This window comes from Gossypium raimondii, chromosome 9, assembly GCF_025698545.1.
Source record: "Gossypium raimondii isolate GPD5lz chromosome 9, ASM2569854v1, whole genome shotgun sequence".
Taxonomy (NCBI): domain Eukaryota; kingdom Viridiplantae; phylum Streptophyta; class Magnoliopsida; order Malvales; family Malvaceae; genus Gossypium; species Gossypium raimondii.
In genome coordinates, this window is record NC_068573.1 from 6,355,612 (window position 1) to 6,476,578 (window position 120,967).

Here is a 120,967-nt window from a genome sequence, read left to right on the forward strand (position 1 = left end):
ACATCAAATTATATTAGTCACATATATATGGTCCATCATTCACTCAGGATTAGGTATGTCACACTATAAACGTCACGAGTAAATAAATCCATAAACAGATTCAGGATCTATTATACTTTGGTCCTAGTCGATGTACTATCAGTCCAATCAATCACATCTATCTTTTGAGAGTCATCCGCTCTGATGTTCAAGACAAAGCATCTCGCCAATTGGACTTTATAGGCGACATATTAGTTTTTCAATCGGTTTGCTTATTTTTTATTAGACTAAGGGCATGTTTAGGGTCATCTACTGATACAAGCTATTTTTCTGTATTACGATTCGGTCACATAATAACACTTAATATTAGTTAAATGCTAGATAATCAATGAGCCAATATTTGCATTAATTTTGATTTGCATGCAAAAACCATTGAGGACAATAGACAAAGGGTATTAATGTAATTAATGAATATGTTTATTAAATCTATTTGTTCAAAAAATACAAGTATATATAAATTATTTTTTAAAAATATATTAATAACTATTATATAACTAAAAAATGAAACAATCTTAATTTTAACTACTATTTATTTTTTGCGGACATCAGTTGTGGAGAGTAACAATATAACTTACGAAAATATCAATGAGACAGCACATAAAAAAAATAACAGTGCAGTTTTCCTGTAATATTGAGTCTAGTGCTTGCAAAAGCATTACCATGAAAAACATCAACTTGCAAAACGAAAAAACTTCATCGCACTGCCTCAATGCTCATGGCTTAAGAAATGGAAGAGTCCATCCAAATGTACCTTGTTTGGAGAGACATTGAATACGAGTAGATTACATGTTTGATTGAATACCATTGGACAAAACTAAGAGAGATGATTGTTTTTCATTGGAACTATATATATTCACATATCATCTCCATTTTTAGCTCAGAGGAAAACTACTTGAAGGAGAAAATAATAGCGCCAAATGGGCAGAGAAAAAATTGGAGATGCGGGGTATCGATCCCCGTACCTCTCGCATGCTAAGCGAGCGCTCTACCATCTGAGCTACATCCCCATGCCTTCACTTCAAAACAGAATTGTATTTTATTGTTTGTCAAAGTATGGGACTACCCAATCTTAATTTTTATATGCAAATCCATGAGCTTGTTCACAAATTTGTCAATTTATTTGTAATTTTATTTATAGCTATAATTTAAAATATTAAAAATATATATATATTTAAACTTGATTTGTATTAAAGTTATAAAAAAATTTGATCCCCTACCTATCATATGTATTACTAGTTTATAATGTCTAATGTGGTAGACATGAATTTTTGTGTTTAATTTTTTATTAATTTTTTAAAATAAAATAATTTTATTTACTATAATTAGTTTGTCGTGTTATTTGACCCTTTGAACATAATTAAAAAAATACTAACATATTTAACAATTCAAATATTATAATAAAAAATTAAATAAATAATTATAATAACTTTTTCATATTCAATATAAAATATAGTTTTACTTCAATTAATTAAATTAAACAATATTTTTGAAATCACAACTAATAACATAATTAATATATATAAATTATTTGATTATTCAGAAATAGTGCTAATAAAAAATTATAATTGTTATTAAAGCATTTTTACAAACTATAAAAATTTGATAGATTGTAAAAACCCTTCACCATTCAAAAATTTTCTCTTATTAATATAGTTAATAAATTGGTCATCAAATAGCTCATAGATAATATAATTAATATAAATATAATAGATTAGATTAGATTAAATAAACTTACTATTATAAAAAATGATTTTAACATTATTAATTATTATCATATTTAAAATAAAATCATATTTTTGTATAAAAATAATATTTATTAATTAAAATACTTGGATTTTTATTATTTTAATTTATCCAATTATATTATGTTATTTTTTAAAGTAGGATTTTAAAAGATGTAACAAAATTAATTAATTTCAAATTAATACACTATTCTATTAATTAATATTAATGTTATCATTATTATATAATAATACTAATTAATTATTGTTCTAATGTCAATTTAGTAATATGATTAACAATAAAGGGTATTATTGTTAGTTTAAAAGTTTTTCAGATTCATGCTTTTATATATATATTATATATTATAAACAATTATAAACCATATTTTATTATGGACACTCATAACTTCTAAAGAAATAACCTCCAATGAAGTAATCTTTTTAATATAGAAATTCTATCCCATACGTATAATTATGGAAACCACGTATTTAGAATATATATATATATATGTGCATTTAAAATAACATACATTAAATAATTAAACATAATAGTTGAAACTAATAAAAAAATTAGGTTAAATGGTGAGTAAAAGAATATTTAAATAGGTAAATAAATCAAATTAGGAATATTAAATGCACTTCAATTGTTTATTATAGTATTGTTATTTTTCTCGAGTTGGTATTGAGATGGTACTGTCATTCCATATCGATTTTTGGGTTAATCGATTCAACCCCATCTTCGGACCTGTATCTTGGTTGGTTCTTGGTTTGATTGGTTAGTCCAATCCGACTTTGAAAACTCTAGTGTTGACCTATGAAAGAACTTTTTTGATTCCATTAAGGCAAACAAGTAGACAATGAAGTTTGAAAACAAAAAAATTAATCTCTAGCTTCTTTATAGAGGTGCTCATGGGCCGGGCGGCTCGGCCCGGCCTGACGGCCCGCCCGAAATATGGGAGGGTTTGGGTAAAAATATAGGCCCGAAATATGGGCTTGGGCAAAAAAACGAGGCCCGATTAAAAAACGGGCTGGGCCTAGGGCACAACTTTTTTGGCCCGAGCCCGGCCCGAATATAATAAATATTTTTATTATTTTTTATTTTTTTAATTTTAAAATACTTGTATTAATTTTTTTAAATTTTAAAATAATTTTAAAATACTTTTTAAATTTTTATTTTAATTTTTAAAATAAATTTTTGGTATTTATTTAAAAAGCGGGCGGGCGGGCCCGGGCTTATGAATTTTTTCGGCCGGCACTGGGAAAATTCTAGGCCCATATTTGCGGGCCGGGCCGGGCCCGGGCCTAGGACCCGGGCCAAAATTTTTTATGGGCCCGGCTCGAACCCGGCCCGGCCCGGCCCATGAGCACCTCTACTTCTTTACCTCAAGAGGCAAATTTCAAGTATTGCTAGTCATGGCAGACTTTATAAAAAAAGAAAAAAGGAAATATTATATAAAAATAAATAAAGAGAGAAATAGTGTAATAGAAAAAAAAAAAAAGGAGAAGAATTTAAAATTTTTTTAAAAGTTTATAATGACGTGGTGGTCTATTATTAACTAGAATTTTTTAATTGATATAATATTTTGGTGTAAAATGGATATGAGATGAATAATTTAAGTACCATTCGTGGCTCCAAAAAAATTTAGATGTCAAAATAGAAAAATATATAATTTAGGTACTAATTTGTTAGTTAAATTTTTTAAGGTTTGACTAATGGAGATGCAAATTTGATAAATTCAAGTATTTAAAAATAACTTAAAAATAGCGTATAAATAAATAAAGTAAAAACAGGTTAAAGTTTTCTCCAACCTATTTCTTTTTAGGGTAAATTGTAAAAATAGCTATCTAATTATTAACGTGTTTCTGTTTTGATTATTTAGGTTTAAAATTGTTTATTTTAGTTATTAACGTTTTGAATTTAATATTTTGGTCATTCCTACGTGAAATCATTAATGATGATCTTTTTATTGGCATAATAATAAATTTAACCCTCCAATATTTACTGATTTTATTAACTTAATCTTAATTTTAAAAATTCACAAAATTTATCCCTCAACTTTACACATTCAATTTAGTTTTACTTATTAAAAACCTCAAAATTAGAAATTAAAACAGACACACACTACAAAATTCATCCGTCAAAGGCTACCATTAATGTTTTAATGGAGGAATGACTAAAATATTAAATTTTGATAATGATAATGACTAAAACAAAAATTTTAAAATTTGAATGATCAAAACAATTGGGTGACTATTTTTATAATTTATTTTTTAATTACTGAATAGTAGGCTTGCATGATGGGCTTGAATTCATCATTTAAACTAATTTAATTTCTTGATAAATTGTGTTATTATATTTCATCGACTATGCTTCCAACTCATGATTCCTACTTTTACTACACTTCTTCGATTACATATTTATATAGCTATTATAGTTATAGTAGGAAAAGGAACACAAACTCACGTCAATATTAACACAAAAACCAACTCCTTTTCATTGTTGGATTATGAAAACAATTTACTATATATATATATGTATGCATGCAAGCATGCATGTATGTATCTTCCATTCCACATACGCATCAAATTAAGAAATCATCCGTACTATGGCAACTTTGAAAATCTTCTTCTTTGTCCTAGGAAGTCACTCTCTAGCTATTTATAGCCCTTCATGTGTGATTTCTCACCGTATATCAACCATTCATCCTTAATCTTTTTGTCCCCCACTAAGGAACCGTATTTGAAGCTCAACTATGCTCAAACTAGCCTCTATATTTCTCAAATTTTCTAGTAGAGACCGTCAGCTTACGGTCTCTTTTAATTTAACCCCTAAAGGTTTGAAATTTTCAAATTTTGAGGGAAACCGGGTGTGCCAACTCAAATCTCTCTAATGGGTTTCACCACTCAGATCTCTTAAATGGGTTGGCTGTTACAGTCATGGTGATCGGTATTTGGCCCTTAGTCGAATCATTTTCTACAGCCATGGGGTTTGAGGGTCTTGATATTATGAAGGATTGAATGGTTTGTTGATGGGGGTTAAGAGTTGATGGTCACGAGCACTAGCTTTCCTGGCTTGGGGGAGTATTTAAGTAAGCTATCCCACTAATGCAATTCGATGCTTCCTGCGTCGAAGGTCAATCAGTCGTCCCTCAAAGCCCCTTCTCGAGACACTCTTTCTTAGTCCCTTTGCCTTCTCCTTTTCGATGCCATCTCTTATTTCCCCTTAGATGTCACTTCCTCTATCAAATCAAAGAGCGGCTATTCACCATCAGGAAAGACAGTAAGCCAAGGAAAGAGATTTATTTGCAAAATATCATAAATTCTCAAAACATGATCTCCTTTAACGTGAAAAAGAAACCCTCGGTGGAAATAAAATCGATAAAAATCCAAGTTGAACACATCCAACTCAAATAGAAAACAACTAATAAAAGCTCTTGTAAGACAAATAAATGAAGCAAGAGATGAACCATAGTGCAAGCAAAGGGAAATTGAGCAAATTTATAGAGATATTCAGAAATTTGAGAAAGGATTTTTTTTTAATTTATCATTTATATATATATTTAGATTTTTAAAATTTTTAAAAAAAATTAAATTATGATATTTAAATTTTTTATTGATTTTTAATATATTTTTTAAATTATGACATCATGATGATGTCATTAATGACATGTGTTGTGTTGTCTGGAATTGCCATTTGTCCCAGACTTAACGGTGTTAAAAAAAAATATCAAACTAGGGAACAAAAAAAAATTCAAGTACCTGTCTAAAACAAAAGAAAAATTTTAAATATTAATCTAAGAAAAATAGAGGAATTCAAATACCAGTTTTATATTTAACCCAATTTTTTTTCATCTATTATGGCTGAAAAACGAAAATTAATTTTTCTAAGCACAAGCTTTAACAGAAAATATTCCAATGGGTGAGGAAAACTAAATAATAACGCAAAATGGAGATGCGGGGTATCGATCCCCGTACCTCTCGCATGCTAGCGAGCGCTCTACCATCTGAGCTACATCCCCATACCTCTATTTGCGAGACAGAACTGTAAATTATTAGTTATAATGTAATAAAATTAACATGGAAACATGCAGCGCAGTATCAAGTTTACAAAATCACATCTTATTTGTTCAGAAATTTGTCAATTTATTTGTAATTTTATTTATGGTTATAATTTAAAATTTTAAAAATATATATCTAAATTTGATTGGTATTAAAGATCTGTTATATAATTATAATAAAATATATAATAACTCGATCGAGATCCAACCCAAAATACTTATTTATCCAATCCAAAAAATTCATGGTTATAACACCAAACAATGCATTTGAGAGGTGGGGACGGTACTAAAATAGTTTGAATAGATAAATGTTGTGTTCAGTTAATTAAAAGGGCCAATGTAGGATGCATAAATATTTTTCTTCCATGCTGCATTAAGTTGAAAAGATGTTTTAGAGATACTTGTAGGCTAGGCATTTCCTTCTGCGATGAATTTAAAACACACTGTTTATAAACATAGTTTGAAATGGAACTATTCTTCCTAGAGTAGCTTTGCTGAAACACTAAGCTTATTGCATCCCATCTTAGACACTTCTTTCCCTTTTCTTTTTACTTGGTTTTTCTTGTTTGTAATGTCAAATCTATTGAAATGCTGGGATTGATATGTCATTATGCAAAGGACTGCGAGGCTTTCATTTGGAAGCCAAGTCACCCTAAATAGACTGTCAAATTTTAATCAAATGTTCTAACTGCTATGCTATTTTTTAAGGCACCATTTGGACGAAGAAATAGTAAAGTGGTACATGAGCCTGCATTAAAATGCCTGTAAATCACAAGGCAATGCTATTGGTTGATAAGTCATTCATTTGCACATACAAGAGCCAAGACCAAGAGGAATATTTTCTGCTTAGGGGCAGAAATAGAACATTAATAACACCTAATTTCACAGTTTCTTTGTTTGTCAGTGAAATGAGGCTACTGAATGGCAAAATTAATCAAGTACAAGCTCTCTCTTGGAGCCTTTATACATGATGAACTCTAAATCTGATAAGTCATTTTGGTTTTTTCCCCTAAGAGACCAAAATCACAAGACAAAAGGATTTGGTGGATTGCATCAGTACCTGATGCTGCTTCTGCCTAACTGTCGCATTTTCTAATGAAGTGGGGTAAGGTAATGCATGTAAAGAGGTACAGTGGAAACGTACTGCAGCCATAGGTATGCATCTTTCTGCCTTCTGTTCAATCATATTATCTGATAAAAAAAATGGGATATATAAGCTTGTTATCAGTATCAATCATTTTAAGCTTGTGTTATTCTCCATGATCATCTTTCCTTTTATCTAATACATAAATGTTGTAGTTGTTTAATTTGCCACTGGTCTTGAATTAAATTTCACAATCAACCATTTTCTTTTACTTCTGTCAAATTTTTTCTACAAAGAACCATTACTTTGATAGTTCATTACTTTTGATATAAGATTATTAAAATCAAATAAGACTTAAACTATCGAATATAAAATTAAACCAATTTGATTAGATGCAATTAATATTCATACACATCAATATTTAATTTAATTATTTTTTTGAATTTTTACGTATAAATTAAGAATAAACATTATTGATTATATTACCAATATATTAGTATTATCTTTATATATATATAATGTTAATCTCACATATTTAAATTTTTATTAATTATAAAAATTGATTTTAAAATTATTAATTATTATCGTATAAAATAAAAATTATATTTATTAATTAAAATAATTTGATTTTTTTATTTTTAATTTATCTAATTATGTTCAATTATATTATGTTATTTTTAAAGTGGAATTTTAAAAGATATAACCAAATGAATTAATTTAAAATTAGTACACTATCCTATTAATTAATATTACTTTTATTATTATCATATTATAATAATAAAAATTATTATTCTAATGTCAATTTAGAAGAAAAAAATATAATAAAAAATAAATGAAAAGAGAAATAGCGTGATAGAAAAAAATAAAAGAATTTAGAAAATGTTTTTAAAAGTTTATAGTGACGTGGTACTCTATTATTTGAATTTCCTTTTAGTTTAGATAATAAATTTAAATTTTTTGATAGTTTCAAGTATTAAAATAATAACTTAAAAAAGTATAAATAAAATAAAGTAAAAACAGATTTAAGTTTTGTGGAACTATTTTTTAGGGTAAATTGTAAAAAGAATTATCTAATTATTAATATATTTCAGTTTTAATTATCAGAGTTTGGAATTTTTATTTTAACCACTAAGGTCAAAATATCTAAATTTCAATTCACAAAAGAAAAACATTTGGAACATAAAATTAGGTAAACTTAAAAGAAAAAAAAATCAAACTGGAACATATAATAACAAAGATGTAAATTTTGTTTCCAGCAATAGCCAAAATGTTGAATTAAGCTGATCATAATCATGTCAATGAATTCATTTTACATACTTGTAGTAAATTTAAAGAGAAGACCACAAAATAATTAGTGAATAGTGGGCTTTAACCATCATCCACTATGCTTCCAACTCATGATTCCTACTTTTACTACACTTCTTCGATTACATATTTATATAGCTATTATAGTTATAGTAGGAAAAGGACACAAACTCACGTCAATATTAACACAAAAACCAACTCCTTTTCATTGTTGGATTATGAAAACAATTTACTATATATATATATGTATGCATGCAAGCATGCATGAATGTATCTTCCATTCCACATACGCATCAAATTAAGAAATCATCCGTACTATGGCAACTTTGAAAATCTTCTTCTTTGTCCTTTTGATCCAATGCACTGTATTCACTGGCTCTTCTCGTCAGTTGAAGAAGAGCAACATAAATATTGATAGCTATGGTGACAATACATTCAATGTCATTAGCTTTGGAGCTATTGGGGATGGAAAGAAGGATGATTCTAAGGTTTTCTTTTCTTTTTTTTCCTTTTAATTTTATCTGCTGTGTGTGGTGCTAATTTTAAGGACTGGTGTTGTATGCCTACTGATAATAAATGCTTGGCTTAATGTCGTGTATAATGTAATATGTATGTACTGTAGGGGTTTAAGCGTGCATGGGATGCTGCTTGCGATTCATCAACTCCGTCACCAACCTTTCTTGTACCTCAAGGAAGACGTTTCTGCTGCAACCTTTAACTTTCAACGGCAAACATTGCAACTCTAATAACATTACTTTCCAGGTATTTCAATCTATCTTTCTCTACTTCCATTGTAAATTCAGTTATATATATTTAGCAATAGTACCAGTAGTGTATAAAACTAAGGATATATAATATTGTATTAATCAGAAACTTTGCATATAAACTGGGGTGCAGATTGATGGGAGAATCATAGCCCCAACCAAACCTTCTACATGGGAATGCAATACAAATTGTCACCATTGGATTGGCTTTCAGAATTTCGATGGTCTCCACATTCAAGGATCTGGTATCATCAATGGCCAGGGAGATAATTGGTGGAAACTTTCTTGCAAAGATAACCAAAAGGTAATTGTTTATATTGTAGTTCAAGCACATAAGATTTTACATTATGGTAAAACTTTCTTGTTGGGTTTTACTGATATATACATGTCCATTGCTCTTTGTAACAGTCGTGCCAACTTCGAAACCAACGGTATGTGTTCAAATTTCAAGTTTTCAGTTTCTAAAGATATTTTACAAAGATATACTAAGAAGAAACATTGACATAAATTGTGTATACTGTAATTGTATGAGAATTATGTGGCTTTTGGTTTTAGGGTTTTATGATAGGACACTCCAAGAATGTAGATATGAAAGGTTTAACCTTTGAAGACAGTCCCAAAATGCACATTGCATTTGAAGACTCTACTTCGATTCATGCCACTCAACTTACAATCAAAGCTCCGGAAACAGCCCCAACACTGATGGCATTCACATCCAACGTTCCACCAATGTCTCTATCCACAATACAACCATTCAAACTGGTTTCTTTCTTTCTTTCTTTCTTTGCTGCTTTCATTTCATTATACTTTCCATATTACTTTGTATATATGTTTGTTTTAATATTTTATATATACTTATTCATTAATTCAGGTGATGATTGTATATCAGTTGGAGATGGCTCCAAATATATCAGTATCACTAACATCGAATGCGGTCCGGGTCACGGAATAAGGTATGCTCTTTTACAATCATCTTCCTTTCATTGTTTTATGATATTAACTTTCTGTATTAATATCACTTTTAATATTTGATTGCCATATGAAGCATTGGGAGCCTTGGAATTATGGGGAAAACTGAGGAAGTTGAATTTGTTCATGTAAGAAATGTTTCTTTCCATGGAACAACTAATGGAGTTAGAATCAAAACTTGGCAGGTATATATAATGCATTTCTTTAAAACATATATATTAATAACTATTATATAATCCATAATTAGCATTGTTGTGTGTTTAGGGGGGACATGGTCATGCGAGGAACATTAGATTTGAAGATATAACTTCTCATGCTTCAACTCGACCTATTGTTATCGATCAATATTATTGCCCTCATAAACAATGCAAGAATCAAGTAAGACGTTAGTTTAATTTACTGATATGGAACTCAACTAGTAGGACAACGTGACTTCTTATTCCCTTATAGGATTGTTAATGGTTTTTCGTCCATATTTAAAAATATGAAGTGGTCTTAATGTTAACTAGTACCATATATATTTTGCAGACAACAGCTGTGGAGATTAGCAACATAGCTTATGAGAACATCAATGGCACATCACATAAAGAAACAGCAGTGCAACTTTCGTGCAGTGAATCCAGTCCTTGTAGAAACATTACCATGAAAATATTAACTTGAGAAATGAGAAGCAAAAGGCAAAACTTCATCATATTGCCTCAATGCTCATGGCTTGAGAAATGGAAGGTCCATCCTAATGTACCTTGTTTGGACAAACATGATAATTTCTAGACTATTTTTTTTAATTAACACATAGCAGATGGTAAATTTTATGAATTTGATTATGTTTTAGTGTAAATGTATTTTTGAGGATTATTTTATAAAGTAAATATTTGTTTAAGATGGATGATTGATTCTCCCCTTTAATGAAAAATATGATTTACAAGTAATGAGAAATTGCATATATATGAATGAGCATTGAACAAAACTAAGAACGATGAGCTGATTGTTTTTCATTGAAACTATATATATATATATATACCTATTATGGCTGAAGAAAGAACTTAAAAAACTTGAGAGAAAAACATTAAATGGAGATGCGGGGTATCGATCCCCGTACCTCTCGCATGCTAAGCGAGCGCTCTACCATCTGAGCTACATCCCCTTGATGCTTCAATTTTTAATTTCACACTCATAATGAAAATCCAAATTGCCCAAAGTTTATAGAAATCGCTTTCCTCTTGCAATGTTCTGAACTTTCTTGGCCTGCTTGGAATACTCATATTTTTCAAATATCTACAATTAAAATTAGGTAATTTATTAATGAATTAAAAAATAATAATAACTAGTGATAAATATTTAATATTCATATGTAATTCCATAAAATGTTTAAGTTAGTCTAATTCAATTAAATTTTTTATGTCTAATCGCATTAATACACAACATGTAAATCATTTACTAAAACTTACCATTTGGTACCAGTTGTACCACTTATTCAATAGCATAAAATACATATAAACTTACTATAACATAGTACCAAATCACACCAAGTTATAAAACATACCTCATATGCATTTTCAACTACTATTTTGTCTTTCATTATTCCACACATCAACATTATAAGGCAAATTAAGCACATACTAAAATACCAAAACATAAACCAAATATATGACTAATATCAACAAAACACATATAGACCAACATTTAACCAAAATAACATATACATGTCATTATAACAAAAATCAAAACATTCAAAAGTACCGATAGAACCAATGGATAGTGTGATATAACTCTGACAAGCTTCCAACCCAATCGAGCTTCCAATAATCTGTGAAATAAAGGATAAACAACTAGGTAAGCAATGAATGCTTAGTAAGCTCGTACAAACTTTAAACATAATATTTCAATTCAATAATAAATTTTATATATTCAATATAAAGCTATACCAATGCCTCAAGATTTATCAACTACATAACCACTAGCTCATAAATGAGTAAGTCTATCAACATCATATATATATATATATATTCATTTCTAATTTAATAGGATTTTATAAACATTATACACCATCATTAACCTTTTCATAAAACTACAAATAACTTCCTCTACTTATTTTTCATTCTATTTATTAAACATAAACTTAAATAACAACATCAATTAACTAATTAATATATTTATTCATAACATAGGTAAGTTCAACCATAACATACGTAATTTCTCATATATGTAAGTACATTAATCAACTCATCAATCCCTTTTCATCATATCACATTTCAATTATGAACTTACCGTTTCATTTGTATAATACTAGACATAAGTATATACATCAATCATCATATCAAGCTTGACATAAGCCTAATCACCATCATCAATACACAAGTTAGTACATTTATGTATATAACTCATTTTCATGTTTCAAATCACTATCCCATTTTCAATTCCCTTACAATATCATCCAACATCAATCATAGTACTGTTTTATTTAATTATCCCTATTAACACGACTCTGACTCGGACGAATACACGGATCTAACCAAACACATCAGTTTGGCACCTACTGCCTCATTAGATAATTCGAAGTAGTAAACTGACATCCAGTGTCTCATTGGTTAAACCGAAGTAAGTTGGCACCCAGTGCCTCATCAAATAAATCTGAAGTAATAAATTGACACCTAGTGTCTCATTGACTCGAAGTCGAAGAAATCCCTGAACTCTTCCAATCCTATGGCATGTCATCTATATCCGACTCAGCCCGATACAGATAATAAGGTTCCAATTCATTTTTCAAATACAACCAATATTCATTTCAATTCAAATAATCAATACATTCAATATATATATCAATTTCAATCCATTCGACCAACTTGAATTCAATTTAATAACAAAGTGTCAAATACTCAATTTGCACATGCTAACATCTTTTATTTGATTAACAATGTCCCAATTCACACAATTGCTATATAAATAGTTATTCACATATCAAACCACAATTGTTTATACATTGGCATTAGCCATTCAATACTCAATTCATGAGTACATAACTCATGTATCTCATTTAGTCACAACATATCTTATTTTCACTTATGTTCGGGTCAATATTCAACAATTAACAAATCTTTCAAATTCCTTTAACAATTTACCTTATCGAGATTTTTCATACGAAGAACGACTTACGGATAAGAGTACATCATCAACAGAAGCTTATAGAGCTAGTCCACCAGAACACACCAACAGAAGCTCATAAGAGCTGAACAGAAGCTCGTGAGAGTTGATCCACCCAAATCACTCCAAACAGAAAGTAAAACACGAGAGTTCGCAACAGATGTTGAACCCCGGTTTACTTGGGTAATATTCTGATGTCTCCCTCGAATACCACCATACACCAATTTACGAATGTACTCGAATCCCGCATTCAATCCAAACTGAATATTAAATACGATAATATATTTCCAATAATAATTCAATTCCAACAATAGAACACACACATATATATATAATATCCATCACCAAATAACATTCACTTTAAGCAAAATTATACAGAATATAGTTCATACGAACTTACTAGGCTAAATTGTAGAAATACCAAGATTCAGGGGCATTTTGGTAATTTTCCATTTCTCTCGATTTTCCACCCAATCTTGATCTAAATTAATAATTTCATTAAATTTATTAATTTAAATAACAAAACAATTCATTTCATGCAGTTTGTTTTTTGACATTTGTCGAAACCATTTTTTGATAAAACAAAAATTTAGTTGTCGACTTTAAAAACAAAAACTGGAGTTGCCACCAATCCTTTATCGAGGTGTGATCGGTTCACCTAAAAAATAGTTTTGGCCTACGAAATTTGAGAAAATAGGTTCGGGAGTCAGTTACGCACGAGGAAGGGTTAGCACCCTCGTAACGCCCAAAAATCGGTACCAAATTGATTATTTAATGTCTTAGTGTCGAGGATTTAAAAAGATCTTTAAAAAAAACTCAAATGATGAAACTTGAAAAGGATAATCAATTGTTCAAGCTAGATAAAGAAATCGAGACCCAATACGTTAGGGTACAATTTCTCAAAACCCCCGAACTTTGAATATCACTTTTTAGTTTTTTAAAGAAAATCTTCATTTCGAGAAAGCAAAATGTCATGCGCAATACATTAGGACACCACAAATTAAGTTCCCGAAAATTATTTTTAAACTTATGCGTTTTGAATAACGAATATTCTCGGTTATTTGGAATTAACAAAGAAAATCGGAACCCAAGACGTTAGGGCTCAATTTTCTCAAAATCCCTAACTTTGAATATCGTTTATATTTTAAAAGCCTTTGAATAAAAATAAAAATAAAAATAAAAATAAAAAATGATTTTAATGTTTTGACAAAATCAAAATACATTTTAAAAGATATGTTAAAAATGTGAATGCAATATGAAACAAAAATTTAAATTTAAATTATATGTACACATAAGTATGATATATAAATGAATTTTGCAAATATGTATATGGATATGAGAGAAAAAAAATGCATAAGCATTATAAAATGTTAATGTATATATCTATATGAATACATAAGTCATAAGAATAAAACAATAATAAAACACATATAAAATATATTCATACATTTAAAAAAAGTATAAATATAATATATTAGTAAATATAAAAACATGGAAAATATTTATAATAGCTTTGAATAGAGTATAAAAATATATATGTACACATTATAAAAAAACATATATAAATTATAAAATATGGGAAACGATAAATATTATGAAATAAAATGTGTATATTTATATATAAAAAACTATAAAAATAATAATAATAATAATAAAATATGTATATAGAATATATATTTAAAACGTTTTAAAAATATATATGTATTAATATGCATATGCGCATATAAATAAGTATAATAATAATAATATATCATATAATAATAAACTAATAACAATACAGTAATAATAATATAAACAGTATTAAAAATAATAATAAATAAATAAAACTAAAATAACAAACTAAAGGTTAAGTAAAAAAAAGGCAGAATTTAAAGGTTAAATTCCTAAAAAAAAAAACAAGAAAGGGAGCAAATTAAAACATGCGTAAGTGGAGGAGGCCCAAAAAACAATTTACCCAAACCACCCAAAGCATTGCGCAACATTGGATTAAATCAAAACATTAATAATGTTTCATGAAAAAATTTGAAAATAATAAAAAGAAGCGATTTTGAAAATAATAAAAACATGAAGGGTCCGAATTATAAATAACCCATCAACTTAAAACATGTGGATCTAATCGGGTTTTGGGTCAGGTCATACGGGCATTCAGGTACACCAAATACAGCGCCGTTTTTTAAATCAAATAAAAACCCCTTTTCCAACCCTAAAAACCATTTTCTTTCTTTCTTTGAAGTTGCGCCGTATCTCTGCCCTCAAAACCCTTCCCTTGCTCCAATGGCAACGAAATGAAGGAGCTTCAACGACGCCACACCGGTAAGTTTCTCTCTACTCCCTTTCTTTATTCTTTTTTTTTTTTGTTTTTATAAACGAAAAAAAAACAAAAACAAAGTAAAAACAGTAAAAAACAAAAGGAAAAACAAAATCTATCACCTTCAAAAAACGTTTTTCTCCTGTAATTTCTTTTTTAATTTTCAATACAAAATTTTGCTAACCCCTATTACAGATTCGATTTCCCTTTTTATACCCTCCCCCCAAATCTTTTCCATTTGCTGCATATCTCCTCTTAATGTTGTTCGTGGTTCCTTTGTTGCCAGTATGTGGAAACTGCCCGGTGTGCTGATCGTGACTTGTTTCAAGAAGACTAGAGGAAACGTGCAAGGCTGCTGAAAGTGGGAGAGGCAACGTGGGGCGACATTCGTGGAGGCGAGCGAGGGAGTCGTGAGGCACGTCCTAGGGTTTCTGACTCCTTTGCCAAAAACATGTTGTAGGCCAATAGGGCCGATTTCTGCTGTTTGGGTTAAGCTATTGGGCCGATTGGGTTATTTGTAAAAATGGAATGTTTCTTGAATTTTTATTATCTTGAAGGTTCATTTAGTTGGGCCCGGGCTAAAATGGCCTATTACAACATTTTTACAAAATTATCCCTAAAATTTTACTTTTATTCAATTTAGTCTTTGAGCCCAAATCATGCAAATTAATCATTTTTAATGCAAGCCCATGCTAGCCGAGTATTCATGGCATTCAATACAGCCTAATTTTTCAATAATTTGACAACAAACCCTTGTATTTTCACTATTTCAACAAATTAGTCCCTAATCAAAAAATTCATCAAAATTACTTAATAAAATACTTTTAAATATCAACCAACATCTCAAATTCATCATTTAGTAACTAAAATCATATATATGCATCAATGGAAACATTCAAAATCTTTAACAAAATAAAAAACTAGAGTAAATTTTAGTTGGACCTAATTGTAACAATCTCAAAAACATAAAAATTACAAGAAACAGGTAAGAATTGAACTCACATTAAGAAAAATTGAAGAACCAGCTCAAGAGCTCTCCCATGTCTGTTTTTGAACCGAAAATTGGAAGAAGAATAAAGAATTGCCTAGAAGCTTTCTAATTTCACTTTTATTTTATTTTAATTTCAATTTAATTACAACTTTGCCATTTATGGCTTTATTTTATTATTTTTCCCATGTTATGCTGCCTCATCTTTTCATTTAGGCATAATTTCTATTTTGGTCCTTCTTTACTTATTAATCAAGCCATTTAGTCATTTTATTATTATAATTAGTAAGTTTTGCACTTTTTTCAGTTTAGTCCTTTTAATTAATTAACTGTCGAAATGTTAAATTTTTTCAACGAAACTTTACTACTACCTTAATGACACTCTGCAAATATTTATAAAAATATTTACTGCTCGTTTATAGAAATGAGGCCCCGATACCTCATTTTCTAAAATAACTTGAACTAGTGTTTTATCACTCGAATCTAATAATTCATTATAAAACATAAATTACTAATTCAAAATTTTTTTTAAAACCATATTTGACTCATAAATATTAAATAATAAAATGTACAAGCTTACTCGCTAAATTTGATGGCCTCGAACCACTGTTTCCGAAATCACTGAAAATCGGGCTGTTACAGTTGAAGTTTTTCATTCATATTTAAAAATGAAGTAACCTTAATGTTAATTACTATATATATTTTGCAGACATCAGTTATGCAACTTTTATGCAGTGAGACCAGTCCTTGCAGAAACATCACCATGAAAAACATGAACTTGAGAAATGAGAAGCAAAAAGGCAAAACTTCATCGTATTGCCTCAATGCTCATGGCTTGAGAAATGGAAGGGTCCATCCTAATGTACCTTGTTTGGACAAACATGATAATTTCTAGACTTTTCGTAAATGCACAATTACTTTATCAATTTTACCATCGAGTAGTTTAAGAGTATTTTTTTAAAAAAAAATAGTATTATATATTTCAGTACATTGAGATTTAGTATACTAGCTTTATAAATTAATTACATCTAATTGAAAACATTTTATTAAATAATAATCATAATTAGAGTTTGATAAAAGCTCTTTTAAAATTTCATATTTCAATTTACATCTTCAAGAAGAAAAAAATATATGTTGTAAACACATTTAACACTAATAAAGATAAAAATATAATTAAAAATCCATAAATTATAAATTAAATTTATATTATTTTAAATTAGATTTTTTTTTCATAATTTGTCAATAATTTCTTTCAATATTTACAAATGTAATGAAAAATTATTAGTACATTTAATTAAATTAATTTTATTCTGGCCCAGAAAATTATAATTTTAATGTTTAGGCCCAAACAATTAAGTGAAACCCGCTACAATATGGGTCAAAAGGCCCATTACACTCCCAAAAATAAAAAAGAAACAAAAACGAAAATGGCTTTCGCCTTCGGCTTTATATTATAGGGTTTTGAGAGCATTTGCTCATTTTCTTCTTTCTTTTTTCTCGCAGATTAGCGGTGTATTGGCGGTGACAGCCATAAAGGTAATTTTTTTTAAAAAAATCTGGCTTAAATTTGTTTCTTCAATTTTCTTGTTTCCAATAATTTTGTAGTATCAGTTTTAATGAATTCGTTCTTTTTATTTTTATTTTTTGGGATTTTGATGTTCTTTTGCATATTGAATTAGATTTTTTTAATTATTTTAGTGTGATTGAGATGTCTTATTTATACAAGTAACTCTCTGAATATGTTCACTTCAAAGATTGTTCTTAAAATTCATTTTATTTGCTTTCATTAAAAATATTATAAATCTGAGTTTTTCTTGTTCTAAATTAGGGATTTTGTTGATTTTTTTTATGATTGTAAAAACCAGAAGGTTAACTTTTGTGTTCTGCCCTTAGTTTCTGTTTCTTTTAGCTGTTTATGATACACACACACACACACACACACGTATAAAATCATCCTTTTGCGCCGATGGTCAGCCATGCTTGTAAATAGGTTGTCTTGTTGAATATGTTGGAACTTATATGGATTATCTCCGGTTTTACTCATTTTAACGTCGGTTGCTGTTGTTTTAATTAATGATGTTGTTAAACAGCAGCTTTTAAGCTAACCATTCATCAGGACAGACATACGATTGACTTGCTTGTTTCTAGTTATTAGCTTTATCCGCCATCGATGTATGTTGCTTTGAGCTGCTATATACTTATGATTATCTTCTTTATGGAACAGTTGCTATGGCATCAGATATGTTTGTGGTTCCTCAAACAAGAGGTACTGTCTTGTGTTGCAAATGTGGTATTTCAATGGCGCCAAATCCTGCCAACATGTGCGTAACATGTTTGAGGTCTGAAGTTGACATCACGGAAGGTTTACGAAAGCATGTGACCATTATGCATTGTCCCGATTGTGATAGCTACTTGCAGCCCCCAAGAACTTGGATAAAAGCTCAGTTGGAATCGAAGGAGCTCTTGACATTTTGTGTGAAACGGCTGGAGACTGATTTGAAGAAAGTTAGGCTGGTAAATGCTGAATTCATTTGGACTGAACCACATTCTAAGAGAATCAAGGTCAAGCTGAAGGTTCAAAAAGAGGTTCTTAATGGAGCGATTTTGGAGCAATCTTATGTTGTTGAGTATGTTCAACAAGATAACATGTGTGACTCTTGTACGAGGTTTCAGGCGAATCCTGACCAGTGGGTGGCTTCTGTGCAACTCAGACAGCGTGTATCCCACAGACGAACCTTCTTTTATTTGGAACAGCTCATCCTGAAACATGATGCTGCTGCCCATGCCATTAAAATCAAGCAAATGGATCAAGGAATTGATTTTTTCTTTGCTAACAGGAGTCATGCTGTGAAGTTTGTCGAATTTTTAGGTAAAGTTGCTCCAACAAAGAGTAGACATGACAAACAGCTTGTGTCTCATGATCCCAAGAGTAATAATTACAATTACAAGTACACGTTCTCGGTCGAAATATCCCCCATTTGCCGTGAGGATTTGATTTGTTTGCCTCCAAAGGTGGCTACTAGTTTGGGGAACCTTGGTCCGCTTGTGATCTGCACGAAAGTTACGAACAACATTACGTTGTTGGATCCGTTTACTCTGAGGCAGTGTTTCTTGGACACTGACCAGTATTGGAGGCATTCCTTCAAGTCCCTACTTGGTAGCAGGCAACTGGTGGAATATGATGTCTTTAACATTGAAGTTGTTTCTCCTGAATATAATCTTGGGGGCTCGAAATATGTAATGGCAGATGCTGAGGTGGCTCGTGTAAGTGATTACGGGAAGTTGTTTTACATAAGAACACATCTAGGCCATATTCTAAAGCCTGGAGATCGTGCACTCGGGTACGATCTTTATGGGGCCAACAGTAATGATATCGAACTCGATAAGTATAGAGGACTTGTCCTTCCTGAGGCAATTCTGATAAAGAAGAGCTATGAAGAAAAACGCCAGAAGAAGCGTGGGAAGCCTCGCCCATGGAAGCTTAAGTCCCTCGATATGGAACTAGACGAATCTAAAGGTAGAGCGAACGAACAGAAGCTGGACACAGAATATGAAGAGTTCTTGAGAGATTTGGAAGAGAACCCTGAGCTAAGGTTCAACTTATCACTGTACCGTAACAAAGATTACCAGCCATCAGAGATGGTATCGGTGTCAGATGGGGATGATCTGCCTTCGGTTCCATTGGAAGAGTTGCTGGCCGATCTCGAGCTGAGTGAACAAGAAGATGGTGAAGATAGCATGAGAGAATGAATCTTTGTTGTACTTCTCGAATGCTACTTTTTTTGAGTCTTGCCTTGAAATGATGTTTTGAGTTATTGCTTTGTGTTTTTTGTTTCCTTTTTTTTGGGGGGATATAGTAAATAAATGTTCTAATCATGAATTTTATCTTTTTTTTTTTTTTTGCATTAGGGCTTTCAAAAATATTTTATGTAACAAAATAGTATAAAGTAGCTGTTCAAAGTTGGTACTAAGACTTAGTATTACTATGAGTAGTGTTTATTTACTGTTAGTGTAAAAATAGTGGTAGTAGTGAGATTAGTTATTGTAACAATATTGTAGCGTAAGACAAAAAGTAAGTTAAAGTATCGTACTGTATTCTATTGCCCATCCAAACTCATCTTAATTGTGAAAAGTTATAAAATAATCACTTAATTATTTGTATCTTTTTTGGTCACCAAATAATAAATTGACAGAAAATAACAATTTTATCAACATTTATATATTGTATTAATTTAGTCTTGATTTTAAAAATTACTCTAGATTTACACATTGTGTAATTCGGGATTTTTCTTTTGCGTTTTATTTTTATTTGTGACATTGAAGGTTAATTTTAAAAGATGTGAAAATTATTGTCTTAAATTTTCAGGTGTTCTATTTTGATCAAATTTAATTATAGATTTGATTTCTTTCAACTTTCTTAGGTAATAGGATCACAAAGAAAAGCAAAATTGAAAAAAATAGAAGACTAAATTATGTAATGTGTCAACGTTGAGGGTTAAATTTGTTAGAATCAAGACTAAATTGACATAATTTATAAATATTAAGAGTTAAAAGTTACTATTATGCCAATTCTAAAAGCTATCACGTAATGGTTGATAACTAAAAAGAAAAAATATTAATAATTGAGTAATTGTTAATGTAGTTTACTGTAATTGTCAAACTAGATAATTCTCAATTTGATTCATGATGAGTTCCTCAATTCTATCATAAGCGGGAAAAAGATCAATTTATTAAAACCCTAAATTCTTTGAAGAAAAGTGAAAATAAAATAAAATCTGCACCTTGGAAAACTTGAATGTATTGAATATCACCATTTAAAAATTTTTGCATGAATTGTGGAGTGAGTAAATATTGAGCATCGATTTCGAATTAGAAAGTTTATACATAATTTATAAAATATATGAATTTAAATTTGTTGTTGAAGGTTATTAATTCTCTTGGCATAAATTTACTTATTGTTAATACATCGATCTGAGTATTATTTCGATACATAATGTTTTTTATAGAGTTCATTAGTATTGAACTCATTAGTTTATCCCATTTATCTGAATGATCGGTTTCAACTCGAAAGGAAGAATTGATAATAGACATAAAATCATCCATTCTAATTCTATATTTGTTTGAATAAGATGTTTAGCCAATTTCATGCATGTTTTCCCATTCATTACCCACGAGGTCTTCTTCCCCTAATTATTTTCATTCTATCACCGAATAATCAATAAGAATTCGCAAATCTAGATCGACTAATTGTTCTCGAATAACACTTGCTCCGTTGAATGTGACCGTTCTTTTTTGTTAAATTTCAACGTGAAACGACTTAACTAAATCTTGCTTTTAGCATGAAGCTTTCTCCCGTGTCAATATCTGTAATCAGGGTTTGATTTTTTATATAAAAAAAGCTAAACTATTAAAAGAGGGTTTAAATTAGTCAAATTTTGTTAAATAAATCTCAATATTTTTATTGTATTGAAATAAATCTCGAGTTTGTTATTTGTATTTTTTTTTGTTTTAGAATGAAATAGTGATTAGGTAGATTGAGTTTTGACTCCGTTGATACTATTGTTATTATAATAATTAAGAGAATATAAATTGAGTGAACTATTTACAGATAAAAAAACTTTATAAAATTTTACAGTTAAAGATTAAAGTTGATTTGGATAGAAAATTGAAGGTTTGAAATATGTGGATGGTGGTGCCAAATCAAAAGAATGGTCCAATAATAGTTGCAAGTGGCATAGATGTGATTATGTTAATGGAAGAAGTTGGATTTGATCAATTTTGGACGGTAGGAAGTATTAGGGTTGAATATTCAGTTTATATGGTGGAGTTCAGCTGGATCATCTAAATTATAAAAAGAAGAAAAAAATTAATAATAATAATAAAATGAATAGAAGTTTGGGCCCTGGTAATTACATGGCCCAACAAAGTTAGATCAAATCAAATTCGGTTTGAAAAAAACTACATTTGGAAAGGTGTTGCGTGAAAAGTTGAGATAGGATGCTGGAAATTAATTTAGATAATATTTAATATAATTATACACAAAATATGTTTTTAAATACTTTTTTAATAAATTTAATTATACATAAGATATTTTAAAATTTTAAATATAATAATACATTAAAATACAAATTAATTTAAAATTTTATACCATTAATACAAATAAAAATATTTTGATAATTTCTCTCCCCAAAAGTGAAAACCAAAAGTCAAAAGCTTATTTGAGCTGGTAGGAGTTTTATGAAATTTATTCAGCTTTCATTTCTTGATTTTGGATTGCAATTTTTTTTATAATTTTGAATTTTGTATAACTTCAAATACATTTTAATGTTATTTTTATATTTTTAATATGTTGTTTAATTTTATATTTTTAAATATTTCACAATTCCTAATAATATTTTAAAGTTTTTTTATAATTTTAATATTGTCTAATACTTTTTTATTTTCTTAAATTTTTATTTTTTTAAATTTTACAATCTTCTAATAATTTTAAATTTTATATTTTAGATATTTAAAAAATTAGTAATTTTTAATAATTTTCTAAATTATTTATAATTTTACATTTAAAAAAATTTATTGATGTTGACCGCCACATCAACAACAAAATGATTGAGTGAACAATAGTTAACCGTCGTGTCAACACATTAATCGTGAGTGATAGAAATCATTATTCCAAGAGCTTAGTTTATAGGTTCTTAACATTTGAGAGTTTAATTGGGTGTGTTTTTGATGGAGTGGTTTGATTGTTTTTTTATTAATGAAAATTATAAAGTCTTTTTAGAGTCTATTTTACCTATAAAAGCTCATTTTTAATTTTATTTATGGAAATGGGTTAATTTTTTCATTATTTACTGGAAAGAGTCAAAAATGACAAAACGCGTCAACGTAAGAGCATTTTTGGGTAAAATTTTAGTAAAATACGCCCTTGGGGGATTGATTTTGCCATGTCAGCACAAAACGCGCTAACGTGGAAGCGTTTTGCTGACGTAGCAAAATCGCTCCCCCGGGAGCGCATTCTGCTCCTTGTTTTTCTAGGTTAGGGCTTTTTGCATGTTTAGTCCCTAGGGTTTTTGGGTTTAGGGTTAGAGTTTTGTTAAACTTATTTAGGGTTGGGGTTGTAGGTTTATGGTTAAAATAATTTAGGTTTAGGGTTTAGAGATTTTAAAAAATAAAGTAGGGTTTAGTGTTTTTTTAAAAATTAATTAAATTAGGTTTTAGGGGTTTTAAATAAATAAATTAAATTAGGGTTTAGAGTTTTTAAGAAAATTAATTAAATTAGGGTTTATTTTTTAAAAAAATAACTTTGTGTTTAGGTTTAGAGTTTAAGGAAAATTGTATTAACAATAAGGATTTTTTTTCTATAGTAGTTCCTGAAAAAATAATTTTGAGAAAACGGTTCTGAACAAATAGTATAAAAAATGCTTCAAGTAGGATGCATTGTCAGCAAAATTGATGAAAAAAGCTCCCACATGGACGCTTTTTTTTCTACAGTAGTTCCTGAAAAAATAATTTTGAGAAAACAGTTTTGAACAAATAGTGTCAAAAACGCTTCAAGCAGGATGCACTGTTAACAAAATTGATGAAAAAGCTCCTAGGTGGATGCTCTTTTTCTACAGTAGTTCTTGAAAAAATGATTTTGAGAAGATGGTTCTGAATAAATAATGTCAAAAACACTTCAAGCAGGATGCACTGTCAGCAAAATTGATGAAAAAAGCTCCCATGTGGACGCTTTTTTTTCTACAGTAGTTCCTGAAAAAATAATTTTGAGAAGACGATCCTGAACAAAAAGTGTCAAAAATACTTCAAGCAGGATGCATTGTCAACAAAATTGATGAAAAAAGCTCCCACGTGGGCGCTCTTTTTCTACAGTAGTTCCTATTTGGCCTTAGGCTATAAATGAGCCAAATTTCATTATTAGGTTGCATAAGTTACAGCAAGAAAAAATATAGAGGCTAAGCAGAATAGAAATTGAAGATGAGTGAACATGTTAGTGCTGTTATTTACTATGATGGTGAGGTCCATGACACCAAGAACAGCGTTATTTTTTTATCGGAGAACACAACACAACTGGTTTTTAACCAGAACATAGATTTGACAGAACTTCGTAAAAGAATTAGGCGCAAAATCTTTGGAATGATTCCAATGAGGGTTTCTTCTATTAATATCGATTTTATGTTTTGATTGATCTCGTGACATATGACTCATTTGATATCAAAGATGGTCGTAGCTTGGAGGCGATGGTGCAGACTCATCTCGCTAGTGGATCACCCTATCGTAAGTTATATGTACAATCTTCATCGCCAAATGAAGCATTTGCAACTTCAACATCTATTGCTGTTCGAGAGGAATACACGACCCCTACTCGACACTCTGTTAGTGGGAGGCAGAATACGTAAGCGCTTGTATTTAGTAGCAGTATGGAATACACAACTCCTGCACGACACTCAATTAGTGGATGGGACATGCACATCGGTGGGTCGATGTTCGATGTTGGAAATACGTATTGGGAATGACATCAACTTCTAGTGGTTGGCAATTCACATTTGATTAGGGATGTTACGAAACGTTCACAAGAAGGGATGATGTACTCCCTACGGTGTCCATCGATGAGGGGACCTCGTACGTTACAGATGATGGTGGGTTGGATGATGAGTCCGATATAGATCTACCTTGAAAGCTCAGCCCTAATGGTACAGAAGTTGCATTATTTTCTGAACCGGAGCTTGTTCTATTCGAACCTAAAGACGTTGAAGGAGGTTTAGATAAAGAAGAAAAAGATTCGCGATTTAGGGCGTACTCGCCTCTAGCCCACATGCATACTGTCGATATATCGGTAGATGATGCGTTGGAGTTTTCAGATCTACCACACAAAAGGCGTGACCGTACAAGTTCATCATAACTACAATGTGGTTAAATATAAATCTGAGAAGTTCGAGGCCAAGTGTACAGTGTAAGACAGTACATGTTCATGAAAAATCGTGTCTTCGGTTAAGATAAAGACAGACTTGTGAGAGATAAAAAAGTACAAAGGTCCATATACCTGTGTTGTCGATATAGTATCACTAGGTGTTTAGGGTTTTTGAATAATAATATTGTTACTTAAAGTTGCATTATTTAACATACTTCGTTGACAGGTGTTTCACAATATCATCCCAAGATGGATTCAGGTATGATAGCTAACTCAATACTACTGATGGTGAAGGCGGATCCCAGGACTTTTGTGTTGGTCTTAATTGCCAATATTCGTAGCCAATTGGGGTACACGCCCTCTTACTGCAAGCCTTGGATAGCTAAGCAGAAAGCGTTGGAAAAGATGTATAGTGGGTGGGACGCTTTATATAATGAGGTATGGCAGTGGTGTCAAGTGCTGGAGATGTACGTTCCAAGTTGCATAACAGACCTTGAAATGAGCCTTGCGTACTACAACGACCGATTGCTATGTGGATGACAAGTGTTCAAGCGTCTATTTTGGAGCTTTAAGCAATACCGAGACGCATTTGTGTACTGCAAGCCATTAGTACAAATTGACGATACCTTTATGCATGGTAGATATACCAAGACGGTGCCTCATGTGATTCTTTTGACGACTATGGCCTATATATCGGGGGTTGAGTAGGAGTCATCGGGAAAAGATATGCACCGAGACATGCATTCTAACCTGGCATAGAACTGGAAAAAGGAAACATATAAGGGTTAGGATACATATAAAAGCTAGGATACGCACTTGGCATAACCTAAAGAGGTTGTGGTGTAGGTGTCATCGGTTGAGGCATTGGACCCGGTGATTGTGTGGGCGCTGTTGATGGGCTCGTGCCGTCATCCCTTCTCATTGAATTTAAAGGGCCCCATTATTCTCTTTGGACACGGATTTACCGACGCCTCTGCTCTTCCGACAGTAAATATGGCTTGCCATGATCTTAAACCATGACATATAATTCAGTACGCACGTTAACTCTGGAATAATGATCGGTTCGCGAGTAGGTATATGATCATATCAATTTTCCCAAATTTTGGTACATTCCAAGAAGAATATCGGCCAATTCGTATTCGTTTACTGTAAGTCATTTTTGTGCTCATCATCGAGCACCTCAGGTGCCTCGAGAATTAGTTGTCGGAATCTAATTTTTCGCAACATTCTATCCGTCTGGTGCATCTCAACAGTAGCATAGTTGACCAATGGGACCTTAAAATGCCCGAGTTGTTGGATCATCGTATGGTGTCCATTGAAACTATATGAACGTGATAAAAATATTAGTTATATACATAATACTAAATACTAAATAGGAAATGACTATTTTATACATATATATTTTATTTAATACTTACTTGCGTTTCCGACTATTGGATTAATAGAAGCCGTATATCTTCAAGAGCAGTAGGTATTCCAACATAACTCGCCGAATGGTTCCACCTAATTAAATAAAATTTTAGCATACAATTATATTTTAAATCTATGTAATAATTGTAAAATCAAATATAAATTTTACCTCGTTATGAGTGAAAATATATATGGGTGGTTCACTCGAGGATGTAAAAATGGAAAGCAAAACTGAGCCCATGGTTGTCGTAGTGATAGGAAACCTCCGATTTTGGCTTTATTTGGTGGCGTCGCCCCTCACATCTCCCGGTACAATGTTGCCAACACGGTAGACCCCCAACTAAATTCACCAGCTGCTCTAAAATCAACGAGTTTCAGCAGCCACCTCAGATGTACGGGGTTTCGTGACAAGCCTGACATCAAATAACCTTCAATCATCTCAAGGATGTATGCTCGAACATATCGTATTCTTTCTACTTCAGTCGAATCATTCCCCGGCTCCAGGAATGTGTCTCGTAACTAGCCCATCTCGATTCGACCTTCGTAAATATTATCCGAAATCACACCCAAAAAATCGTAGCATACGGCTCCTCAATCAGCAGATTGAACATGCCCGGTGAGTGCGACCTCATCCACCGGCAATCCCAATTGTAACTACACATCCTCCAAAGCAATGGTACACTCTTCACATGAAAGATAGAACATGTGCGTCTCGGGTCTCCACCTCTCTATTAACGCACTGATGAATTTCGAGTCCAACTTGCACCTTCGGCCTATAGTGACCACGTGCCAAAAACCCGCTTCCCTCAAGTAATTTTCTATCAACGGTGATGGAGGACCAGACATATTATGAATATAACATTGTAACACCCGATCTACAGACTGTTTTAAAAAATTATAAAATAAAAATTAATTAAAATTACATAAAAGAAAAAATATTAAATAATATTCAAAAATTAAAATTAACCCTTACCATTTTCATTTGTTCGATGAAGATATGTTTATGATCGAGACGAATTAATTCCCCAGCCATTGCTAACACGATCAAATATTTTTGAAATTAAAAAAAATAATACTAATTTAGAAAAAAATTAAAAGGAAATAATTCATTAAAGAGAGCTTTGAGAAATTTAAGGAGAAATTTGAGAGTTTTGAGAAATTTAAGGAGAAATTTGAGAGTTTTTTGCCATGTTTTGAAGAAATAAGGTGTGAAAAAAATAGGAGGGGGTTTTTATAGAATTTCTTTTTGACCGTAGGACCCTCAATGGTCAAAAAATCAAGTAGTTGTTGGAAAAAAAATATGGAGCAAAACGCGCCACTAGGGGAGCGATTTTGCCACGTTAGCAAAACGCTTTCACGTCAGCGTGTTTTGTGCTGACATGGCAAAATCGCTCCCCCAAGGTCGCATTTTGCTGAAATTTTACCCAAAAACGCTCCGACGTGGACGCGTTTTGTCATTTTCGGCCCTTTCTGGTAAATAATGAAAAAATTAGCCCATTTCCATAAATAAAGTTAGAAATGAGCCTTTATAGGTAAAATAGTCCTTTTTGGACCATTAAACGTTTTTTTATTATATATTTTGGATTTTGTTAAGTATTAGTTTTCATAAAAAAAAAGTCAGTAGTGTTGATTAATTCTTAGTTCAATTGGTATCATTGTTATAGCAACAACTAAAAGGGTGTGAATTCAAACTATTTAAGCTCGTATTTTTCTCCTATTTAAAAGTAGGCTAAGTTTAAGTGAATGTCCCTTAGAGGTCTCTCTATGATAAGAATTTGATCAAATTAGTCTCTCTATTAATAAATGGACCGATTTAATCCTTGTACTATTAACAAAAGTCAAATTAAAATAGAGTTAACATTTATTGTTTTAAAAATAATTTATTATTTAATAAATTAACAATTTTAAGGTTTTACCTATTCAAAATATTTTAACTATTTTTATTATCAGTTAGATCTTCAGCCCATTTCTAACAACATTAATTAAAAATTATTAGAAAAATCTTTCTACATATCAATTTTAGGAGAAATGCTAGATTTGATTATTTTAAGACATCTTTAAATTTAAAAAAAAGTAGAGATTAAAGGATGGATAATTAAAATTCTATGCAATAAATTGGAAAATAATTGTTTTGATGATGATTAGATAATGATTAGAAGTGATAATGGGCTGGAATGGTCTTGCAAGGTATCTAGACCAATTTTTTAAGCTCGGGTCTAGTTCAATCTGACTCGAAAAATGAATTTACTTTTTTATCCAAATCTGACCTAATTTAAGAAAAGTAAATCCGAGTTCGACCTGACCTGCCCATATTTAGTTTTTTAGATTAGTTTTATTTAAGAATAAATTTCAAAAATTATAATACACTAAATGCACTAAAAAAGTTAAAATAAAAGTTTCTAACGCATTTAAAATACATTAAAAGATATTATTATTAAAAAAATATTATCATAAATATATTAAAATTTTATTGTATTAAAAACACAAATAAATATAATAAATATTTTATTGTATTAAATATATTTTTTAAAAATTTATATTTTGAGTTGGGTTATATAGTTGGGTAAATTTTTTTTAGGTTTTGGGTAATGAGTTTAATAGTTATTGGGTTAGTGATTTAACATAAATATAATTATTATTTAACATATATAATTAATATAGTATTGCTTTATAACATAATATTCGGGTCAAATCGGACTCGAGCAAAAAAACTTTCCCAAGGCATGACCTATATAAAGAACGAGCTTTAAATTTTACCCAAGTCTATTTTTCGAATCTCATATGTTGTCCAAACTCTTCTATTTTCCAGACGTATTTTCAGATCTAGACAAATGACCCGACCCATGATCATGTCTAAAATAATCAACTTGGACACAAATTGGAAAAAGAAAATGTATAGGTATATAGTGAAAAAGAAATGTAATACAGCAAAAAAAAAGGAGAAGATAAAAAAGGGGAATAAAATTTGAAGTTATTCATTTGTAATTCCACTAAGTGGCGTATGGTGATGGAAAAGGCACTTGGTAATTTGGCTACAACCACACCAATGAAAGTGATTGTCGTCTTTGTCTCTTTGTAAAACATGTTTTTATTAGGCAAAATATAAACCTACCTACATGCAAACGTGGCTTTGTCTCAATGGAATTTTATGTATCTTAATATTCTCTACATAGAAGATCAACCCTAACCTAAATAAAAAAACATTGAACAAAACAAAATCTTTTGAGTATATCACTTCCATGTTCTTTTTCTAACATCTGATTTTCTTCGTCTAATTTTGCCTCTACTCTATCCTCTTTTAAAAATTTACTTTTGATTTCTGCTGGTTGGATTTTAAAATTAAATTCCTATTTATTAATTTAAAATTTTATAAACTTATTTTCAATTTTCAAGTTTTAATATGTTCACGTATGAACTTATATAATCTAAAAATATAAATTCAGATAAGGAAAATGGTTAATAATTTAAAATAAAAATAAATGGAGTTTATTTCGGAAAAATACAGGAATAATTTAAAAAAAATTGTTTGTTGATTTGGAATATGCTAAGATCACTGTTGGTAGTTAGCAGCACAGAGATGAAAATTTTTTTTATGCTTATTTATTTGGTTTCTCTCTCTTGCCCAAGCTGCCCTTTTTCTCTGTTTCAAACTGCCCAATCTGCCCTTTGTTGAAACACTTTCTCAAGCAGCGCTTAATCTCTCTCTCTCTCTCTCTCTCTCTGTCTATCAAAAATTGCCTTTTGACTAAATTTCATAAACTGGGTCTTAGTGATTAACAGCTAAAAATCTACTTTTTATTTGTATTTAGATGTTTTAAGATAAAAAAGTTGTCAGTTTTATTGAAAGGAGGAAAGAAAAAGTTGCTTTCTTTGAGAAGAATTTGGATGGTTTTAGAAAGATGGGGTTTGGCCATCAATCTGAAAGAGAGAAAAAATCATCAAGGAAGAACAAAGATGAAGAAGAAGAAACTGGATGTTGGGTTAAATTAAGATTTTTGGGAAGTTGCATGTCTTCAAGATCAAGAGTTGATAACTCTATGAGTGGAACAACAGGTATGATCTTATTTTTAATCTCTTAAAATACTTTTTAAAAAAATGTCTTAAGAAAAAAGGAATATATAACTCTAGAATATGAGAAATTTTTAGATTATAGCCAAGTATTTTGGTGTTAAACAACATATCTCTTAAAACTTTTTCTACTTTTATAGAAATTCATCTGAGATTGATTTCTTTATTAATCTTAATTAAAGGTTATATAAATATTAGTTATTTTGTGGTGCTTATGCTATATACTTGCATGTTAATGGAGTTTCTTTTTTTAGGCAAATAATCAGTTTTTGGTGAATGATGTGATTAGTTGAAACTTAAAAGCAACTAGTTTTTTACCATTTACTATTTTGGAAAAGCCAATAAGATGAATCCTTGAGGCATTTTGATACAGTTTCTAAATACTGTTGTGTAAAAAATGCATATATTATATATGAAATGGTATCTGATAGTTACTATTGTTGAATGATCTTTAATATCACTGTCTTGTTGTTTGTATAAATTATCAGCTGAAAGTAAATCGACGACGACGAGAGAGAAAAGCCGAGATCAACCGGTTGTTCCTGTGTCTTCCACAACCACTAGTAATGCAGAAACTGCTTCTTCGACACCGAAATATAGTGAGGAACTGAAAGTTGCTTCGCAGCTTCGAAAATTCACATTTATTGACCTTAAGTTAGCAACCCGGAATTTTAGACCCGAGAGTCTTCTCGGTGAGGGTGGGTTTGGTTGTGTCTTCAAAGGTTGGATTGAGGAGAACGGAACTGCTCCTGTGAAACCCGGTACTGGACTTACTGTTGCTGTCAAAACACTAAACATTGAGGGACTTCAGGGTCACAAAGAGTGGCTGGTATGACATCTAAATTTCATATACCATACATTTCTTTCTATTGTAAATTTCATGTTTCCCCTCATGTTTCAGGCCGAAGTGGATTTTCTTGGGAACCTCCTTCATCCCAATTTGGTTAAATTGGTTGGTTACTGCATCGAGGATGATCACAGGTTACTGGTATACGAGTTCATGCCACGAGGAAGTTTGGAGAACCACCTTTTCCGAAGTACGTAACACCGTTGTGGATCATGATGTACCTTTTGCATGGTTTACATGATTGTTTAACCAAAGTATTCTGACACTTAAATAGCTCAGCCATGCATATGCTGCTAGCTGTGTTTAATAAATGTATGGTTTCTATGGTGCTCTTTAACTTAGGTTAAACCGAGAATCAGGGTTTTGTTATCGGAAGGTAATGTCGTCAGTTGTACAAAATTTAGCTTACAGATACGGAACGGTGCCTGAAGTTTTCCTCTTTTTTATGCTAACATGCATGCTTTCTCCTAATAAGCGTGAACGCTATTGGCAACAGAACGATTTATCAAATAATTGGGTTTCGATAATTAGGCTGCCGTATTAAATGTGTGATTATAGTGAAAATTTATGCTAGAATTGACTTGTCATTTTTATTTTGTGTAAACACGTCAAATGTGAGGCCAAAGTGGTCAACTCTTTGAAACTTTTCAAAGTGACATACCGTTAGAAACTTGGAATGAAAAATCTGATGTGTGGTTATTGTTTTCAGATTCGTTATTGTTTGCATTTTTCGTGTTTGATGTTTAATTTTCTCTGGTAACAACCATTTTTTGCGCAGAAGGGTCCTTGCCACTTCCTTGGTCTATTAGAATGAAAATCGCACTTGGGGCTGCAAAGGGTCTCGCCTTTCTTCATGAAGAAGCCGAAAGACCAGTGATATATAGAGATTTTAAAACATCTAATATCCTGTTAGATGCGGTATGTAACTAAAAACAGAAACTAAGTTCCCTCCATAAATTTTCTTTCTTTTATGTCTCGTTTGGTTACTAGTGTAATAACATGAGGGAAATGCATATTTATTACATATGAATTACAATAGTTAGATATAAAAAAAAGAATAGTTAGTACAAATTTGAACTTGAAATTAGAAAGATAAGTAATGACTCTTGTAAAAAATAAGACCTTAAAAATAAGCGTCTCTTTGCTAAAAGTAAGTCATGGAGTGGTTGAATGTTATAAATTGAATTAGTTTATTGCTCGCGTACATACTAAAATATGCGTAAAAAATAGTACTTCTACCATATGTAACATTATTGTTCTAAACTTGTTCCCGATTTCAGGATTACAATGCCAAGCTCTCTGATTTTGGACTCGCCAAAGATGGTCCGGAAGGAGATAAAACTCATGTATCTACTCGAGTTATGGGAACATATGGATATGCTGCACCAGAATATGTAATGACTGGTATGTCGTATATTCACTTTTATATCTCTATAATGTTTAGAGTTGAAAAGCTTCTTTTACCTAGATCATTGGCTATATATGTAGGACATTTGACATCGAAGAGTGACGTATATAGCTTTGGGGTAGTTTTACTTGAAATGTTGACTGGCCGAAGATCCATGGACAAAAACCGACCAAATGGGGAACACAATCTCGTGGAATGGGCAAGACCTCATCTAGGAGACAAGAGAAGGTTCTTTCGAATTTTAGATCCTCGTCTTGAAGGCCACTTTTCGATAAAAGGTGCACAAAAAGCTGCCCAGCTGGCTGCCCAATGTCTTAACCGTGATCCCAAAGCCAGACCTCGGATGAGTGAAGTTGTTGAAATCCTAAAGCCTCTACCAAACCTTAAAGATATGGCTAGCTCATCTTATTATTTCCAAACTATGCAGTCCAATCGCAATAGGTCCAATGTAAATGCTAAAAACGGCACCAGAGCACAAGCAGGATTCGTAGTGAGGAAAGGACAACCTATGAGGAGCTTATCTGCTTCAAGCAATCATCAGGCTCCTCACCCATCGCCAAAGCCCAAAGCCAAAGAATCATAGGTTTGAGTTTCTCTATGTTCTTACTTTGAATTCGGTTCTTATCCGGTATCTGCTTCTTCGGACTGTGATGTCCACTGTTTAATTATTACCAGTAGAACCGAATGAACAAGCCGTACTGAACGTGCAGCATCACCGCCCCCTGTCTCACTTATTTCTCTCGTATTTAGAGGCTGAAAAGCTATGCTGGTAATGGATTATGGCATGGTGATGGGAACTAGGGAGATGGTAGATGAAATAGAATGGGAAGAATGAGGCTAATTTTATGCAAGTTCCATTATCTGTTCTTTGACCCCACAATTTACCCTACCCCTCTTCATTGTCTTTTGTCTTTGATTTGCTGTTGTACAAATGGATCTCTTCTTAGTCTTGTTAACATCTTAACATAAGAAAAAATTGTGTACAATATTTATATGCATACAGGGTGGTTTTTTTATTACATGACTTAGAATCTGATGATGAAATGATGATGGTATGATTATGAAATGGTATGGTATGATGTTCACACTAAAGCTAAAGTCCCCTCCAGTTAGCCACCCAACACCAACCCTACAATTAGTCAAAAGTTTGTTTGGTGTCACAATCATAATTATACACTCTTCAACCTAGCCTACTCTATCCCCCTTCTCTGTCTTCCACTTTCAATTTTAGTGCTCCTCTTTTTAATATTCATATGTATAAATCACAAGATGCTTTGTTTTCGTTCAAAAAGCATTTGGATTTGGAAGATGTGCAATATTTAAGTTAAATTGTATTTTGTCTTTTTATTAAAAATAAATAAATTAAATTTTGTAAGTTAAATTAAAGAATAAATTGATTATTCTGCTAAAAATTTATTCATGGTACATATAAATAAAATTTTAAGAAAAAAAGTCAATTTTCTCTTTAAATTAAAATAGATTAATTTACCTATTTCTTTTTCAGGAATATACTAATCAATTTTGAAGAAAAATTATTGAAAAGAAAAAACAACTGTACCTGTTTAATCGGCAGTGACTACTCTTAATAAGAGATGCCATGGATGTAACTTTTTTTGGCTTAAAATATTATTCTATTTATGCTGGGTCGATTTCGAGTCATATATTTTCCCTGTAAATTGGGGTTGGGAAAATTTAATGCAATGAATAATAAGAAGGAAAAACAATTCCTATCACATCTATTTTTAATAATCAGCGTTTTTCAATAATTAGGTTAAAAATAGTTGCTTGGATCAAACTCTCAAATCTTAATTTTGATAATTCTAAATGTAAATTTTTCAACAATCTTATATAATTCAGACGAACCGATAATATATTTTTATCAAATTTGACTTATAATTTGATTTTTATTCATTGATTGTAATATGATGATAAAGTTGATTTTATGATTGGATAAGGGCTAATCCACAAATGATGTCCATGGTCCATCCAAATACGTTGACAAATAACATTTAGTTAAATATTATATACAACCCAAAATCTTAAAAAAAAAATCAATGCCATATTAATATGCAAACTATTAAAATAAATTAGATATCAACAATTACAACATGAAAAACACTAATCCCATACTAATCTAATATACAAATTACCTCTGGTCAACCCCTATCCCTTCTATATAAAAATTAACACACCCACACACACATATTTTAGCAAGATAGGGAAAATTAAACATTTTCAAGTAAAGAAATACTGAATATCAGTTAAACAGGGGATGTTCAAAAAGAAGCCAACATGCCATTTCTTTTCCTTTTTGTTCTGTTTTCTTCTTATTTTAAGCCAAAAAGAAAAAAAAGGACCACTGACATAAGTGTCTATGGCAACGCCATGAAAAAGTGTCAACAGATTACATTTCAAAATTCTAAGCTTACCTTGCCTTACTCTTCCAAGATGGAGCTCTTATAAAGCTCAAGGCTTGAGTGCCAAAGCAAGTCCAACCTTGGCACTCTTGTCAATGGACTTGGTATCCACCTCCCCAGAAATGGTAAAGAGGGATCTGGGGCGCCACTCGTGCTGGATTAGTGCGCTTGCATTCCCAGCGTTGTTCACCCGTGCCTTCACCATCGTCAATGGATCCAATGCATGTTGTGTACCGATGGTGATGGTGTTTTCATTGGTAGAGAAGCTATGGGTCACCTCGGCACCAACAGCAGTGTTAGTCATGGGATTCACTATATGATAGTATGACGCGTTAAGAGAGTCACCCTTTTCGTTCCTGCATCAATAAACAAGGGACTCAATGAGGATCATATACAATGATAGCAAGCCTAGAGATGAGAACATAGAACACATCACATACAGAGTCAACGATGCAATGAGATCCACATTGGAGAAGCTCAAACCGGCATTGCATTTTGTGAAATTCCCAGTCTTTGTGTCAAACGAGAGATCAGTTCCCAGTGCAAGAACATTAGTTCCAATCACACCTGAAAGGTTAACTATAGGGTTTGCAGTTAATCCAATGCTTGAGCTTATCCCTGCGTATTCATGCAAATACTGGAGTTCAACCTGGTATATAAAGCGGGAAAATAGCATCGTTGATCAGCATAGTGAACATTCTAACTGCTAGAGGCAGTTCTAACATGTTCTCAAATTTAAAAGCCAAATTTGTGAACATGATTGCATACCTTGCCAGACCTCTGATCAGGGACTCTGAAGCTAAAGATTGCTTTCAGCCCGGGTGCAGGTTGATCAACGGTTATGGTGGTATACAGCTGATAAACATAAACTACTTTAGCACCAGAAATAATGTCCAAAATAAGAACCATATTGATTCAATATCAAAGGAATACAAGGGGGAAAAGAGCAACTATAAACTCAACCGAGGAGATTCTTCAATAGAATAGCATTCCATCCAAAAAGATTAGATGTCTAGAAGGTACATCATGCTCTAGTAATTCGATGTTCCAAACAAGTTTATAAGGCAGAGGTTTCTAATGTGAAGGGCATGGAACATAACTACTGAGCTTCTCAAAAAAATAAAATAGATGAAGACCAAAGAGTAAATAGAGAAAACAGCATCATATCTCACTTGCTAACAAATATGTAACCAAGGACTAAAGCTTATACGTCAAATAAACTCGAAATAAACAAAAGAAACAAATCAAAATACTTACATTGGAGTAGGTATCCACTTTAATATCAGTTGTGACATTCTTATTCTTCAGCTGGGTGTTAACATCAGCCAAAAAGAGTTCGCCTTTCTTTGTTCCGGCAGAGGTAATAGCCTAACAATAAAAAGGGGGGGGGGGGGGGGAACACCCATAATACCAGAGAATTAGTTGAAGTTCTTGTAGCAAATCAAGAATGGAACATCACACATGATACATAGCAATAAAAAAGAACGAGATACCCATGCTAAAACTCTAAAAACATGAATCTTTCAACATTTCAAGTGTTGGAAGCAAAATATACAGAAATGCACTAAATTAGCTACTGTAATTACTTACTTAAGAGAACCCCCCTCCAAAAAAAATCAATGTATATACAAAATATATGTTTGAAAACAAATATGACAACATCTTTAAAATAGCCTTAAATAAACATTCTTTTATCTAACATAAGCTTATAATAAGACATGCATCAGGAAGATTCTACCAAAAACAATCTAGAAAATGAATCCAATATTCACTGTTTAGGTTCATTGAAATTAATAACACATGCATTTTGCATCAAATCAAGAAACTGAAAAAATAAATCTACAAAGATCCCAACAAGACTATAAAATGTGACCAAAACAAAACTTGGGTTTCACAGAACAGAGCATCCAAAATCATTTCCTTCATAAAACTACATAAATCTTTAGCAAAAATAAAAAGCTACCCAGGAAATGAAAATCAAAGCTTGAATACTTGATCCAACAAAAAGTTTTAACTTACAACTCCAGTTGGAGAGCTGGTGGTGAGAGTGAACTTGTGGTCAGTCTGATAATCCTTGTACAGAAGGTCTAAAATCCAAAACAAAAAGAAAAAAGGTTCAGAAAGGTAGACATAAAATTACAGATTGAAAGCTTAAAATTCGTAATTTTAATACCTCTGGCTTTCTTGCCGATTTCAGTGTAGAGACCTGGACCTTTGCCCATGATATCTTAATGGATTAAAGAATCTAGCGAAAATATTTTTTCAACGGGGAAAAGAACATTGAAAGCTATAAATCTCAGAGGTGCAATAAATAGACCTCAAAAACCCTAACTCCACCTTCCATTTCGGAGGTTGGGGTTTTGGTTAAAATGTTATTTTTATTATTGAAAATTATCATGACCGTTGGATGTAAGAAGTGAGTCGGTTCCTATATGTTATCACCGTTGATTCATTGATTTATTCTTTTTCTATTCACTAATCGATAGAATCTTTCTATCTTTTTTAGCATAAAAAAAATAGATTAAAAATTCTTAATCCGCATTTCTAGAATTAGACATAACCCATTCCCAATATTTAAATAAAAGAATAATACATTTTACTATACTCGAATCTATATAAATCAAATTTTTCTTCTCTGTCAATATTTTTCTAAAATAATAAATTCCAGTACTTGACAAACAAGAAATGAATTTAAATTTTCTTTTAGGAAATAAATGCAATGTAAGAAATTATATTATATTTTAATAAAATTATTTATTACATAATGATTTAAAATAATACAAAATATTTTAATTTTTATATTTGAATTTAATAAAAGTTTTAAAATCCGTACAATAATATATTGAATTCAATAAATTTAAACAAGATTTCTAAAAAGTATAAGTAATAATCACAATAAATTACATAAAAAAGATGATTTTTGATTCATAACAAATTGTAAATTATATTAATTTATTTTCCATTCTTTTTGTAACACCCTTCATCCATCCCAACGATTGGTGTGGATGGGAGATGCCGCTGGAGTACTTTTGTCATGATTAATCCAACTATTCATGTTTTTATCATGATTAATCTATAATGTTTTAATTATAATAAATATACCTAAAAATTGTTAACACCATCGTCTTCACTCTGACTATTATCATAAGTACTATCACGGGTGCTAAAACAACTTCAATACTAATAATGAAAACGTTATAAAATAATTAGGTGGTAGGGGTCATATTATGATGAAAAGTAAAGGGATTTACGCATATTAAATACATATAATATTTATAAAATAATGAAAGTTTATAAGCAAAGGCAAAGAGTATTTATAAATATAGTATTTGTGACACCCAAGTACAATTCAATCGCCAAATCTAAATTTGTAATATCATATTATGTTGCCGAACGATATAAAAGGGCTAATTTCATTTAACAAGTATCGAAATACTCAAACAAGTAAATATCCATACATTCTCAATATACACTCTCATATCAGTTAAATGAATACCAATTAATACATTTTGTATATTCAAGGGTTGTATGGGGATAAAAATGAAATTAGGATTCGAAGAATCCATCTCTTTATATCAAATTATAATATAATGTCTCGAGGTAGGGAAATTCATATCTCAACACCGGCTTTAATTTATTTTAAGTATTTTTTTTTTGCTTCAAAGAATAATGTCTCGAGACCTTAGAGACCATGTCTTGAAACAAAGGTCCTCAAGTCTCGAGATGAATCTCCCCTATTTTCTTATTTTATCTTCGCTGTTTGTATGTCTCAAGATAATGATTTCTTATCTCGAGACCTAGAATAGGACAAAACTATTTTAGCTTTGATGTGCTCTTGTCTCAAGATAAAGATCACTTTGTGTGAGTGTTCGATCCAATCGAGTGAAAAAAAATTCAAGTTAATCAAGTTCACGAGTTCTATTTTATCATCCTAACTCAATTTAAATTTTTTTTAATTGATTCGAGTGTAAAGAAATTTGAATCGGGTGAAATGAAATTCAAATCAAGTGAAATTGTTGGAGTTAAATTAAAAAATTTAAACATGTCAAATAAAAATATTGTTACAGTATAACTAATTCCATATTAGAGCACATAAATTTGAAACTATATATATATTTAAATTTTTTCAAAGAAATATATTAAAAAATAAGATACTTGAGTATGATAAATTTGAATAATTAATTAGGACATGAAATTATTATTTTAGAAATTTTTAAAATTTTATTTTATTTATTTATTTTAGAATTTTTATTTATTTTACAATTTTTAAAAATATAAATTTTGAAATTTTATAAATATTTTGAATTTTAGAAATTATTTTGAATTATTTTAAATTTTTTTTTTGTAATTTTTGTTTTGAGAGAGACCAGTTTGCGTATTTTCAAAGTTGATAGGGACCAAAAGGGTATTTACACCAATCTGTTATTCGAATTATTTAAGTTATTCGAATTTTGAAATTCAACTTGAACTCGAAACTCGAATCAAGTTATTCGAGTTGACTCGAATAATTCAAATAACTCGATTCGATTAACTCAAAGTTAGAAATTTTTTTCGATTTTTCTGAATCGAATCGAGTCTTGCTCACCCCTACTCTAGATCTAGATTAAGTTGTCTCGAGACTAGCTTGATAAGTCTTGATACATTAAACGATTGATTAAACGAAAAGGTAAATTTTGTTCTTATGGTCTTGAGACATGTTTTTATTGTCTCGAGACTCAATGTCAAAATAACCTAAAATGCACATTTCTAAACCTTTAAACCAAACCACAATGTACCTAAAACAAACCTAAACTTTACACCAATACATAATCATCAATTTAGCACAGGCAAATGGAATAAAAAACCACCAAATCATAACATTCAATATATCCATGCCTAACCAACTAGTTTGCATAGTCAAACTCATATAAACAAGCATAAATGCTTACTAATCAGAGGATGAAATTCAACTTTGATATACATACATAAATGTGTAAACATAAATGTTTACACACACATACAGTTCAAGACTTATGATCTACTTTAGCAGTCGTTCAAGATTTGCGCAAGGAAACAAACAAAATCATACATTGAGTAATATATATCATACACTGAGTAATATATACTCAGTGGTGCTAACATAATTTGAATTCAAATAAAATGTAATAGTAATATAATAAATGAGCCAAGTACATGATTATTCATATGATTAAGAATCATTTCATTACCATTATCCATATATGTATATTTAAATAAATCATTAAACCCTCAAGGTATTCCATGATCATATATCACATAAATATTTCCGTATCAATGTAGTGCTTGCTTTTACATATCGAAATTATGATGAACCCTAGGGTATTTGCATCTTTTGAATCATACCAATGACATTTCTCATATTATATTCGTAATCATATTTCAATGATATTTATACTTAGAATGAAATTTCAGATTTTAATCACCAATACACACATAACATATTATCTCAAATTTTAATCATCAATACACACATAACATATTATTTCATTAACAAAATTAGACTAAAGTACAAATACTCGAATCAGCCCACCAACACACCAGTATACATACTAAAGTGCCCGAGCATAAATGCACTGATCCCACCAACCACACTAAAATACACTCGTACCCTCAAGAAATTTGAGTTGGTGATATGTTCTCAACCCTTAGGGAATTAGAGAACTATCAAAATATATACGCACATAGCATTGAATCCCCTACTTATCAAAATAGACCATATGACATGTCAACTATACTTGTAGCTCTATTCGTCAACGTTAATAGGATATTTTCCAATATTAATAACAAAAAAAAACATATTTCCAATATGAGAATCCAGGACCTAAGCATACAATGGACGGTAACGCAATCATCCATTGAGCAAGAGGAAACAAGATCTTACCATAAAAAAAAAATCCAAATTTGCATTGAGAAGATAAAGCGACACGAATAACATAAGCCCAATCATCGAAATTGTTGAGCTTTAATCGAATAGGAGTAATAAATTCATCAGGTTGATCTTGAGGACCCAAGAAAAATGGAGAGTTAGGTTCAATTTTAGGTGGTGGTGGTGGAGGAGGAGAAGTATCGCCGCCAACCATTTAGAATGGTGAAAGAAAAAAAATCTATCAAAAACCTTGCCTAGATGCCATGACAAGAATAAGGTAATCGCTTGAATCTTATTGATAGACCTCAAAGGTATATATATATCTATACAGTAGTTGTTACGTAGGAATCAAATTGCTAAAAGATAATATTCTGTAATAATATCCTATAATATCCTGTAATAATATCCTATAATATCCCATTAGGAATCAAATTGCTAAGAGATAATATCCTACAATATCCCATTAGGAATCAAATTGCTAAGAGATAATATCCTACAATATCGCAATTGAAATAAAATTGCTAAAGGATAATATCCTAATAGTTTTCCATATAAGCGTATAATGAAAATATTAACACAATAGTTAATGAAGATGTATTCATTTGATTGATGGAGAGAACATGAAAGTATTTAAAAACTAAATGGTAAAAATCCTGAATGTTACAACAATTGGCCGTTGGAATTTATTCAATTGAGCATCGAAACTAGGTACGAAAGCCAACCATTTTTTTGCATATAGTTATTGGTTAAACCATTTTTTATTTTAGGGGGAAAATTTTGGTTTGTATGTTATATAGACAATGGTTGGTTAGTTAATAACCTCTGCACTCTAATTTTAGAGGCACACAATTTGATGGAAAGGTTTATTTAAGGTGGCTTCAAAGCTCTTGGCTTTCATCATAATAACCAAAAGTAGGTTAAACACTAGATATATTTGGGTTTCACCATCTCCTTTGATTTCAAAACCTAGATTTCCCTAAAAAAAAAGAAACATATCATAAGAAAATAGCTATGGAGGTAACTAAGCTGAGGCTTGTTTTCTTCTTTTCTTTTGCCTTCATAATTACAAGACTATTGGCAAATATTATTGAAATTGATGACTTTTGGAAGCAACGTGAGCAAGAAGCATGGAATATTACTCTGGCAGCTTATGAGTCGAGCCCAGAAAACATCATCAATCACCTCAACTATAATGTTGATAAGTAAATCATATTATAGCTTTGCATTTTGTTTTTTATTTTTCATCTTTTATATAAAAATTCATAGTTTAGGGATAATAAATTAAGTTACAAATGTTAAAAGTTGAACTATAGAATTATTGCATACCATCAATTTAGAATATATGTATAAATTAATTAATCTAAACTCGAGTTCTTCTTATTTTCATTTTGTTGATTGCAATTAGTAATCATTCATGCATGTATTCTATTACATTATCACTCATAATCATATTAAGTTACAATAATCATATGCCTTTAGCTTAACTATTATATTGTCATAATTTAAATGCATGAGAGTCACCGTTCTTACAATTTAACTTCCTCTACCATTTGAAACTTTGGTAACTTCTATTTTAAATAGTGGTGTTATATATTATCTTGGACAATTTGTTGCAGGGTTATTAGAAAAATTAGTGCCAACCAAACCATAGAATTTGAGGATGATCTTACTAACAACACAAGAAGATACTTGAGAGGAAAACATAAGAAGTACACTGGCCCATGCATGGCAACCAATCCAATTGATAGTTGTTGGCGGTGTAAGAAAAATTGGGCCAAAAACCGTAAAATATTGGCAAAATGTGTTCTTGGTTTTGGCCACAAAACTAGTGGTGGAAGTAATGGGGATTACTACTTGGTGACGGATAATTCTGATGACGATGTTCTAAACCCAAAACCAGGAACCTTACGTCATGCTGTGATCCAAAAAAGGCCATTGTGGATTATCTTTGCTCGTACTATGCACATCAAATTGTCTCAAGAGCTAATAGTTCAAAGTAATAAGACAATTGATGGTCGTGGAGCAGATGTTCATATAGCATATGGATGTGGAATTACACTTCAATTTGTGCACAATGTCATCATTCACAACATTCATATCCATCACATTTTTCCAAGTTCTGGTGGCCTAATCAGGGACTCTGAAGATCACTTCGGTTTTCGAACGGTAGGTGATGGAGATGGGATTTCCATCTTTGGGTCATCAAATATTTGGCTTGATCATATTTCTATGTCCGAGGGCCAAGATGGACTTATTGATGCAATTCAGGGTTCCACTGCCATCACCATCTCAAACTGCCATTTCACCCATCACAATGATGTAAGTTTTAATTAAAATACTCAACAAGCTACACAAGATGTCACCTATTTTTTTATTCAATGTTATGGATTTGTCTTTTAGGTGATGTTGTTTGGTGCAAGTGACGCCTATTCTAAAGATCAATTCATGCAAGTCACAATAGCATTCAACCATTTTGGCAAGGAATTAATACAAAGAATGCCTAGATGTCGGTGGGGTTTCTTTCATGTTGTTAACAATGACTACACTCATTGGAAAATGTATGCTATTGGTGGTAGCATGCATCCCACCATCATCAGCCAAGGCAACAGATTCATTGCTCCACATGACCTCAATGCCAAAGAGGTAAATCAAAATAGACTTCAACCATGTTGATAACATTCATTACATTTGTAAGCATGTTAAATACGATATGACCAGAAACGCATTTGTGATCATATCATTTTTTTTTCATTCCACTTTTGTAGGTAACCCATAGGATCTATGCATCAGAGTCAGAATGGAAAAATTGGGTATGGAGATCAGAAGAAGATTTGCTTATGAATGGAGCCATCTTCAGAACTTCTGGGCCACTCTCACCTCCCGATCTAAAATTCAACCAGAAAGATATAATCAAAGCTAAGCCTGGAACATATGTCAGAACACTCACTCGTTTTGCAGGAACTCTTAAGTGCAAGAAAAGGATCAAGTGCTAGATATGACGTTGACTTTTACCAATTTTTAAAAAAATCATGAAATGTAAAAAATATAAGTGATACATGGAAAAAAAATCTTCTTACACTGGGTAACACAATACAATAAAATGTAACCAACCTATTGCTTATTTCTTAAATTCAATAAAAATAATGAATTAAATAAAAAAACATTTCTAAGATCATATTTTACTTATACTTGATGTTTATGAGCACCAAATAAAGCAAACTGATCTCTTATTTGTTCTTTAATTTGTTTAATGTTACAATTATAGGGGTAAGAAATTGATTATGTCATATTAATCTTTATCAATAAATAATCACTCCTCACCATTTTAAAGATATTATAGAGTAATCATTGTGCACTTACTCATCGAATCAACTTTTATTTACTCAATCAAAATACACATCACTTATAACTTTCTTTTGGATAAATATTTATAAAAATTTAGATTTAAATTTTATTACATAAAAGATTATAAAAATAATACTAAAAAATGTTATCATTATAGCAAAACGCTCTATAAACTCTAAATATGGTGTCGGTTGAGTTTTAGGGTGTGTTTGATAAATTATTAAAATTTTCAACATTTAATATTTTAAATATGTTTGATAATCATTTTAATTTTTATTTAATATAATTTTCAACAAAAAGAGTTGAATAAGATAAATAAGTAGGTAACTACTTATCATTTATTGTAGAAAATATTAAGTTGATTTTATTTCATTAAAAATTTAAATAAATTATATCTTTTAAAAAAATGAAATATTCAAATTTACATATTTATTTTTCATCCAAAATAATATAAAATATTATATTAATAAGATTAAATTTAGAGTTTAGGATTTAGGGTTTAGGGTTTAAGGTAACCTATATCAATTCCAAATATAGTTTTGAAATTTGAAGTACTTTGCATTCCCTCGTTAAATTTCTTGAAGTTTAAAAATGAAAAAATAAATTCCTTCTTCTAAAACCAAGCAAATAAAACGTACTAGAAATTCTATCACATGCGTATGTATATGAAAACTACAAATATAAAATATAAATGTGTGTTTAAAATAATAAACAATAATAATGAAACGTGTGGCTTGGAACTCATTAATAATAACACATGAAATATCTACGTTATTAAAATTAAAAATTAAATTATTCGTCGCTATATTGTCATCAATCTTCAGTCGGTATCGAGTTAACTTGTGCCACCAACTCAATCAAATACATTAGTAGTTTATACACTTGATGGAAGTAATAAAGTATGCATAATAAAATTAAATGTAGAAAAATTTTCAAAATAAAGCTTTAGCTTAGTAGTAAATTAAAAATTTTACTAATGCAATTGGCTTGGGCTTAAATCTCATTATATGAATATTTTTATCAATTTTAAATTAAAAGATAAAAGTACCCTCGAATAATATAATTTATTTTAATTATAAAAGGGTATTTTGTAATTTCCTAATCAAGTTGATGACCCAGTTGAGGGTAATATCATCTCGGTAGGAGCTTAAATAATAGTATAGTTATATAATTGATGGAAGTAATAAAGTGTGCATAATAAAATTAAAATATTAAAATAAAGATTTAGCTTAGTGATAAAGTAAGTAATAAAGTATGCATAGTATAATTAAAATGTAAAAATATTAAAATAAAGCTTTAGCTTAGTGATAAATTAAAGGTTCCACTAATGTAATTGGTTTGGATTCAAATCTCATTATATGAATATTTTTATTGGTTTTTTTTTTAAAATAAAAAGACTAAAGTGGCCACAAAAAAATAAAACTTATGTTATTTACGGAAAGGTATTTCTGTAATTTTTCTAACCGAATTGATGACCCAATTGAGGGTGGCACCTACACAGTCAGGACCTTAACTAAATGTGTATAATAAAATTAAAATGTATAAAAATATCAAAATAAATCTTTAGCTTAATGATAAATTAATGGTTTTACTAATACAATTGTTTCGGGTTGAAATTTGACCATATCAATATTTTCATTGGTTTGTTTAAATAAAAAGAATAAAGTACATTAGAATAACTCATTTTGTTCATTCTTTTCTATTTTTGCTAGTCGTCTGAATCGTGAATTGTCTTATGGCTCATCAATCAGATAGATGAATTTTTTTGAATGAACTCTTCAATTCAAGGAAGAAGCGATCCCTTCTCTCGCTATTGGTTTATCCCTAGATCTATCCCTCCCCCACCATCACTCATTTTAATTACAAAAGTGTATTTCTGTAATATCCCTAACCGAGTTGGTGACCCGGTTGAGGGTGACACCAACTAAATTAGAAGCTTAAATAATAGTATATAAATAGATTTCAAAATATATTTTAGGTCAAATTCTATTATTAGTCCCTATACTATGTGTATGTTATGGATTTAGTCCATGTACTCTAATTTAACCACTTTTAGACTTATACTTTTCAAATTTTAAAATTTCAATCCTAACCCAAATGGTATATGTTAAATTTGTTAGGTCTAATTCTGCTCTTTTCAATATCTTATGCAATAAACATATACCTCATATGTAATGTCACACCAACTTATTATTTTCACATAATGTAACACCCAGATTATTTAAATAAGTTTTTGTGAATTTTGTCAGAAATGTGTATTTGCTTCAATGGCTAAATGTTTTGATTGTATGTTTGAGGTCTTGGGTTCAAGTCCCAATGTTGGAAATTTTACTATTTTTTATCCTAGTCTATTCCCTTTTGGGTGGGCTTATGTTATATTTTCGGTAAACTTATATTAGAATGAGCCTGCTGGTTCAAGTGGTAAGGTGTTAGCTTGCCTTAGGGCATTCTTGTGTTCGAACCCTAGTGTGAGTGTCTGTCAGTTGTGTAGTAGAAGTTCAGTGGCATTGAAAGTCTGTGGTAGTTGGATGAGGTTAGTGGGTCAGATTTTATGGGATTGTGGTTGGTTAGTGGGGGAGTGGGATAGTGTTTTATTTTTATTTTTAATTTGTTTTAATTTTGTGTTTTTCCTTCTCTCTCTTTCCCAAAATTCCTCCCATATTTCTCTATTCTCTAACAAAATTTCCTTTCTTCGCCTTTTTGATTCTGTCACAAATCTTTTGTTCAATCGTGGTGTTTCAAAATTCTGATTTTTCTCGTCCGGTTTGGTAAGTAGAGTTTTTCTTAACTTTAGCTTTTGATTCCTATAAACCCGATTGGAATTATACCTTTTGATATGGCATATTGGGTGTAATTAGAGAATTGAAACTCTGTGAATGTGTTGCTTAGGAGAAGTCCAAGATGTGGTTGAGGCGTCTCTAGCGACGTAGAATTCGTATGGTGGGTGTTCGTAAGAGGTAAGCGTATGGATGTTCTTTTGGAAGTGTTGTGCAAGTTGTTTGGGTTGTTTTTGGTGATTGAATATTACAGATTGGTACTGATGTAACACCCTAAACACGGCCTAGACGTTATGGCCGAATTTGGCGATGTCACATGGAAAGGGATTTGAAGACAACATTGTCAAGTTTAAAAATCGTTACAGTAAGTTAGCTTTTATTTAATTCGAAAAAAAAAACTAGTTGATTTGCTTGAAAACTTGTCTCTTAGTGGAAGCTTTTGTAACCAATTAATTTAGGGAAAATCGTTTCTATTTACGAAAAACCTTAGTTTTTAGAAAAAAAAATGTGTTTTGTGGAGTTGCAGTTTTTAAAAAATCTATAAAAAAACAGTATAAGGCCCCAAATTTAAAGCCAACCAGTCCATAGTGCAGAAGATACATCAAAAACCCCAAATAAGTAATAAATTCTAGGAATTAATGGAAAATAGTCTAAAATTTACGTGTGGCCACCGTCGAGTCCTCTGCTGCACCGACCCGTCAAGTCTGGGGATTACCTGTACAGATTAAACAGAGAAAGGGTGAGTTTTCGCAAACTTAGTGTGTAATCCCCACAGAAAACATGCATACAGATAATCAACATAATTTAGTTAGATACAGTCTGAGGCCTATGCCCATCACAGAATCAGTTTCGGCCTTAGCCCATTTAGATATAATCTCATAAATACATTATGGTCTTGGCCCACATCAGATACATAATGCAGATATAGTAAATTAGAATCCTACCCACCAGCCTCTACACACCATCTCCGTCCAACCCTACACACCATGTGGGGATTAAATCAACCCACTCATCCCTACACACCATGTTGTACTGAAATGCGGCACATAATCAGAAGGTTGCAGCTAAGCTGCTAGATAACAGGCTTAATAACCTTTCAGACACTTCCTCCAAATATCATCAACCCACCCCGATGCAATGCAACATACAAAATATTTCATGCCATTATGCAATTAATAGTACATACATTCAGATATCATAAGTCATGCTCGGTATAGAAATCAGATAGATAGATCACACATATAGGGATCTAAGTAAAGCTTACTAACCCTACAATAGGTCCACAGTCGACTTGGGCGACCCGTGCAACCTTATAGAACTTTTCAAAAAAATGGGCTGACACGCCTATGTGGCCTACTCGGCCTAAATTGTCCTTGACCACGTGATCCATTTTTAATGTAACCCGTACTTGTTAATTACTTATATATGTTTTCACTATTTACTTATATGTTCCTTCAAAGCTGTCTACTTGAGTCACTGTTACTAAATTATTTATATCTTGAGCTACAGAATTCTGAATTCAGATCTGCTTGATGTCTTTAAAACTAGACTCAAATACCTTTCTACCATAAAATTTTTAGAATTTTTGGTTTGGCCAGTAAGTACAGTAAAATCTTCAAACTTACCCCTATTCTGCTGTCTAACAGCTTCGTCCCTTCTTTGCTAAAAATTAATTATCTCTTAGTACAAAATTTGGATGATGTTTCCATTTGTTTATATTGAAAATAGACTCATTAATAATTTAAACATGTAAATTTTAACCCCTTATTATTTTTCTCCAATTTTTTTATAATTTTCCAAAGTCAGAACAGGGGAACCCGAATTCATTCTGACCTTGTCTTACAAAGTTTATTATACCTCACGATTTATAATTCCATTACTTACATCGTTTCTTCTATGAGAAACTTATGAGAAACTAGACTTAATAAGCTTTTATTTCATCTTTTTTTCATCCTCTAATTTTATTTCCACAATTTATGGCGATTTTTCAAAATTAGCCTATTGCGGCTGTCCAAACAGCAAGCAATTTTGGCTTTTCGCAGAATCTTTTTTTTTTTTACGTTTCGGGTACACACCTGGTTTTGTTTGATGCTAAAACAGTCTCCGAGCACTCCAAATCCTATAATAAAGATAATCAAATCAATTTAACAAATTTACAAGTGAATTGACAACCAAGAATGAACAGAAACCCAACTTACCACCAACTATAACCCTCCGTTTAACTATTGTTAAGACGAGAACACTAAATTCACCAGTCCGAGCCTCCCCTTACGCCCAAATCACAGAGAAAAAACATTACCACTTCAGTCGCTAAGAGAGTCATGACAGAAACGAAGAGAAAAACTTACCGAAACTAAGCAAGCACTAACCGCGTGCGAAAATGAAGGAAAATAAATGGATTAGAGAAAAATCAAGAAGAAGAGAAAGATGGAAAAACTCAGAGAATTTGTGCAAGAGGAGAGGGAGAAGAATAGATGGCAGAATTTTTTTGGGAAAGAGAGTCAAAATTCGGTTATGGGAATAAAATAAAATAAAATCCCAATAACCCCCAAAATCCCTTAATCTTCTCCCTTAATTCCCATTACACATCCACTACTCAGAATCCCCCTATTACACAACTTTATCCCGAAATTTCAGCAAAAAAATACCTTTTCCCGCATAGGGATTCAAACACAAGACCTCCATCATAATAACATACCATTTAACCACTAGACCAACAGGCCCATTCTAATGTAATTTACCCAACAATCAAATAAAAGCCTACTGAACAAGAGTAAGACCTAATTCATTCAAAATACCAAAATTTGCCTAAGCGAATGCTCGAACTTGGGACCTCCCAAACACTCCCAAAACACATAACCACTAAAGCTGACAGATATTTGTGTCATATTTTCACAATAATGAAATTAGAAATTTTGGGGCGTTACAACTGATTTGGTGAGTATTAGCTGCTATTTTTCAGTTTCGAAGGTCTCAGGATTGCTTTCACATAAAAAATGAACCAAGTGTGTAACGATAACACGAGAAAACATCAATCGATGAAAGCAAAAAAATCTAGCCTATCGACACCGCACGGGCATGTGGTCGGCCATGTGCGACACACGGTAGTGTGACCGGTGTGTGTGGCCGTGTGGGCCATACGGGCTAGGCCAATTTGGACGTGTGGGACCACATGGGCAAACCACACTGGCGTCTGGGCTGTGAGCTAGGCCAATTTGGGCGTGTGGGCTACACGGGCATGTGGGCCCAAATTTTTGAATTTTCCCCTAGGGTCGTATACGTCGTTCCGATCAACTGTGGGCCTTAAGTGGAATCAGTATGGGCTTAGCTAAGCCTTAATGCATGAGGTTTGATAAACTGTTCGTATGGTATCTAGCATAAGAAATACCCAAGTGTATGTAACATAATATTAAGTATGTGATCTGCTATGTATATGCATGTTTATTATCTGTTATATGAGCATGTTAGATATGATAATTCAGGTATCTGGTATCTGATTATTTTGTTTTATTTGATATTGTGATGTATCTGATTGTAGGGCGAGATATGTGATATTTGGAGGAAGTTTTCTGCGAGGCGTAATATCGTTGATACTCTGGTAGCACGGCTGCAATTATTCTGATAAGTGTCGTACATACACTATGTGGTGTGTAGAGCTAGGTGGGTGTTTTATACCCCACGTGGCGTGTTCGGATAGTCGGAGTTGGTGTGTAGAGGATGAGGGTAGGACTTTGCAGATTTGTATGATTTTATTGATAATCTGATACTATTAAGGACTTATGTCAGTATTTGTTCTGTTATGCGATAAATCTGAATATATATGTTTTCATTGTGTTACACACTAAGTTTTTAAAACTCACTACCGTTTGTCTGTTCTATTTAGGTAATCCTCAGGTATAGGTGGGTCGATGCAACGAGGGCTCAGTTGTGACCATACGTCCATAAACTTTGTTTTCATAAAAAATTTTGTTTAAATTTCTAGTTTCTAAAAGTTTTGTAATTTTTGCACTCTCTAGACTGTTTGGTTTTAATTTTTTGATTTGGACTTGTTTTTACCTTTTCCTGCGACGTTCGACAAAACAATTTACGAAAATAACGGTTTTACGGTAACAAACGTTTTTTAGAACACAAACTCGGTTTTCAAAACTTAATTAACGACTTTTAAACTTCTGCTACAAATTATGATCTTATATGAAAGAATATACATTCGATGGTTTCTCTAATGAGTATAACAGCATATTTCTAAATTAAAGAGGTACGATGTTTTTTTTTAAAAAGGAAAGACAAATGTCTAACTTTTCTTTGTAACATCTCCAGATTCGGCCATAACGTCTAGGCCAGATTTGGGGTGTTACACATAATACTCATGAAAAAAAATCACATTATTATAGTTAACGGATTTAACAAATATTGATTACGTCAATACTAATTTTTTAAATTTCAAAATTATAAGGACTAAAATTATTAAATTAGGGAACAAAGAATAAGTGCACAACTTCTACATAGTATGAGATTAATAACAAAACTTAACTTAACGAACTTAACTTCTATAGTTTGAGTTAGGATTGAAATTTCAAATTTTGAAAAATATAATGACTAAGACTAGCCAAATTATAGCATAGAGACTAAATCCACAACTTAGGCATAGTATAAGAACCGATAGTAAAATTCAACTAATATTTTAATGGGATAAATATCAAAATTATATATGAACTTTGATCTAATGTGTTATCTTATACATGAACTTTAAATTGGTGCAATTATACACATGAAGTTTTTATTGTAGTTCAAATGTATACATAAGACCTTAATTTTGATCCAATCATATACATTTATAGAATAAATATATTTCAATTTATTTTTATATTTGGATAAGTATAATTATTAATGCATGCAATATATAAACATAAAATGATATTATGATAATTGTGTTAATAATTTGTGAGAAATGGATCAAATAAAAAATTCATGTATAAAATTGCACAAAATCAAAGTTCATGTATAAAACTGCACATTGTTGGAAAAATGTGGCTGCAAAACAAAACTGTTAGCACTGACTGAAAAATAAACCAAGCATGAATAAAAGAAAGAATCATTGTGTTGTGGTAGGACCATTGCCTTAGAAGTAAATTCACCCTAAACGGTGTAATCGTGTAGTGGACGTTTCAGCCCAAAGTTAACACAAAATCCAAATATTCGTACACCTGAATAAGGAAGGTGGAACAAATTGGTATTGATCTTCTCCAAGGAATCGAGAAATAAAATAAAATATAAAGCTTTAAAGTTGGTCAAAAAAACTTGGCTAGGAAAAATCACACTAAGTTCAATTCCCAAGAAAGGTTGGAGGGGTCACAAACGGTCCCGCTTAAAATCCAATCCCCTAGACAAAATTTCCTCTAATGTAATTTTAGTAAGATATCAAAGTTTTTTAGAATAGAAAGATGAGAGAATCAAGAAGAATGAGAGAAGCTCTAATTTTGTTACTTGTTAGAAATAAGGAGAAATGACCTTCTATTTGTAGGATTCTCAAAGGGGTAAAATGGTCAAAAAATTTAATGATCATATTGCAATGGTCAGATTCCAACGACCATAATCTAACAATCAGATTCTAACGGTCAAATTCCAATGATCATATTGTAAACAGTTAGATTGCAATGACCATATTGTAACGGTCAGATTTTTGCATTACCAATATTCCCCCACTAATGAAAAGGAATTGGAAATTTTGGTAAACACAAAAAAAAGATAAAATGTGAATAGAGCAAGAGTGAAATTAATTGATTAAGTACTAGTATCTTGTTGATTTGAACTAGTACATATTGAAATCAATGATTATTCTCTTTAGCAAGTGAATGAATTTTAAACTTGTTAAGATAGGAGTTAACTCATGACACACGACTAATCTTAGATCTAATTGATGTTCTGCAATAGATCAACAAGTTTTAGCCAATACACATTGAGATGCTAGTAAGTGCTCTAGAAAGACTGGTCAATGTCTTTCATAGAAGGTGGCTAGTCCTTCACACTTACGTAGGTGATTTCATCAAGTTTATCTCAATATAGACCATCCAAATCAAGACTATGAAATGATTAAGAGCATTTATTAAGCTTATCCTCTCAAATTTAAATTTGGTAAATTCATCAAGTTCGTCTCAATAAAACCACCCAAACTCTAAGATATGAACTCATTAAGAGTAATAAAGTCAACCTCACATGTCGGTGAATTCATCAAATCCATCTCAATAGGACCACCCAAACCTTGGGCTATGAATTCATTAAGAGTGAGAACTCAACTTTATGCATGTACATCGTTCACCGTAGGGATAGGTAGAATGTACACTATGAGTCTTTCCATGGTTTCGTTTGATCACATTCAACTTAGAGAACTAATTTAGGTATCAACCATGAATTCCTCAACCACTGGGCTTAAGACTCATCCCCCTCGACGAATCAAGAACCATTTTCCTAGTTAACCCTTTGGTTAGTGGATCATCTAGGTTCATGTCAGACCTTATGTACTTCAAAACAAATACTCTATTCTCCCATAAAGGAATATCTGCAAGTAAAGTCCTAAGCCACTTGGCCTCTTGCCTGACTCAATCAAGAGTCATAAACTCTGATTCTATCGTGGAACAAGCAATACATGTTTGTTTAGTAGACTTTCAAGAAATAGTTGCTCCACCCAAAGTAAAGACATACCCACTTGTAAAGCTAACTTTTTCAGTTACCCAGTCAGTATCAAAACAATCCTCTAGGACTATAGAGTAATCGAAAAATTCTAAGTTATTGTAATTTAATTTCACTCAGTATCATTTGGGTAAAGCTCAACTTTGATAACTAACATAGTAAATTACGAACCATGACACTCCCCCACATACTATGTCGATGCCCTCATCGACATGAAGCCACACTTTTAGTAACCTTGTTGTATCGAGTTGACATTTTAGCTTTTAGTTCATCTTGGGCCTTTAAAGCCTAAGGTTATCTTGTTGGATCTGGTGCCCTAAGTGTAATATTTTTGTCTAAGTACACTTGTAATTTTTCGAATAGATTGGTTAATAAAATTATTCTTAAATTACATTAATACTTTGTATATTTTCCTCGCATGGTTTTTGCACACAAAGCAAAATGGAAGCAAATGTTGCTCACTGGTTGTCTAATCTTTAACTAATATTAAGCAGTATTACATGGTCAGATCATAATACATAAAGACATCTTGTATTAGTAGATGAACCTAAACATGTTATCTATCAAGTCAAATTGGGGAGATGCCTCATCTTGGGCATCGGAGCGAATGACTCCCAGAAGATAGAGACATAGATATGATTGGTTGGTTTGATAGTACATTGGGCAGGACCCTACTAGAATAGATCATGAATCTGTTTATGGATTTATTCACTTGTGACATTCAGAGTGTGACATACTTAATCCTAAGTGGATGACGGATTATGTATGCATGACTCGTAAACTTTGATGTAAGTAAAAGCATGAGTTCGAATACATAAGGAAACGAAAGTTGGTGAGTTGGGTGTACGACTTCTAAAGTAGATAGCGTTATTCACAACAATGGAATTCATAGCTCAAGATATGGGTAAATGATATCCTTTCATTGGTATTACATGGTTGATGAAAAGTAAACATGGCCTTGGGTATTTCGTCTTTGTGATGAATGACTTACTTACTATTTGATAGTAATTGACTTTTCATGAAGAAAGATGTGGCACCCCAAAACCAGCCGAGACGATCTAGCCCAAAATTTGAATGTCATAGTAACCACTGAAGTGACTCTCCATTAACCCATAACAAAGCACACCATCCAACTAATCACACCTCACAATTTCTATATTTTTTCATATTAAAAATCCTAACACAAGCTTTATTAACGAAAACAACAAAAAGTTCACGAAAATCAAGTATATAGTACTTGTGACCCTACCTCATAATGAGCTTATAAGGAAAATTTTCAACAGCATGTAGTTTGGCAAGGCTCGCACCTTGCTAGCTCGCAGTCAACCCTGTAAACCCTTAGCTCGTAGTCAACTCTGAAAACCCCTATTTCTAAGGCACCAAAAACTATCGAGCTTTAAAACAATTCTACCATCGCGTAGTTAACAAGCTAATTTGCAAATAGTCAATCCGCGAACCCCCTGTTTTCACATGTGAACCCTATACTGGCGAACTCTACGCCTTGTATATTTCCTTTTTACTTTACAACTTATTCAATGTTTCTACATGACAACCACTTTTCATTTTACGAACCCCTTACTCTTGCGACCTCTATCATGTTTTTTGCTACTCATTCATTCATCAATTAGACCGTTCGCAGGCATCAATAATTTCACACAAAAGTAAAAATTCATCTCTCATGCATACCAAGCATCAAATTGATTTGACACACTTAAGAATTTAAGATGTGCCACACTATTCGGTGAGCTCATTAGTCTGCATATACTTGTTACTCCATCAATTTATCAAACAAATCAACATGCCATCACAAGTCAAACATTTAATCATTCAATCAAGCAGTTATAAAAGATCCAAAAATCCCAACAGTAGCTAATGTTCAATTTACTAACCATCAACATCTATTAAAAATTTCCAAGTCTGATCTAGTCCCTTGAAATAGTCCCACATTGCCTTTCTTATTGGGGTTTGGAAACACAACACATACTCAAGAAATTTTCCTTGCAATAGATAAGTAGGAAGCTCCATGTAACCTCCTAGACCCGGCCTAGACGTTATAGCCGAATTGTGAAGGCCACATTGGACACCTCAGTGTCGAACCTACTCTATTGATAGTTTAAAATCTACAAGTTCCATTTACTGTAAAATCAAGGTTTCTATTGTTAACTTTGGAGAACGTCCATTTACTTAGTCAGACAATGCTTAGGTCAAATTAGTGAATTGGGTGAATTTTTATAAAACCTTACTAACAGTGTTGCTTTTGTAAAATTATTTTATTATCTTCTTAGCTATTGAAATGTATCATTACTAGTCAAATTAATAACTTAGCCATATATCATGCATAGTACATTTCTCTATATATACTGTGTATCTATACCAAATATGAGTGTCATGCATGCATGAAAAACCCCAACAATCTCAAAAAGTCCCAAACCACAGTTTAAAGAAACTTCACAATCTAAAACCAAATAATAATTGTAAAATAACCTAAAAATATAATTAAAATTAAAATAATATGACGAAGTGAAGTCCGAAGTCTGCCGTACGTCCGCCGTACGTCTGCATGTCAATTTCGATCTTAAGTTCGATCATTACCTGAGATGTTGAGATAATGGGGTGGGCTTAACAAGCTCAGTGTAAGACTAAACAAGCAAGTATTAAGCATTCATACAAGCAATCTTATAGAGATACCAATAGCACAATCAAACATTATCAATAGTAATTTTAAATGCACATGCTCATGAAAAATACACATGTGAGATCCTACCCATATCATCAAACAGCCAAAGCAAGTATGACAATCCTGTCATGGGATTCATGCTGAGATGAAGCATTACTCAATTTACGACAACTATATTACGTTACGATATTTCCGATTCTCCCTTCTCTTACTCAAGTGAACTCTCTAAAAGCAGTAACTTCTTGCTATTAGACATTTACCCCCTTATAGACCTCGAGCCCTTTAAGTAAGACTGAATCTCCATCTCAATAGAATAAGATAAGGGTGGCAAAGTGAGAAAATTCTCTTGTTCCCATCAACGCACAATCAAAGGATCAAGCATGAGAGCCTCTTCTCTTTTCTCTTTGGTGGTCAATTGGCAGTAATGATGAATGTTCTTCAAAACTTTAAAACTTTTGTGACGCTTCTGGGGAAAAGATCAGTCTTAGCAAGCAGCATCTATAGGATAAGCTGTTCTGGATTTATTTTGCTTTCTTTTTTCACAAGACCTTGTGCCTTTGGTCTTCGGTCCGAACCTGCTCCTGTTCAAAGCCGGTCTGCCAAACCCCAACGTATATAAGCAGATCTCGATGTGGTAAAACCACCAATAACCAATAATGGAGTGAAACTGCCAAATAACAAATAATGCAATATAATCACCAATCCCCTTAATACTCTAAATATAGTACACTGACTACGAATATATGTGAACTTAATATGTCGTTGGCACTCCACGAAACTCCTCTGTCAACCATAAAATCTCATCCCAATGCATGTACAATACGTCACAAAAACTCATACATATTCATATTTTAATACTTTTCATATCTATTTGACATGTTCAACATGTCCTCAATAATCACATACTTTCGGTAAAAGGAAACAATATTCCAACTTCCAAATTACCATTAAGATGGTATCTATCAATATCATTCAATTTCACATACTTTGCAAATTTCATTGTGCATAAATAGCAACCACATGAATATACATCATTGAAAAGATTTCATGCATTTAAATCATGTATAAACCTAATATCTCAATAATTCATATCATTCAATCAAACATTCTCATATCACATAATATAATTATGCATAACAATCTCAATCACACATTCATACTGTCAAACTAGCAATTTTACCAACACATCAATCTTTTAAGGCTCGAAACATACTTGGTTTGGCCACTCACAAAAAATAATATTTTGGCTATTAATCCAATCTAATAAGCAAGCTAATTTATCAAATGTAATATGAAAATTATTAATATAAAAAAATTTACGAGTTTAGAACCCACACCTTATTTTTCGCTTTCTCGCAGCACAATACTGAAACTTCCAATTTTCCTTAATAAACATTTGTATGATCCTAAGCCAAAATTCAGTATAAATTAAATTAATTTACCTTCTAACCAGCCCCCAATTACCCACTTATGGGTTCAAACCAATCGTCAAATTTATAATTATTTTACGAATTCAAACTAATTAGATTTATTACACTATATCGATGCAAACCGTACATACGATCGTTCTTCAGCTTTACGGTTAATTTAGGACGTTTGGTTCAGAATCTAATTCAATAAAGTACTGGAAAATAAATAGCTAATAATGATTAAATTCATTCATCTAATCAATCCCTAATTTTTACCCAACAACTATGCTGAAACAACAAACTAGTTTACACTTAATTGAACTTACGCTTCCCAATTTGTGAGTTTCGAATGTCCAATCAACCAAGAACAGTTTTCCTTAATTGACATGGCTTTAGTATCTGATTAGGAGGCTTAAAGAACTAAATTAATTTTAAAATTATGTGGGAAAAGAATCAAGAAACAAAACACCCCCTTTTCCCACACGTAGGTGTATGCACCACCACCCATGGTGGCTAGAATTAGGGCTAAATTTTAAAACGATTTAAGATCTAATTAAAAGATTGAAAAATACCTTTAAAAACATTTAAAGTCCTCCAAATTCCAGGTTTGAAAATTTAGGTTTTTAAATTGTAATATTACCCTAGAAATTAAAAGAAATAGAGATTTTACACAAGCTAATGGAGATGGATGACAATGGCACTTTCTTGGAAAGGTTGGAGTTGATCTTGAATACTCAAGATTTAAATTTTGGGGCTGTTCTAATTGAAGAAAAGTGGAAACGAGATGGGGATGGAGATAATGCTCAATCTTGAAGACAACAGAAAGAAAAATCAAAGTTGAATGGTGGTGATAGGTGCGACGGCAACAATGGCAGGAGAAGGAGAAAAGAAAAGAAAATAAAGATCAAGGGAGGGAGAGGAGGTTAGGGATGGGTAAGGTAGAAGAAAATAGAGTTAGAGGCTGATTATTTTGAGAAAAAATTGTATTTATATCTAGGTTTACTAGGCTTGAGGAGCAATATATTAAAAAACAATGCAATTTTTGCAAAAAAAAAAAATTATTTTGTAAAAAATGGGACTTAAACTTAGGACCTCCAACTAACTTTCAAGCATTCACATTTAATGACTAACAATTGAGTCAATTACCTATTTTTGTTATTTTCTACATTTTTATTGAGTTAAATTTGGGATGTTACAACTCTACCCCTCAAAAGAAATTTCATCCTTGAAATTACCTGGTTCAAAAATATAAGGATATTGAAGTCGATTTGAGTCCTCCGACTCCCACTTAGCCTCTTCAATGCCATGATTTCTCCACAGTACCTTAACTAGTGGAATTTTTTTCATCTTAACACTTTGATCTCACGTTCTAATATTCGAACTAGATCCTCCTAAAATGACAAATTTGGTCTCACATCAATCTCCTTAACTAGAACAATATGTGAGGGATTATATCAATACCGTCTCAACATTGAGATGTGGAATAAATCATGAATCCAATCTAACTTAGGAGGCACTTCGAGTTGGTAAGCCATAGGACCAATCCCCTTAAGCACTCGATAAGGACTAATAAATCTAGGGCTCAACTTACCCTTACGACCAAACCTCAAGATTTTCTTCCATGGAGAGACTTTAAGAAAAACCAAATCTCCCACATTGGACTCAATTTCATTGCACTTCAAATCGGCATACGACTTCTGTCTATCTGAAGTTGCCTTCAACCTTTATTGGATTATCTTAATCTTATCTTTGGGTTCAGTGACCAATTATGGGTCAATCAACTTCCTTTCACCCACTTCAGTCCAACATAAAGGCGAGTGACACTTACAACCAAAAAGAGCTTCATAAGGTGCCATTTGGATACTTGACTAATAATTGTTATTATAGGCGAACTCCGTCATAGGCAAATTTTCTTCCTAACTACCTTGGAAGTCGATTAAACAACTCCTCAACATATCCTCCAATATCTGAATAACCCTTTCTAATTGACAATCGGATTGTGGATGAAAAGCCGTATTGAAATCCAATCGAGTACCTAAGGCCTCATGCAATTTCTTCTAGAATAGAGAATTGAATCTAGGATCCCAATCCAAAATAGTCGACACTGGCACACCATGCAATCTCACTATCTCAGAAACATAAAGCTTAGCTGACTTCTGGAGAGAGAAATGAATGTGAATAGGAATAAAATGGGTGGACTTAGTCAACCTATCCACCACAACCCAAATCGAATCCTTCTTGGTAGGTGTCAAGGGCAACCCACTAACAAAATCCATTGTCATTCTCTCCTACTACCACTGTGGTATTCAAATCGGTTGGAGCAACCCTGATGGATATTGATGCTCCGCTTTAACTTGCTGGTAAGTCAAACATTTAGATAGAATTTGGTTAGTTCACTTGCCTCAAATCTCGATACATCTTAGTACTACTAGGATCCATAGCATAAGGGCAGCTAAGTATGGATTGTCCCAAATTCTGATCATTAGGCACACAATACCTATCTCTAAAGCACAAAATTCCATCGGAGTCAATCACGAAGTCTTCAGTCGATCCATCCTCAACCTATTTAAACCAAGGTGTTAGAGTTTTATCCAAACTCTACTCATCCTTAATTTCCTAAACCCGAGCAGGCTTTACTTGTAATTCTACCAAAATACCACTATCATCAAAGAGACTTAAGCGAGCAAACATGGCCCTAAGGTTAGACATTGTCTTTCTGCTTAAGGCATCTGCCACAACATTGGACTTTCTAGGATGATACTTGTTCGTAAAGTCATAGTCTTTTAACAACTCAATCTGTCTCTTTTACCTCAAATTAAGTTCCTTCTGGGTGAGAAGATATTTGAGACTCCTGTGATTGGTGTAAATAATGCACTTCTCACCATACAGGTAGTGTCTCCAAATTTTGAGAGCAAACAAAACAGCTGCCAACTCCCAATCATGACTGGGGTAATTACCTTCATGTGGCCTAAGCTGTCTCGAAGCATAAGCTACCACTTTACCATCCTAGATCAAGACGCAACCAAGTCCAACATGTGAAGCATCCTATACACAACATATTCCTTACCAGATTCTGGTTGAATTATAATGGGAGCTTTTGTCAACACAGATTTCAACTTTTCGAAAATGGTTTGATGTTCGTCTCCTCACTTCAAATGAGCATTCTTCCTCAACAGCTTAGTCAATGGGGCTGCTATCAAGGAAAAACCCTCAACAAACCTTCGATAATACCTAGCAAGACCTAGAAAACTCCATATTTTCGAAGCATTCTTCGGTTGCCTCCAATCTAAGATAGCTTCAACCTTTTTGGGACCTATGCGAATACCCTCAGTCGATACCACGTGACCCAAAAAACATCACTTCCTTTAACAAAAATTCACACTTACTGAGTTTAGCAAAAAGTTTCTTTTCACGAAGTATCTGTAAAATCACTCTCAAATGCTCATCATGCTCGGAATCTATCTTAGAGTACACAAGGATGTCGTCAATGAAAACCATGACAAACTGATCAAGGAAAGGCTAAAAGATATTATTCATATGGTCCATGAAAGTCTCTGGGGCATTAGTCAACCCAAAAGGGATGATAAGGAACTCGTAATGTCCATAAAGAGTCCTAAAAGCGGTTTTAGGGATATCGAATTCTTTCACTTTGAGTTGGTAATACCTAGATCTTTAGTCAATTTTGGAAAAGAGAGTTGCACCTCTGAACTAATCGAATAGGTTGCCAATCCTTGGTAAACGATACATATTCTTGATAGTTAATTTATTCAGTTGTCGGTACATATCCTTGGTAAGGTTCCATATTTCTTTTTCATAAATAAAATCAGTGCACCCCATGGCAAAACACTGGGTCTAATAAAACCCCTATCCAATAGTTCTTGCAACTGTATCTTCAACTCCTTAAGCTCTTTCGGTGCCATGTGGGAGGGAACGATGGACACCAGTGTCGTTCTCGGCAACAACTGAATTCTGAATCCCACTTCCCTCTCTGTAGGTAACCCTGGCAGTTCCTCAAGAAATACATCATGAAATTCCCTGACTGTACGAATAATTTCAACTAAAGGATCAATGGCACTTGCATTTCGAACATAAGCCAAAAATGCTTCGCACGCTTTTCGCACCATATTTTCTGCTACTAAAGTAGAGACCACATTGGACAGATAATCATGATATTCCCCCACCATAATAACTTCTTTTCTAGACTCGGTCACCAAAGTCACACTCTTCAATGCACAATCTAATCAAAATTGATGCTCAACCAACCAATCTATTCCCAAAATTAAATCGAATTCATTAAAAGAAAGTTTCATAAAATTGACAAGAAACGCCTCTCCATGAACATCTATAGGGCATCTTTTATAAATTCTATTCACAAGTGTTGAGGATTCTAAGGGACTAACTATAGTTACAGTGGTTTCGGTTTCCTCTACCCCAATTCTCAATTTTACAGCCACTTTACAAGCAACATGCGAATTGGTTTCCTCACACCTTATTTTTCGCTTTCTCGTAGCACACTATTGAAACTTCCAATTTTCCTTAACAAACCTTTGTACAATCCTAAACCAAAATTCAGTATAAAATCAATCAATTTACCTTTTAACCAGCCCCAAATTACCCACTTATGGGTTCAAGCCAATCGTCTAATTTATAATTATTTTACGAATTCAAACTAGTTAGATTTCTTACATTGTATCAATGTGAACCATATGTACGATAGTTATTCAACTTTACAGTTGATTTGGGATGTTTGGGTCAACACTTAATTCAATAATATACTGGAAAATAATTAGCTAATAATTATTAAATTCCTTCATCTAATCAATCCGTAATCTTTACCTAACAATTACGTCGAGACAACAAACTAGTTTACGCTTAATTTCACTTACACTTCCCAATTTGTGAGTTTCGAATGTTCAATTGACCAAGAAAATTTTTCAATAATTGACATGGGTTTAATAGCTAACTAGGAGGCTTCAAGAACTCAAATTAAGGCTAAAATTATGTGGGAAAAATCCAAGAAACAAAACGCCCCATTTTCCCACACCTAGGTGCACGCACCACCACCCATGGTGGCTAAAATTAGGGCTAAATTTTAAAACGATTTGAGATCTAATTAAAAGTTGGAAAGAAACCTTTAAAAACATTTAAAGTATACCAAATTATAGATTTGGATATTTAGGTTTTTAAATTGCAAGATTACCCAAGAAATTAAAAGAAATAGAGATATTACACAAGCTAATGGAGATGGACTGCAATGGCACTTTCTTGGCAAGGTTGGAGTTGATCTTGGAGACTCAAGATTTAAATTTTGGGGTTGTTCTAATTGAATAAAAGTGAAAGCAAGATAGGGATGGAGATAATGCTCTATCTTGAATACAACAAAAAGAAAAATCAAAGGTGAATGGTTGTGATAGTGCGATGGCAACAATGGTGGGGGAAGGAGAAAAGAAAAAAAATAAAGATCAAAGGAGGGAGTGGAGGTTAGGGATGGCTAAAGTAGAAGAAAATAGAGTTAAAGGCTGATTATTTTGAGTAAAAAATGTATTTATACCAATTTTTACTAGGCTTACATTAAAAATAAGAGAATTTTTGCAAAAAATTATTTATTTTGTAAAAGATAGGACTTGAACTTGGGACCTCCGACTAAATTTCAAGCATTCACATTTAATGACTAACCATTGAGTCAATTCCATATTTTTTTATATTTTTCCACAATTTTTATTGAGTTAAATTTGGGATGTTACACCCCACTTCTCAACTGCCTTGCAAGCTACTTTTCTGTACAGTGAAATTAAGGAGTGTGAGCTTATTGAAGCTTAGTGGGTTCACAAAACATGCTACAAGTGAACACATCAATCAGGTTAAAAGTGAGCATAATACAATAGTTCGCATATTATTATAGTTCTCATGAATTAATATCTCGCATGACATAACAGCTCACATGAATATCAATTCGCATGAATAAAGTAGTTCACATGAATAACATACTCATAGCACATCATATTGTTATATTGAAAATTTGCTACTGTAAAACTTATTCATAAATTATATGCATTTGATAAACAAATCTCCAAACACACCAAATGACTCAAAGAGTCCTATGCTATCTCCAATAAATGTAGCATTGGTGCTAACACTCTCTAAACACACCATGCTAACTACAGTGAATGGAGCTAAGCTTTATATTCTCTTGTCTTTCCATTTCTATCTTCGGGCCGCAATGCCCTATCACAACTGTAAAGGTGAGTACTGACAATCCTATGGCATGCCAAGGATATCCAATGGTTTCAAAGGTTCACAATGCCAACATATCACATTTAAACAAATTCGCAGTACACAATACAATAGGGCTCGCATTTTAGCAGAGCTAGCACATGGTATAGCTCACAATATCACAGTTTGCAGTATATAGCTTAGCTCACAACTCATAACTCGCATTTCAATGAGTTCGCAATAAATCATGGTTCGCATATGATATAGTTTGCAGGCAACATAGCTCAAAATTATTCAACAGTTCGTATAATCAAAGCATAGCCCACATACAATATTAATTCGAATACATCATAGTTCACATATCATGGCTCGCATATAGCATAAAATTTCACAATACACAACTCGAATAAATAACGCATGGTTCGCAATACATTCAAAGATTGCAATAAATACATAATCATAAATCACGTATGAATACTTACTCCTGGAACTTAAGTTAAATGGTTACACCACCTAAGTTCACCATTAATACTTGATTTGTGACTGCAATATGTAATGCATTCACTTATCACGGCTTCTTTGCTTTACCGAGCCTAGGTAAGTTTATTTTGCTTTTTCTTGATCGAGGAAGATCATTGGTGATCTGATGCTTCGTATAACAACACACACAAACACAACAGATTATAATCGATCTAAAGTAAGACGACCTTCCTAACTACCTAACATCTCGCCATTCGCACTTCTCTGGTGAGCTTGCCTCGCACACCTTCGAAACTCTAATTTTTTCACTCTCACTCAATTTAATCCTTAATTCTAGCTTCCTAACATCATAACTAATGTTTAATTACAAATGTATACTACTAATTTCATTCAATTACGCTGATCTTTATTTCCAAAAAAATCACATTTATTTTTTAATTCAGTAGAAGAGAAATCATTCGATCCATTCAAATTCATTAAATATTTTTAAATTCATATTAAAGACCTCTTAATTACATTAAAATAAGTTTAAATTCATTTTAAAATAGTCACTTAGCTCACAATTAGACATCTACCATTTTTAGAAAAACTAAGCTTCAAATCGATAGATCTCATGAATTATTGATTAGATTGATAAAAACTCAAATTAAAACCACATATTATCTATGTTACTATAAGAAATCAAATAATTACCTTTGATTTGAAGAACCTATAAAAATGTGGATGAATTTGTGAATACCACGTGAAAGAATAGTTGAAAAATCAAAAGAAGTTTCTTTTGAAATTGGAGAAGAAAAATGTGTTTGGATGCTTAGAAAATCAGGATGGTTGAGAGAATTTTAAAAGAAAACTTCTAATTTGGATCTAATTAAAATATTCAAATGAGAAGAAATATGGAGGGAAAGGACAGTGGGCGTTCTAATATAGCCAACAAATTTTCAAAAATTGGTTTATTTCTCTTAAGGCCCCTTCCTATCCTCTCTCTTTCTCTATTAAATCCTATTTCAATTAAAACTCTTTATTTTCACATTTTACCTCTAATTTAAAATTCTTTTCAATTTAAACTCTACTAATATATTTATTAACCCAATTATTATTATTTTTAATTAATTATTATGACCCTAATTTCGATATCTAACTCAAGTCCATGACTTAATTACTCGATTCTACTAACCCAATTTTTGGGATGTCACAGAAGATGAAATGGTTATCATGTGATAAAATAAGATCATATTGGGAGAACGAATTTTATCCCAAAGAGATCAAGGATATCCTATAAGGGTAACAAACTTATGACAAGGTCATTGGATAAGCACTAAGTAGTTGCTTTCGTAATGGTATGTCGTTGAGGAGAGTTCAGCCAGTCACGATACTATAGTGGAATGACTTCATGACTAAATAAGTTTATAATTAAGAGGTGAGAAGCAGGAACTTAATTGTAAATCATTTGAGCCCTAATTACATATGTCCAATTTGTCCCTCGCTAACTCGTTGAAACCAGAAATGAATTGTGAGTTTGAATAGAAACGAACAAAATGAATAGGAAAATATAAAAGGAAAACATTCAGGAATGATTATGGTTTTTTTTCTGAAATGGAATAATGGAATCATTTGGAAATGAATCTAGGTTTCCAAAAATGGAAATGGAAATGATTCAATTGCAATTCTATATGTACTACTTAAAAATTATCGAAAGAATGAGTTTATATTTTTGAGCTATTTTGATTCCTAAAAATGAAAATAAACCATTCGGTCACAGTAAGCATGTCGAGTTATGAAATATTGAATATATTTTCTCGAAACTTTATTAGGGGTAAAATCGTCAAAATTTTACTAGGGGTAAAATAAGGATGAGAAAATTGTTTAATATAGAATATTAAAGTTTATTTTTGGAATTAGAAAAAGTGAATTAGGTTGGATCACATGACAGAGTATTAGGTCCAAAGGCCGAGGAAGAACTCGTAATTGGACCCGATGTGAAAGAGACCCAAAACCCCTCATACAACATGAAGGGGGAGGCAACCCTAATAAGAATACTAGGGTGTGTCGTCTACCCCACTCCTAATCTAGGTAGGAAGTTGTTATTCTATTTGAGATAAACCGCTACAACTCAACAAGGGTTCTACCTTCTCTTCTTATAAATAGATGGTATCGGTAAGGCATAAAACACAACTTTAAGCGATTGTTACTCTATCAAAAAATAGAGAGAATTTATTCTCAACTATCAAATATATTTTGCTACACTTGGTTTTCTTTAAGTCCAAAATTTAGGAATAATTTGGGGTTCAATTGAAAGAAGAGGTAAGTTGGTGGCTTTTACTGAAAAATTAGGAAAATTTAGTGATTAATTTGGACATAGTTGAGTTCCAATTCTAATTCGGTTGGATTAAGACCAACTGGTTCCTTACTGGAAGAAAAAATTATTACCAATGGATGGTTTTTATAGGGTTAATAACTAGGCATGAAAGGCTATAAATAGTAGGGAAATGAATTCCCGAGGTGAATTTTTCTCAACCTTGTTTTGTTCTCCCTAACATCGTCTTCAGTTACTCTGAAAAAGAAGAAGAAGATAAAAGAGCTCTACATGGAGAAATATTCATGAAGATTGGGTCAAGAAAATAGATAAGCAAGGGGACTTGTTAACTTCTAAGTCTTTTGGTGTTGGTAAATTTGTGAAATGAAGTTAAGAATTTTCAGAACCTTTAAGGGGGTTCTACATGTTCCTAGAAATAGAGTTTTTCAGCTGGAATGTTGAGTTTAACTTATGAATTTGGTTGTAATGCTTAACTTCCACGAGAATGGAAGCTCTGGCGTTCAACAAAGTTAAGCTAAGGAGGCAAAGAAGCATCAGGTGAGTTTCTAAACTCCATTACTGGGATGATGTATGGCTGGCATGAACCTGTGTTGAGTTCAAAGAGAGTTATGTGATGATGTATGATATCTATTGATTGATAATGCTATGAATGTATAAGATTGTGTAGGTATATGAGTATCCACAAATGTATTCTGGTATGCATGAAATGGTTATGATTCCATGCCTAAAAAGTAGTGTACTCTATTATAATATGTTTATGAAATACATGTATTGCATGTTTATAACAGTGGAGTACGAAGGCAAAATTATTGATGGGTTAGATGAAGTTTTTCAGTGGATGGTTTGGGAAATAGAATTTTTGTTTACCACAAATCCGAAATTGCTAAGTGCAAACTGTGATGTGCAAAGCTCCAGGCCTTGCCGAAAGGACACTACGGTGTTCGAGCATCAAGGTTAGAAGTGAGGTGGAATGGATGGCTTGTAACAAGGTATAACGTGTAAAACCATAGCTCGACTATGGAAACATAGAGAACTCATCAAGACATTAAACATAGGTGACCATAGCTTGGCTATGGCAGCATAGAGAGTCTGCTAGGACATTAAACATGAGGTATGATGTGTAAGACCATAGCTTGGCTATGACAGCATAGAGAGCCCACTAGGACATTAAACATGAGGTATGATGTGTAAGACCATAGCTCGACTATGGAGTATAGGGAGTTCGTCAGGACATTAAACATGGGGTATGACGTGTAAGACCAGATCTTGTCTATGACAACATAGAGAGTTCGCTAGGACATTAGACATGGTGTATGATGTGTAATACTATAGTTCGACTATGGCAGTATAGAGAGTTCGCCAGGACATTAAACATGTGGTATGATGTGTAAGACCATAACTCAGCTATGGCAACATGGAGAGTTCGCCAGGACATTAAACATGGGGTATGATGTGTAAGACCATAGCTCGGCTACGCCAACATTGAGAGTCTGCCAAGACATTAAACATAGGGTATGATGCTTAAGACCATAGCTCGGCTATGGCAACATAGAAAGCCCGCCAGGACATTAAACATAGGGTATGATGTGTAAGACCATAGCTCGGTTATGGCAACATAGAGAGTTTGACAGGTCATTAAACATGGGTTATGATGTGTAAGGCCATAGTTTGGCTATGGGAACATGTAGACTTAACATGGGGCATCATGTGTAAGACCATAGCTCGACAATGGCAAAATAGGGAGTCTGCCAAGACATTAAATGCAGGGTAGTCCATCGGGGCAATAAAAATGTAGTTCGCCAAGACAATAAACACGAGGTAGTCCGCTAGTATAGTAAACATGGATAGTCCACCAAGATAGTAAAAATAGAGTAGTCCTCCTAGATAGCAATCATGGAAATCACGCAATGAGGATTAAGGGTTAGAAGAAAATTGCAAGTGTTGATAAGCGATAGCTAGCCAACGGGTTTGAAGAATCCACCGAAAAAGGCAAAAGTAATAGAAATGGGAAAAGTCTGCCAAAACGGTAAGCATGGAAGCCAATAGGGCATATGGTGGTAACCTAGAAAGAATAAGATATGAGAATGATGTGCCAATAATGCTTTGTATATAGGCAAATGAAAGAGGATTTATTCGATGATCGTAAATAAGGATTCGCCATTAAGAACCGCTAGAAAGTGCTCAATGAAACTCCTTATGTTAGAGGAAGGTCTTGGAAGAGTAACAAGAGATTTACTCCTAGTATAAGGCTTCGTTGAAATGCAGTTTATACTGGGAGGTTCGATTGTATGTACTCCAGATAGTCTAATCTGTAAAGAGGGTAGAAGTTTGACGATGTAATCCAAACAACATTTCAAACCAAGTGTAGGGTAGAAGTAGAAAAGATGAAATAGTGTTAAGTTTGACGGTGTGGCCTTATGAGTGGAATGTCAGTAAATACACTAGAATTATTATAAGATCAGAGAGTCGGCTAAAGACTACCATGTAATGGGAGTTTTATTAAGGATAGAGTGTACAATCAAACTTACATTCAATAATGACGAAGTGAGCAGCAACTTGTCAAGTTTCAGAAATATGGGAGTACGAGTCAAAATAAAGGTAAATGGTTGTTCATGACTAGAAATGTGTGGGAAAAGGGAAAGAAAGTAAAATGTGCAAGGAAAGAGTAAGGATCCATAAGTATGACAAAACCTCTAGAAATTTCCAAACCAATCGACTGGTCATAAGCTCAATTAGGTAATGATCGTTAAACGATCTATTCGCCAATAAAGAAATGCAAAAGTTATATCAGAGTCTGCCACTCCAGATAAAGCACTACATCTAAGCAAAGTAGGGAGTTAGCGTGTTTGTTTCCTTTTTAGTTAATACCTCAGTAAGAAGGGGGCTTAGTTATATAAATAAATTAGAAAAGAAACTCACTAAGTTTTTTGAACTTACAGGATTTTGGCCTATGTTTGAAAGACTCGTTGGGTGAATAAGGAACTTGAGGAGAGGTCAAGCCAGACCTTGTAAAACCAAGCAACATCGTCAGTAAAATGTCATGCACATAAAAGGGGTAACTTCAGAGGCTTTGCCTTAGGGTTAGATATATTGTAGTTAAGTAGTTTTCCTTAGAACTTGAATTTTCAAGACAGTCAAATTAAGTTTTTTAAGGTTCCTGTTGTAATGCATATTCTTAATAAAATAATAAATTTTTTTAGTGAATTTTCTTATTAAAGTTTGATGTTAGACCAAATCGATTCAATTGTGACACTCTATACTCGAACTCGGTGATCGGGTTGAGTAAAGGCATTACATATTTTTTCAGAATAACAATTTTATCAATTTTTATTAAGAAAAGAGAATTTTCATTTTCACCCCAAATAAAAGAGATTCTTTTTTTAATTTTGTGTTTCGATTCAATTGTTTCGATCACACATTCAAAGCAATTCGTGGTACGAAAATAACAAAGAAGAATGTTTGGCTGAAAGTTAAGAACATCGAACATCCACTAAGCCAAAAACACAACTATGAATTAAGTTAAGATTTATTGTTATAAATAAACCTTGACATATTGATAATCCGTTTTACAAAAAATTAACATATTCGTATATCTATTCTGATGTTACCTTTTTAGATGTTACATTACAACTATAACGATATGGTTCAAATAATTGTAAGTATTACAATTATAATATAATTTATCATACAATGAACGAACAACTAAACTAATAACCATAATATATCTATTTTGATTTGTATAAACTGTGATTAAAGGTTTTCTCAAACATCATCTTGTGAACTTGTATAAAAAAAACTCACGACCTAAATAAATCGAGATAAAATTCATTCATAGAGTTCAAACCTGAGACTTCGAATAATGCCTTTCTAATACTACAACCATACAATTATATTTTACGATTTCAGGGTATATATAAATATATATATATATATATATGTTCGTTCTCCATATTCCTACAACATGTAAATATCTTTAGAATACACACACTGAAACCCAAACCCTATTCACTACAAAATAGTTTCTCTTACCCATTTTTTCCCTTCTAATCTCTCTACGCCAGTGATGAAATGGAACCTCCAACCCTAAAGCACCCCCAACTGCCTTCTAAATTTTATTCACTGTCAGATTCATTTCCTGAATCTATGTTCATCGGCTGAGGATTTTTATATGCATTCCTTTCAACATCGTATCGTCTTTTATCTACTTTAGCCTTTGCTTCATATGGTTCTTTTTCCTCCTCTGCACACAAAAAAGAACAAAAGGTTTTCATTATTACCATCCACAATCTATTATTTTTCAACCTATAATTAACATATTGATTTAACAAACATCTAAATTCTTCCCCAAAATATGCGTACCTGACAGCTTTTTCCACTTCTCTCCGAGTATTCTCGATATCTCAGCAAATGAAGCTCCAGGATTAGTTTTCTTTATGTTCTGTAAACATAATCAGAGATTAATCAGCACATTCACTAAAGCCCACTTCATTGTTGATCGGCTGCCACAAAAAAAACATACTTCACCATCAATCAATGTAAATTCAGAAAATTCATGACCCACCTCCCTCTCCACTTGTGAGAAAAACATGAAACCCGACATAGCCCTCTTTGGTGCATTTGGATCCTTCTTTCTCCTTTTTTTCTTCTTCCCATCATCTTGTCCATCTTTAGATTTTTTCTTAGTTGCCTTAGAAGAAGAAGCTTCCTTTCTGGGATCCCTTTTGGCAGGCTTCTGGTAATTGGATATTCAGTGTGAGATGCCAAAAGATGATCTGTCTGGAATTTACACTACAAGAATAAAGTATGTTGAAATAACAAACAATGACTTGCCTCTTTCTCATCTCCACTGTCACTAGCATCCGAATCATCTTCCCCAGAATCATCAGTTGGTGATCCTTCATCATCCTTGTCAAGAACGAAATCCTCATCCTGCATTGATTCATTGGGCTTACAACATCAACAAAAAGAAAACCAGTAGGGGCACGCTGAAGCAAGAAAGTCAGACCCGGACATCTATGATGGTTGTTGCTCAATGTTCACACAAGCAGTCGTAGAGGACATATAGACCAATGGACTATGATAACTGGGTATTTTCTATTCTATTACTAGTACTAGCAAAACCAATGGACTTAAGACATGCTTCATATTTGGGGATGAAGCATGTAAACCTAGTACAAACATAAGCACATGACATAAAAAACACCAAAGATTGTTCACCCACATTACAGGGCAAGAAAATAAAATTGCAAATAATACATTTAACGACAAGACAGCAACTATATGCATTTGTGCAACAGCCAAATGAATTCAAACTAAATATATATAAGTAAATAATAAAGCAGGAAAATCGATAATGATTTCACCTCCTCATCACTTTCATCCCCACCAGCTTCATTCTTAATGCGTTCAAGATGAGGATCAACAGCATCATCATCATCATTTTGGAGAATTTCAGCCACCCCATCTGTGGTCCGTACATCTCCAAGGTTCATAATCTTCAAACCCTTCGAACTACAGACAGCAGTTAATATATAGCCAAAAGGAACAAAACTGTTCATCCAATGAATATTTAAACCAGACCTGATAAAGTCAAACAAATTGTGATATTCATTTCTCTGAATATTCCGGAATAAATGTTCTTGCTCAGTTTTTAATCTTATGAGAAGATCAAAGTAATGCATATTTGAGCCACCAGCAGCATGCCTCTCAAATTCAACATAGTCAATCTGGCATTTGAAAAATGGAAATAACCACAAAAAAGTCATCCAAAAGGGATAATTAACAATTGCATTTAGACCAACAAATCAATATAGAGACAATTTAGAATCTATACCTCCTCATGAAGAATAAGTGTAGGTGGTTTGGGTAGAAAGAAGAAGCTCTTTTCAAGGGGATACAGGACACCATCTTCAGCTTTCAGGGAAGACTTGACCGCATAACCATCTTGGCAGCTACGGAATTTTCCTGGCTTTGTAACTTTTGCACCAGATAAACCACGCATTATTGTGGTAAACACTTCATGGATGAGTCCCTGTTTCATGAAGAAGGCCGTAATTATAGGGTAAATTTGATAAGCACAATGCAAAGCTTGAATGGACTTGTATATGAAAATGTTCCATTACCTTGTAAGAAGGTTCCAACCTGTCCTTGTACTTTGTATTCAAAAGATCCTCATTTATGGACAAGGTGCTTTGAACGACATAATCAGTTTCAAACTGCAAAAAAATAACAAGGAGAATATGAATGCAAAAACGCTAGTGGCACAAGCAGTGAATACAAATCTAGGGAACCAGCAATACCTGCATGACAATATGGGGGTACAAAGTTTGCCCTTTGCGGATAGGTGGGTCAAGTGTGACAACAACAAAAGTGTGAGGTTGGTTGGACTGTCAAACACACAAAAGAGTAGGGAAAAATACGTTCGGAGGTCATAAATAAATAAGACTTTTTTATAAATGAGCACTATGATCTTGATATCAAGGTAAAGAATTAAAACCTTTGGAAGCAAAAACAGGCGAACAACACTGCTATACTGAATTTTGAAATCATTTGCCTGCCCTTGGAGTCTCAAGAATGAAAGATGAAGTTCGACACTATACCGACCCCTGTGTAAAGAGCATGATTAATCAGCCATAAGAAATCATGCTAAATAATCCATATATGTATAAGAAAACAGCAATAATAAACTAATGAATGAAACAAATCAAATATAAATGTATCAGAAGTGAGCCTGATTACATACGAGCTTCATTTCATCACTATCTCAATCTTTGAGAAAGACCTACCTTGGTGTGAGGATTGCAATGCCCTCGAAAGTAACAACAGCTTCCTCAACTCCAGCACCAACATCGGCCACTGACATGATTTTTTCACGAAAAACCTAGCAGAAAGTTAATAGAACATTACATTAGTACAGTATTCAAAATCTGTATATTTACATGATCCTAACAGATAAGTGACAACAAACTTACCTGAGCAGGTGGGCGGTTTTCATCACCAACAAATTGGGTATTAGAATTAGGTATGTGGAAACTTATCTCCATCAGTGAATCTTTCTGTCATGAATGGAACAAAAACAACTTTAGAAGAATAGGGGATACCAAGTACAGCTTACATATAAATAACGTGGTCACAGGCCTTCATAATTATATATGTAGAGAGAGAGCGACTCCTTTCAACATTAACAAATAACCAGCAGAGCAGTATGAAACACACCTCATTAGCTCCAGTTGTATCATCCACATGGAACTCCAAGATGACATCATTTTTTCCTTGAAGCTGTGTTTGTGACACATCTGCTAAAGACACTTCGAAAGCTTGTTTCGTACCAGTCATAAAGGCAAGCATATTCCCTACACATGCAATATTGAGTACTTCAAAACTATAAGACAAAGCTGTTTCTGGCATACCAAAAACCAGATGACAGTCAGAATGCAAAACCTAGCCATCATAAAGGATAAAGGTCAATGATCCATGGACCGAGACAAATGATGAAAAACCTTAGAATCTCAATTAAAAGGTTGCTAGAATCTACCCAACTAAGCATAAACACCTCATTCTCTCAAGTGCACAAGATATGAAGTTATTTGCATGCAAAATAGATAATAAACCACTATCTACTAATGACAAAACAGTACACTAGCCAAAAACTGTAAAGAAGTACCACAGCAGAAGAAATCATCAAAGTTCGGTACAAGCTTACCATCTAACAAGATTAATGATGCATCCTATTTTATGGACCCCCAGGCCTGACCATAAAAAAAGCATGCAAACCTAAAAATGATGGAAATTTGTTGAAGGCCTAGGAAAAATGTTTTAAATCTCAGACATCAAGATGCAAATAATATCAAGAACACAAGATAAACCAATCTAGAACAAAAATAATGGAAAACAGTTTGAAAGTGCTTTATGTAATCTACTTCTGTGGGTACAAACAGAAATTAATATATGTTAGAAGTATCGATAAGCAGAAAGAAATCAAAAGAGATTCACCGACCACTTAAATCAACTTCTCCCCAATTACGACCACTGACAGAAAGCTGCTTTTCTTCTGGGGCTATTCCACAATTATTCTGAAAAAAACTGGTCAAACTGGCAACATCCTGCAAAGCAAACATAACAGAAGAAAACAAGGATCATTAATTAATACTACTCCCATACTGGGACTACAAATACAATGCCAATATTATTTCTCAATTAACATAGTTCATAATTGCTACTGAAAACCAATAGGCATAAATGGGAAAATACACCATTGCTAGGGAGAAAAATGAATACTAACCTGGTCACGGAATCCAGTGAATTTGTAATACAACCCATCTTTGATTCTAACACCAAGTTGATTTGTCCTAGGGACCTTCATCCATGTAACCCCTAAGATATCAGACTTATCAACTTCTACAGCTTTTCCACCTCCTTGTTTCTTCCATAAAATCCCCCCTGAAGAAATTTTAAGCTGTCCAGGATTCTGCATTTAATCGCACGAAGTGACAGATATGTAAGATTCTGGTTTTTATTTCTTCACTAGCTTAATGAAAAGCAAAGGGGAAAAATAACTTAAGTCATGAAAAACGAATGACCACACTAGCATCTTAAGGCCTAAATATTAAGTCAGTCAAAAACAGCCAGAACCAAGATTGCAGACATTCATGCTTTCCTCAGCAGTCTCAGGGTAAATAACATTCAAATTTAGAATTCACAAAACCCAATACCTAAGACTCCATTTGGTTTATGAAAATATTTTCTAATTTATTTTCTATTTTCATTTTCAAAATTAATATCCATTTTCTATATTTTGAAATTTGATTTGGTATATAGAAACAAAAGATGTTTTAAAAATGAAAACATGAATTTGGTAATTATTTTCTTATAATAGAAAAACATGAAATAAAAAAATTGTTACATTTATATAAATTCAAACTATGGTATGATATTTAAAAACTGTTGAAAAACAGAATATTTTGCTTTTAAATGGGTTTGAATCGAGGTCAATTCATTTAAAGTTAACAATTGTTGTCTTTTAACTTTTTCGCTTTACAAAGCATATTTAGTAAAAACAATAACATTTTATTCTTTTTTATTTTCACATATTTTCATTTCCATTTCCATTTCCATATTCATTTTCTAAAAATTATTTTTAAAATTTTCAACCACACGTGTAACGGAAACAAAAATGGCTTCTGTTTTCTAAAACCAAATGTAGCCTAAGGTTTTAGCGGAGCATACAAAAGAAGGCAGCAGTCATGTACTAATGTTCCACAAGTTTTCCCTATTCTAGCCATTTCTCAATTTTTACATTTCAGTAACAAACTAAAAATTTGAAATTTCCTTCTATTAAATAAATTAGGGTTTCTAAATATTAAATAAGTAACCACAAAAATTAACAACATAAAGGGTTTCCCGTTTCATCTCATCAATCAACAAAGCCTGAACTGGAAGAGCTAGGAATCTTCAAACCCGAAAAACTAGGGTCTTAAAAGAATCAGCCGCACTTATAAATGTATATGCTCCATTTCGTCCTATCAAACATAGGCATCTACAAAGCAGATAGAAAACACTATAAAGGAACTAAATATTAGAGTTTCTAAAACAATTTTAAGGAATAAACCCTAGCAAAAACGACAACCAAAAGCTGAAAGAATCGGTCGAGCTTCCTCCAAAGTTTAAACTAAATATAACGAAGCCATGTGAAATAAGCATGCTAAGAACGTAATTAGGGTTTCCAAAGGATTCAAAAAAAACTTTAAAAAAAAACAGAAAAGAGATAGAGAAGGGTAAGAAAATAAATTTAAGCTACGAAAAAATCCAGAGCAAACAAAAAAGAAAGAAACAAAGTTGGAGCGAGGGAAAGGACTAACCGTGCCACCTCGGCCGCCGAGGGAGATGTTGTTGAAGAGATGGCCGTCAGTCATGGCGGCAATGCGACTTATAGAGAGATAAAGTGGAGGAGTTCAGAGAGAAAGAGTGAATGTGTTCTTACAGGGAAAAGGAAAATGAGAAAAATGGTAAAGCTGCGGTATTTATAGGGGTTGGCCCAATTGGGTCAAGTTCGAGTTAAAAATATACAGCTTAATACGTCTCACTTGGTAAAAGCCAATAGAAAATAACATCAATAATTAGATTATGGAAATAATTGCATCATATATTATCAATCACTTTTATTTTAATTAGATTGTTAAATTATTGATATTATATTTATTAATCAAGTTTTTTCGTGTCGAAATTGTTATTTAAGTGTTAAATATAAAATTAGTACATGAATTTATCTATATCTCTCAAATTAGTACTTATAATTTTTTTTATCTCAGATTGGTACCTAAATATTTTTTTCTATCCACTAATTTGGTATTTGAGCCTAACATCGTTAACATTTTGCTGACGTGGCAGCACTGACCACTCGCGTGTCATCACATGTCGCAATCTCAGCACCCCTTTTGACCATGTTTCTTTTTTTTACCCGAACACTTGGAATTTTTTTAAAATTTCTTTTTTTGCCTTTGAAGTTATTTTTTCACCATCATCTTCATCATTTTCCAACATCTTTCTCTTCCGATTTCTCTGCATCTATTTTTACACCATCATCTTCAACATTTGTCATCTATTTCTCTTTCGTTTTTCAACATCTTTCATTTTTCCCTCTTTCATTTTCTATTAAAATTTCCCCTCTTTCATTCTCGTGGTTGCTTTTGTTTTCTTCAATTCCTATCTCCTACATTTTCCATTTCGTTCACGTCTTCACCGTGTCTTCTTCTATGAACAGAAAATTAAGTGAGTAGAGAAGTGTTGTGTATTGCCATTACGAGTTAAGGGCTCCTGTTTGCAACGTGAATACTCCAAAGAACAAAGGGAGAAAATTCTTTGAGTGTTCGAACTTCAAAGAGGTAAATTAGGGCTTATGTTTTTGATCTGCCATTTTGTTGCAATTTGGGTTTAAGATGTAATCTTAGTTTTTCGATATTTTGTTTTTTTGTTTTGTTAAATGTGATAAATAAAGGATGGGGGATGTAATTTTTTTTGGTAGGTTGAAGGTAACAATGAGGGGATGGACTCAACTGCAAAAGGAGAATGATGCACAATCAATGAAATAATGCTAGAAAATAAGAATTTATTGACAGAGAACAGAAGATTAAGACTTGAGAACGATGAGCTCAATATTGACGAAATGCGAAGAATACGATCAAGGGTAACTCGTTTGGAAGAGAAGATAAAATTGTACAAGTAAAAAATGTCAAGGAACAACAAATTAATGGTTGCTTATAAGTTGTTAATTGTATCATGGATGATGTTTTTTGGTTATCTTGCTCGTGAATGGTGAAATGGTATCCATGTATTTGCATTAGTTGTTAAGAATAAATGAATTGAATAATGGTGTTGTATAATGTTGTTGCAAAAGTATATGCATATACGAAAATCGATATCAGTAAAATTGAATTATCCATTACCGCCATCATATATAAAAGACAAATATAAATTTTCCATCAAAATACAACCATCAGAATGATTCAACAAAATTAAATCATCCATCAAAATGATCCAACAAAATAAAACCATTTGTCATATGTTAACAAATTAAAACCATCAAATTAAACATGCATTGACATCAATTATCTCCATGGCTTACGATTGTGATTAGGTGGGTATTTGGACTTAGCCTTTTTTGTGTTCCTACTTTCTTGAGTTCCACTAGCAGTGTCTTTGTTGCTTCTTTCCTTCCTTTTAATGGTGCACTTGGTTGGGGCAGTCACCATGGTTTCCCCTCTCATACTAGGCTACAATGCATAAAACACCTAATTAAAAAATATGTCACCAAAATACAATAAACAATTTAACAATTGGCTACTTCCATTCAAAATTTGCATCTCTGTCCTCTAATTTGTGTATAACTCAATCCCTTGCATAGCTTGTTTTCCCCTACTATGAAGTCTTGTAAGTATTTGTTATGTTGAAGAGGTTGGCATGGTGAAAGGAGTTGGTTGTGTTGAAGGAGCTAGTGGTGATGAAGCAAATGTTTCGGATGCAAAAGCTTGAGAATGAGCTGGTGGAGCAGGAGCTGTTAGGGCTAGTGGAGTACGAATTGGTGGAAAATGAGCCGCTAGAGCTACTTCAGCTGATGGAGGTGTACTCTGCAAATTTAAACATGTTAGTAGTTCTCAAATTAAACAAGTGTTGCATTAAAATACAATTCTTAAGATAGTGTTACACTTGCAGTAGATAAAATTTGACAGCTTCTAGAGTTGTGTTTAATCATGGAACATTTGTGGCACTTTATCTTCCTCCCTCTCTTAGTTAGTTTACTCAAACTCTTCTTTTTCTCTTCTCTGGCTATGTTCTTTTTTGGTCTCCCAGGAATTTTCCTTGGAATGGGGGGTCAATTGGTCCCATATCAGTTTTTAACCAAAATTTCTCACTTGGGATAACAAACAATACAAAGCCATACAAATTTTCAAACACATATTTTTTAAACCCTTTATATACAAAATTAGAAATATCAACTTTTTTCCACAGAATGGCTGCAATAGCGCGTGGACATGGGATGCCAGTGAAATCCCATATCTTACAACTACACGACCGCTGAAATAAGTCAACAACTACTATATCACCAAAGTTTGCCACTTCAAACCCTTTTTCTCCATTCCATTTAACATAACAGTATGAACTCATTTGGATACTCTTGTGTAACTTCTCACATATCTTAAGATAAAATTGATCATTTCAATTTTTACATTTGACCAAATTGTTTACAATCCTTCTCATAGCATACTGCCTAATTCTTTCTAACATGGAAATTATAGACATTGACCTAGCTCCTAAAATTGCTGCATTAAATGACTCGGCAAAATTGTTGTCATTTGCATCACATATTGACCTACCAGAAATAAAAAGGCATTTGACCATTGCTTAGGACCAATCCTAAGTAGACTTACCTTGGCACTATGTTTGCATAAATGCTTGTTGTAGGTTTCCTCCAGGATTCTCTCCTCTAGTTGACATATAAATGACTTGCACAGACTCTGTGCTCAACCCTTAGCAACAACTCAGAAATCTTCTCCATCAATCTTTAAATGCAAACAAAAAAAAGGTATTAGATGGTTGGTTTAATAAAGTAAGCATAAAATAATAAGAATTATTTAAGTAATGTCTCTAACATACCTTCTGTTTATCTGTCATAAAAGTGAATCTAGAACCATCACCAATTTGTAAATCTGAAATAAAATTACTAAGAAACCATCTCCATATTTCTCTGCTTTTATTCTCCACAACTACTCATGAAATAGGGTATATTTGGTCATTACCATCTCTCCCCATAGCATAAAAAAAGTTCCCCCTTGAATCTTCCCTTCAGAAAGCATCCATCCAGACAAATAAAAGGTCTACACCACTTTATAAACCCTTTTCTCAAAGCACGAAACCCTATATAAAATCTCCTAAATTTGGGAACCTCAATAAGGGTTGATCTTTCTACCATTACCTCTATATTGCCATCTGGATCTACCTTTCTAACTACATTTTCATAGTCCCATAGTCTATTAAACTCATAGCTTACCCTTCCATTTATTTCCTTTAGTGCCCATTTCCTAGCCCTATTGGCTATTTTCTGCATCTCAGTTAACTTCAGCTTTGGAATCACTCTAATTTTGCTTAAGAAATGCTCCCCAACAAACTTATAAGATGCCTTTTTGTTATTAAAAGTTATAGAACACTCGTGGGTTTCTACGAAGGTTTTTATATTGTAAAACACATCACTATTATCTAAAGCAACATATATTCTAAACGGACACCCACCTTCCCTACATCTAGCCCTAGTCCTCCCTTTTTCATTTCTAATGTAAACAATATCGAACCTTTTTTTTTTTGACTTCATACTTTGCTAATGTAGTCTTAAATTCCTCTAGTCTCCTAAACACAATACCAAGCTCCAAATGTGGGATTGGGTTATTAAGATCTAAACATACATGTCGACTTCTCTTACAGACTACCTCACCATCTGAATCACTCCCATAAGACCCCAAATCTGATGGATCAACGTAATTAGTCCCCTTCTTGATGGATCTAAAACCTCACCATTTTTATCTTCCCTTTCACTACTTTCACTTTTCTTTAGACCCTCACCTCTCTGTTTTTCTCCCTTTATATTTTCTATACCAAGCCTTGATATTTCTTACCTCTTTATCCTCAAATTCTACCCCTAAAGCCTCTTCACTGCCCAATGAGCTGTCTGTATCACTGGCCCCACTAGTTTCAGAACTTTCCCCACTCTCAGTACATGCATCACTACTCCTATTAAAGTTTGGTCCCACATTAGATTCCCCACCTAACTCGATAAATGTTTCCCCAACCGCACCATTAACTCTCTCATTATAATTTAATTCTTCATTACAATTTGGTTCCACATTACCAATATTTACATCCTTTTCCCTAGTGGTAGGCAACAACATGGTATCATCAACAACATCAGGTGTGTCTACCTCGTGTTCAACATATTCATGTATGGACCCTTTTTTTCTAATATGGTTAATCATTGTTATGAATGGTAAATTATCATAGCAAACACTAGTCCCTTACTAAAATCTACCCCACCCTTACAGTATACAAAGTTCCTCATAGCTCTATACCCAGCTTCCACTACCATATCATACAAAGTGTAATGATAAAAAAAACTGGGTTGAAATCCCATTGCAGCACTTCCCCTTCAACATAGGATGCACAAAGGTTTGTAACAAAAGTTCCACCCAAATGTATATGCATCACACATTTCTCACAAGACATTATAGCTGTAACATTCCAATCCCGACCCAGTCGTTGTGGCTGACTTAGGAAAGCTATATTGGCCACTGGAATTACCCAGAAAAACTTTCGTAACTTCAAACATACTTTTTAAACCATTTACGCAGTTCATTCAAAACTAGTAAAATTGAATGTTCAACTTAATTTTCAAATCTCATTTCCAAACCATTTGTCCACGAACATGGCTGAAATAAACTTTCGAAAATTTTGAAAAATTATTTTAAAACTATTAGCTTATCAATTCAAAACAAATGAAATAAATCATTTATTTTAATTTCTTAAAAATCGTGCAAATTTCGTGAATCGAAATAAATAATATCTCAATTGTAAGCATTCAAATAATTTATTCAAAACTATTTGATTTTCAATCATACTTCTAAAGCATTTGTTCTTTTATTCAAAATTTAGAAAACTTGGTTATTCATCATTATTTGAAATAAAACATATTAACTTCATAATTCAAATGTCTTTAGAAAACTCATTTGTAAACATTAATAATTTTGAAAACTAATTCTACTATTATTAAAACTCATTTTTTTAGAAATGCAATGGAAAATATGTTATTGATGGATTCTATTTTAAAAGCGAGTTTCAAGCGAAATCTTATCAAATACTATTTTATGCAGTTTTAAAATTTAATATCATGCAATCAATTTATGCAAATCAGAATGAAACATCCCAAAATAAAGTCTCAAGCCACAGTACCACAATTTAACATAAAAAGTCCCAAATAGCAATAAAGTCCATAAAAATCCAAATCATAAATGAAAGTCTATATTTATTTAAAAACCATTTTCGAGAGCATCACCGATGACCGCATCTGAGTCCTAACCACGAGGATTATCTAAAACACATAAGTAAAGTGGGTGAGCTTTAAAGAGCACAATGTGAGATGAACACAAACATAATCACATACATAACAAAATATCAATCTCAACATATCAATCATCATAATATTCATAAATTATAACACTGATTTTTTTGCATGAACATGCGATGCATATTTATTAACGATGTACATTTTATAAAATTTCCTACCCATCTCCGCTACACGCCAGTATCGAGTTCCCCAGAACACGTCTATCCAGCAACATACCATTTGTGGACAAGCCACCACATATATGCTGATAAATGGCCACATAACATGCTGTGGACAAACCACCATAAAATTGTCGATAATAGCCACATAATCGTAGATAAATTACCACATAACTTCCACCTTTCACAAGGCCCACACCATGCATGTGATATGGCATTTTCAAATTTAAAACATATAATCACTTTTCGCATTTCTCATGTAGTCATGCTCATAGTCGCATATTTCTCAATTTTACACATTTGCATGTAAACATGCTCACTTTTTCATATATCACATAATATTCTCTTTTTATTCACTTTAGCATACTTTAATATATTTTCATATTAAATCATGGATCTCATCACACATACACACACACATATATATATATAAAACATATTTAGATCATCACATATCAATGAAGCCATGTACCACATAACATAGAGATGAGATATGCACACATATCATCATCACATACATCAGTATGTCACAAACCATAGTTTTCATGAATTAATAATTTTAGAAACACTTACTTGGAATTTCCCTATGATGAGTTTTTCAACTCCGCTTTAAGTACCTAGTTTACTATCAAATAATTATTTACTAGCATTTTATTAAAATAAAAGTTAAATATTACACTCAAATCAAGGTTTAGATCCAACACATTATATTGAAAATCCAATTGCCACAATCCAATTAGAAAAGGTTTCGCTTAGGTTTAAACCTGATAGATGAATCTATCGTATCAAACACATATTTTAGTTATAGATCTATTAGATGTCTTATTACTTAAAGATTAATCATTGAAATAATTCTCACCAATTACTTACCTTTAAATCGAGACTTAGATTTGATGCCTTCGTTATCACACTGAGGATCTCTTGGATTGACATTGTTTGGTCCTTCAAAGAATATAGGAATAAAATGTTAACAAATGAAAAACAAATGTGTCTTAACGCCATTCGGCTATGAGGAAAAACAATAGAGAGGAAAGAATGTTCCCAACACCCCTCATGCACTTACAGTACTCAACAATACTATGAGATCGTTGATAAGTCTTAACGAATAAGCGGAGAGGTTTAACGATCTACAAAAATATATGATCGATGAGTCTTGAGCACAAAATAATTAAAATAGGATAATTGAATCCTTAGAAGATGGGAGAGATCGAAAGGGAAAGAAAGAGGGGAAAAACTAAATCCCGGTAAAAAAATAGCATCAAGGACGGTGGTTTGGCATTGGTCTAATGAGGTGAGAGAAAAAAATATAAAAAGAGTGGGAGAGTTCGATCACAATATTGAGAGAAAAGAGAAAAGAAAAGGAGTGGTGGAGGAAGGTTTTCCCGTGGTGGTTTGTGGCGGTTCACGATGATGGCGGTGGCGATGAAATGCAGTGATTGAAAGAAAAGAGAAGGAGAAGAGAACCTTGGACAGTGGTGTGGAGGTGGTGAAACTATAACTCGCAATGGAGGAATTTTAGATGGTGGTTAAAGGTGGTGGTTGTTTGTCAAAAAGGCGAGAAAATGAAAAAGGAAGAAATAAAAAAAATGAGAAAATGGGAGCAAATGAGTGGTATGGATGGCAAGGAAGTGGGGTAAGCTTGATCAACTATGACCAGGTTCATTGAATTATAGCAAATAGGCAAGAATGAAGTGAAAGGAAAGAGAGGGAACATAGGAGCATAAAAGGGGATCATGTTTCCCAACTTAAGGCAAGTTTAACTCAAAAAAAGAGGGAAATGAACCAAATTAAACATGGTAATAATGGGGTGGATAGCAAGCACATTATGCACATGAAAATTGTGTAAAAAAATTAAATAAAAAGATGAGAACAAAAAGACTTGAACTTAAGGCCTCTAAGATAACTTAAAAGCACTTAACCATTAATTGACCACTTCACTTCCTTATTTTAATTCCTATCACATTTATTTTAAAAATATGGTGTGACCTTTGCTAAAGTTTGAGGCAAAATTACACCACGTAGAAAATAATGTAAGGAAAGGGATTTGAATACAAGTCATCATGGACAGCTCCACCACTACACAACCACTACACTTGATATTTATTAACATTAAAATATCATCTAAAATAAACAAATAAAATTTGGGCGACCACTCTCTCGGTTCATTAACCCAATTTCTGCTAACCCAGTTTTTGGGATGTGACAATAGCATACTACACATGCATAGTATAAACTGTAATATACATACATGATATACATACATATTTTAAACAGTGCTAAACATAACATTCATTAAACATAACATACATAAACAATAAAATACTACATAACATACATAACAGACATATTCATAACAACAATATACCACATAACAATCACATACATAAAAGTAATATACCATATAATGATTACATACATAATAGTAATAAACATGACATACATAACATACATACATAACAAACATAATAACAATAGACATACATAACAAGCATATTTCATAACATACAAAACATACATATATAACAAACATAATAACAACATACATAATAGTAATAAACATAACAGTAATATACATAACATACTTTTATAAAGAAACATACATACCTTTCACCTTCAATCTCAATCTATTTAACCCTAAAAAATCACTCTAGTCACGAATGCCAACAAAAAGAAAAACAAATTTGAAGTCAGATATAATACGAACAAAAACAAAGATTTGTCAATATCAAACTAGAAAATTTTGTTTCCCCAAATCCTAAACCAGAAAATCGAATGTTCCAAAAAAAAAAGAAGAAACAATTGTTTCCCTAAACCCTATACTAGAAAATCGAATGTTCTTAAAAAAATTGTCAGTTTGTGGGAATGAGTCAAAACAAAGAGATTTTATTTTTAAAAAATAGACAACCAAAAGCTCAGCGAAGATGAAAAAAGCTTTATATTATGAAAATATGACAATCTTAATTCGATAATAAAATAAAAAACCCACAAAAATAGAGTGAAATACCTGTTATCGATGATGAAAATATGGCAATCTTGATTCGAATACAACAAATAGTTGAGTAATCGAAAGGGATGACTAATCGATGATGAAACAAGGTTTTTTTTTTCAGTGAGATGGTGAAGAATTTCTCAGATGGGTGGTAATCGAAAGGGTTTCACTTAAGAATGGAATCGGAACTAGTGAAAGGTTTCAAACGAAATATAGTAATCAATGGAAGAGTTTTTTTAAAATGTGATTGCTAAAATGTTTTGTTTTTCTTGGCTTTTGATCTTCAACAAAAAACTCAACAGTTTCTTAATGGAAAGGATTTTTTTCCCAATCGATTCAGTAGCCGATGGAAGATGTTTAATTGTTTTAAAATTTTCTTATTTTATTAAGTGATGTATTTAATTTTTTCCCAAAAGTTTTGGTAAAAAAAAGAAACATGGGTCAAAAGGGGTGCTGGGATTGCGACACGTGGCTAGCGCTGCCACGTCAGTAAAATGTTAATGGTGTTAGGTTCAGATACCAAACCAGTAGATGAAAAAAGTTCGGGTATCAATCTGGGACAAAAAAAATCATTGATACCAATCTAGGAGAAGTGAACAAGTTCATATACTAATTTTATATTTAACCCTTAATTTAACTATTAAATGTCATGTAGAAGTTTATGTGATATAATTTAAAATGAAAATTTTAGAACATCAAATTTTGCAATATTCATTTTTTAAAATATTCTATTTTAAGTTATGTCACATAAGATTTGACATCTTATTTAATTGTTAAATTAATGATTTTATTATGGAATGACCTTATTGATATAACATCAATAGTTGGAGAATACAATTAAAATGTTTTAAAATTTAAGGTCTAATTTAAAATGAGTGTCAATACCTTTTTGGAGCTTATGTGATATAATTTAAAATGAAACAAGAGCTGATTGTTAATACCTTTTCGAAGACAGATGCTGAAAAGATACTTCGTATCCCGCCATTGTTGAATATTCTATTGTGCGCTCTGGGCCATTTGGGGAGACAAATGCTATAATCCATAAAAGGAAAATTAGTACTGGTCAGGAAATAATGATATTTGTCAATAATTACATAATTGAGTTAAACGTGATTGAAAAGAGATATCCCCCAAAACCGCAGGAGCTGATAAAATGGAGTGGCCCACCTGGTTCTATTGTCAAGATCAATTTTGACGGTGCGTATAATGGGTGTCACTACAAATCGCCATCGAGTATTGTGTCCAAAAATGCTGAAGGGATCGCTCTTCTTTCCTACTCAAAGACCCAAAAAGGGGTACCCTCCGCTTTCGCTGCCGAAGCACTTGCATGCTGTAAAGTAGTTCAAATAGGTATTGAAATGCAGTGGCTGGAGATCATTATTGAAAAGGACTCATTAGCCATCATCAAAAAGTGTCAATCAAAAAGTCAAGATAGATCACAAGTAGGAGTGTACATTCACGATATTCATAAGATAATAGACAAATTCAACAATATTGTGTTCAAACATACTCCGAGATCAGAAAATGGTTTAGCCCATATACTAGCAACAGAATCTCTGAAGAAGACGGAGGAGTTTTACCTGTTAAAGAATGTCTCTGGGTATGCCGAGAAGCAAAAGATTGCTAACTGGATGCGAGAACCATATTGAAATTGGCCGGGGGAGGGGAAAGGTGAAAGGAAAGTATCACATAGAAGCTAAAAAGTTTTTTTGAAGAACAGGATTTCCTGATAATTGAAACCGTCAAAGAGGAATTGATGTCTTTTGTATAGGACGAGCAATACAAAGAATTTTGATTGGACAATTCTTCGGTGCTTTTACGATTCTAAATTTTTCTGTTTATTTGATTTCTGTTGAATTATTTTGGGCCTTTTAGTTTTATGCCAAATTTCGTTGTTTCTGCTCTCTTTCAATTTTTTGAATTTTAGCTTTTGTTCTGTTCTTTATTAAATATGAAATAATAAAGCTCAGTCTAAAATTTTAGTCAAAATTTATGTCATATAAGATTTGACATCTCATTTAATGGTTAAATTAATAATTTTATTGTCGGAATGACCTTATTGATATAACATCGATAGTTGGAGAATACAATTAAAATGTTTTAAAATTTGAGGACTAATTTAAAATGAGTGTCATAGTTTAAAGATATTTGGTGCAACTAACTCTTACATTATAAGACATAAACGTGGGTGAAACACAAATTTATATATAAAAAAATTGATATGAAAGCTAAATTTGGCTTCAGTTGAAATGATAAATTTGAGGGAAAATAGTCTTAAGATCTTGAGTTCAAGTTTCATATAGACGTGTATTTTTTCTAAAGTTTATAAAAAACAAAAATAATTTTAAATAAAATTATTAAGCTTTTAGTAATTTTACAAATGAATTAAGATCTAATCGAGAGTAACACTAATTCAATCAAAACTTTAAATAACATAAATATTTTTATATCTTATATATTCATAATTGAGTTTTCACTATTAAATGTGTTCTTTTGAAAAAATAAATAAAATAAAAATTAGCATAGTTCTAGATTACATTTTGAAATTTTGAAAATAAACTCGTAATGAATAAGATAATAATCTTAAGAATATGTTGTGATCATATCTACTCTTTTTGAGACAATGCATAGAAGTATCTATAGTCCCTCCCCAACTCATAAATAGGAGGATAATACGATATAGTACACTCAAACATACATCCTACTATATTGATAAAATACTTATATCACTCGAGTTAAGACTCAACCAACGTATTAATCCTAAGAATTATTGCTTGGAAACTTAGATCAAGGGTTGATAGAAGCCTCAGATTCACAATGGGCTTGTGAGGCGTTCTATGTTAACAAAAGATCAGAACATGCAATAGGAAAGTTAAGACTGGTAAGTAACTATCAGCCTCTTAACTGTTTTCTCCAAGATGATAAATTTCCTTTGCCCAACAGGAATACTTTATTCTCAAGCCTTGTAAAAGCCAAGATATTTTCCAAGTTTGACCTAAAGGCAGGGTTTTGGCAACTGGGTATAAGTCCAGAAGACAGGCCCAAGACGGGATTTTGTATCCCAAACAAACATTTCCAATGGAAAGTAATGCCTTTTGGGCTCAAAACGGCTCCATCATTATTTCAAAAGGCCATGATAAAGATTTTCCAGCCCATAATGGACAAAGCATTGATCTATATTGATGACATCCTCCTCTACAATTCAGACCAGGAAAGTTATGCAGCTCTCCTTGAAGAATTTCAACAGACCATCTTCAAATATGGGATCATGCTCTCTGAACGAAAGATGCGGATCAACAAAGAAGAAATAGAGTTTCTGGGTATGATTATAAAAGATGGAATGTACCAACCTCACCCCAGTATTGCTGAAGAATTAAAGAAATTTCCAATAAAGAACTTCTCTCAAAAGTAAGTTCAGCAGTTCCTAGGAATTGTTAATTATCTCAGAGATTTTGTCCCAAAAATCTCAAAATTAACAAGTCCTTTAAGGAAAATGTTAAAAAAGAATCCTCCTTCATAGGGAAACAGACAGACTCATGTAGTTCAAAAGCTCAAAGAAAAACTTGCTCATCTGCCACCATTACAGATCCTTGCAGAAGGAAGAAGAATCTTGCAAACTGATGCCAGTGACAAATATTGGGGTGCAATTTTATTTGAAGAAGATACAGGGAAAAGACGACTTTATGGATACAATAGTGGGAGATTCATAGATGCTGAAATCCATTATCACTCCACTTTCAAAGAAATCCTTGCTGTCAAGAGAGGCATTGAAAGTTTTGAATTTCACTTAGTGGGATACCATTTCCTTGTTGAAATGGACATGTCTTCTTTCCCTAAGATGAGAAAATTCAAACGTAAACAAGTGCCTCATCCCCAACTTCTCAGATGGGCAGAATGGTTCTCCAGGTATTGTTTTGATGTTAAACACATTCAAGGAAAAACTAATGTCTTAGCTGATATCCTCTCAAGACCAATCACTAAACTAGCTGAAAATCTTATGTTCCAACCTTCATCTTCATCCAAAGCCAAAGGAAAAAAGAAGGTTTCCCAAAATCCACCATCATCATTTTCTATACCTTATCAAGCAAATTCTCATCCTGACCATCCCCCAGAAGTGTTGAGTTTGATACTAGAAAAAATATTCCACAGAGAAGCAATGAACATGATGCTCTCCTACTAATTGAGTGTTTTTCAGGAATTTGGAGGATTATTCTTAAAGCCTCTAGGACTTCACCCTGATTATCCTTTCATTCATCCTTTAAAGTTTTAGTTTGGTGAATTTCCTGAGAAATTAAAGTGGATGCTTTGGTACTTAACTCACCTTTTCCATATTGGCATTGAGTTTTATCTTGAAGACCTCCAGTACTATGTGACAAAGGCTATACAAGGCGAGATAAGCCCAGAGATGAAAAACCTTGCAACTTTCCTTACATGGTTCTATCCACTTGAACAATGGCATGAGATGATTGGACTTGAATATCTTAAAAATACAAAAGCCTAGTGGAATGTAATAATCTTTTACAAATCACAGTATTTCATACAAAATGGCCCAGCTACCTAGTTAGGAGCATTTCCCAGTGCCTGGATTCACAAGGCTTATCCTTCAGAAGTTAGTAGGAGTTCATATCGTTATAGAAGCCTACAAAAATATCTCTTTCAAATAAATAGAATCATCCCTACTGAAATATGGCCTTCACTAGACATACTTGCACCATGAGAAGAAGATAAACCACTAACACTTTATCAAGCACAGTTGAAACAAGCTTTAGTGGAATATCAGACAAATATACCGGATCCCAAAGAATGGTCCCAAGAGTATCCAATGTTTTGCAACCAAAAAGCTGAAGGCACGGTAACTTGGAAAGACATCAGTGAAGTGACACCACCTGATGACCTTGAAAAAAGAATTGAACAGTTGGAACTCCACTGCTACAGGGCAAAAGAGGAAAAGAAAAGGAAAATTGAAGAGCTCAATCTCACATCAAACACTAGTACAGATTAAGATGCCGTCTATGACTAAAGCTATATGTATATTATTGTCTTTTACTTTGTAAAAACAGATTCCTTCTTATCTGCTTGTGTCTGTTACTTTGTAAAAGCAGATTCTTTCTTATCTGCTCGTTTAAATTTTATTCCCTATATAAGGGATTTAAGTCTTCAGTTGTAAAAACAAGTTTGGCAGAAATAAAACTTTACGAGTGTGTTCTAAAAATCATGTTTTTCTAAATATCTCTATTTCTCTTCCTTTCTGATAAAGGATATTAATGAAAGAAAATCTCCCGTAAGTTTGGAAGTATGCTCTGTGCTTTCCATACAATGGATCCTACGCATTAGAAACTAAGCTTAGAACGGGGTACTAAATTCAGATGAGTTTGAAGAAGTAGTCTGGATTAATGATGATTAACAGCTAAAAGGCAATACCTGTTTTATGGCCAAAAGAGGTTAAGGCCCAAGTTATGGCATAGCATACCTGCTGTTATGAATTATTAATCTCAGATATCCCAGCTTTGAACTCCTCCGTTAATTTGGTATCGGAGCCAGCAACTCCTAGATTTTCTTTCTATTAAGAATTTCGGCTCAGAAGGAAGAGAAGTCTTGAAACCATGATTACTCCCAGAACTTCTACTTCTAAAGCTCCCGTAACTTTACCTAGTTTTCCTTTGAAATCCCATACTGCAAAAAAAGATTTCTTCCTTGTATGAAGTAGAATATTTTACAGAAGAAGAAAAAGTTAAGGCGACAGACCTACCTCTTGTAAATCCTTACTCCACTTATCAGAAACCTACCTTTTCTCCTATAAAAAGTATAAAGTCTCTTATTTTTTCTAGCAGAAAAAATGTTCGTGAGTATGTACAATCTTCAAAGTTTGATAAGCATCTTATCTATGGAGGCCAAGAGGAACAGTTTGTTACTCTTGAGATTCCTTCAAACTTTCCACAGGAATGGAGTCAGCATGGATATTCTCATATCCATTTCGGTACTGTAAGACTGGCCCTCAATTATCATGGAACTGCTGGGAAACCAGTTGTGTCCAGAATTGCTTTACTTGATTCTAGATAGAAAAAGTACCAGGATGCTTGCATTTGTACAGTGGAAGCAACATTAAGTTCAGGAATGGCTATGGTGACATTATTTCCAAATTTCACTATGTCTCTGCAAGATCCCAATCTTCTAGACGCCTTAAAAGTCCAGATCCAGATCATTGGAGCATAAATGGTAGAATCGGCAGTGACAGCGACCTTACACTATCAGATAGTGTATAGAGTCCAAGATCATGCTTTTAAGCTGTCAAATCAAGGATCTGAAGATTCTCTTCTTATCTCAGTAAACACAAGAGAAGAACCTCATTGCATACATGTGCCAAAGCAGATCCCAAAGCAAGAATTACTCAAACTCTTACCAGAAAAATGGGTCACCAACTATGAGCAGATTCACCTGCATGATTATCCGATCCGATCCACAAAAAGTCAGATTATCACTAAATCTGATGGGATGAGTGAAATAAGATTCGACCACAGTCATTTGAAACAGCTCCCTACTCCGCCAGTATTTTCTACACAAATGATGTTGCAGCCCCTAGAGCCTGATAACATTGGCCCAGGACCAGAAGCGCCTCTTATCCAGAGTTTTAAGCCTGATGGAAAGCCCTTATATTTCTTCAAAGATCCCAGTACAGTATGGCATAGCATACCTGCTGTTATGAATTATTAATCTCAGATATCCCGGCTTTGAACTCCTCCGTTAATAGTGGACGAAACATTAAAACTTAAGTTAATGGGCCTTTGGTGGATTACCGTGGCCCAGTAAAATACATAGAAGCTGCAGAAAAAGGTTCCATATTAGCTTTTAGTGTGTAATTTATATACTGATAATGAATTAAATACAAATCTATATATAATATATACTTACTTATCTTAAACGTTTTATAATTTTAACCGTATGCATCTAAATTTAAATTAGCGTGTTCATTCTATTTCTAGCATGGGAAACTTTTGACACCTACAATAAAATTCATTGTGAATTATATACATTTTGGAAGGTTGATTGATTTATATAGTTGATGATTTCTTTGCTAATATATTTTAGGAGTTAAATATCAAACCTTTTATATGGTAATATCTTCACTTTTGAGTATTATGAATCTGAATAAAATTAAAAATGTTTTCATTTCTACTCAAACACTATATGTTTTCTTCATTGTAAAATATTGATGGATACTATATTTATAATGGTCAAGTTAGATTATTGGAGTACATTAATTTGAATCAAAATTAATATGTTTATTTATCTCTCCTTTGAAGTGAAAATATAAATTTTCTAACATATAATAACGTTCATTATGGAAAATACGTGTCTATTTTAGAAGATTAATTGCACGATCAGTACTTTTTATTATGAATTAAATAGATAAATGAGATCAATCTCTTTCACATATGGTAATATAATTGTCTTTAAAAGTCTATTAATCTATATAATTTCTTTGAAAACCGTCAGATTGATAGATAAATTTATTTTCTAAGTTAATTAGGCTTGATTCATTCTTATCTTATACACTACCCATGGTAAATGAAAATAATTTATTTAAGGTAATGATCAGAACAAATCCAACATTAAATAATGGTGAATTTTATTGCCATAACAAGCACCAAATTAAATTGTCTTACCAAACATTATTTATAATCTTTAGAGTATTCACAAATTGATTTGAATCTCCAAACTTCAAACCCCACATGAAAATTTAGGTCGTCTCTATCTCACTCGCTATTTAAAGGCCTCATTGGCCACTCTTTTGAAGCAAACCAGTCCTCTCCTTCACCCATTGTTAAAGGCGGTTTGCAAAGCAATAGCAATGACGGAAAAAAGGTTAAACTTGCCTGGATAGTCGACAACGCTGCCTGATGAGCAAGCTCAAGAAAAGGAGGTTAGGCTTGGTGAAAAAGGTGATGGAGCTGACAACCCTGTGTGGTACAGAAGCTTGTCTTGTTATGTATAGTCCCGACAAACAGCCACCAGTGGTATGGCCATCCCATAACGAGGTGCAACGACTGATCGAAAAGTTCTATCAAGCTCCTGAGTTTGAACTTGGAGACCTATATGAAAGAGAAGATTTCCAAGTTGCAAGATCTACTTGAGAAGATGAAAGGAAAAACATGGAACTTGAGGCAGGGCAGTTCATGCTCCAAATACATCAAGTTCCATGTTTTTCCTGTTCATCTTCTCAAGTTATTTTGGACGGTAGACTTTATTCATGTGTATACATATACAGCTTATGATAAAATTTAGATGCATACATATTGATAAAACATATAGAACTTGAGGCAGCGCAGTTCATGCTCCAAATACATCAAGGTAAGATGTTGGATGACTTTAATGTTAATGAACTGGATTGCTTGATCTGGTATGTGGAAACAATGTGGACTGACATCAGGAAACGTAGAGAATATTATCAACGATTCCCTTCTTCATCTGCTGCTCCCGCTCAAGGATATGTCCCTTTACCACCACCATCCCAAAGCCCTGCAACTACAGACCAAATTGGCGATGCCAAAGCTATGGTTAGAGGTGGAGCTAGTAGCAGCATATCGAGTGGTAAGTCTCATAACCCATTTCAGGTGGGGTGCTTCTAGGACCACCATATGGTGGTGCTGGCGACTCAAGCCTTGCACCTCACCTCCGGTTGCAAGGACCTTCATTTGGTGCAAGCTCAAGTGTTGTTGCAGAAGAGGGGCCGCTAAGGCCTCCATTTAGTGAGGGTAGCTCCTCAAAATGTTGTTGTTGATCACTTGAGGTTGCCAAGACCACCATCTGGCGGTAGCTCAAGTGCATCCCCTTTCATGATATTCGAATTCCCTAACACCGATATCGATCTACCTGAAGGCGACAATTTAGGGCTTTTTGGCGGTCAAGATGTGGGGCCAGGACATTACCCTTTAGGACCACTAGGAAGCAGTTGCCCTGCAAGTGAGTTTGGAAGGAACTATTTCGAGGTTTTCAGTGGTGAAAGCAGCAGCAGCAGTGGTGCCACAAGCGGTAGTGAAACAGAAGAGACCAGTTGATTACAAAAATTGACCCTCCAACTTCGTTTCTTCGCTGATAAACTTTGTTTCATGTTGGTTTATCCTCAAAAATTGTGTTTTTCTTTTGCAATTTCGGGTCCATTTGATTACATGTAAAAGGTTTTACGGAAAATATTTTCTGTATTTTTCTATGTTTGTTTCACAGAAAACAGCTTGGTCAACGGAAAATGACTTACACGTCAACGGAAAATAAGCCTTTTTTCTTGTAAAATGACTTACCTTTATGAAAAGCGTAAGTCATTTTCCGGAAAAGAGTTTCTCAATAGATAATTTTACTTTTATATAAAAATTAACTTAAATCAAGTTTAATATTATTATATTCATAATAAATTTTATATTTATTTTTAAAAATATTTAAAATATTAATATAAAATATTATATTTTTAATATTATTAAACATACGTATTTAATTATTTATATTTAGTCATATAATAAATTATTAATATAATTAATATAATTTATTATTTTAATAAATTATTTAATATTTAAATTTTATTTTAATAGTAAATTTTAAAAATAATAATTTTAAATCATATTATTCACATATTATTGAAAATATCAATATTAATATTTTAATACTAAATATTTATTACAATTATAAATATATTAATAATAAATGTTTTGTAGTATAAATGTTAAAATATGTCATAAGTCTATATACTCTTCACAAATTTGCAATTTAGTTTCAGTACTTTTATTTTCAAGAATTTAGTCCTTTACTTTCCAAATTTGAAAATTAAGTCCAACTCTTTGAAATTGTTTTTTTTGTCAATTTTGTTAAAGTCACATTTTAAATAAAAAATACTCAGTTGGTAGTCATGTAACTAAAAATACTCATTGCAATGAACCTAAATTTAAAAAATATTTTTAATATATGTAAAAACAATGTAAAATATAAAATTATAGATATAAAATAAACTCAATTAAACAATGAAAAAATAAAAAAATCTCAAATGTATGTTTGTTTAATTGAAAATGACTTTTATGAAATATTTGTAAAGAACCTGTCAAATAAAAGAAAATATTTTACACAGATTCATCCAAACACCAAAAAAATATTAACTTTTCCAGAAAAGTAAGTCATTTTCCGAAAATCATTTTCAGTGAAGCAAACGGAGCCTTCATTTCGTGGTCAGGTCATTATTTTGTTTTTAAGTTTTTCTTCTCCTTATGGGTTGTTGTCGTCATTGTTGTTGTAAGCTTTTGGTTAATTAGTATGATTTAATAAAGCATGTTCTTGCCTTCCATTCTTTGCTTACAAAGAATATAAATACAGTCAAAAAAAATTGAGCACCATAGCAAACAAGAAGGTGTCCTTATTAATTTTAACAAAATAAGATTCAATATGCCACAACTAAAAGGCTACACTTCGCCTTTCGTTTTATGTTGTTGAGAGAAAAGCTTAATATTAAGCATTAATTCATGCAGCTCCAATGTTAATTTGATTACGACAGAAAAATAAATATAGTTTCTTTTAACAAATTGAGTAATTTTTAATAAGTCTTTGAACTATGATCTGATTTTCAATGGTACTGGAAATTGCGGTTTTGGAACCTCATTTCCATAAACTGAGTCTGTAAATATTAATGGAACTTATATAAAAATATATTAAAGATTGATCTAATATATTTATTGGATTAATAGTTAATTATGGCATAGGGGCTAAATTGTCAAGTCTAATCGCTCAAAATTTTTATTAAGAAATGACTTGAGGACATAAAATATTGCAATTATCCAGAGGACCAAAATAGTTAATAAACCATTTTTAATGTGCTAATGTGTGTTGATTAATTTAAGAAAATAAAGATTAATCAGGTAAAAACATAATTAATTAAATAAATTAAGCTTAATTAACCATTAAGCCATGTATAAAAGTTAAAGTTAGTGGATGTTATTATCTTCTGCATCTATTTTCTTCCCATTGTGGTCCCAAAGAGGAGAAAAACCTAAAGAATTTTTCTTACCATTCGGTCATAATTTTGTAAGTAAATTTAAGTTTTTTTTCTTGTAATTAGTATAGATATGAAGTCATGGAAGCTTGATTTAGCTAACCTATGTGTTAATTTGTAAAATTATTAAAGTTTTAGAAAGTTTCCATTGTTGATTTATTGAAGAATTAGGTGTGAAATTGATAGAATTAAACTTAGTTTATGAAAAGGGCTAAATTGTAAAATTTAATTATTGAATTAAATACGTTAGAAACTAAACTAAATAAAATTAAAATTGTTATGAAATCATATTTTAATCTGAGGCTAGAAATCGAAAGATATGTTTGTTCGGAGTAATTTAGAGACTAAACTGAATAAAATGAAAAATATGCATGAATTGATAATTTGTTGTGAATTGGCTAGAAATTTATATTGATATATGTTTTATGATCGTATGTAGCTAACATCGATGGTTGATTGAATTGAACTACTACGCTTATGATTGAATAAAATGAGAAATGATATGAATTATCTTGAAATGTGATGTAATGACTTGAAAGTTAGTGGTGTCAAAAAATTACGGTTTCGAGATCCCATTTCTGTAAATTGAGACCATAAATATTCCTATCTAATATTTATAGAGTTAGTTTTTAATTAAATTGTAAAAATGGTAAAAGTTCAATTACCAACTAATCTTTAATTTAATTTTTCAAATTAATTAAATTTGTTTTAATTAACTTGATTTACTTTGGTAAAAGATTTGATCTCCAAAGTCTTAATTCTTGTTCTTGATCTTGCGATGTATCAAGGCATTCAACAACCATCGACAACAGCCTCCTAAAACCGAGAAATTTGGGTGTACGCTTATACAAAAATTCTAACGTCACCAAAATTTTCCCTTTTTTCCCCACCACAACCTCTAATTGCCCTTGTTGTACCCAACCATATCTCTTTTGCTCACTTGCCGTTGGTTATGACTGCAAAATTTCTATTGCCATGGCGTTCTTAGATTTAAATTAATGTCTTGAGGCTTTTAATTGGCTATCTATTGGTTTTAAATTCGTTCATAGGCCATATTGGTTTTAGCAAATAATTTATATTTGAATTTGAAGTTTTTCCACCCAAAAAGAATCTTTAGAATATATCCTCATAGGTAAGAAATATTTATTTGAATGTAGTAATAGAAAAGGTATCGTTATTCCATTTATAGCAGGAAATCAAGATTTTTAAAGTATTAAATCAAAGTTTTATCATTTTTAGGGAGATCAAAGTATAATTTTACCTTTATTAATTTAAAATTTAAAAATTTTAAAAAACTAAAATAATTTTCTTTTATTTTAGGCCAACCCCTGAATTCGCCCCTTGGTTGCATGCATGGCTTGCAGGTAATTTTTGTTAACATTAGCAATCAAAGCCCTCAATATTCTATATATGAGAACGTTACTTCTTAAAAAATTATACTTCATGGTGCCTAAGTAGTGGGCACTCCATCAAGCACCAAATGACACAGTAAGTAAACAGAACATAAGGAAGTTGTTTCTGCAGTTCAATTACGGAGTTTAGCTTAGTGAGAAATATCTACTATCTTCAACACTGATGACAAGTGATCCTAATTTATCACAGACCCCGTGACAATTTTTTTCACCTTTGTACCTTGAAGACTAGATACTCTCATCATAACACAAAGGTTTTACTATCAAAATGCACTCATACCATAAGGTTCCTCACTTAGAACAAATTAAGTGCTCAAGTCTCTTTGTAAGTAAACTTATACAAGTCTCTCAATTATATAGAGTTTATTGAGACTTGCTTACAAAAGAATTCTATCACAATCCCTATAAAACAACCACTATATAAGCTAAATACAATATAATAATAATGAACAAGATAAATAAGGATTCTTGGCAACTAAGCCGTTAGTGATTTTATCCAATCCTCCTTTCTTGATTCAATGGATTAGATTTCATATGTTTGGGGAGTGATATGGAGCGAGACATGGAAATTTTCTTTGATTTTCTTTGAGGGATGATTTGTTTTCTTTAAGGTGTTTTTAATGGCCATGGAATGTCTTACAGTGGTTAATGGGGTGGACGTTTTTTGGGTTTTGATGCTTCATTGCTTTGTTGATTTAATTCAGAATTGTTTTATGGTATGAGTTGGTTTTGATGGTTGGCCAAATGTACTTTTCTAGAAATGTTGTTTAAGAGTTTTGCTTCTTTTGGTTTTTATTGGAAGTTTAAGGCGTATCTTTTGATTTGATCTTTGTTTCAGATGTCTTTTGCTTGCTGTTTCTCTTCAGCTGGTTTTTATGGTATCTTTTGGGAGCTTTTCAAGAGTTTTTTATTTGATTTCCAGTACGGTGGAGAAGTGTCATTTGTGAATGTTCTGTTGCACACACATTTTTTTCCAACATGTTCTTGAGATGCATTCAATCAAGCGGGTGCTTTTGATTACGAGGGATTGCTTGCATTGATCTATCGTTTTATGTGTCTTGATTTTCTAGGTGTGATCCTTTATCAATCATTCTCCATGGTGTATTTTTGTTTTCTTTGAGGCATTTGTGCCTATTTTAATAAAATTTTTATTTGTTGAGCAAAATAATGGGTGATCCGATTCGATCCAATCTCCAAAATATGCTTCTTCAAATGATATAATCTTCATTGATGGGCTAGATAGTACTCATATACTCAACATAGTCCATATAAATTATTCAATAAATTGCAACACCTTAAATATGAAAACTATCTTCGTACAGATTTAGGGTTAGGGGAATGGGCATTCCCTTTAGCACCAAATTGTTAGTTTAATTTTTTCAACAATCTCCCCTCTTGACAATTTGTTGTACGAAACATACACAAAGCAGGAAGTTAAATTATCAAGTAACCTCAGCTCCCCCTAAGCATATTCTCATTAACTCAATAAACTTAGAAAATAATTAAGTAAATTAATCATCAATGCTTACTGGACTTTGCATCAATAACCAACCAACCATAATTATAACTAAATAAAATAGAGGTGTTCATGGGTCGGGCCGGGCCTAGAAATAATTTCGACCCGCATCCTAGGCCCGGGCCTAGACAAAAAAAGTGGTGCCTGAGGCCTGGCCCGTTTTCTAAACGGGCCTCTTTTTTTGCCCAAACTCATATTTTGGACCTATATTTTTACCCGAACCCTCCCATATTTCGGGCAGGCCGTCGGGCCGGGTCGGGCCGGGCCGCCCGGCCATGAACACCTCTAAAATAAGCTAACCTAGTGATGAGGTAATGCATCAAAATAAAACAAATTCATAAGCAGAATCAATTCACCAGTAGTTTAGAATCAATCACTAGCAATATCATCATCAAAATGAAGTCGCGACAGTAGAAGAAAATAAACTAAAAAATCCAAAAACTGAAAACTTCCTCTCTCAATGCAACAATAGAAATCTCCCCCTTTTGATAGTTCCCCCCTTAAGAATATCTTCCAGCATTATCAAGTATCCCTTTTTTTTTTCTCCCCTTTTTGTCCAATAAAATGCCAAACTATTCCTAGCTAGAACAGATCAGAAGATTAGCAAGTAAGGCTTGTTATATATCATTCATCTTCTTAATTATTTTGGCTTCAGCTCTCAGCCTATCACAATGTCTTTAATAAAATTCGATTAAGGCTCGGATACCAAAAATAGCTCTAGCCCTTATACCCTTAGGAATGGAATTGGTGCTTGCGGTAGTGGGCACTTCCTGGGTCAGAAATGCTTCTTCCTACTTAGCTTCTTCATATCAAAATTACTCCCCCTCGATTGTAAACCAAGTAGTTCATCTCCCTCTCAATAGTAGCTTCTCAGAATCTTTTTTCCCCTTCAACAACACCCACCATATCCTGACAGTAACAGTTCAAGACCTTACTTAACATTATAAGGCTAAAATCATACCATTCTGTACGTAAAAATACCTATTGAAGCAACTAATTGTTTTAGTCACAAACGCTTTGCAACAAATTAGCATAAAGTTTCATAACCACTATTCCCAAGAAGTACTATGCGATGATTAGCAAAAATTAATCTCTTCTACAATACTCATTTTAAGAGCAACGACATACCTCTTGGAACAAGTAGTATCAAGGAAGACTTTTTTCTAGTCTTTTTTGGTTAGAAATCTCACTTCCCACAACTGAGCAAATCCTCATCTTGCGAGCCTGGGTAAGACTTGAGGGAGAGGGCACTTCCTTAGTGATCTCAACATAAAAAATCAAATTTGGCCTCCTCAGTTTTGGGTATAAAACTTTCATCAGCCCATTTTGGCTCGATCTAAGAAGTGTAACAAGCTGATAAACCATGTCTCTGTAGTTTTGTCTAGGTCTACCCCTTGTTTTGACCTTATCATGCACGCTACTAATTATGTCAGCAATTGAGTGATTCTTTCTAACTTTTATTGAAGGTTCAAATGGCTTATCATCATTTTACTGATCATTAGTTTCACCAATAACTTGAAGCTCTTAACTTTCTAATTTTTACTGTTCTTTAGTATTAGCAGTGCCAAGGGGAGTGGGCACTCCTTCAAACACTGAATCAGGATCCTTCTCTTTACATCATCTCTACACATCTCATGGACTTCAGCATCATCAACCACCACATGGATTGACTCTATAACCCTCTAAGTATGTTTTTTGAACACCCTATACATTTATTCATCATTGATTTTTTTCTTGCTGAGTGAAAGAAACGCAGGTAAGCTTGAACACTTTAGAAGAAAACTGTTTACAATTTTAATTGTTTCTCTTTACTTAGTTCAACACCTAGTCAAATGAATATATTTATAGGAAGCAAATAACTTCCTTGCGTAACAAATTAGATAAACACCTTAACAGACCCTAACTACCTCTCTAACCAATACTATCTTTAACATGCATCCATCTTCTCCACCGAAACAACCCGAAGAAAATTCCTAAACCGAGTAAAACACGAAACAGATAGTGGTTTAGTTAAAACATCTGCAACTTGATCGTACGCAGGAACTTCCCCAACCAAAATAGAACCATCTGTAACCTTTTCACGAACAAAAAACAGATCTAACTCCACATGTTTGAATTTGGAGTGTAACACAGGATTAGCAGCAACAGCTACTGCACTGGAGCTATCAGACCAGATATTGAGCTGAGTAGGTAACCCAATATGTAACTCTTGAAGTGACGAAAGTATCCACAAAACATCACTAGTGAAAGACCAAACTTGATATTCACTTCAAGCTGAGACCTAGATACCACATCTTGTTTCTTCGAAGACCAAGATACGGGATTAGATCCAAAAAATACACAATATCCTGAAGTATACCGCCGATCATCAAAATCCAACCCCCAGTTTGCATCCGAAAATCCAACTAGAGACAAAGAATCAGACCTACGAAAAATAATTCCAAAATCAAGAGTACCAGACAAATATTGCAATATCCTTTTAAGTGCAGCCATATGAACTGTAGTAGGATTATGCATGAACTGACAAATCCTGTTAACTGCGTATGCAATATCAGGCCTAGTCATGACAACATACTGTAGCGCACCAGCCAAACTTCTGTACTCCGTTGGATCAGACAAAGGATCACCGTCACTCTTAGAAATATGCGACGAACTAATCATGGACGTATGAACACTCTTGGCATTAGACAAACCACTACGCTTCAACATATCTTGAATGTACTTCCTCTTACACAGATGAAGACACCTAGATGAGGACCGGGTAACCTCAATTCCCAAAAAATAATACAAATCACCCATGTCTTTCAACGAAAATTCATCATTCAACAGCTTCACAAACTAGTCAATGGATGATGGCACATCCCTAGTTATGATTATGTCATCAACGTACACAAAAACATAGATAGTGCAGTCAGACTGAACTCGAACAAATAAAGATGCATCTGACTTTGAACCAGAAAACCCAACCGTTAGAAGAAAAGCTTTCAACTTTTCAAACCAAGCTCGTGGAGCCTGACGCAGACCATACAAAGCCTTTTTTAACCGACAGACCAAGGGTCTCCCATTAACGTCAAGCTTAACATAACCAGGAGGTTGTTGCATGAACACCTCACAATCAACATCCCCATTCAAGAAGGCATTGTTGACATCAACCTATTGGAGCAACCATCCTTTAGTAACTGCAACTGACAATATAGCCCTTATAGTGGCGGGTTTTACAACTGGACTAAACGTCTCTTGAAAATCACAACCTGGGACTTGCGAGCAGCCTTTCGCAACCAGACGTGCTTTATATCGTTCTACCATACCATCTGGGTTTTTCTTGACTTTAAATAACCATTTACAACCAATAACTTTGTGACCAGATGGTAAAGGTACCAATTCCCAAGTACCATTATGAATCAGGGCATCATACTCAGCTTGAGCAGCAGTTTGCCATTCAGGACTGCAAAGGCCTCCTCAATCGTTGACGGCTCTACAACTTCAACAGCAAGCACTCTAGGTTTAAAAATACCCGCCTTTGACCTAGTGGTCATGGGATGAATATTCACTTCAGGTGCAAGACTCTCTGGTCCTGTAGGCTCAGATGGAATCGGAACAACTGGTGTGGGAGACTGATCACCAGACAATGATGGACTATTAGGAGAGGAAATACTGTGAGGGCTAGTATTTGTTGGATCTTCATGTACTCCACTCTGAGGAACCAACATCCCATTCGAATATGGACTACTAAGAGAGTTAATATTTGTTAGACCATCATGTACTCCACTTTGAGGAACCAACGCCCCATTCGAATTACTCGGGTACGGACACGCAGAACCAGTGCCGGAGTTCTGATGACACGACATATTAGATTTGAGCACAGACAAACAAGCATATATAGTACCCACCTTCTTAGAAGACCGTGATAAAGACGTCGGAGATAGAAATCGTGATTCATCAAACTCAACATGCCGAGAGACAATGATTTTACCATCAGGCAGAAGGCATTGGTATCCCTTGTGACATGAGCTGTATCCCAAAAACGTGCATGGTTGTGACCGAAATTCTAGCTTGTGACGCTGAAATGGACGCAAAAATGGATAGCAACAACACCCAAAAACACGTAAATGATCATAAGTAGGATCATGTCCATACAAGACTCTATACGGAGTCTTACCATCCAGTACCGGTGTGGGAAGACGATTTATTAAATGAACTGCACATGTGAACGCATATGCCCAAAACTCCATTGAAAGTCCCACTTGAGCTCAAAGTGTGAGTCCCATTTCCACAACGTGTCTATGTTTCCGTTCCGCAACACCATTTTGTTCAGAAGTGTGAGGGCACGTAACTCGATGAATAATACCGTGAGAAGCCAGAACTGGAGCGAAGGCTCGATACTCCCCACCCAAGTCACTCTGAAACTGTTTGATGGACTTGCCAAATTGATCTGAACTAGTTTCTAAAACTGAATGAAGCAATGCACAGCCTGAGACTTCTGCCGTATTAAGTACACCCAAGTGAAATGAGAATACATATCGACAAACGAGACATAATACCAATTGGTTCCAGAAGCAACTGAGGCAGGTCCCCATACATCCGAAACAACCAACGAAAATGGATCAGTGTATTCAGTAGTAGAAACAGGAAATGACAACTTATGAAATTTTCCCTTTTTACAAGGAGTACAAACATCACTTATAGCAACTTTATTCATAGCAACTTTATTTAACACGATATGACATTTATCAAGAACATCCTTAACAACATTCAACGATGGATGACCAAGACGTTTATGCCATAACAAACACAACTCACTGTCAGCAGTCCGAGTTGGAATTTCAACTTGAGCAGTAGATAGATGAAACGTAACAGGAACAGACGCATCTGATATGGAAAACTGATATAGCCCATTATGAATACGGCCCGTCAGCAAAATCTCCTGTGTCATGCTGTCCTTAATCACACAATAAGTTGAATGAAATTCAAAGAACACACCATTATCAGCTGCAAACTGTGATACTGACAATAAATTCTTCCGAATAGCCGGAACACACAAAACATTAGATAATCGAAGCACCCTAGAACGAGTAGATATATCACCCTGACCGACAGATGATATCATAGCAGGTGTACCATCACCCATTAAAAGAGAGGACTTACCTGAATATGGAACGACATCACGGATTGCTGAATCATCTTGACACACGTGATTACTGGCACCTGAGTCAGGATACCATAGCTTGTCCAGGAATCGGGGAGTCAGAACCATCCCCACTAACCCCACACTGTGCAGAGTTAATATGCGAACCTGAGATAGACGGATCAGAATAATCAGAAGCATGCAAATCTCCCAACCTAGGAAGTCCAAAACACGGATTCAACGCGGAGAAAACACAAGCTCGTGGTTTAGTCCGCCATGAAACACCAAAACCATCAACCAGTTTAGATGAATCAAGCTGCACATTATTCGAAACAGGGTTAGCATCCAATAACGAATCATTTAGCCCAATATTACCAGTCGGACGAACCCCATCACGCGGCCCAAAATTTCCAATAACAGCACTATGAGTTCCTCCACCATTCGGGCCAAGAGTATGTGGCCTATACTCGTGATTTTCAACAATAGGCCTAAGCCAACCATCATTCGGGCCAAGAGGTTGTGGCCTATACTCACGACTTTCAATATTTGGCCTGGGCCCACCACCCATCGATCCTGCATAAGGCGCACTAAAATTATTATATCCATCATCACAATAATTTTGACCAATTTCAAAACTATTTTGACCATATCCATAATAATTTTGACCAGAAGCCACATTATTCTGACTAGTGCCACCACCACGTTGACCAAAATTTGAAACTCTAGGCTGCGTATTCGGTGGTGAAGACCAGCCACGATCCCCAGACGCACAAAAATTTTGCATCGAAAACTGCATCGGAGAAGCCTCGTCACAGTGGTACCGATAGTAGCAGCACTGAGCCACGTGACCGAACCTGGAGCAGATCTGACACTGGAGACGTGGCCTGAAGTTCCTACCACGGCCACGCACAGTCAAACGACCCCCACGCACCGAACTATCCGAGGCCGGCAACGATGATTCTTCTACCATATTTGCACTGTACAAAACTTCCTGATCCGGCGGAACATGACGAGTTTCACATTCAATTAGAGCGTCCACCAGACGCTGAAATGGTAGGGGAGTCGGTGACAACGAAGCAGAGGACACCACGCCTTCAAATTCGGACGGAAGACCCGCAAGCATGACCGCCGTCCGCTCTGCCACTGATACAGATGTTCCAGACGCTTCTAGATGCGCACACAGACTCTTTAGTTTGGCAACATACTCTCGGATCGACAAACTCCCTTTCTTGAAGGAGTGAAGTTCATGACGCAGCCTTTCTTGTCGTAGATCCGTATCGGTGGCGAACATCGCCAACGCCGTAGTCCACACCTCGGATGCCGATTGCACATTCATAAAAGAGGATATAATGGTCGAGCTTATAGTAGAAAGAAGCCACGAAGTAATAAGATTGTCCTGTTGTGTAAACACAGATGCCGCCAGATTAAGTACAAGAGCACCGTCCGATGCTTGTACAAATCTCGGCGGCGCAGACACAGATCTATCCAGAAAACCAAACAAATCATATTCATTAACAATAAATCGAACCTGTTACTTCCACTGAAGAAACGTCCCTTCATCAAGCTTCACGACCTCATGCCGAGGAAACGAGTTCACCACCCGATCAGCAGTGAAGACTGAGCCATTCAATTCAACGGAGTCGGAGGCAGCAGAGTTTGTCGTGGCCATTATCAAGATCTCCTAGCGACTGATACCATGAAAGAAACGCAGGTAAGCTTGAACACTTTAGAAGAAAACTGTTTACAATTTTAATTGTTTCTCTTTACTTAGTTCAACACCTAGTCAAATGAATATATTTATAGGAAGCAAATAACTTCCTTGCGTAACAAATTAGCTAAACACCTTAACAGACCCTAACTACCTCTCTAACCAATACTATCTTTAACACTGAGCCATGTGTTCTTGAATGTTGGTAGAAGCTCTTGCATCAATAGGACTACCAGAAAATGATGGTTTAGCAAAGAAATTATTAACATTCACCAAAATGTTGTCAATGATTGAGACATGTATACTCTAACTCAAGATTTCTTGAAAAAGAACATCAATTCTTTGTTTAGGATCGTCAGTATGTTCAGACATCCATTGACTATTCAACAAGGCATCAATTTTTTCCGTTGCTTGGTGAATAGCTTGTGATCGCCCAACAATTTGTCTCATGTTAGAAAAAAATTGGTTCGAAAAAGGTTTTCTTTCACAACGGAGAATTAAAATTTTGAAAATCAAGCTGGTTTCTTGTATTTATAACAATAAACCCTTTATCGAAATTACACATGTGTTTTCGGCTAGAGAGATCCTTGTCGTTCCTGACTTTCAATCGAACAAGCTTCTTCATTATTATTGTACCACGAATTGCTTCTAGTGTCGGCTTGAGCGAATTCAAATTAAACACAAAACCAAAAATAGTTTCTTTAATTTTTCGGTAATAGAAACCGGTAGAATTTTTATTCTGAAAAATTAAAATTTATACTTAGAAAATAAATTCTCACTATTTTCGAGCGGAATATTAATATCTCAAAGTTGTTGTATTTAGCCCTACCGGTGCCATCTATTTATAGGGAGAAGAGGTGAAACATTTGTTGAATTTTAGAAGTCTATTTCAATAGAAAAACGAACTTATATTCTAACTAGGATTAGGGGGCGACAATCCTAGTTAATTATACTAGGGTTTGTCGTCCCTAGCATTAACATGAGAGGATTTTGGGCCTCTCCCATATCAGGTTCAATTACAAGTACTTCTTAGACTTTTAACCCAGTGTTTTATAATTCAATCCAACTCGATACTTGTTTTTATTTCCCAAAATAAACATATTAAATTGATTTAAATAAATAAATTTTCTAATTAAATAATTTTCTCAACCCAATTCTAATTCCATTAAAATCATGACGACTTTACCGCAAAAAAAATCTATTAGAAAATATATTTAATATTTCTACATTAAACGAATTCATTATGAAAAATTAATTAATTTCTGTGTCTATACTCCAATTATTTAATAAATTTATTAAATAATAATTTGGAAAACCATAAAATAATTTTTCAGGTCATTTTCATTTAGAGAAAACCACATTCATTTCCAAATGTTTCCCATTTCTCTAACTTTACCATTTCCATTCATTTCTGTTCATTTGATTCAACATGTAATTCATTTATGGTTTCAACAAGCTAGCAAATAGACCGATTGGACAGATGCGATTAAGGCTTAAATGATTTATAATTAAGTTTCAGCATTTCGCCTATTAATTATAAACTCATTTGTTCACGAAGTCATTCCACTATAGTATTGTGACTAAGCTCTCCCCAACGACATACCATTATAAAAGCAACTTGATCAATGCTCGTCTAATGGCCTTGTCATAAGTGTATTACCCTTATAGGATATTTTTAATCTCTTTGGGATGATACCCGTTCTCCCAATATTATCCTATTTTATCTCATGGTAACCATTAAATCTTCCTTCATGAAAAGTCAATTACTATCAAATAGTAATCAAGTCATTCATCACAAAGACGAACGACTCGTAACCATATTTACTTTTTATCAACTATGCAATGCCAATGAAAGGGTATCATTTACCCATGTCTCGGGCTATGAATTCCACTGTTGCGAATGACACTATATACTGCAGAAGTCATATACCCAACGCACAAACTTTCGATTCCTTATCTAATTTGAACTCAGTTTTTTTCTTACATCAAAATATACAGTCACACAAACATAGTCCGCTATCCACTCAGGATTTAGGTATGCCACACTATGAACACCGCAAGTGAATAAATCTATAAATGGATTCAAGATCTATTCTCCTTGAGTCCAGTCCGATGTACTGTTAGTCCAATTAGTCATATCTATGTCTCTATCTTCTGGGAGCCATCGGCTACGATACCCAAGACAAAGTATCTCCCCAATTGGACTTGATGGATAACACATTAGTCTTTCAATCGGTTTCTTCATTTCGGATTAGACTAAGGACATGTTTAGATTCGTCTACTAATATAAGTTGTCTTTCTATATTACGATCCAAACATGTAATACCACTTAGTATTAGTTAAACATTGACAACCGATGAGCAACATTTTCTTTTATTTTTCTTTGTTTGCAAAAACCATATAAAGATAATTATACAAATTATATTAATGTAATCAATGAATTTGCTTTATTAACTAATCTGTTCAAAAAATTACAAGTTTACAAAAAATATACTACACTCAGGGAACTAGGTCCAACAAAAAAGGCATCCATGAAACTCATATATTGGTGGCCTATGAAAGCATCCATCAATCGATCTATAGAAAAGAGCGAGACGTTGTCTTTTAGGCAAGCTTTGTTCAGGTTAGTGAAGTCTATGCACAGTCGCCATCGATTTTTGGACTTATGTATCATCACCATATTGGAAACCCAATCCGAGTACGTGACCTCCCGAACTAATCCCCTAACTAGTAGCTTTTTTTACTTCTCCTCTAATGGTCGTAAATTTTTCGTGGGAGAATTTTCTCTTCTTTTTCTTCGTTGGTTATGGATCTATCCCCAAGTAGTTCTGATTGACAGATAGGTGTATCATTGGCACATCTGCCACAGTCTAGGAAAAGATATCCTGACATTTTATTTGTAGGGAGCATAAACATTTATTTAATTCGAGAGGGTGGAAGCAATCCAGGTAATCTTCTTAGGGTGCTCTCGATACAAGCAGACGGGTTCTACTATTTCTATTCATTATACTTTGGGAAGTTTTGTTTCAGGCCTAGCCTCAAGGCTTTCCAAATCAATTCTGATTTTTCCAATGATGTTGACCCTCCACTTAAGGATTAGAGTGCGATGTGCAACAGACCAAAGAGGGAGGTAAGAAGGGTTGATATTTCTTCGTGATCCATAAAGAGATAATATGGCACTCTTAGGTCGTCTTCTTGTCAACCTTCATATATGCCACACTTGTGGGGGTAGGGAACTTGACTATTATGCAAAAGGTGGCCACTACCATTTTATGTTGGATCTGGTGCCCTAAGTGTAATATTTTCTTCTAAGCACACTTGCCCTAAGTTAAATATTTTATTCTAAGTGTAATAAAACTATTCATGAATTGCATTAATACTTTGTATATTGTCCTCGCATGGTTTTGCACACAAAGAAAAATGAAAGCAAATACTGTTTACTGGTTGTCTAATATTTAACTAATATTAAGCAGTATTACTGGTTGGATCGTAATATAGAAAGACAACTTATACTAGTAGACAACCCTAAACATGTCATTAGTTTAATCGAAAATGAGCAAACAAATTGAAAGACAAATATGTCATCTATCAAGTCTAATTGGGGAGATGCTTTATCTTGGGCATCGGAGTGGATGACTCCCATAAGATAGAGACATAGATGTGATTGACTAGACTGATAGTACATCAGACTAGACCTAAACAGAATAGATCCTGAATCTGTTTATGGATTAATTCACTTGTAACATCCATAGTATGGCATACATAAATCTTGAGTAGATGGTGGACTATGTATATGTGACTCGTACACTTTGATGTAGGTAAAAGCTTAAGTTCGAATAGATAAGGAGCCAAAAGCTGGTGCATTAGGTGTACGACTTCTGCAGTATGTATCATCATTCACAATAGAGGAATTCATATTCCGAGATAAGGGTAAATGATATCCTCCCATAGGCATTTCATGGTTGATGAAAAGTAAATGTGGTCACGAGTCGTTCGTCTTTGTGATGGATGACTTGATCACTATTCGATAGTGATTAACTTTTTATGAAGGAAGATGTAATGATTACCATGAGATAAAATATGATCATATTGGGAGAGTGGATATTATCCCAAAGAGATCAAGTATATCATATAAGGGTCATTAGATGAGCATTGAGTAGTTACTTTTGCAATGGTATATCGTTAGGGAGAGCTCAATCACGATACTATAGTGAAATGACTTCATGACTAAATGAGTTTATAATTAATAGGAAAAAGCTAGAACTTAATTATAAATCATTTGAGCCCTAATTACATATGTCCAATCGGTCCCTCTACTAACTCATTGAAACCTTAAATGAATTGCGAGTTTAAATAAAAATAAATATAATGAATAGGAAAAGATAAATGAAAACATTCAGGAATGATTATGATTTTTTTGAAATGGAAAAATAGAATCATTTGGAATTGAATGTAGGTTTTAAAAAATGGAAATGGAAATGATTCATTTGCAATTTTATATGGATTACTTAAAAATGATCGGAAGAATAAGTTTGGGTTTTTGAGCTATTTTGAAGCCTGAAAATGAAAATAAACCATTGGTCACGGTGAACATGTTGATTTATGAAATATTGAACATATTTTCTCGAAATTTTTCTAGAGGTAAAATCATCAAAATTTTTATCAAGGGTAAAATCATCAAAATTTTACTAGTGGTAAAATAATAATGAGAAAATTGTTTAATATAGAATATTAAAGTTTATTTTGGGAAATAAAAAAACCAAATTAGGTTGGATCACATTATAGAGTAGTGGGTCAAAAGGCCTAGGAAGTACTCGTAATTAAACCGGATATAAGAGAAGCTTGAATCCCCATCATAATACATATGAGGGGAAGTATACCCTATTAGCCCCTCTCCCTCTTCTAGTTGGACTAGAAAGTTGTTTTTATATTTGAAATAAACCTCTACAATTCAACAATGGTTCTACCTTCCCTTCTTATAAATAAATGGCACTGGTAAGACATAACACACAATTTTGAGAAATTATTACTCTACTAAAAAATAGAGAGAATTTATTCTCAACTATTAGATATTTTTATAGAATAATAATTTTATCGATTTCTATTAAAGAAAAGAGAATTTCTGTTTTCACCCCAAATAAAAGAGAGAAAACTTTTTTCTAGTTCTGTGTTCTGATTCAATTGATTTGAGCCCACACTCGAAGTAGTTCGTGGTACGAGAATAGCAGAGAAGATCATTTGGTTGAAATGCGAAAACATCAACGATTCTCTTATCCAAAAATATAGGTACGATTTTGATTTAAGGTTTATTGCTATAAATATAACAAACTAAGTCGATTTTGAAAATTTTAATTTTTTGCTATGCAAAAACCATTTTCAAGCCGGACCTTTTCCAACATTTAGTTATCCTCATGATTGGCCTTTCAAAAATGGCGTTGTAGGCTGTTGGATGGTCAACCGCTAAAAACTCTACCATTTTCGTGGTGGTGTGCTCATCATCACCAAGGATGATTGGAAGGACAATAGACCCTTTAACCGCAATGAGTTGATTTGTAGAGCCATAAACTAGGCTTGTCAGGTTAAGTTGTGTGTCCTTGAGGCCCATCTAATAGAATGCCTTAACTGTCAAGATATTAACTAAGTTGTCTGTATCTACCAGAATTCTTCTAGCTTGGAAAGAAAAGATATTGACTAAGATCTCTAGGGGATATTCACCTTCTGCATAAAATGGGTCTTTTTCATCTTGTTTTGAGAACTAGAGTTGCCATGTCGAGGTCTTAGGCTTTCTATTGTGGTAGAGACCGACATGGTACTTCCTATGTGGGCCTTTCGCTTCGAATTGGAAGCGAACCACTCTACAACTTCCTTCTTACTAGCAAATTAATGAGCCCTCTAACAAGTTACTTTCCCTTGTCTTTATGCTGAGACCCTTATGGTCCTACTTCTTTGTCTTGAGATTTGGTGGATTGACGGTAGCCTTAAGCCAAACAATGCTTAAGGTGCCCCTTATATATTTTTTGTCTCAATGGAATATTTTAAATGCACATACTACTTAATGCGGTGCCCTCAAGCGTTATTGTACTTTTTGTGGTGATTGGAGTTACTGCAATGTTAACTAGGTTGTATCTACGATTCTAGTTCTAAGATTCTTTGATATTTCTCTTAATAAAATGTATGGGATAAGGAGAACCTTGGTCTATCAAGGTGGAGATTATTGTTGGGGAGGTGGTATAGTTGTGAGACAAGCTGCAACTTGTTGCAAGTAATGAGTTGCTTGTTCTATATATCTAAAAGGGGGCGCGTTAAACAATGGTTGATGCTTTGTGGTGGCTGGGGGAGTTGAAGCTGCTAGAAGGATGGGATAAATCAGTGTACTTGAGATAGCAAGGTCGGAGCTCAAGGGTATGTTTAGAGATTTCATGAACTACTCTAGGGTAGGGAGGAGGGCATGTGCATACTATAAAGATAGTCCTATGAGAAAAGAACAAGAAAGAACTTGAGTAGATTTTAAACCAGAGGAAGATCTTGAGCCAGGTTGGATGGGGGTTCTAGCTGAAGCGGAAGAGCTGATTGGATCAATAGGGGCATTGCTTTGGGACTGTGAGGTCGTGTTGTCAATGTTCACCGCACCAATTTTTGATACTATTATACAACAAAGAGGAGGTATGTATGTGAATGTTGTGGTAATTATAGAGGTGGGTTCACCCAGTCGGGGCGAAGAGCTGGGGATTACAAAGAGTATAGAAGAGGAAAGTATGAAGCTTAAGTGCTGAAGGTAACTTGACAGAGTGTAGGCTTGATCTTTGGAAAGTATATCCTCCTTTCATCATTTGGGGGTGTTTATAAGCGAGGGTCCTGTGTTGGGTGGTTTTAATGTGCTAAACTCACCATCTAGTCATCATTATAAACGCATGGGGATGATGTCTTTGATAGGACAAATCCTATCATTCCTTATAACTTAGCGGTACAAAGCAGTTAAACCCTCGTGGGGTTTGGTGACCAATGATATCACGTTACAGACAAAAGTCTGGGAGTTTGGGATAATGGGTGATTTTTACCTACCCGGATGGTTGAGACGATGGGTGATGCATGGGGTTGACTTTCCGATAGGCTACTGATGGTTTTGCTGCTTAGGTGACCTTTCGACTTGCTACGTGTACTTATTTAGATAAGGGTATAAGAAAGCCAAAAATTTTTAGTTCGATTCAATCTATTTTTTTTGTTTTTAATATTTTGTATTTCAATGAATTTATAAAAAAATGAACATGTTTATAATAAATTCTTTCATAATAGATGAATTTATATCCATATATTAGAAAACTAAAAAATATTTTAGTTCTTGATCAAATTCTAGTCTTCCATTGAATAATTTTTTATATTTGAATTGATATTTTTATATTTAATTTTATATTTAAACTAAATTAATTTATAAATTAATAAGTTGGAAATTTTTTATTTTGGTTATTAATTTTATATTTGAGTAATTTAATTCGGTTGGGTTATTTCATTTTTTTAGGTTCATTTATATAATGGTATTGAGTATTTAAATATTGGGTTGAGAAAGGATGTTAAGTTGGGATGGGTTTACATGATCCTTAACCGGTTTATTCAGGTTGGATATGCAAAACCAAAAAATCAATCGAATAAATTGCCTAACTGGATAAGCTAACCGAATAAACTAAAATGGTTTGATTTATTCAGTTCAATTAGCTCGATTATTTGGTTTAACTTAAATCATGCTCTCCCCTATGTGTCATGGCTCCCCTTACTCTTCTAAAGGAATATTACATTTTTCTATTAAAATATTATTATTTAATTACTATTGTTCAAGTAAAACTCTTGTGACTTTTTCCTATGAACTTTGGGTTGAACCAAAATTATCCCAGTTATTCATATTTTGAACATTGTTACTCTTTCAAAAAGTAGTTTCATAGAAAGTCAAATAACGATCTAGACCACCTCGCTCAAAGCACATGTACTAATTTAATATAGAGTTTATTACTATAAATATCACAAGACTTTGGTTTTAAAAAGTTTACACTTTTTCTATACGATAAACAGTGCTTTCTAACCTCGAAGGGTGTGTGATCAAATAATTAAAATTTTGCTAAAAGCCCTAGATGGCTAATATCATATCCGTATTAACCTATCGTGCAGTACCCTAAAGGGTGTGTGCTCAGATAATTAAAATTTATTGGCTAAGTTCCTTAGAAGGTTATTGGCGATTCTATTATTAACCTAGCATGCAGTACCCTCAAAGGATGTGTGCTCAAATAATTAAAATTTGGCTAAGTGACTTAGAAGGCTAGCATCCGCTTTGCTATTAACTTATCGAGAAGTACCCTCAAAAGGGTGTGTGCTCATATTATTAAAATTTGGCTAACTGCCTTAAAAGGCTAACAACGGCTCTGCTATTAACTTAGCAAGTAGTACCCTCGAAACGGTGTCTGCTCATATATGAATTTTAACACAGTGTAGTATATATTTTAGCAATAATATGCATTTCCACTCATCATTAGCGTGGGACGAATAATTTTACACATAAAATTTCTTTAAGTGCTATACGTTAATCCATGTTTTGGGAACTGTTTTGCCACTCATTTTAACTAGCTTGTAGGCTCCAAAGCCTAATTTTTTGATGACTTTTTTTCCCCCTTTGCGTAAGTGTGTAGTTGCCTTCTGTATTTCTCATTACCAAGTCGCCTACCTGGAATTGTTTTTTCTTGACCCTCACATTATAATAGTTGGCTACCTACTAAGTTCTAGCAACCAGTTGGATTTATTTTGAAAAATTCTAGTTCGAAAATGATTTTCTTATACAGAGAAAAAATAAAAATATGAAAATTGATCCAGTTTGTAATATTTATAGTAATAAATGTTTCTCTAAAAATACATGTGCTTTGTGTGAGACGGATCCTTGACATTTCTGATTTTCAGTCGAACGATCTTCTCCGTTATTCTCGTAGCACGAGTCGTTTCGAGTGTAGGTTCGAATAATTACAAATCAAACACAAAACCAAAAATAATTTTCTTACTTTCAATAGGAAAGTAAATCTCTTTATAAAAACCGATAAAATTATTATTATGAAAAATAGAATTTATACTTAGAAATAAATTATTGCTATTTTCAAGCAGAATAACAATATCTTAAAGTTGTGTAAAACTTGTATATTTTTAACCCTACCAATGTCATCTATTTATAAGGAGAGAAAAATGAACCCTAGTTGAATTAGTAGAATACAAAAAATACTTATTGAATAGAAAAATCAATCCCCTAGTTGAGTTAGGAGAGAAGAGTGGCTAACCCTAGTTAATAATACTATGGTTGTCTCCCCTCATTCTTATTATGAGGGATTTTGGGTCTCTCCTGTATTGGATCAAATTATATGTGTTTCTTAGGCTTTTAACCCAACACTTTATAGTTTAATTCATCCCAATACATGTTTTCCTATTTCGCAAAATAAACATTATTTATTAAATCAATTTTAATTAATTAATTTTTCAATTAAATAAGTTTCTAAACTCAATTCTAATTCCGTTAAAGTCATGATAACTTTACTATAAAAATATATATGAGAAAATGTATTTAATTTCTACATTCAATGGATTCACAAGGACCAATTAATTTAATTTAACTTTTGAATTTTAATTATTTAATTAAATAATAATTGAAAAACTTAAATAAATTCTCAAGTCATTTCCATACTTAGTAAGAAACCATATTCATTTTCGAATGTTACCCTTATAGGATATCCCTAATCTCGTTGGGATAAATCTGTCCTCCTAATATGATCCTATTTTATCTCATTGTAACCATTACATCATCCTTATGAAAAGTTAATTACCATTAAAAAGTAATTAAGTCATTCATCATAAAGATAAATGACCCGCGACCACGTTTACTTTTCATCTTTCATGTAATTTCAATGAGAGGATATCATTTACCCATGTCTTGGGCTATGAATTCTACTATTGTCAATGATGCTACATACTGCAGAAGTCGTATACCCAACACACCAACTTTCAGTTCCTTATCTATTTGAACTTAGGCTTATACTTACATCAAAGTATATAAGTAATGCATACATAGTCCATCAGCCACTCAGGATTAAGGTACACCACACTATGAATGTCACAAGTAAATGAATCCATAAACAGATTTAGGATATATTCTACTTGGGTTCTATCTAATATATTGTCAATCTAGTCAATCACATCTATATCTCTATCTTCTGGGAGTCATCTGCTCTAATGCTCAAGACAAAACATAATATTGCTTAGTATTAGTTAAACATTAGATAACCAGTGAGCCAATATTTGCTTCTATTTTACTTTGCACACAAAAACCATTGAGGACAATATACACAGGGTATTAATGTAATTCATGAATAACTTTATTAAACCAATCTGTTCGAAAAAATACAAGTGTTCAAACGAATATACTACACTTAAGGCACTAGATCAAACATATTTTAGCTTATTCCCATTTTTCTTCTAGTAGGTCTAAGTTCACCCATAGCATCTCATCATTTTGGTTAGGTTGATAGTGTAAAGTTTTGAAAGAATTTATGTAACAACTTATTTTCAATGGTACCAAAAATTGTGGTTTTGGAACCCCATTTTTTACGATTGAGTCAGTAAATATTATTTATTAATATTTGATAGTCTATTATGGTATTATATTAAATTTTGATAAGGTAATTTTGGTGATTGAATGGTTAATTACGGTACAAGGACTAAATCGTAAAAATCGTAAAACTTAGTCGCTATAGATTTTATTAGTTAAAAGGTTTAAAAAGTGAAGTTACAAGGATTTAAGTGGAAATTTATCATTTATCAAGTATAGTGGATGATTTATGAATTATTTTTAAGTAAATTATATGTTGTTTAATATTAAAATTAAGTAAAATGTAATAAAACATGAAATAAATTAATGTCCACTTTCATTTTTATCATCTTCAACCCTTCAACATTGTTTCTCTATTGAAAGAAAACCAAAGCTTTCAACCAAGCTTTTCTTCAAAATTGGTATGCCATTTTTAATCTGTTTCTTGTAATTTTTATGTTTTCGAAATCCTGAGAGTTTGATTTAGCTAGCCCAGAACTATTTCGTGAAATTGTTAAAGTTTTAAAATATTACCATTGATGATTTTGAAGTTTCTAGTGATAAATGATTGCATGTTGAACTTAGATGTAAGTAGGGCTAAATTGTTAAGTGGATTTTTTTGTTAGTTTTGTGTTTAGGGACTAAATTGCTATTATGTTGAATTTGACATGTAGTTGCTGAAATTTTTAGTTTTATAAGGTTATAAGAGGATAAAATTGAAAATTTTTTGAAAATGGGGCTTGAAAATAAAAGATATGTAAGTTCGATTTTAGGGACTAAATTGAATAAAATGTAAAAGTTTAGGAAAATATTGTAAAATGCTATTAAAGCATCATATGCATATGGTTAAACATTATAAGGTATTTGGAGTTGATAATTGAATTAAATTATTATATACATCAAGAAACGGAATAACCAAATGATAAATGCGAGAAAGGAAAAATTGTAGAATAATCATTGGTGTCGTGTTTGTTGCTATTTTGGTTAGGTAAGTTCATATAATACTTATTTCGTTTAGTATTTGATAGGTTTTTATTGTGTTTATGTATATATGTATGTATGTATGTATGTATGTATGTATGTATGTATGTATGTATGTATGTATGTATGTATGTATTATTTGTGATGGAATTGCCAAAACTAATGAATTTGGTATTGAAGGATTAATTTGTTAATTGAGGTTTAATTGATAAATGAAGGTAATATGTAAATGCAAATGGTTGAATTATATGTGTATGATGATGTAAAGGATCAAATATAGAATTAAGGCCCAAGTGAACTTAGTGATCGATTAGGATACAAATGACATGTCATTAGGGTTTAAGTATAGCAGACACTATGTGTCAGTGTTTATATTGTATTAGGCCCAATGTATCAGTGTTTATATTTTATTAGGTACTATGTATTGGTTCTGGATACCTTACTGATAGCTGAGATTCAACATTTCTTATGGATTCTCTATAGTTCATGTGAGCAACATCAAGGAAAGGTTAATGTCCCTATTTATAGCTCGTGTGAGCAAATCTATCCCGAGTATCTGAGGTTAATTTACTATAGTTCTCCAGGCAAAACTAAGTTATTAAATCAAATTGAGATGAAAGAGAGTTTGTATGGAGATATTAACCGTGAATTGAGCTTGGCTATTATGGTTACTATGTTACTCATATGTATGTGATGATCATTATGTGGTAATGTACTAACCAAGTTGGTTATGGCATGAATTGTGTAAGGTGACAAGGAATACCATGTTTGTATGATATTTTCAATCATTGAGATATGAAATGTCATGTATGTTGCGTTTAATTTCATACGAACTTACTAAGCTTTGAGTAAGCTTACCTTTGTTTTGTTTTTCTTCATTGTAGATTGTTGAAAATCATGTTGATTGGATCATTTTCGAAAATCACACAAATCCCTTTGGTAGACTTTTGAACATTTTGGCCTAGTTATAAGTGGCATTTGAATAGGTGTTAATGGTTATGTATATATGTGTGTGTGTGTGTGTGTGATTGAAACTTATGTTTTAGTACAATTTGATGTGGAAATAGGTTCAATGTATGAAAGTAGTGTTGTTAGGTTTGTTTGTTACATGAAATGACATATATGCTTTGGTTAATATTGTGTCACTTACTTGATGAGTTTTGGCACTTAGAAATGATGATGATGTGATGAATGTATATGTATAGATGTTAAGGTATGCTTATAAGTGAATGGTTTGATTTAGTCTTATTGTAACGTGGTGTCAATTATGGCATATTGGTAAGATATTTAGGCTAATAATAAGTAGTATTTTTTGTATGAAATGAGAATGTTTTGGATAGGTATTGAATGATTGATATGTATAGTATAGGTTCCCGTTATGGTTGGTTGAATTCATGCATTTAAATATCTATAATTGTCCTACATGGTTTGCCACACAACCGTATGTCACACACGAACTTGTGACACGACCATGTGCTCCTTAGAATTTAGATAGCATGTACACCACATGGTTGCAGAATGTCACACAGGTTAGCCACACGCCCTTGTGGTATTGTTCATTTGGCCATCAAATTAGCACACGGTCTCAGTTAGTTACAGGACCCCGATATACGGCTGTGTGACTTTTAATGAATTTCTTTGCATCTATGTCCACATGGTTTCAGTGAGTTACATAGGCTGGCCACACAGTCGTGCAACTCCATATCACACAATCATAGTTTTTCACATGGCTGTGTGACCCCTTTTTGCTAAAATATCCATACTTTTTGTTAAGTTTGCAATTAAGTCCTTTTTTTGTTTTCGGGTTGATTTAAGAGCTTTCATAAGCTCGTTTGAGACTCGAGTATGTTTATAAATCATATTTTGCTTGGATCATGTAATATTTGATTATTTAATGGAATTTTTAAAGCCATATTTATTTGTGATATGTTTTGTTAATTGTCGTAGCATCCCATAGCTCGGGTTCAGCGATCGGACTGAGTAAGGGGTGTTATGACTTATGCCAATTTCTACTAGGATAACTGTCTTTGTTCCAATTATCAAGTTCAAGGGAGTCTCTCTTGTTCCTGTGTGTGATGTTGTTGGGAGGGCCCATAGTATTTTGAGCGGTTCCTTTAGCCATACTCCCTTCGCTTCACCAACCTTTTTCTTTACAGAGGTTAAAATCTTTTTGTTGGCAGCCTCAACGTGCTCGTCTATTTGGGGGGTTCCTGACCCTTTGGTGATTGTAATATTCAAACTCTGGTTAATTTCCTTGAACTTTCCTTAGATTGTGTGTCGTTATCAATGATGATGACATGGGGGAGGCCATAAAGGCATATAATAATTTTCTACACAAAATTTTCAATTTCAATTTTGTTTCTAATGGCTCTACCTCCATCCATTTTGTGAAGTACTCCACCATAACTACTATGAACTTTTTTTTCTCCTTATAACTTTTGGGAAAAGGCTAAGAATGTTCATGCCCCATGTAACGAACAACCAAGGACTAAAGATTGCATGTAATGACTCAGTCGACGTCCGAGAGATGGGAGCAAATTTCTAGAAATGCTCACATTTCACCA

General features: G+C 32.9%; 6 protein-coding genes, 2 non-coding genes and 1 pseudogene across 10 annotated transcripts; 5 read left to right on the top strand and 4 right to left on the bottom strand.

Annotated features, from left to right (window-relative positions):
* Positions 1 to 973: 973 nt before the first annotated feature.
* Positions 974 to 1,046, bottom strand: TRNAA-AGC (transfer RNA alanine (anticodon AGC)). The gene has a single exon. It is a non-coding gene; the product is annotated as a tRNA-Ala (tRNA).
* Positions 1,047 to 8,524: 7,478 nt separating this feature from the next.
* LOC128032537 (polygalacturonase-like) lies at positions 8,525 to 10,600 on the top strand (annotated as a pseudogene).
* A 411-nt stretch (positions 10,601 to 11,011) lies between these two features.
* On the bottom strand, positions 11,012 to 11,084 carry TRNAA-AGC (transfer RNA alanine (anticodon AGC)). Its single transcript has one exon. It is a non-coding gene; the product is annotated as a tRNA-Ala (tRNA).
* Positions 11,085 to 17,783: 6,699 nt separating this feature from the next.
* LOC105798257 (uncharacterized) lies at positions 17,784 to 20,363 on the top strand. The gene is made up of 2 exons (XM_012628255.2): positions 17,784 to 17,913; positions 18,602 to 20,363. The coding sequence occupies exon 2, from the start codon at positions 18,607 to 18,609 to the stop codon at positions 20,125 to 20,127; it is 1,521 nt and encodes a 506-aa protein (XP_012483709.1). The 5' UTR covers positions 17,784 to 17,913; positions 18,602 to 18,606; the 3' UTR covers positions 20,128 to 20,363.
* A 9,987-nt stretch (positions 20,364 to 30,350) lies between these two features.
* Positions 30,351 to 34,034, top strand: LOC105798258 (serine/threonine-protein kinase PBL34). 3 transcript variants are annotated; one of them, XM_052620987.1, is made up of 7 exons: positions 30,351 to 30,745; positions 31,249 to 31,589; positions 31,662 to 31,797; positions 32,386 to 32,525; positions 32,888 to 33,011; positions 33,096 to 33,598; positions 33,691 to 34,034. In XM_052620987.1, exons 1-6 carry the CDS (start codon positions 30,592 to 30,594, stop codon positions 33,596 to 33,598), a joined length of 1,398 nt encoding a protein of 465 aa, XP_052476947.1. In that variant the 5' UTR covers positions 30,351 to 30,591; the 3' UTR covers positions 33,691 to 34,034. The 3 variants fall into 3 exon arrangements, with proteins under 3 accessions (XP_052476947.1, XP_012483710.1, XP_012483711.1); XM_012628256.2 differs by having other exon boundaries at positions 30,353 to 30,745; positions 33,096 to 34,034; XM_012628257.2 differs by having other exon boundaries at positions 30,354 to 30,745; positions 32,389 to 32,525; positions 33,096 to 34,034.
* A 1,221-nt stretch (positions 34,035 to 35,255) lies between these two features.
* Positions 35,256 to 37,775, bottom strand: LOC105798259 (mitochondrial outer membrane protein porin of 34 kDa). Its single transcript, XM_012628258.2, has 6 exons — positions 37,606 to 37,775; positions 37,452 to 37,519; positions 36,690 to 36,800; positions 36,201 to 36,287; positions 35,873 to 36,081; positions 35,256 to 35,788 (listed from the first exon to the last, which is right to left on the bottom strand). The coding sequence occupies exons 1-6, from the start codon at positions 37,652 to 37,654 to the stop codon at positions 35,482 to 35,484; spliced, it is 831 nt and encodes a 276-aa protein (XP_012483712.1). The 5' UTR covers positions 37,655 to 37,775; the 3' UTR covers positions 35,256 to 35,481.
* Positions 37,776 to 42,288: 4,513 nt separating this feature from the next.
* LOC105798260 (pectate lyase) lies at positions 42,289 to 44,404 on the top strand. Its single transcript, XM_012628259.2, has 4 exons — positions 42,289 to 42,518; positions 42,933 to 43,635; positions 43,717 to 43,959; positions 44,082 to 44,404. Exons 1-4 carry the CDS (start codon positions 42,328 to 42,330, stop codon positions 44,307 to 44,309), a joined length of 1,365 nt encoding a protein of 454 aa, XP_012483713.1. The 5' UTR covers positions 42,289 to 42,327; the 3' UTR covers positions 44,310 to 44,404.
* A 26,619-nt stretch (positions 44,405 to 71,023) lies between these two features.
* On the bottom strand, positions 71,024 to 77,234 carry LOC105798261 (FACT complex subunit SSRP1). Its single transcript, XM_012628260.2, has 16 exons — positions 77,076 to 77,234; positions 75,500 to 75,685; positions 75,215 to 75,320; positions 74,434 to 74,570; positions 74,190 to 74,273; positions 74,004 to 74,098; positions 73,715 to 73,823; positions 73,518 to 73,604; positions 73,341 to 73,433; positions 73,052 to 73,249; positions 72,799 to 72,944; positions 72,582 to 72,729; positions 72,049 to 72,147; positions 71,780 to 71,950; positions 71,578 to 71,656; positions 71,024 to 71,458 (listed from the first exon to the last, which is right to left on the bottom strand). The coding sequence occupies exons 1-16, from the start codon at positions 77,127 to 77,129 to the stop codon at positions 71,331 to 71,333; spliced, it is 1,920 nt and encodes a 639-aa protein (XP_012483714.1). The 5' UTR covers positions 77,130 to 77,234; the 3' UTR covers positions 71,024 to 71,330.
* A 9,868-nt stretch (positions 77,235 to 87,102) lies between these two features.
* On the top strand, positions 87,103 to 87,678 carry LOC128032538 (uncharacterized). The gene has a single exon (XM_052621142.1). It carries the CDS (start codon positions 87,103 to 87,105, stop codon positions 87,676 to 87,678), a length of 576 nt encoding a protein of 191 aa, XP_052477102.1.
* The last annotated feature ends 33,289 nt before the right edge of the window (positions 87,679 to 120,967 follow it).

Bases quoted from the DNA above. Each gene is read 5' to 3' on its own strand.
- LOC105798257 (XM_012628255.2), top strand. From the start codon at position 18,607: ATGGCATCAGATATGTTTGTGGTTCCTCAAACAAGAGGTACTGTCTTG.
- LOC105798258 (XM_052620987.1), top strand. From the start codon at position 30,592: ATGGGGTTTGGCCATCAATCTGAAAGAGAGAAAAAATCATCAAGGAAG. The intron at 32,526-32,887 runs GTATGTAACTAA...TCCCGATTTCAG, and splicing joins CTAATATCCTGTTAGATGCG to GATTACAATGCCAAGCTCTC. The intron at 33,012-33,095 runs GTATGTCGTATA...CTATATATGTAG, and splicing joins ACCAGAATATGTAATGACTG to GACATTTGACATCGAAGAGT.
- LOC105798259 (XM_012628258.2), bottom strand. From the start codon at position 37,654: ATGGGCAAAGGTCCAGGTCTCTACACTGAAATCGGCAAGAAAGCCAGA. The intron at 36,288-36,689 runs GTAAGTATTTTG...TATGTTTATCAG, and splicing joins AAGTGGATACCTACTCCAAT to CTGTATACCACCATAACCGT. The intron at 35,789-35,872 runs GTATGTGATGTG...TTATTGATGCAG, and splicing joins CTCATTGCATCGTTGACTCT to GAACGAAAAGGGTGACTCTC.
- LOC105798260 (XM_012628259.2), top strand. From the start codon at position 42,328: ATGGAGGTAACTAAGCTGAGGCTTGTTTTCTTCTTTTCTTTTGCCTTC. The intron at 43,636-43,716 runs GTAAGTTTTAAT...TTTGTCTTTTAG, and splicing joins ATTTCACCCATCACAATGAT to GTGATGTTGTTTGGTGCAAG. The intron at 43,960-44,081 runs GTAAATCAAAAT...CCACTTTTGTAG, and splicing joins ATGACCTCAATGCCAAAGAG to GTAACCCATAGGATCTATGC.
- LOC105798261 (XM_012628260.2), bottom strand. From the start codon at position 77,129: ATGACTGACGGCCATCTCTTCAACAACATCTCCCTCGGCGGCCGAGGT. The intron at 73,824-74,003 runs GTAGGTCTTTCT...CTCTTTACACAG, and splicing joins ATTGCAATCCTCACACCAAG to GGGTCGGTATAGTGTCGAAC. The intron at 71,459-71,577 runs GTACGCATATTT...TTTTGTGTGCAG, and splicing joins GAAGTGGAAAAAGCTGTCAG to AGGAGGAAAAAGAACCATAT.
- LOC128032538 (XM_052621142.1), top strand. From the start codon at position 87,103: ATGATATTTGTCAATAATTACATAATTGAGTTAAACGTGATTGAAAAG.